Source organism: Scleropages formosus, chromosome 2 (assembly GCF_900964775.1).
Source record: "Scleropages formosus chromosome 2, fSclFor1.1, whole genome shotgun sequence".
Lineage (NCBI taxonomy): Eukaryota > Metazoa > Chordata > Actinopteri > Osteoglossiformes > Osteoglossidae > Scleropages > Scleropages formosus.
Window position 1 is genome coordinate 40,863,491 of NC_041807.1, and position 141,062 is coordinate 41,004,552.

The following is a 141,062-nucleotide window of genomic DNA, read 5'->3' on the forward strand; positions in this document are numbered from 1 at the left end:
AGCGGCCGAGTCCGGGCGCGACGAAGGTGTCGCTCTCGTTCCACCGCAGCCTTTGTCCAAAGATCAATAATAGCCTTTTCCATTAAAAGTTAAGGAAGCATAAAGAGAGCGAGAGGAAAGAGAAATAGGCGGCCCGAACTTGCTGGGTTAGGGTTTTTTGCAGCCGCTCTGCTGCTGATGGTGCTCATGGCTCATAATGCGCCGAGGTGCACACGTCATTTGGAAAAGTGACAGAGGGCAAATTAGGATCCGTTGCGCTGTAAAAAGCCCAAATTGCACATGAGTTCCCCGGGCTCAAATGGAGATAACGGAGGCTGCGCCTCTTACCTGGTGGGAATGCTTCTCGACTATGTATAGCTCACAACACCGCGCTTTTACCCACAGCTGAAGTCCTCGACGGGCCCTCGGCCGTGTAACGCAGGAAGGACATAATTTACAATTAACGGCAGCTAACAATCGTCAGCTTATCTATAATTGCTTAAACATGAATGTCTTGGGGACGCAAAGCTAGGTGCAGAGAAGTGCTGAACGTTCGAACATCGACATGCGAGCTCTTTTGGCACCGCTTCCAGGGCTCCGAAACGCGGTCTTAAAACGAGTAGCAGTGGGTAAAATGTGGTGATGGGTAAAATTACATCACAGATGGCTTCGGAAGAGACCTTGCCAAGTAAACGACGTGTAAATATGGGGCTTTATGGGTGAGCGGAGGCAGAGCGTGCCTTTTCTGGAGGGAGATTCCACCGTCTGGGGGGACAAGGCTGCTTATTTCTGCCTGAATGCGATGACCTTCTTCTCCATCAGGCTTCTTTCACTCAGGTGCTCTTCCACAGAGCCATGGCGTTGGCCTTGCATTTCATGTGCCCTGCTGGGATGTCTCCCAGATCTCATCCAAATCGGTCGCACACCATGTCATCCAGAGCTGACCGAGTTCAAGGGTTACGTGGGACAGAAGGTGGAGTAGCGGTTGAGGCTATCGCTTCCCGAACCAAAGCCCCTGTTCTGATTCGCTCTCCTGCTGCAGTACCATTGATCGGTGAACCTTCCCTGCACTCATACAGCAAACTGTAATAACTGCAAGTACCTGATTCTTGTATAAACTCTCCACTGGAAATGATTGTGGACAGAAGGTGTCATTTCATTCATTCATTAATCACTTATTAATTTAATTCACTAAATAACTGCTTGTCCAAAGCAGGGTCATTGTGGTTCAGAGCCTATCCCAGGAGCACAGGGAGGTTATATCCTATATTGGATCCCAGTCCATTGCAAGATGACCACACATAATCTAAATAAAGTCTAATGCCAGTAATAAAATTTCACCCTGCTGTCCCTGGCATAGGGGGGCACGGTGGTGCAGTGGGTTGGACCGGGTCCTGCTCTCCGGTGGGTCTGGGGTTCAAGTCCCGCTTGGGGTGCCTTGCGACGGACTGGCATCCCATCCCGGGTGTGTCCCCTCCCCCTCTGGCCTTACGCCCTGTGTTGCTGGGTAGGCTCCGGTTCCCCGTGACCCCGCATGGGACAAGCGGTTCAGATGATGATGATGATGATGATGATGATGTGTGTGTGTGTCCCTGGCATCCCATTTTGGCTGCAATTTAGCTCTGACCTGCAGGGGGCAGAAAAGTGCATAGCGGCTTCACCTTGGGGCCCAGGTAACACAGGGGTGTCCAACTTTTTTCTCGGAACGGGTTCGAGATTGGTGCGGCATCCGCAGTAATGCGATCATTGTACCGGTCTGTTGTGGTGAAGAGGGAGCTGAGTCGTAAGGCGAAGCTCTCAATTTACCGGTCGATCTACGTTCCTACCCTCACCTATGGTCATGAACTCTGGATCATGACCAAAAGAATGAGATCGCGGATACAAGCGGCAGAAATGAGTTTCCTCCGCAGAGTGGCTGGGCGCACCCTTAGGGATAGGGTGAGGAGCTCAGTCACCCGGGAGGAGCTCGGAGTAGAGCCGCTGCTCCTCCGCATCGAGAGGAGCCAGTTGAGGTGGCTCGGGCATCTGTTCCGGATGCCTCCCGGACGCCTCCCTGGGGAGGTGTTTCGGGCTTGTCCCACTGGGAGGAGGCCTCGGGGCAGACCCAGGACACGTTGGAGAGACTACGTCTCCCGGCTGGCCTGGGAACGCCTTGGGGTTCCCCCAGAGGAACTGGAGGAGGTGTGCGGGGAGAGGGAAGTCTGGAGGACTCTGCTCGGACTGCTGCCCCCGCGACCCGGCCCCGGATAGCGGAGGAAGATGGATGGATGGATGGGTTCGAGATGTACACAAGCAACAGTTGTAGTAGGTGACGTGACTCTTAAATATCGAAACGGAAAAAAATTCTTTAGGTGCAGTGTATGTCGAACTCCGTGTTTGTAACTGTGGTATCGTGCGATTCATCTGAACTTATGCGTTCATGGTAGGTATAGCAGCAATTGATCATTTTACGAATGTTCTCACGAGCTGCGCTACACGAAGCCGTGGGCCACAAGAAGCCCTCGGGTCGGTTGTTCAACCCACTAATTTGTTTCCTCAGGGGTATAAAAGAGCTCACAGCGCTGTGCTTTTACTCAACATTATTTACAGCAAAGGTGCCTCGTCCACAGTTAATTAAGAACACCTGTGAGCAGATTTAAAATCTGCTTATTTTATTATAATTTAGCTCCAATTAGAGTAGATGTTTACCTGCAAAGATGTAAAAGCTTAAACGCTTGCACACAAAGTTTAAAATAGAAGCCCTTCTCAGCCTCTTAGAACATTAAATATTTTTGTTTGTTTTTTAGACCTCTAGAAAAGGGAGAAAAAATTATGGCAATATTTTTATTGTCTTTACTGAGAGTTTATTCTGCCGACACAGAACGCACTGCAGTCACAGGGTCCTATTGTTGTCATTGTTTTCTGCGTGCTGATAACAATGGGGGGGCAGGGTGGTGCAAACTAGAGCAATGATGGGATGGGATTCAATCTTGAGCCAGTATGTTACTGCTACCATGGTATTACCCTTCTTGAATTGTTGATTGGACACACGCCATTGTCCAAAGTGGTACAATACCTTAATTGTAATGCAAGAGAAAGGGTCACCAGCGCGTGGTTCCAGTCTTACACGAAGTACAGTACTGCCGTTCACACATGAAAAACCTACAAACAACATAAAACCAACAATTCCCCCCCCCGTGTTTGAGTGGACTTCCTTCAGGTGCTCTGGTTTCCTCTCGCAGTCCAAAGACAGAGTGTGCGTATGTACGATACGCATGTGCGTTACACTGCTCTACTGTCCAAATGCGTGAATGGGTCTAGGGAGTTAAGTGCGGTGTATCAAACACTGTAAATCACCACGGACCAAAGTGACAGTTCAGTACTCTACAGTAATCATTCTGCTAAATGAATAAGTGTAAATAAAATCTGCGATTGACTCGTCTCCAGATGCTGCTGCACAAAAGACTGTTTAACTTTTTCTTTTTTGCCCGCTAAGACTCCGTAATCCTGAACGACCGGCAAACCTTCATACTGATACTCAAGATTTATGGGAAGAGCCCAGGTTAAGCACCTTGACATTTCCACGTTGAAGACTCCAATCGCTGGACTCCAGCCTCCCATTAGAAACTCTTCTCTTTTGTCCCCAAGTTCTTTTCTGTCCATCAAACAGCTCGCTGTTTGAAATTTGGACCTTTCTGCTCCGAGCAAAGACTGTGTCAGCAGATCACTGACAGATGCTAATGGTTTTGTCAAAAGTAGCTCATGTGGGGGGAGTTTCTAAGCCTACAGGTGGGCACTTGACTCTCATGTACTTCAGGCCTTTACTGGGGAGACAATAGACTATTGTCTAGAACCTCCCCCAGGTCACCTGGTGTCATCTACTCAGGGAAGGCGTAAGGGCTTCTTGAATATGGATTTAGCGTTTCAGTGCGGCTCAGTTTTGGCCGCTTTAATCTTTAGCCGAGTGAGTCGGGTGCACGGTAGATACCGAATGGAGTCGTCGCTCATGGCGTTGGGATTAACTCACGCTTTTGAAAAATGGAGAAAATGGATGGCGATGCACCGTAACAAACGCACATGTTCCCGAGCGGTTCTTTGCATCCGGACCACGTTCAACGTGTTTCGAGATGGTGTAGGAACTAGGGCTGCGCGTTCTCCCGTTGCCGGCGCATGTGTGCGTTGCTTCTCGCTGCAGCGTTGATGGACGCTTTCGGGGGTGTCAATGGGACCGTGACGTCCTGGACTGCGTTTGGCGTGCGTGCTTATTCCGTTTCCTGACCTTGGACTTAGAGGCGGGTGGAGAAGAGAGGGTGCACATGGTCGGCAAGACAGACCAAGACAGAAGAGCACACGTACTGTAGAGTGTGACAGAAGGACAATGCCCACCCTCAAGCTTAGAGTAATTTTTCATGAGGACTGCGGTGAACCTTCCCGGCACGGTACCGTGCTCCGTCCTGGCGGTTTGCGGGCAGCTGGGCTCCTGTGACACATTCTGATGATGGGACCGTCTCCCTGAAGCCCTCGAGACAGCCGTGGAGAAATAGAATGCGCCGGGTTGTGTCTGCTGCTGACAGCCGTTTAACGCCGTGATTGAAAGGCTGCGAGTCGCATGACCCTGTGGTGCTTTTCCGGGGTTCCGCCACGACCTTGTGTGGTCCCAGGGAACGGTCCGTCACAATGAGACTCCCTCTGCACCTGAGCTGTGGATGCTGGTGGTTTTGGGAGGGGGGGGGGGGGGCTTATGACATGCTGTGGTTGAAAAAGGGCCTGAAATGCAGGTCTGTATGTGTGTGTGTGTGTGTGTGTGTGTGTGTGTGTGTGTGTGTGTGTGTTCCATAACACACTCTGCTTCTCCTCTGGGTTCAGAGCACATCGTGGATGAATTACGGAAGATGAACTCAATGAAACTATTAGCTAAGAAAGTCAAACTGTGTGTTTATCTTTCCAAATAAGCAATCAAACAAGAGTAGAATTTATATTTTGAAACTTTTGTCCACCTGGCAATACAAATATAAATGTATTCCTCCATCGACAGGGAATACGCTCATATGATACGAAGCACCCGGCGATATTCGCTACGGACCTAACTGTGTGAGCGATTCTGAAAGGCACATTGAAATTCAGCTCAAATCGAAATTCAGTTAACGGACCCATCTTTGCTTTTAGAGTTAATTTAAACATAATATTTGACATTTTTTAAAGGAGGAATTGAGTTAGACAAGCATGACTTGGGCTGATTGGATTGTGACTCACATTATCGTCGCAATTAGATGGAGAATTACTCAGCCTAATGTCTAAGGAGGGTTTTAGGGTTCTCCATGGTGCTCGAGTTACCTGTGGGCTGCCAGGCTTCGCTAATACTGTCATTCACCGATGTGCAGACTGTTATCTGTGACACAATGTTCCTCCCCTGCACCCCCCCCCCCCCCCATACCGTGCTGGACGACTTCTGGGGATGATGAGCTTTGCGTGTTTGCAGATTGGCAAAGGTGATCAAAGTCTTAGACCTTTATATGTGCGAGGATTTTGAATAAACCAGGCGTGATTAGTCAATGGCATTATTAGCGAATGAGTGTCAGGATCATTTAGTTATCTTTAGGTATTTCAATGAATCCTTGAAGGCAATGAAACATCAGCCGGTCTGTTGTGGGTGGCATTGCATTCAACACGCATGTTTAAGACTCTGGTTACATCCTACAGGACTGTCAAAGGATCTGCGGCCTGATACCAAGAAGATCAGCCATGGCACCCCAACAAGACGTCTGTGCTCCTCCACCTCTGGCTGCCTGCTTGCACTGCTCACAAAGGCTTCAAAATTGAAAGCCTGTAGGTTCTTAGTTTTGGCCTCGGTGTGCTTAAATTTACTCCCTCTGTTCCTCAGAGCTGCTGAATCCCTCCCAGCATTGAAATAGGGACTGAAACCCATCTCATCCAGAGCCACTTCTCTCCCAGTCTCCTGACAGCTCCATAAATGAGTCCAACACCGTCTATTATGATCATCTATGTATTCGCTATTCGAATGTCACTTCTGTAGGAGCTACTGGAGGGATGTGAACCAGCAACATGGTGGTATCAGGCACACAAGGTATGCATCTATAATCTTGTGTTTGTGTCTAAAGCTTCGACCGTTGATGATGCACTTTTTTTGACTCTAAGTTGCACACTGGAAGAGTAACTGGGGAAACAGGTGAACAGCGAACAAGAATCACAAGGTAATCGCAGTAAAAAGCGGGTCAAGAATCCACGGACCAGGGATGTGTCTTCAACCCTTACATAGGGCTGGGAACTGGTCATGTGGTCAGCTGAAAACAGGTGTGTGGACGCAGTGACACGGATGTCGAGCGGTGTCTCTGGACATCGCGAATTTCGTCCCCTATGTGTTCGATAGCAGAGACACGCGGGTATTTTACCTGACATTTCATTGCATGGAAGTTGCCGGGTGACACCAGCAGAGGGGGTGATACCAAAATGAGTGTCTATCAAATTGTGTGCAGTGTTTCAGCAGAAATGTATTATGTTTTATAAAAATACCCCTGAAGTTAGTTATAAGAACAAAATCATGTTTCGTAATAAAGCCCAATTTACATGTATCAAAATACCTACAAGAGTAAAACTCTGTGCTCATTGACTTTTTGAACCTTCTAATGCGCTCCGCTCAGAGCTCTCATTATTACCCAATTACAATTACAATGCAATTACAATTACAATTACGCTTCGAATCATGTGGTTTTGTCTCCACGTGCCACAAACACGTGCTTTTGTTTTCGTCGCCGCTGCTGCTGTTTTTATAGTCGTTGTTTTTGTCACATTTTCCGGTGTTTTAGCTACAATATTGTGGTAAGAAGTATTTGTGAATCTATATCAATCACGTTAAAATAAACATCATTCTGATGTAGTTCTTAAACGTTTTCTCTTTAACCACATGAAACTATGTAAATGTAAATACATTCAGGCCATGCGAATGATATTCCAATTTAAAGGTGTAATTTTAATTTAGCTAGTTGTTTACATCACTATTATTGCCATTGCATTTACATTACATTTATTTATGTAGCAGACGCTTTTCTTCAAAGCAACTTCCAATGGATACTATGTAGTGTTATCAGCCCACACATCTTATTCACCGTGGTGACTTACACTGCTAGATACACTACTAACACTGGGTCACTCATCCATACATCAGTGGAACACACACACACTCTCTGTCACTGACACACTATGGGTTAACCTGAACAGCATGTCTTTGGACTGTGAGAGGAAACCAGAGCACCCAGAGGAAACCCACACAGACATGGAGAGAACATGCAAACTCCACACACACTGAACGGGGATCAAACCCACACCCTCTCGCACCACCCAGGTGCTGTAAGACAGTGTAATTGTAATGTAATGTAATTACACATTACATTCAATGATATAGGGGAATTATGACTTATGAGTAACATTAGTATAAAAAAACCTTACTAAGAATTCTGTATGGTCTGGTATGGGATGAGGCCCATGCCGGGGGTGGTGATACCAACCCTAGTGACGCCACTCTATAGAACTTAAGTAGACATCTCCTCCTTTTCTGCCAAGGCCTGCGCTTTCTCACACCTGATTGTGTCTCAGTCTGGGTGGCTCTGAAGCGACGCCCAGCCGGTTATTGCCGTTGAAGTGCGGCATCTTCCGTCGGAGGAGTACGGTCACTTGCGCGACACCATACCGAAGTGGTAACATCACCCAGGACACGTGTCTTAGAGCGCTAACTGGCAGGTAGGAATGAAGACAGATCCGGTGTTCTTCACACCGATGTCGATTGTGTTTCGAATTTCGTTTAAAGGTCCCCAATTAACGGTGGGATTTTCAATGAATTACAGCCGTGTGTAAAGAGACATGATCAAATTTACTTGGAGAAATTGGCTTCGTCCTGCAGCTCTGCAACTCTGATGGGTTATGTCAGTTCTTCTTGAGCAAAGCAGAAACCCAGCTGCCGCTATCTGTTCTCCAGCATGATTTGCTGCTATGTTATTAAATACGGTTTAATCAAAAGAATTCTCGCCCCGCCACCTGCGGAGCTGAGAAAAAATGGGGGAAAACGTAGAGATGGTCGCCGGAGACCGTTTCATCCGCGGCAAACGTCTACCGTGTTGCCCACACGCTTTAGGAAATAATGGAAGGTGAAGGAGGAGTAAACTGTTGCACCGGAATTTCATCACTCTGAACATTGTACTCCTCCAAAGTGAAGCTCCCCCACCCCCCCATCGCCGCTGCCCTACGGTCATTAAATCGCAGGGAAGACGAGCAGCGTGCTCTGTAAACACTGCTGTCTTTGATTAGAGGGGGATCCAGTCATTCTGTGACGCCGTGTGTCATGTTCATGAACCGCCAGCATGCGTCACGGCGCATTAATATCCATAGAAAAGACGCCGCATCCCACCTCTGAATCACTTAAGGGGGCTGCTGCAACCTGTGACCTGTCAATCAAGGCAGAGTGGGAGAGGTTAGGACTTCGGCGGAGAAAGCAGGGCCGGTCAGTGCGCTCACAAAACAAAATTGTCAGCGCCGCTTAAGCGTACCGTTATTAGGGTCCCTGGCAAACATGCGCCGTGACGGCGCCGACGCCGGGGATTGTGGGGAGCTCGCGCGGGGCGCTTGTGGCTTTGTGCGCTTTGTGAAAGGCGCCGTCATTTTTAATAACAGCTGGAACACCGTTTTATTTGGCGGTGCAACACACAATTGAGTGGGTCTCGCATTTCAAAAGCATTTAAAATTAATTCTGCTCCAACGGCAATTGGTACTTGATGCAGCAACAGGCTTTTTTTTTTTTTTAAACACTTTCTCTATTGTTCATCAGCTCTGCAATCTCGTCCTATTCATCTCGACCACCTCGCCTGATTGGCTGTTTGTGGCAATGTCCTCTCTGTGTCCATCACTTTCCCCCGCCCCGGTCGAATGAGTGTGATCATGGGGGGGGATTCGGGACCTTGAGCATCTTTCGGGGGCTGAATTTACATTTCTCACTAATGCTCTACAGGTAAAGTTGGCATGATGATCACCGCAGCAATGGGAGATAAAAAATTCAAAACCAGCATATGTACAATTGGATGGAATGTCCACACTTGTGTGTGTGTGTGTTCCAGCATTTTCCTCAAAAAATGCCCACACATGAATTCTAAAGCATGAAAAACAGACTTTGTGGGGGATGTAGACCCAAGATAAAATGCCTTGTTAAAGTTATTTGGCTTTTTCAAAATCTTAAAAAGGACTTTTTTAAGTTTTAATGGCTTGTGCCACTGCAGCTGACAACTCCAAGTTACTGCTGGCAGCGTCTTCTAACCACTAAACAATATACTGGTATCAGCCCATCATAACCTTAGAAGTGCTGCCTTTGGACCCAGAGGTCGTAGGTTTGATCCCCACCTCCAGCTGTAGTACCCTTGAGCAAGGTACTTACCCTAAATTGCCCCAGTAAAATTACCCAGCTGTATAAATGGGTAAATAGTTGTAACCTTAACATTATAGTCACTTTGGAGAAAAGTGTCAGCTAAATGAATAAATGTAAATGTAAATAACCCCATCTAAAGGAAAAAGCACCACTTCCTACTATGTAATAGAAACAATTCAACAGGACACAAGCGGAGGACCAAACCTTCTAGAAGGAAGTCTACAGCATTCTGAGGTCCAGCAAAAAAATGGTCTCGGATGTGCCTCATACCTTCTGGGTGGTTGACCAAGCCCCACTTTGGGACATGTAGGATCTGTAAAACGCATTGGGTGCAGCACTGTAGCAGGTAGAGTTTGGGAGACGCACTTAAAAATAAGTCATGTAGACTGGATAAAAATGAATGGCAGAGATGACTCAACAGCATTTACCAACTGAGACCAAGACAGATTTGTAGCAGCGTGGATTTCAGCCATTCTGCCTTTCCATTTGTTGCCTTATCCAGAGAGTTCGTGTTCATTCCAGTGGTTTCTTTTACACACAGCAAGATTTGATCATCTCTATTCCACTTGATTCTCTCACGTCAGCCTAGCACCAAAAACCCCAACTTCTTAAGAACCAAGAAACACCCAACTGCCTGACATCCTCAATCTCTCTTGTCTTGCATATGACACATATGAAATATCTTGGATTGAAAGGAGCTGAAATACAGCTATATTGTGGAAACAATCGGCGAGAGTAATCAGGAAAGATCAGTACTGAGCTGCTGTTTGTTTGGATTCTGGTTCACTAACCTCACGTCCACCATAGCCAAAGGTCTCCTGGGTTCATTAGTGTTGAACACATTCACGTCTCTAACAGCTCCCGAGCGACCGTCCCTCAGTGTTCTACAGAGGCAATAATGAAGAGGTACGTTCGTCCAGAGAAAGGCGTTTAACGGTAGATTGTCATGGTGGTCTCCTTGAGAAGGGGAGTATTGGTTCAATGGTCTTAATTCTTATCTCCTGCTCTTTACTCAGTGTGTGTTTGCCTTTCGCTTAAGCTTTATGTTCAGATGTTTGAGTGGCCGAACCAGTGAACCTCAAATCTTTGATTTTATTTATTTTTTTGTTGCTGACACTGATTATCAGGAAACAGAACGGAGAGAGAAGTTAAATCTTATTCTTTGTTCCCTCCGCTGCTCGAAATCCAAATTTAATACGTGTCCCTTACACTGTCCGGGGTTTACAAACTGCACTTGACTGGCTATCAGTAACCAAAGACAAAAATTAAATGAAGTTTCTTAGCAGATGTATTAACTAACATCAATTTTTATTTCCTGCATGAGTTACAGAATTTGGATAATGGAAAAAAAGAACCTCGACCCTTTCTCAGTAACAGTCCGTATCTGTTGCCCCCTTCCCCTTCCGCTCATATAGGGCTGTGGTGGCCGTGGTCTGCTTGTTCTCATTGCCCCTACTCTCGGGGATAGACCTGAAGGGTCTCTACGGCAGCTTTACGTCCCCACGCTTCCCCTTAGCCTATCCAGACCACCAGCGGAGGGTGTGGAACATCACCGTGCCAGAAGGGCACCGAGTCAAGCTCTACTTCACGCACTTCAGCCTGGAACACTCGGACCAGTGCGAGTACGATTATGTCCAGGTGGGCAAAGAGCATCTTTCCACAAGTTGGGCAAAGGGCTGGTGCAGCGCTGCACCTGCAACCACTATGGATTATGGTGTTCTACATCAGTGCACAGCGAATGTATGCTCTCAGTCATCATATCCTATGAGTAGTCCAACAGTGCACGGTCTCCTCTGGATTGAAGCTGTTTTCAGGGGGAAATGAGACAGTGAAGTTCTGCGGCGAGGCTGAGAAGGACCATGAGGACGCCCCCGGAAACACGATGTTCTACTCAGCAGGAAACTCCATTTCCGTGGTCTTCAGGAGTGACTACTCCAACGAGGGCCGCTTCACAGGCTTCAGAGCTTTTTACGCGGCCGAAGGTGACGTGTCATAGCGACCCGGCTATACCCCTGACCTCGGAGATGATTTACACACGTAGGCTACTGCTGTGGGCTGACTCAGGCATTGTTTCTAGAGCAGTCAGCCTCCAAACCAACTGTCCAGATGGTTTTCACACATGGGGTTGTGAAGTGAGCCGGGAAATTGAAAAACAAACAAGCAAACCAATGAACAAATGAAAGTGAATGCAACCGCATCCAGAAAAGATGTCAGTAGCGTCAGCGTGGAGGGCCAAATTGATTTTGCCAGCAGGCTCTGTGACTGAGGTCTTGATAGTGACAGCTCTCGGCACGCCATGACATAGGTTTGACCGTGCTGCTTCAGTGGTGGTGATGCTGCAGAGAAGATACTTTGCAGAAGGAGGTGCCATATTCTTCATGTCCCTTCTACATGTGCTGCTACAACAGCATCCTTGGTATTTCTAACCAGAAGCTGAAAATTACCAACATGGATTATTGCGGGGAGATTTTTAAAGGTTGCAGTAGGTTTCAGCTAAGTGGTAATTGATAATTCATCCGTACGCTTTGCAACCTTAACTATTACCAGTACGCTGAGCAATGTTCACTTCTGGACAGCAGATCACATTCATCCTCATATAGACCAGTTTACATCTTGTGTAGAGTGTTTTACAGCAGTCCACGGTCAGATAATCCCCGCTGGTTAATCATGAAATGGGATTTCATGGCCCACAGTGGCTCATTGTCTTTAAAACCAGCTTCTTTGCCATTAGAAGCTTCTTAGCCACTGAGCTTCTGAATGGTCTCATGGGGATATTCGCACGCGGACTCCCGCTAGATGTCAGAGCTCAACGGGTCCTTTAACAATGATGCCTGTTTTTAACAGACAATGTTAGCAGCTAACCGGAGACGCTGAGCTTAGCCGTTAACTTTAGCGACTAATGTTATTGGGTGGTTCCAGGAGCTAGCGATCAGGTGATGTTAGCGACTAACATTAACAGATTTTGATGCCAAAGGGTGAGATTATTAGCTGTTATTGTATATGGTGATAGTAACGGCTCACTCGAGCAACTAATAATAAAGGGTGATGTTAGCAGCTAATGTTCACGGTTGGTGTTAACCAATGACGTTAAAGGTTGGTGTTGGGCGATGATGTTTGCAGCAAATGGTTGAGGCTAATGTAGAAACCCTTCTCTTTGTTCCTGCCTCCCAGACATTGACGAATGCCGCATCAGAGTGGAAGGCGAACCCATGTGCGCCCATTACTGCCACAACTACGTGGGCGGCTTTTACTGCACTTGCCGGTCCGGGTATACACTTCACACCAACAAAAGAGCCTGCGTTGGTAAGGGCCATCGAGACTACACCACACGGGCACATTGAAGCCGTTCCCATGTGATTATAGTTGACCCTTGAACAACGCGGGGGTTAGGGGTGCCGACCCTCCGTGCAGTCGAAAAATCGTGGAAAACTTTTGACTCCCCAGAACTTAACTACTAAAAGCCTATTGTTGACTGGAAGACTTACCGATAACATAAACAAACTATTAACACATATTTTATATTTTATATATGTATTATATACTCTATCCTTACAATAAAGTAAGCTATAGACTAACAGAAAAGAAAATCAGAAGGAAGAGAAAATAAATTTACAGTACCGTATTGTATTTATCGATACAGCAAGTTTTCGTTGTCTGTCTTATATGATACAAAACACTGTAGATGTTATACAGATTACGTGTATATTTTATGGTAGTAAATGATAAAATAGACTAGCATCTACATATATTTAATGCATTCATGACATACCTAGCTTTTTCTTAATTTTTTTAAATATTTCAGGCTACGCTGTTCATCTGCGAGTTTTTTCAAATTGTCGTAAATCTACGAAAAATTTTCCAATATATTTATTGAAAAAACATCCGCGTATGAGTGGACTCGCGCAGTTCCAACCCGTGTTTTTCAAGGGTCAAGTGTACTTGCAGCTCCCTAAATTTGAAAAATTCAGCGAGGCACCTTTCCCATGAAGCCTCGGGAATCCGGCGTGAGACCCACGTCTGGAGTGTGAAGTGTGACGGGGAACTGATGATGGCCTCGTTCTTTCCTTTGGCTGTAATACCCGTTACCGTTTCAGAACATGATCCCACCATCGTTCTGCGGTATGAGGGCTGAAGCCCAGAGGTGTGACATTTCTCTAGCCCAGGCAAGTGAGCGTGATACAGGCTGCAAACCCACGAGCGCCGAGCCCCTGTGCGAGGCTGGAGAGCCGCGCGCTGCATTACACAGCATTTCATAAAATAATCTCTTATAATACAAAACACGATATGTAATTTAATGTTCCGAAAGCGTGTAATTAAAAATAATTTCAGCTCAGCCTTTTTGTTTGCGCTTGGCTCTTATTTATTGGTTTAAATGTCAAAAGAACATCGGTTTGCTCGGAGACCACAGAGAACAACATAAAAACCCATGAAATGACAGCCTTCCAGAAGGGTTTGCTTATCAGGAATTAGCCAGGGGGAAGCTTTTGGTAAAATTTATTAATTAGCTTGCTACTCCTGTCTTATCTTTTCTTCACTTTTCTTAGCTTTAATTCGAGTAACGTTGAGCTGTGGATTTTTTTTTTTCCCCTAGACATGTAATCTAGCAGAATGATCATATTCTCGTATATAGATGAGGTCTGCAAATTAAAATTCCTGCCTCATGTCCTCATACCATTAATGTATTTTCATTAAGGGGTTTATTATCGTGTATGAGGAAGCAGCAGAAAACAGGGGAAAACAGATTAAAAGCTGTCTTCTGTTGTTGCTGGAACATGGGTTGAAAAGCAGTTCTGATGGAGGAAGCAGAGAGGCAGGGGACACGTTGGGTTTACGTTCTGCTTCCGCTGAACCGCACAGGGATGTGGGGCGTACATTTATTAAAAAGTCTTCTTGAATTATGTCATGGTAAATGAGTTTTGTATTGGTTCAGCGTATTAGAATTGCGAAAGGTACATCTTTATTAGCTTGAAGTCAGCAAGTCCAGAGGTCGTGCACACTTGACTGTATTTTTCACATCAGAAGCATTTTGGTACCTGCAGTAAATGGCACAAAGAACATATTCAACATGCTAAGCTTTTCTGCATCCAGATAATTCATCCCACATAATTCTCTGCATGTTTTTCTATCGTTCTTTTGCAATAGAAAGCCATGAAGTGACACGTCACCAGCCCACACATGGCCTACAAAGGTACCGTGAAATGTTCCCGTGAGAGACGTGTATTTCGCTTCCTGTGTAGTACAGGACCTACGGGACCTAGTGAACCGGACACCTCAGCGACAGTTATTAATCATCCTACTCCAGCTCTGACTGCTTTCTGGTCCCATTAACAAGGAGTTCAAAATCAAAGCCCATCAGCGGAATGGGCTCCCCCTGTCCCTCAGAACTGCTGAATCCCTCCCAGCATTGCAAAAGGGTCTCAAACTCGTCTCTTTCAGAACCACTTCTCTGCCGATCGCTTGGCAGCTCCATCAATGAGTCCAACACCATCTGCTATGTTTATCTATGCATTTGCTATTTGAATGTCACTCCTAGGAGATACTGGAGGGATGTGAACCAGCGACATGGCGATGCCATACAAAGCCTTTCCCGTGTCGTTGATGCACTTTTGTTTGTGCGTTTCTTTGGATAAAAGCACGTGCTGAGTGAATAAACGTAATATAAACATATATACACTTCCACACAAACATTCGACACCCTTCCCTTTTAGTGAAAGCCATGCCACACAAAACAATATAGATTTTGTTCACTCTCTCTCCCTTTGACATTGACGTGTGCCCTCGCCATGCGGCAGGTCGTAGCGTCATCCTGACAGCCTCTGCCTCGTCCGAGAGTCGTAAACTGCCAGGCCGCATGCAGGCCTTCGCGTCTCGTCGGCCGCCGAAAGGCCGCGTTTAATTACCGCGTCTGGCCGCTACGAAAGCGCTGGCGAAAGATGCGGAAAATTGATACCTGTTTGTGGCACTAACAGGCTTCGTCGGTGGGTAATTTATCACAATTACCGGTGCAGACATGTCTCGTAATTGTTGTTCTTTGGCGGAGAAAAAAAGAGGAAAAACTATATCACATCAAGTGATGAATACACGAAAATGATGATCTACGTTCCAGTCATTCTAATTATATAAATTAGCTGAACTCTGCCTCTGCGGCACGGCTATTCATTTATCAGAACTGGTAATTCTATTAATCCATTATGCAATTAACAGCCTTTTATCTGTCGTTATCTACGTCACGAAAAGTGCTCGCGCTCCTTCAGAAATTGCATACCCGCTAAGAGGTTATCGTGAAAGAGTTTTAACGGGAAACGTTTTAATTAGGAAAATGTGCTCTTCGTGGGCACGCTCGGGGACGTTCTGCCAGCGCAGGCAGCCGGATGCGTGACGCCGTGCGTTGTGCCCGCAGTGCCGTGCGGAGGTCAGGTGCTCGCCCGCAGGTCGGGTTTGCTGACCAGTCCGGACTACCCCAACGCCTACCCGGGACTCAGCGAGTGCCACTACCTGATCCACCTGCGGGAAGGTTTCCAGGTGGTGCTGGATTTCCTGGAGCCCTTCGACGTGGAGGCCCACCCGGACGTGCCATGTCCCTACGACGTCTTAAAGGTCTGTTCCCAGGACACCGTGGTCACTCTGATGGGACATTTGTCATTTCACTTAGAAGCACTGTTAGACGTCCAACAGGGGCACTGCTATTGTACCCTTGAGAGAAAAGCCTAGATTCCTTCAAGAGAAAAAAAAAATCTGTGCAAATAGCAGCACCAGTGGACTAATGCTGGAACTATTGTCTAAGCTTATTGTGAAATTGTTGTCTATATACCTTCCCTTTGATTTTGTCAAATCAGAGCCCATCTTTAACCCATTCTTAGCGCTGTTGTTCCAAACATGTGCAGCAGTATACAAATAATGGTGAAATCCCCTTCATGCCCCAACCTGGCGTCTGGCTTCCCCCCCAATCACAAATCCATCACTATTCTGGCGTCATTCAAACTCCGTCCACTCATCCACGAAGTGTCGGAGGTTGGAGGAGGCTGGAGGTGCAGAGGAACGAGGGGTGAGGAGCGGATTCCGTGCTTCACCCGTATGTTTGAACTATTATGCGCTCATCTACATACAGAAATGCACCCCCGCCCCGACATAGGAAAACCAGCCTAATTGAATTCTTTTAGCTTTGAAGCCCTGAAGGGAGAAAAGAAGAGCGAGATGTCACGTTTGCTACGATAAGCGCCGAAGACGTGCTAATGGAGCTGCCCGACCGCAGCTTTTGTTCGCTTGCTGCATTAGCACAGTGTGTATTATTGGCTTCTCAAAGGGGAACGAGGTGCAAAACAGCAACAGTCGAGGCCCTTCGTTCACCAGGGCTATCATGGGCACGGTAACGGGTGGAAACAAAAGGTTCTGAATACTGAAGCACCGTGGTAATATGAGCTTTCCGAGAATCTCTGGCCTCCGCATTTCAGAAAGTCAGTACCAGAGTAAAGGCGGTAAACCCAGCAGTTACCCTGAAGGTAAACCGGTTCCTTTCAGGGTCACTTGGGCAGACGATCAGTCAGTTCTAGATGCACCCTAAACCCTCAGAGGAGAAATTAAGCGTACGGTCGAGTTATGGCTTTTTGGAGATGCACCCCTCGACTTACGCAACTACACCGCTCTCCAACCCCTGACGTAAGTCGAAATTTACGCATGTCGGATTCCCCCTCCTCCCCCACCATTCAATATAACATTAATAATTTTTCCCTCTCAGTTATTGCACCTTGACGCTTCTTCGTTATTCTTGTTGTTTTCACGCTACCTGTTCCTTTCACTGCTCCTTTATACGTGCAGCATCCTTCACTATCGTATTTACAGTCGATACGACTAAACCTGGTTCCCCCGCTGTAGTCCATAATCTTCGTCCACCTTCATACTTCCTTATTGTTTTCAATTTCATCTCTAAATGGATTGCTGGTCTCTTGCGAGACGCTTCTCGTTTTCCTTCAAGTCCACGTTTACTACCAGGTGTTGTGAATAATGAAAAGGGTAAAAAATACGGGAAAAAACATTACACTAAGGAGAGGAGAAGTGTTCACGGCTCAAAACATGCGGGAACCGGGAAGATGCAGCTTCCTGCTTTGTCTGGTTACGCCGACTTGCGCTTAATGTATTTCAGATGTTTTGCGTAAAATAAAAGCGCTATCCGTAAATAATGTATATTCTGGGAATATTTTCCGAAAGTCAAATTTACGTAAGTAGAGGAGTGTCTGCACCATCATTTTCTGCTTTATTTGTTTATTTTTAATTGCATTTTTTTGTCTGTTCTCTGGGGGGCACGGTGCTGCAGTGGGTTGGACCGGGTCCTGCTCTCCGGTGGGTCTGGGGTTCGAGTCCCACTTGGGGTGCCTTGTGACAGCCTGGCGTCCTGTCCTGGGTGTGTCCCCTCCCCCTCCGGCGTTATGCCTTAAGTTGCCGGGTTAGGCTCTGGTTCCCTGTGACCCCGTATGGGATGAGCGGTTCAGAAAGTGTTTGTTCGTTCTCTGGGGGGCATGGTGGCGCAGTGGGTTGGACCGGGTCCTGCTCTCTGGTGGGTCAGGGATTCAAGTCCCGCTTGGGGTACCTTATGATGGACTGGCATCCTGTCCTGGGTGTGTCCCCTCCCCCCCCGGCCTTGCGCCCTGTGTTGCCGGGTTAGGCTTCGGCTCCCTGTGACCCCCGTATGGGGCAAGCGGTTCTGATGGTGTGTCTGTTCTCTAATTTTTTAAAAAATTTGTAGTGGGTGAAATCCGCCTGTTTCAGCAGACAAGTTGATAGATGGCGGTAAAGAGCATCCTAAAACAGTGGAAGTGCGGGTCTCCTAATCCAGCTCACCTGCGCGGTGTTCACAGTGTGTGTTGGTGTGTTCCTGATGAGTAACGAGTTGACAAATGCCGCACATCCACGGGAGGAATCGATCTGCAGCTGTCACCGAATAGCAGCTTGCGGCGACAATATGCTTTTATTATGAGTCATTTTAAATTGGTTATAATTTTAATGTAGGGCGAAGGTGATGATGCAAAGCACTGCTTACTAAACACATGAGGGGAATTTCTCACTAGGAGCGCGCTGAAGATTCGCAACGACACCACTCAGTCTCACGTGTCCTTGGTAACCAGTCAAACTTTTGTTTTTTTCTTTTATTTCTTATAGTTGTGTCAGAGATTTTTTAACAGAAGCTAACCAGAAAATGGAACGTGGTCAGCTGAAGAAATGTTTGGTTCAGATGGTCTGAGAGTCTATGTAGGAAGCCATGTGACTGAGGACAGGGGTCATTGGCCCTTTGAGTCGTGTCCAACCTGAGCTTTGATCTTCAGCTCTTAAGGAGACCAAAACTCAAAGAACGGATTCACTTGAAGTTGCTCAGTGAAGCGTGGCAGTCGAGGGCAGATAATAACGGGGCTACGTGTTCGTCCCCACACTTGGCGACACCACCTGTCTAGTCCAGCGGCCCCGTCTCCCTGGAGACTTTCCCACCCCCACATCTGTGGTTTACAGATCACCACAGAGGAACGGGAGTTTGGCCCATTCTGCGGCTCGGTTCCCCCCAGGAGGATACAGACCGGCAGCCATCGGGTGCAAGTGGCCTTCAGCGCCGACGCCTCGGGGAGGAACAGGGGCTGGAAGATCCGGTACACCAGCACAGGTACCTCAGGCCTCAGGAGATGTTGCTCAACTACCTTCCCAAAGGTAGTCGGCAGAGGGAGCAATTGGCCAGTCCCGTGAAGAAAGAGCGCCAAACGCACCCCTTCCTGGCCTCTTCGTTCTGCTTCCGGAAACACGTTGCAATAAAAAGTATAGCTGGTGCTCGGTGGTCTACTGGTTACGGCAAAAGCCTTGAGATCAGCATACCTGGGCTCGAATCCCCTTCCTGCAGTAGTACCCTCGATCTAAATACTTGCTGTAGATAGAGATAAATGATCACTGTAAGTAACAGTGTACAAATCCAAGACTGTAAGTCATCTTGGAGAAACACATCAGCTAAATAATGGTCAATATTAACACACTCAGCCTGCAAATAATGGCAGTTCTGTACAATGAAAAAGCCAAGTGTTATGAGACAACATGTATGTATTGTTCATACAACAGGCTTATTATTCAGTACAACAGCATTTTTGCCTGGTTACGCAGTCCTTTTACCTCCACAACAGGTACATTATTCAGTGTCTATTACATCTTTCATTCTGCAAAACAGAAGGACACTGTGTATCTTCCATAACAAAGACAGACCCTGTATCTACTTCTCACTTCTTGTCACTTTGACAGCGTCGACCAATAACAACCCCCAGTTAAAGTAAATATACTGTAATATCATGGCTGAAATAGCACCTTCAATACTATTACTATTGTTAATTCCTTTAGCCGATGTTGCTTTCCAAGTTGACTTACGATATTTGGCCATTTATAGAACAGGACAATTTTTACCATATTGCTTTGGGTTAAGCACCTTGATCAAGGGTACAATTGGTGTAATGCCTGCATGCTTGTGAGGCTTTTTCTTTATATGATAAACATCTGTGAGCGAAATTCTGGAAATTTTTGTACCATGTCTCATACCCTGTGCTTACGGTGACCCTGCACGAAAAGAAAACATTCAAAGGCAAGGTAGAAATAAGCATTGTTTTACAGTTAGTACATTATTGATTAGAAAACAATTTATTATTATAATTGTCTTGGGTAAAATACCCCTTATTTTGAAATATTAATTAGTTTTATATGACGTATCTGTTGCCCAGAACCATTTATTTTTTCTTAGGAAACAACGGTATTTTGACCCCTCCTCACCCTCCGAATGGGAACGGAGTGACTTCAAATTGCCGCCCTTACGCGAGGAGCAGGCGCATATGAAACCTGTGCAAATTGTTTTGTCAGACAGTATGTGCTAAAAAAACAGGCGTGAAGAAGGTATGGCTGCGGCCTCACGGTGACGGGAGGTGAGCTGTGCATTTTCTGTCCCCCCCCCCCGAGCCGCGCCCTGTCCAAACCCCACGCCGCCGCAGCACGGACACATCCATCCACCCCAGGCTGCGTACATCTTCACTGAGAGCTTCAACGTGAGCTGCGAGCCAGGATACAAACTGCTCCAGGTGACGGTGCATAAATAACATTTTTTAAAAGATCTTTGATGAACGTGCACAGTTTTCGCATTGAAGTTTGGACATGAACTCTGCGTGTGTGTCTAGGGGAGCAAGCATCTCCCATCCTATCGAGCTGTGTGCCAGAGGGACGGGACCTGGGACACGCCGATGCCAGAGTGCGCCCGTGAGTGATGCACATACACGCTTCCGGAAGCTTCCCCGCTTAGCTCGGCGCTCATATCCGAAAAACGAGCGCAGCCTTGCGGTCCCATTCCAGCAGCAAATGCTAATCCAAAGAAACCAAAGGAAATATCTGTGACATTGTAAAGGTAATTGAGGTCGGCACTTGCGATGGTTATGTATGCGTAATTTATCATTCTTATGTGCTTTTTCGTAAAGTATTTCATTATATATTGCAGCTGTTGATTGTGGACCACCAGATGGAATCCCTAATGGAGATGTTTTAGTAACAGCAACCACTTATCGGGCTGCTGTACAATACATCTGCCACCCTTTGTTTGTCCTGAAAGGCAACGCGAACGGTAAATACCATCAATATTTCTGTGCACGGAATATATTTCGCAGAGTGAGTAGTATATGCCAAAAATGTTTATAGACAAATCTATGAACTCCTGGGAGGGAGCACTAAAGCAGCCAAACAGAGTAGTGCTTGGGGCTGTAAGAACAACCCAGATCAGAGCAGCAGCAGGTGGTGTAGTAGTTGGAGCCGTCGCCTTGTTTACAGAGGACCTGGGTTCGAACCCCACTCCCGCTACAGTACCCCTGATCAGCTGCATACACAGTAAAAACGTCTCTGCAGTACAAATGTGTAAATGTGAGTAAGCAGCTTCACGTAGAAACATCACAATATAAGCTGCCTTGGAGGAACGTGTCAGAAAAATAAATATATAATAATAAATGCAGAGGAGTAAATCTATGGTAAAGTGGGGTACGGAGGTGCTCGTTTCCTTTGTTTGCACCCGCAGGAACATACGTCTGCGCTCAGGACGGCATCTGGAGAGACGGCCTCGGCCGCGCCGATCTCCCGGAGTGCGGCCCGTGTTCCTGACCGCCCGCTGACCTCGTGGTCACAGCGTTGGCGTCCCTCCCCCGGCTTTCTGAAACGAACCGCGTGCCTCCCGAATCCACGGCTATTCGAGAGCCGAAGAAAATCCGGGAGCCCTTACTTTCTTAAACGACAAGCACCATTCCAATTCATAAGAAATTCTGTTAGTAAAAAGGATATTTCTCTTGCATTTCATTTTTAAGTCACATACTGTAATCACTTCTAATATTTCATATGTGTACATTAAGATTTGAGCATGTAACCTAGTGGTTACGGAACTCGCATTCAAACCCTTGTTTAAACCCTTATTCCTCGGTTACACACGTCAACATACTAACCACAGCTGTATATCAACGTATACAGAGGTGTATCGATCGATAGATTGATTGATTCTTTACCGATAAGCGCTGGCCGAAAGGCTCACTCGTTACTGTGATGTGGAGGTTAAAATAAATGGTAGTTATTTGAGTTGCGGTGAGTAATTGCGTCTACTGAGCAGCTAATGAAACCGATGCGATTCGCTCACGCACGGCGATTTGGGCCAGAGGAGGCAGAAGCGCAGAATGTTCCAGAAGGGCAGCCTGGAGCTCAGAGTAATTCACACGGCAGCGGATGGAGGAGGGCAGGAAGGAGGGTTCAGTGACGGGACCTGCCAGCTTTAGCGCTTCTGTACGCGTGGCGTACGGCACACAGGAGTGCCATCCACGGCGCCGTGTTCGACGCACATCGAGATGCCGGGGTTTTGAAACATCCGCCGTATCTTCAGAGGGATGAAGCCTAGAGGAGGAGCCCTCAGCCAACCTGTGCCTCCGGCGCCGGGTTCGGCCTCGCTGACCTGCAGCCATTAGCACTTCATACATAATGCATGCGATCTCACGGCGCTTTGGGACCTTTTCTACCCAAACAGCTGCGTGGGGTTCCCGACGTAATTACCTCTCCACGCTCATTTTAGCCCTTTTAGTGGAAGACAACAGGCGTCCTTTAATCTCTCCTGTTGCTAAGTGGAGTCTGGACTGATGTCGGACCCGTAGCACTCCGCACCCCCTGACACTTTCCAAGAGCTGTTCAACGCTAGAATATCTCTAGAAACGTGGAAGGTTAAACAAACAAAACCTTTACTTCACATAGGTCTGAGACCCAGCCGTTCATTTTTGTCCGCTCTGGAGGACAAACTGTATGTCTTTACATCCTGTTTTGTGCACTTCGGTCCGCTTTTGTATCTCCGGAACTGCACTTGCCGAGGACATTCTGTAGAAATCTAGGAACATTAATCCAAAAAACCTCAGACTTTTTCCGTGGGTCTCAAGAGGAAACCCTGGCGGAAATGCTCCATCTGGCTGGACATCGTACATTACAGGGAAGAGCTTGAAAGAAGTGAAAATAAATCACAGTAACAGATGATAAAAAATATCCATCAGTATAGCCTTGAGGCTAATTTTCGAGTGGATGGGGAAAGAATAGTTTTGATAGCAAAAAAAAAAAAAAAAAAATCAGGTCTGCACAAACTGAAATGGTTTGTATCGGGGCTCTCGACCGTAAACGGCAAAGGATGCGCAGTGGTTTCTTCCACGACGTCCCTCGTAGCATGGTCACAGTGGGCGCCACCTTCTGTTGCTGCTTTATATTGTTTTCCCACCGGCCTCTTGGCGACGATTACGCTGGCTGAGGGGTTCTTCCGCTCCTGCGCTGTGCGTCAGGAGTCTTGATAAGCCTGTCCGTACCCTTCCTCAATTCCCCGTTTCACGTGCTCTCCTCTAGGTACATCCATCCTACAGGCCACGTTGTACTATGCATATGCAACAAGGTGACGTGTTCTTCTCAGCCCATTTCCCAGGCCTGCAGGCGGCGTCACGGCTCAGGAGCTGGACTTGCGTCAAAAAGGTCGCAGGATCAGCTGCTCTTGTACCCTTCATGTATCTTCTTCCACCGCACTGCTTTGGTAAGACACCCAGCTGTGTAACTAGGTGAAGTGGACAAGCGCCAAAGCAGGTTGTTTTGGGTGAAAATCTCCTGCTTAGCAGTTACATAACGCAGTGCCCTTTGAGAGCAATTAAAAATATCCAAGAGAAAGATCAATTATGCGTGCCCCCCCCCCCCGTATTCACACTCGAATTTTAAACAGCTCTGGAAGTGCCGGCAAACTCTGGTGATTCTTCCGAAATGCAATAATCACAAAAGGCCCTTGATTATAGCCCTGGGGCGAGGCGCGCGCAACATTATAGTAATGGCGCTGATGAAGTATTCAACACACCATCACTCGGCTGAAAGCTGAACGTGTGAGACGCAGTTAAAACATTTGCTCCCGACACTTTTCCTCATTCTACAGTGTATGTGAGTATAAATATATAACACTTTTTTTTTTGCCCATGGCAAACAGTGAGCTCCAAGTGCATGGAAACTGCGGGGAACTACATTACCCACATGGCACTGTGGTTGAAGAAAGCTGGTGCCACTTTGATCATTACATGGCCAAAAAATCTGAAAGAGGTCAAAAAGCAGCTGTTAGCGTGACAGGTAGGCAAAACATCATGGTTCTGCAGACTGAGATCACAGTAAGTTACGAATGTTCGTTTTGCCACCCCCGCGCCGCCTCGCTAAATTGGCTAAGGGCTGGAATAATCTGCTTAGGTGGCAAGTTTTAATGAGCCTATTTAGAAGCTTCTCCAGTAAGAGCCAATTAGGTAAATTGAACAATCAGAGTCATAATACCAACTTGATTTTTCAACATTTCTTGGCTATCAGGCTTGTTTCACTTGACGGCCTTGATGGCCTTAGAAGGACTCCACAAAGTCTATCAACACCTACAGAGATGAGGGAAGCTTAATGGTGTTGGGACAGCCGTCAGGTGTCACACGAAGGGCTCCAGTCCATCCTGGAGAGCACTGGCAGACTGGGCAACATACTGCGTCAAGGACTGCATCTGAGGTCTAGATGGGAAACGCTGCTGGTCTCTTGGGTCCAACGCATGTCACTCAACGTGGTTCAGTGCTGTCGTCATGTGAAATAAACCGGATGGGGGGTCTCTGGGTACAGTACCACGGTGGCTGCGATCACCAGTGTCCTGATGCTACACCGAGGTTGGGCGACTGCTCACATTTCTCCCTGCTGTAGGAACGTCACATTCTTGTACGAATTTGTATTGAGGATAAAGGGACATGGGTACAGACAATAAATATAGTTAAAAAAAACAGCATTGGTTAAAATTAAGGGCGCATTATTTACCCAAATACGTTTCTCAAGTTATGTGATTTTTCACGCATCTAATAAGTCCCGAATAATTGGCAAAACGTTTCCAGTTTGGAGCAGTCGGTCCATACCGTGAAAAGTCCATTTTTATTCTTGATTCATGATCTTCCAGCTGCTGCATGATTTGGTGGGTGAAGGCGTGTGTCTCTAAAGACCCCTCTAAATTTTAACATGCTTCCTTGGAATTCTCAACACCACCTCCCCGTCCATAAAATAAGACCCCAGATGTTTCGTAATGTCAATCTCAACAAAATAAGCACTTTTCAGAACATCCGACCTACATCGGGCTCAGGGTCAAACGAACCATCAGGGTTCAGATGGGAAACAATATCTTCCAGATAATGGGAAAATTCCGGTGGGCAGATCCACCCGCTGCTCCAGGAAGTGGCGTTGGGCTTTTGGGACAGTTGGGGCTCTTTGGGCGGCTGCTGCTTCATGGGAAAAAAAATCTTGAGCAATTTACTACTAAACTGTTAAAAAGTTCAATGAGAAGTATGTCAACGTCCGTTCCATGACACGCAAGTCAACAACGGTGCTCTGTATAGACTACCGCCGAATTCCCTTGGGGGCCAATAACCGATAACCCAGAAGAAAGCTCCACTCTTAGAAATTCTCACAAAATGATATGTATCAAGCACTCACCTAGAACTTTCTGTATAATGTCAGCATATGGAAAAGAGGAAGGGAGGCTCTAAAGGGTCTAAAGGCCTCCACGCAACCACACCTTCTTCAGCTCCATTTCCTATTTGCGATAAAGTATGGAAGGTGCCATTTATCGTGAGTGTCTTAGCGGTACAACAGAGAATCCAACATAGTCTTGCAGCTCATATCATTAAAGTTGGGCGAGTTAATGACCTGTGACATCGTTAACCAACAGCGCCGATGTGCCATTCGTCAGTTTGACGCGCACTTGCCAGCTAACCGATTAGCACTGCAAAGCAACCCGCTAAATGTTAACATGCAACGCTCCGTTTACCACGGTTAGGGTTGCAGAGCCTTCGTAAGTAACCGCAGGCAGGGATTTTATATTAGATTTTGTTCAGCCGGAACAGGTGCGTCTCGTTGTTCTGAAGTACGGCTTCTCGCCAGGGTATTCAATATTCACGGGATCGGAGCCGGCACCTTAGCCCAACGACTCGCCCACTGCGGCCACTTTGAGACGTCAGGTAGCCCATCCAGCGGAGGAGCCCACGGCGCCCTTCGCTACTAATGAGGCCTCATTATACCTGGAAGCACCACAGGATTCCTTACTGGCCAAATCTCCATTTTAACGACGTGTCGGTCGGCGCCGTAGCTCTTCCTCGTCAAAAACCCACGGCTTAGTTTTAGTGCCGCAGTTAATGGTAGAAAATCACGCCGCTCGTTTCTGTGCATGAGCCCCGATCCTTCGCACGAGTGACTGCGAATAATGACCAGGCAGCTGGAACGATCCTGTTGGACAGGCGCGATTCCATCAACGGGAGCGACGCCGCGACAAACGTGACGCCGAGGTTCGGTCGGAGGCGCCTTTATTTTGCAAAGGTCATCTCCCCCCCGCCATTGATCTTCAGCCTTCAGTCTTAAATAAAATGAACAAACCGGCAGAACGGCTCCTGCGGTCCGATGGAAAAAATTACCATTAATGGACCACTTTCAGCAAGACGTCCAACACCAAAAAATGAGCCCAGTCACAACCCGTAACAAACCACAGCCGTCAATCCATACTAAATATACCGACCGGTACAGAGCACATTATAAAATCATTATCTCATTATCGGTAAAGATCTACAAATTGTTCAGTAGGACGCAACACCGCAAGTACGAATAACTCCTCCTTATTAGTGTATTAACTGCAAAGGTCACCATTGACAGCACCGACACTGGTCCCGGTCACCTAAAATGAGACAAGCGGTCATTTATATCAAGGCCTGTGAAATTAAATTTTTTTTTTAAACTCTTAACAAAAAAACTATTCTAGGTGCTAACTGACATATACGTAAAAGTTAGACAAGGGCCACGTGATCGAATCCCAGGAAGTGCCAGTGTCACCCACGCATGACCGAGCTTGGAGCTGCTTGCGTACCACAGGAAGTAGGTGTTTCAAATATAAAAGTATGTTGAAAAGCTCCAGACAAACAGAAAATGACTGTTTTCTGTTAGAGATTCATAAGCTGGGAGACAAGCCTCAGGAAGTGGACAGGTACCCTAAATGAGGTACTGACAGTAACTGTGTGCGTGCGTGCGTGTGCTGACCTTACCATAGCCGTGCATATGCTTGGGAAGTAAAAACAGTAACCAAAACATATAGTAATCAATCAAAAAAGTCTTAATTGCATATAAACTTTCCATGACACAAACATCCCGCGCTGTGCTGCGAGCTGCTGGACGACCGTCTTTCGTATCGATTCGCCTGCTCATCTTGCCGAAGTACGGAGTTACAGAGTTCTCGTTCTACTTCTTGCGCTTGGCTTCTACCCCATCTGCCGCCTCCACCACCGCTGCCTCCTGGCTGCGGGCGCTCAATGACCGCAGAGCCCGCACCCGCTGCAGTCGAATGCACAGTTCCGCCTCGCAGGCTGCCACCAGGGCGGCGCTCTTCTCTTGATCCCAGCCCAGGGTTGTTGCCATGGCGACTGCACCCACATTCACCACGGTCTAAATGCAGGTAAAAATGCAGCATGAGTTCAGGAGGGTGGAAGGTGCTGCACAACACAATACACACCAGACGCACCCCACTTGTCCCCCCTAAAACAGCTGTGGGAGGTGCCGTCTCTTCTCCCCAAAAACCAAATGGCTCTGTGTCTTAAAATAGGGGTTTTCCTTTTTATCGATCGCACTGGAACAGTGCAGAGTACAAAGTGGTGTAATGCCAGATGAGGACTGACATTTACCGTAATTTTAGTTCTCTGAATTGTATCGTTAGTGATTTTTAAAAAAATGCAATAATGGACTCTAGAAATACCAAAATCTACCAAGATAATTTCACCCCCCCACCGACCCACGCTCACACTATTCGGAACCACTTGTCTACTGACAAAAATACTCGACACGACCCGAATGTCAATAAGTAATTTACCGGAATGGCTTCAAATATGAAGTGACCAAATTATAGCAGTGTGATACAGCACCGCCGCTTTGGAACTGATTTAAATAGATGGACTCGACCGGTTCGCTCCGATTCCCCCCCATTATTCACAACTACACCGGAGAGGCTGAACTGTAAGAGTCTTCCGGAAAACTACGCCACTACACACCCCCACAGGAACTGGGAATAAAATCTCCTCTTCAACTAGTTATTTTACCACAACTAACAATTACAAAGCTACTAACATATCACGGTAACAATAATACATCGCTGTAAATTACTATCAAGGGAAAGCGGGTCGTGAAGCGGTTACAGCCTCATGATCGAAGGATGTGGGTTCAAATCCCACCTCCTACAGGAAAACCCTGGACCAAGGTGCTAACCATGAATCGATACAGTAAAATTTACCAAGCTGCATAAATGAGTAAATCAGTGTACATAGCTTAGTCCCCAGAGCTCACATTGGAAGTCACTTTGGAGAAAAGTGTCAGATAAGTTGAAATAACAACGGAACTAACATATTATTTGCTTTGCAACGAATCAGCTAGTTATTGGGGCACAGTTCAAAGAGTCATCAGTTACTCTAACAGTAAATAGTCATTAATCAATCTGATTGTTAGTTAATGTGTAAAAATGCCACTTAAATTATAGTCCATAATCATATCCCTTACATGTTTAACTCATCTGGGAAATGCGGTGATATATAAAAAGGAGACCTGATGCAACGGACACCGCAGTAAACCCTTCCGGAGCAAAGAGCCGAGCGCTCAGCACGGGTTCCAACGCGCTCGACTCGGCAGCCTCGTTCTGCGAATCGTGGACGAGAGATGATAAACCCTCCGATCACCACACGTGAGCTGTGACAACAAACTGAGGGCCACAGTGGTTAAGTGTTTACTTGGCACAATATTACACAACTTATTACTTGATGCAATATTACAGCTAACTGTAGCAGGACAACGGCCCTCGCCCCCCTCGCGGGAAAGTCACCAAACAAACCTGCCTGCAATTCAAAGACAGCGAACGTTTCAACGTACTTCTCCGCCAGCCCTCCCATCACATGACAGCTCTATTTTCCGGACAAGGACAAAAATAAGTGGAAAAGAGGTCGTCGTGGCAACGTCACCGCGGCTGGACGTGCGCGAGGAACAAACAGCATAACTGTGCGTGAAATTAAGTGCCTCCGTCCACCCCCCCGCAGAGCACCGGGGAGCAACGCGCAGCTCCTGAACGTGTTCGACCAAGTGGGGAAGGGGAGTGGACGAAGAGCGCCTCCATGTGGACGCACCTCGTAAATGCACCTTCCGGGATACCTCCGCCTTCTAATGCGGGTCCATCTCTTTGGGGAACTGGGGACGGGGGACGTTACCTGCAGCTGCTCATTGGACAGCCGCGTCTCAGGTCTCGTTTTGCCCTTGAGGACCATGAGTGTCCTGGGGCTGAAAGTGGAGGACGTTCCCTTCGGTGGACCGTCTGCCTCGTCCGCCGCGCTCTCACCTGCAAGTTGACAGCGGTTCACTGACACCTAACTGACACTTCAAAATTGGCAGAAAATACGGAATTTGTTCAAAAATGTTTTTTAAAACAGTAAACCAACCATCAGCAAAGAATTGCGACCCCAGTGCTGATTAGCCTTTCCGTAACAAGAGATGGTGTCAATAAATATTGTCCTTCATAGTGTTGAAGCCAACATTTTTAAAGCAAATATTTTAACAGTTAGTTAGTTATGTTGTATTACAGCTCGCTTCCCTCTGCCACCACTGCCAAGGTGGACGTACAAGTGACCGAGGGCGCTATTAGTCACCACTGATCATTTTTATTATTAAAATCTATCACAGTAAATTATTATTATTGTTCCATGTCTTCCCTTCCAAAGTAGTTAATTTTTTTTCACCCCAAACTCAATTTTTCTCTTGCAGAACTCCAGGCGCCGTAACTCTCTAGCTCTCTAGTTCCCCCAAGTGGCAAGGCCTGGAAATTTCCGCAAGGCTCAGACCATCATGATGTTCTTCGAGGACACGCCCCCTTCTCAAATGTGCTGGTCGAGGACAGCATTGTCCGCAAGCAAGAGGAGTTGCGCATGAGGAAGAGCCTCGGCTAAGCGCCTCACCCCCAGCGATGGGCACCCGGCCGCCCTCTTTCTCCACGGCCTTCAGGTAGAGCTGGAGCAGCTCCCTGGATTGGCGCTCCTCCTCCCTGCGGTCCAGCGCCCTCTGGAGTGCGTCCTGCAGAGCGCGTGCCTGGCTGTTCCGGAAGCCCAGGGCCGCTGCCAGGTCCGAGCACGGGGCGTCCACCAGGCCCTAGGGTGAGTGATCACGCCCGTGTGTGTGTGCATGCACGCGCGCGCAAGTACACACACACATAAAAGAACACCTGTCAGCCATCTGGATCCTAATGACGTACCCTTAAGGTAATCAATAATTTTAATTGACCAGGGTCTAAAGTGGCAATGTACCAACTAACTCATAGTGATAACTCAACAGGCATTAGGTAAGCTTATTTTAAAATGGAACATATATATAATATTTCATAGATACACTCGCCTTGTTTGTCAACTTCTTCTATCCAGTTTCTCACGTTTCCACTTCAGATTTTCATATTTCTGGTGTGTGACATTTGGTCGAGCCCAATAAACTAAGGCCACGTTTGAAAACTGCCAAGCTGCTGTGAGAGCAAGACTGAGACGCACTGCATTGTGGGAAGTGTGTACCCACGCTCTCAGCTACAGTCTGACCAGTATACTCAGTTTGTGTCTGCCTGCTCCGTTTCTGTTCTTCATTTATTTAAACGTGACGTAGAGTCTCTGTCTTCCTCAAGTCAGTCCACACACACTTGCTCGGCAAGTTTAATTTTTAAAACATTTCCTGTATGATAGTGTTACTGTTACCTATTCCATTTTAATGTGTTACAAAACTTTTTCCTTATGATATCAGGCATCATTTACAGTGATTTTGGCGCAATCACGAGATGGTCTTGGAGGAAATGGGAATTTTCCAACTTATAATAATGGAATAAGTAATTCTGTCATCTATTTTTTTCAATATCCAGTCCATTTTCAGAAACAAATAAACGGGGGATAAGTGTATTATAGTATGAATATGCATACAGTAAGTTATGGTTAAGGAACCTGCGGTGAGTGGATGCAGCTAGTTACCTGGAGCTCAGCCTCGGACATGAGGAGGACACTGGCCAGGTCCACCCTCAGCCTGCTGGCGGCGCCGTGCCAAGCTTCTGCCTCAGAGAACGGGGCGTCCACGGTGTCGGAATTAACCTCGAATGAGTCGCGGCTCAGCCAGGCGGTGCCCCCGTCCACTGCAGGGACGGTGAGAAAGCCGGTTCAACAGCAGGTACTGCTGGCACCTCAGTGTAGTGCACAGGGTGGGCTTTACCGCGCTGACTGAACTACTGGGTTGTAGGTTCAAGTCTTGCGGCAGGATGAGTCCTAGGTGTGTTTTAAGTAACTCATCTCTTTATTAGTATGTGCTATTCATGGATTTGCCCAAAGTGACTGTAGTTAAGCAGAAAATCAATACTGAAACTGTGCAAAATACAAGCATTCCTTCCAGCAATACAGGCGGCAGCCCTTAAATCTCCGCCTCGGACTTTTATTTTTTTCCTCTTACAGAAGGAGCTCGTGGCAGCAGCTGCGCTCACCTCCCTTCCTGGGTGCCCACATCTCCTTCTCACACAGAAGCATGAACTTGGTGTTGGGGGGTAAGCACAGGAAGTAGGTCTCGTCTTCCACAATGGTGCCATCGTCCTCCAGGACCACGGAAACGGGGGAGTGCGGGTCCAATCCCAGGGCCGTGCATCCTGTGCATGGTGAGCAAAGGGGAGTCTTACTGCCTCTGGGGTGCAAATGTGTTGCTAGTACAGTAAAAACACCTTGATCGCGAAGGACGCAGCAGATGTGTTGTGGAACACTATAAGCTGAAAGACAGGGCTCAGATCGTTCGGCCAAAGGAAGGGAAAGAATCCCTCAGGTAACCGTGCTTTCACACTTCGCGTCTGGAGCCCATGGCGCGCCCCATTGCTGGAATTCTGGGAATGAAAGAGGCTTATCGCCCGTGCCGAGCACTCGTGTCCGTACACGAAGCACAGTAGCAGCACTCTTCAGTAACACAAAACACACACAGGTGTCACATGAACAGAAAAGACACTTCGCCATAAAACACACTGCTTAACGTGTCTCTCTCGACATTGGAATTACGTCCGGCGATTTACTATGGAACAACATAACCAACAGATTCATCACTACATAAGTTATTTTCTGCACTTGATCCAGCAGGTGGCGCAGCGGTTAGAGCCATCACCTTTTAATCAAAGGATCCCCTGCGACTGTATAATAACCTTAATCAAGGTACTCTCAACCAGTGCAATAAAAATTTCCTGGCTTATAAATGGGTAAATCAGTGTAACTGTCTTAGAACACAAAACCATCATTTAAAGTCACTCAGGAGAAAAGCATCAGATGAATAAAATGATGGCAAAACTGAAGTTAACGAGTTCTTCACTTTGTAACTAATCAGTTCGTTACTCGGTCATAGTCTATTAGTCACTAGTCACTCAAGGCTGATCGCTTGGTAAAGTAAACAGGTGAGTCGTTTTGTAACAATGTAACACACTGTAACCATTAATTACTTTTGTATCAAACGAGTTGGTCACTGTAACAATGTAACTTATCTGTTCAGCTGTCGCTCAGTAGTGTGACACAAAGACACCTGTCGCGTCCTTTATTCCTTCCGCTAAAATAATCATTATAAATAATGTGCGTGTTTTAATTTACGCGAAACGCACCGTTGCTCTTCAGTTCCCTCAACGAGGGAGCGACGAGTCCGTGTAATTTCCTGCGGCTGTAATCACACACTTTGCACGGCTTTAATTCTGCCATGACTTTAATGCCGTGTGCCGACGGCGGTTACAGCTCCTGCAGCGATTCTTCTGTAAAATGAGCAGCAGAACAATCGGTGACACCGCAGTCTTCTACCTCTTGTCTACACAACACAAAGTGCGCTCCGCCGGGAGCGGTCGAGAGCAGTTTCGTTTCGCAGCGCCAAGGTTTCTGGGAGCTGTAGTCTGTTGTGACATTCGAACGCTGGGAACTGTAGTTTTTTTTTAAGAGCGCGTTCAATGGTGAAAACTCTGGGAATTGTAGTGCATTGTGGAATTTCAGCCCTGAGGCAATATGACTTTATAGGAACTGTAGTCCGTTTTTTTTTTTTCCATTGAACACGTTTCAAGCACAAGGGAAAATGTCAAAACAGGCGATAAGAGCGAAACCAGATTGAAATCCGTGCCACCACATACTTACGAGGAATGGAAAAGCTGCACTTTTAAGATTGTTGTGTCAATTTGTATGCCGATTAAAGCAAAGATGGGTCTTCGAGTAAACGACGAACTCTCGGTCGTTTTTCGTCCTCACCTCTCTCTCGCGCAGGGAATGCAAATGAACCAGAAACAAATGTGATAAAGGAATATTATTCCAGAACACATTTTTGCAATAACAAAACATTTTTTCCCATCGTTCCCTCGTTAAACAGTGAGTGTATTATATGTTAGGGCTGTTTTAAAATCTTCAGATAGAAACTGCCTTTGCTGTATGCAAAAATATCCCCCTTTTTTGCTCCCAAAAAAAGCCGTAAGAACTTGAAAACTGGCGCTTCTCTTCTCAGCAGCATCCCATTCTGTGTATATACCTATAGTGTAATAACAGCACATACAGCCCTCCGGATGAATATGACTGCAGCGCGGAAGCGGAACGTCTCGTATTTCTGTGAAGGTCTCCGTGGAACGAGGCGCTCTTGTTTCGACCGAGCGGCCTGCCGCAGTCCGCACTAATCGACTTCAGATGGGCTGGTTCACGCGAGCCGAGGAAGATGGCATCTCCCGAGCAAGCTGAGCAGCAAGCGCAGGTTAACATCATATTGTTTCCTACAGCCGAGCGCTGCTTCGCGTTAACGCCGCGTGAGCGCTTTGCGGAGGCGACGAGTCGAGTGCGCGTCCTCTGTCTGTCCGCTCCCCCCGCTGCCTGCCTGCGCGCTGCGCTCGCGCGGGAGTTGTGGCGCGTGCCGTCGCCGCCGCGCCGTGTGACAGAGGAACAGGCCCCGACCCGACCTGACCCGTCCGGCCCGCGACACCGAGCCGCCGCTCCTGCTGGGGTGCAGAAGGGCGAGGTCTCCTCAGGGCGGGAGGAGTCGGCCGGCAGCTGCCAGCTGGGCTCGCTGCTGGGACCGTGCCGTGCGGTGGTGGTGGGTCGCCGCCGGTGGGTCGGGTGGGTCGGTCGGTCGGTCCCCTGCCTGCCGGGCGTGGACACGTGGGTGGCGGTCGGTTCCCACTCCTGCTTCTACTAGACGACTGGACAGGCGGTGGGACGGAGGGCTGGGTAGACAGTGGGATGGATGGATGGAGGGACAGGCGGTGCGGACGGACAGATGGAACGAGGGATGGATAGGCAGCGGGACGAATGGACGGACAGGCGGTGGGATAAATAGTGAAGGATCTACTAGGCAGGCGGCCCAGGGTCTCTGTCTTTCTGTCTTTCTCCCTCACACACGCACACACTCTCTCTGCAGCACTGAGGTCACACCACCGAGTTCCGAAGTCCTCCTCGTCCAGCTTCGGTACACAGCGGCTCGAGGGAGAAATTCCCCGAAAGTGGACTCGGCGCTCCGTCATTCGTGCGTGTGTCGCGATGTCCGGGTCACGGACACGTCGCGCTTTTCTGAATCCACACGTGACGTGTTCGGTCGCTCCGGCAGCGAGACGCCTCACCGACCGGTTTTTTTTCCTCCAAATTCTGCATTTTAACATTTAATATATACAGAGATACGAGTAAAAAGCTCTCGGGTATAGAACTAATCAATAGTACCGATAATTCGAATTTTTTCACAACTGATTGTGGGGGAAAAAGATTAATACATGCAAACGTCTCGCGTGTCATTTTAGTACTGCTCTGCTGTGCGTTTGATCGCCGCGCCGCTGGGATCTGTGATTTTACTGCCTTTACCGTGTTTTGTGCTCAGTCACATTTGAAGATGAAAATCGATCGTAAGGAACGCGTGTCGAGTTTTAGTAATCGCGCGTTTGTGATTGTCTGCGTACCGCTCAATGACAATGTGAGTGCGCGTGCAGCTGACCTTTGACCCGATGACCCGCGGTGAACCAGCGTGATAAGAGCAGGTCCCTGGATGGAGTAAAGTGGGGGACGAAGTGGCGTCCCGAAGCGTGACCTTTGACAGGCTGTGATGTGGTGTCACCTGGGGGGGGGGGGTCTGGTGATCCTAACCCTGTTGCATGTGAAGAAGTGACCCGGGGGGGGGGGGGTATTATTATAATAATATCTGACTCTAATGAGAGGTTCGAACACTAAAATTCTTACACTGATTTACTTATTTATACAGCAGGGTACTTTTTAGTGTATAAGTCGATCAAAGCTGCTACAGCAGAAGCTGGGATTCGAACCCAGTCCTTCCAGTTGCTAGGCAACGGATCCGGCTCCTGCACCGCCGCTGCTGCTGATGCGTTCTCTCTAATAATAGCAGGAAAAAGATGGTCTGTCTGCAGCGACGTATTTTATAATTTAGAAGAATAATTGTATATTTAAATAAAATAATTTATTTCAAAATCACTTGTGGCACTGGAAATATAAATCCCACCACCACCCAGGCAAAGCTGTAAAGGGCCTTTACTGAGGACTCTTGTCGTTTTGAAAATGGACAGCGGTGGTATTCTTACCCTGTACCGTTGTAGAATATAGTGAAAATCACAACATCTAGACGAAAAATTGCGAATGACAAAATTCTAGAGTTATAAAACAATATCCAATAAACAAAAAAGTTGTAAAAAAACATGAAATAACACTAATCTCATACGTTAAAAGGAAAATATGACAGGTAATACCTCCTCAGCGCACTTGGCATAACAAGGTAGTTGGGGTGCAAAATGCCCATTGTTCTTGTATAAAATATTAAAATAAACATATAGAACCTTAACCTTAAAATACACTTATGAATAAAAGACTGTGATTTACACCCCTGATTCTATTTACCTGCCTGTTTTAACCAGTGTCAACTATCCTTCGCTTATTTTTACACCTGCGCTACTTGTGTTTCTACCACACACTCTTTTTACTCTAAAGACACATGGATTGATCGTTACACACCTGTTACGTCCCATGAGGAAGACGCTCATCTCTTGTTATAATTTTCAGTGTGTGACGGAACACGTTTACCCTGCTGAGGTGGTAAGTGGCGGCAAAGAACACTCAAACAGGAGTGTGAGACCACCTTCGTTCAACTCGCTTCCACAGTGTTTACACCTCCTGGTGGCGGTGGTGATGATGAGGAATGTTGCACGTGTTTATGGGATCGATCCGTCGACGTGCAGCACTCGGCAGCGGTTTATCAACGTGATGCGTGTTGTTTTCCCTCCTTTTAAAGTTCCAACAACCCATGGAGTTTCTATGGCAACTGGGGTGCGGCTCCGTCTGCTGGTCGTCACCGGGGTCATAGGCTGACCTCTGCCCTCGGGACGCCCTGTAACCCCGGCGATGCTGTGTGGCGTCTCGGCGAACGTGGGCGTTTCCTTCCTCTTTATCTGAGCCCCGTTTATGCGCAGCATGTAATTCCCTGGTGACAAAACGGCACCGATCCCCCCCCCCCCTCTCGTTTTACCGGAACCCGAGTCCAAACGCGCGCCACGGAACCGGAGATTTCCCCAGGCCTGGCTTGCCGGCCGCTGGCTGTCGGCTCAGCGTGGCCTTTGAGTCCGGGCCCCGGCCGCGTTGCGGTCGACCGCACGCGGCTCGCGGCTGCAATCGGACACTTTGCCCCGTGGCGCCGCCGCCTGAGATGCCCTCGTTACCATGGCGATAGTAGATGAGTAACCCAATCCTGCTCGCTTCAATTGGATTTCATTTGTCTCGTGTTCCTCACGGGAGACGTCACCGCGGAGTAGCTGTGCAGGAAGCGCCTGGGGCTGACTTCCTGAAGAGCGAGCCGGGGCTACGGGGCCGAGGGAGGGGGGTCAGATTTGGGTCCCGGGGTCCTGAGGACACCTTGAAGGCACATTGAGCAGCTTCTGTATGGTAGCTCTGTCTGGATGACCTCTGCGCCGGGGTCACGCGTCACAGGTCGTGTGGGAGATTGGGGGGGCAATGTGGGGGGGCGGTGTAACGGCTCCCTTGATGTCACTGTGAAAATATAACCACACTAGTAAATTAGTGGTTAAGGAGTTGTGTCTGTCACCGCAAAGGTTGCGGGTTCAAGCCAGTTTCGGGTCTTGTTTTCCCTCCAAAACGGTATCGGTCGTTTTCCTTCAAGTGTTACGGTCTCAGTGTTTCTTTAAGCGTTTTGCCGTCTCAAATGCTTTGTTACGCATCACATGTTTCGGTGAAACAGAAGACAGAACGGAGCCTTTGAACGTCGTTTGTTTTTGCGTAAGACGTGATCTTGTCTCCGTAAATATTATTTGTGCCGTGCCGTTGGAACACAAGGCTCGTTACGAAGACACTCCTGCCCTTGACCCTAAATTCGAAGTCGGAAGCAGTTCGCGCAGCGTCTCCTTGCGCACTGTAGGTGGCAGCACTTTCTAACGCTTGTGTTGTTTTTTTTTCCAGACGGCGGCTCCCATCCGAGAGGACGCTCAGCCAAGAGAAGCGCTGGTAAGACGTTAATAACGTGTGCATTATTCACACCTGCCCACGGAAGACCGTGTTCAACACTTACGCCCCCTTGTCCGAGAAGGAGCTTCTCTACGAACCCCCCGGGAAATCTTTCGTACGGCACTGTGTCATAGCCTGTTTGTAAAAGTGCTCCGGACTCCTTGATCAAGTGCAATTGGCCACCCAAGGTTGGTCGGGGCCGTTTTTGTGTTGGGCCTTAAATTAGGGTTGGGTTGCTTTTCGCATGTTGGACTTGGGGGGGAGGGGGACGTTGAGATTTGGGGTTTCTCATGAGGTTTGGAGCGGTGGTGTTGTCAGCTTTGGTCTTTCAACTGGGGTTGTGGTTGGGGTTTGTTTTTGCCTTTGGGGTTTAGGTGCCTGGTGTTGGGTTTTGACTCTCTGGGTTGGTGTTGGACTTTCGCTTTCCCTCTGGGTTCGCGTTTTGTTTTGATTCTCTGTGGGTCGGAGTTGGGTTTTGAACTGTGATGTGGGCCTACGTTAGCATTTTAAGTAGGATTGTGGTCATGTTCTGTTTTTTCTGTCGAGGTGCGAGTTGTGCTTGCGGTTGGGGACAGGGTTGCGGCCCCAGCTGACGACAACCAGTCGTGACCCAGACTAGCGACTTTACGGTACCCTCCTTTTCCTCATCCACCTCCGCCATCGGGGTCCACCTTTGGAGCCCGTGCGGGTGTTCGTGCGTAGAGGTTCCCTGTGCTCGGCGTGCGCCGTGTCCGCACCCCGCGAGCCTCCTGCTGGGACGCGTTCCCACTCGCGCGTCTCCTCCTGTTGGCCGCCGCCAAGCTGCTCTTTCGCAGCGCAGTGGATTATGGCGGCGCCCCCTCATTTGTGTCACAAGCCATTATCGGGACGACGTGAATAATTGAAATTTGTGTCTGAAAGGATTGCGGCTGGACGGCAGGAAGGGTGCCGCCGCCGGGCCTTGCGGGACGGGGACACCAGTCAGTCTAACGGGTTGTGACTCACCTCGCCGGACGGGACGGACAGCCCCCTCCCACCCCCACCGCCGCGGAACCGCAGACGGGCGCTGGCCGTCTGGACCCGCAGGCTGCCAGAATGCCTGGCCCGGCGCCTCTGGCGCTGCCGAGCTGTCACTCGCTCTTCGCGGCTCCCTGATGGACACCTTGACCCACGTTACGTACGTGTGGCTGCGTCCAGGAGATACCGCGGTACGCCCTTGTTCTGGTACCGATTCTCGAAAGGTGCGGGTTCTGGACCTAACAGCTGCTTAGCTGCAGCGCCCCCTGGTGGCGCAGGGCAGGCAGTCTAGAAGTGGTGTAGCGGGGGCCGTGGCCCGATGCTGAGCCCCCCCCCCACACTGCTTGTTGCTGGCCTCCCTTTGAAAGGGTTTGGGGGATGTGGGGTTGGGGGGGCAAAACGGGAGGGGGGGAAAACTTGTCAGAAGAACATGCCGGTCTCACAGCAACTTCAAAAGCTCCCTTCCCCAGGATATTAGGCGACTGTGATGAAAAATTTAGCGGGCGTTAAATAAGGCGCTTTGAAGTGATCTGTTTTGGCTCGGCAGCCTCCGAATTTCCGGAGCCCCTCCGCTGCCGCGTCTCCAGCTTCGCGCGCGAGAAACGGACGAAAAACAGCGGGGGGAAAAACAGAAAACAGAAAACACGAAGCCCTCGAGGCCGAGGCGTCGGGGGCCGGCTGACAGGATGCCAACATCAACAGTGCCCCCCACCACCACCGCCGCCGCCACCGCAACACCACACCCTCAGGTCACGGCACACATCTGTTGCTCGTATGTTTCGTTTGCGGAACGGCGCGTGTTCCGTTTGGACGCGTCGCTGATGCAGCGCGGTGCCTGGGGGCGGGGCCTGCTGCGTACGACTCGAACCCCGCAGCGCGACACCGGGATGCCTTCGCCGTTCTCCGCCTGATCCTCCGTGTGCTCGGCCGCCACGGCAGACCGGTGGGCTTCAGTAGCCAGTACTTCAGGCATACGGGTTCTTGTCGGGGGGGGGTCCTGGTGCTGCCTGCCCCCCCCCCTTCTCATTACTTCTCTTCTAATTTGGTTCCTTTATTTGGGGTCTCAGGAAAGGTCATGGTCGCCACGGAACAGGCTGGTGTTGGCCGGGTGGCAATGAATCCTGCAACAAACACACACACACACACACAAAACCTTGGAGGGGGCCTGTGAACGTTGAAGCTCTTTTCACACGTACGTGGTCAGAGCTTTGGTTGTACCACATGACCTGACCCTTTTTATTCTAGTGTCCCTCTCTCTCTCTCACACACACACACACACACACACACACACACAGTTTTGACCGTTATGTCCAAGGACAGTTGGCACAGGGTCATCTAATTGGCTTTACGGTTACAGCTGGACATGGGGTTTATGGCGCGTGGCCACGCTCGCGTTCATGCCGGCGGCACCAAGGGGATCTTGTCCGCTCTTTACGCCGAACCCGAGCCGTCGGGCCTCGCTTTCACGCAGATTTACCGTTTTTGTGGAGAGCGAGGGCTAACGCACCGCCGGAGCTCTCCGGCACTCTCTTCTCTCCTCCGAAGGGCTCCCGAGCTGCGCCGTGATGTCACCAACAGACGCCGAACATTGAACCGCCTCGCTGCTCGTCTGCCTTTGGCGTTTTCCAAACTTTCCGCGATCCTCTCCGATCTGTTCTGCAATGTTCCATTTGCAGCGAGTTCATCGCCACCTGTGTGCGTTTGCCCACGGATGGAGGTAAAGAGCAGCGAAACAGAAGAGGAGAGCAGGACTGGTGCCTTAATCCAACTCAGTGCCCCGGTGTTTACAGCTCCCGTCCACTCCTGCTGATTGTCGCCCGTGTTTATGGGACAGTCTGCATATCGATAAGTTTTAACGTTAACGTAGCTCAGGGTTAATTAGGAATATTAAAATAAGAAGTCTCACTGTCCGTTTTGTCTATCGCGGCTGTGTTTGAGATTTTAACAGAACCGATCCGAGGACCCGGGACGTCTCTGTTGGAGGCCGAGGAACCCGTGTATCGTGGCGTCGCGTTTTAGGCACCGCGGCTGTGAGGATCTGCTGAAGTCACCCTGAGGAAGGCTCTGGGTCTGAAATGACCTGCTTGATGTGCTTCCCGGAGGAGCTGCTCCATGTGTTTAAGACTGGGGAGCTGTGGACACGCAGGTGGCTCACCTGTGCCGTGTGTGTGCGTGTCTTTTGTGCCCACGCCTGCCACTCGCACTCGCTCCCTCATTTTTGTATTTTGCTGACTGCACGTTTCTTCGGGGAGCCGGACGTGCGGCTCTGGAGCATGCAACATTTCAATAAAGCCTCCCCCACCCCGCAGACACGAGAGGGGGGGAGGGGCCCAATTAGATTTGTCAGATGAGTCAAAAGCGATCAGCGTGAGCCGCTCCTGTGGGTGACTGGCGCAAGGGCCTGTCCCCGGCCTCCTGTCTTGCTTGCCGGAGAGTTCCGCCGGTGCCCTAATCAGAGGATCCTTCTCCCCGACTTCATTACCGCACCGTCAGCGGCGCGAAGTGCGCCCGTTAATTGTCGCCATCCGCTTAGGTCACGTGGTTCGTTTGAGCAGCACGAGACGCTCCGTGTCGCACCGTGGACTCTGTGGACGTTTGGACTGATTCGACCGGGAAATGTGCTCTCGATCTATTGGTAACTTCCGTTATATCGGGCAGCATGTGGCGTAGTGGTTGAAGGACCCAGGTTCGAATCCCACCTCTTACTGTAGTGCCTTCGATTGAGGTCCTTCTCCTGAACTGACACAGCAGGCAGTAGCGTTCTGTCTAAATAGCAGCTTTGTGTCCAAACCTCACCGCGTAAGTGACGCTGGAGAAACGTGTAAATGACGGTAAAACATGACCGCTGGTGCAGGTATGATACCTTGGTTGGCTTTTTCCACCTTTTAGCCCGTCCCTTCCTGCTCAGGGTCGCTGATGGCACTTTGCTGGCCTGGACCATACCTGTATCGGTGCGCTTTGACTGGCCGCCATCAAGGCTGTGGGGTATTCGGTGATCCCCCCAGGGGGTCCGGGACACACCGAACCCCGCCGTGCGTCGGTAGTACTAACACCCCCTCCAGATTTTCCTCTAGACGCGTCCCTGGGTTGATACGTCGCTTCTTCCGGGGCGAGAGCTGGACCCAGCAGACCCTCCGGTGCCCTGTCTTTAAGAGGGCTTTGAGGGAAGTGGGCTGCGATCCTGCCGTGCTGGCGATGCGGGATCCGCTCGGAGTCTCATCCCTCTGTGAGCCTTGTGCCGTCTGCAGCGTCGCAACCGCTTCAAAGAGGGCTTTATTTTTTCTTGAAAAGCTTTCATTCGCTATAAATGCGTTTTTTCCGGAGTCTGAGATTCCGCAAGAAGGAAGAGAGCTCGAGCGCAGCGTTCGAAATGCGTTTGAAGGCGAATCTCCGCCGATACGTTAATGTAAACGGTATGGCGGCAGCGCTGTAATTTCGGCGCCCGTGACCGAGTCGCACAGCCGCCTGTGTCATTACGCAGTGTGTTTCGCGTAAAAGATGGCAGAAATACGAGCGCGTTTTAATTAGAGCGCGCCTATTTTTCGCGAAGGCCGTGGGAAGCGTACGCGAGCCGCGCGCCCCCTTTTGCTTTATAATTGCCGCGGCCCCACTTTGTTTGTCTTAAGAAATGGCCGCTTCGCAGGGGGGTGCCGTGGGGCCGTGGAATCGGACCCCCTCCCGGCCGTCGTCCGTCACTGTCATCCGTCGCTGGCGTCACTCCGGGCCGCGCTGATTAGCGGCAGGAGTAATTACAGCGGAAATGCCAGGCCTCCTCATTGTCAGGCCGCATCCCCGCTTTAATGAGCGCGCGACTGCGGCGCTCTGGCTTCCGAGGGCTCCTCGTCTGCTCCGTCAGCACATTTGTCGCAGCAGTTCGCTGCCCTTGACCCCCTCCACCCAAACCGCAATGGAGCGGGAGCCGAGAGGAAGGCGGTGCGTTTGCGTCCGGATCGGCCGAAAGCGGAGCGCGAGTGTCATTCCCGGTTTTGCGCTTGACCTGCGGTTCGGTAAACGAACCGGCTGTCCCGTTGTCCGCCCGAAGCCCAATCGCTCCCAGGCGCGACGGCAAGGAAGCCGGCCGTCTGGTACCCCGGGAGTCGGGCAGACAACGGGGACGGCCGTTTCGTTTCCCAAATCACGGGTCGCAGCGAAACTGGACAGCATGCACAGCCACGCGCACCGCCGTTTCCTGCCTCCGCCTTCCATTCATGGCACCATATCATTTTTAGAAGTCTGGCAAATCGGAGAGAAATGATCCTTAATCGACACATTGGGAGTGTTCCTTCGCCGGCTTCCCAGTAAGTTATTAGCTGTTAATTCATGTGTCGACTCCCCTGCAGTGCCGCTTATTTGCAGAAATCGGGGGATTCCCACGGTGCATTTGTAGCTACACAGCCGAAAAGGCTCCTCTCTATAATTATTTAACATTACACGCCGGCTTAAAGTGGTTATCAGTCGAAGGATATTAGCAAGGGGCCGGCAAAGTTATTTAATCTGGGACGGGGCTCTGCGTCTCTCCACCCGGGCGGGGCGCTCGGCTTCATGCTTTTACACCGAATTGACTCCGATTCCATCTTTTATTATGCCGAGGAGTTCGGTACCTTATTTCCTCGGGCTCGAGAGAGGCGCGATGCATCTTGGGCCCCCGGCTTTAATTGACGAAGGAAGGAGCTCCTTTTTGGCACAAGGCCTCGTGATAATTCGGCGCACGGCAACGCGGCTCCTGCTTCCACGGCGACCCGGGCCGCTGACGTCGCCGCGCTCTTTCCGCCGCTCCCTCGGTCCGCAGGGGAAGGGCGTAGCATTGCGGCTAGAGTCGGAAGGGGCAAAGGTTCGAATCCCACCTCCTGCTGCAGTCCCCTTGAACAAGGTACTTAACCTGGTTTTCTACAATAAAAATTACCCGCTTTTATAAATGGTACATGGGTGCCTATAAGTTTCGAGAAAGGTGTTGGCTATCTGAATCAATGTAAAGGACGTCCCGTTTGATGTTTCCCCGTTTTATCCTCCTGCTGTTAGATTTTGCAAATGCTCTTGAAAATACCCTAAATAATTTCCTACGTTGATGCTGTTAGTCATTTAGCCTCTTGGCACGTGCCTCTCTTCATGGTAGCAGCATTTTCCACATTTACACTCTCCTTTTTCCCCCTCTGAGGTCAGATGTCTTACAAAGGGAGAGCTGCATGTGAGTCTCGAACCTATAACCTTTTGGTAACTTTTCCCTCCCGCTGGCCCCAGAATAACGACGATGTCCTCCCTGAAAGAACCCTCTTCCAAATCATTGACACGTGCTCTGTAAATATAATAAAATATTTTGCACTTGCTCTCAAGTGTCCCTCGCTGTAATTTATGTGGATTGAACGAGCATTGCATTGTGGGAAAAGTGCGAGTCGACCAAACGCTCGTTTGTCACTTTCCGCGAACATTGGGGGTGTAAATTATGAAGTTATGCTTCAAAATGTAAATGCACTTTATTTCAGCCCCTTAATGCAGAGCCCCACCTCCCTTCCAATACATTAAGGTCGGCGTTTGGGGGCGGGGTGATAAGCATAAAAATTCCGACTCTTTTCACAATCAATAATAAACACAAAAGACTGTAGATGGGGGGAACATTATAAAATATCTCAAGTCTGGTTCATAAATTACTGCTTGAAAACGGGCTTGTACACTAAAAATGTAAATACATTAATGTTATTAATAATGTAGTGACTAATAGTTCCATCAAGACTGTAATAGCGCTTTAATGGAATATGACAGCAAGAATATATTACGGTTCTTACATTTAGACGGGACCCCATAGGACATTTGTCAGAGCTCTCTTAAACATACTTTTCTGATTGTTTTGTTAAACTAATTGCTTAATTTTTTTTCAACCCCTCCAACACTCTCATGTTGAAGAAACATGTAGTAGATATTAATTAACGTGTGTCGCTTTTGCGGCTCTGATGAAAAGTAATGAAAGGGAAATGCTAATGGGGTGTTCGCGTCTTTCCACGTGTGGGGTCCTCACGTTGCATCTCTGTCGGTCGGTCGGTCGGAAATCGAAACCGCTCCAAGGGGGGCGTGACTGAGGTTCGACCGGGAAGGTGGTTTTGCTTGGTCAAATGGGCCGTGCTTCTTTACCTCTTACTCTCCGACGTCCCCCGTGTTCCTCACGGTTGTGGTTGAGGTGGCTGAGGTGCTTCGACGCTGCTTCCCGTGTGGGTTTGCGAGACTGCAGCCCAGCCGGCTCTTGGGAACGCTTGGTGGTGATGTGGCGCTGTCCCGTTCACGTGCCCAGAGAGAACCTGATCCCCGTGTGGTCCCGTGGGTCCCGGGGGGTGTCGCTAACAAGACCTCAAAGCCCCTCGTACTTTGCTTCCAGGGGAGGAGGTTTGAGTTAAGTGCTACTTCTGGGACTGCTTCCAGGAGATCTGGCAGCGGCGGCAGGCAGAGACGAGCCCCGGAGCGCTGGATGTTGTGTCCAGATCGGGGAGGGGGGCGGCGGGAGGGTGTATGCTGCGTTCGACAGGCCCCTGGTGAGGCCGTGCAATTACACAACACCTACACTGGCTTCCTGGTGCGGGCAGTGTAAGAGCGCTGTGACAGGCATCAACACATTCACCTGGGCGTTTGACAGACGCACGCACGCGCACTTGACCCCCCCCAGCCCCCCCCCCCCCGCTCCCTTGACGGCGTCCATGTGCAGGACATGGACGGGATGCAACTTTGACGCTCCCCGGAGCGAAGGAGAGCGTAGCGGTACGTTCGGTTTCACGCCCGTGACTCTTCGCTCGTACCCCAGCGAGTGTGATGTAAATGCTTATAATTGTTTTATTGTTTTATTTATTTTTAACGCTGCCGTTTTATTTCCGAGCTCGTTCAGATGATCGTTGAAGATATGATCTCTGTAGACACGACTCGCAGGCCGTGCCGATTTAAGTAACTTAAAACCCCAGAACGAGCAAAAAAAATTCTTGTAACGTATAAATGGTATTTTGATATTTCTGTGCATTTGCGCAGTCTGTTAGAATTTCGCATGGCCCGGCGTTGCCTGGTGCACACGTAGTAACGCGCAGGATGGGCGCCGGTGTCGACGAGCACCTCCGCTACATTCTCTCGCATGTGTACTTTTGTGTTTCTCCATATAACGTACTTTTACAGCGCAAATATGTTTGAGCGCCTGGAGACGACTTCCCGCCGGCAGTTCTTCCGCATTAAGGTGCATAGCAAATGGGCTGGAACGGAACATCGGAGATGCGGCAAGCGTGTGAAACGCGCCGATGGAAGCGTTGCCGAAATAGGACGTTGCCCTGAACGACGTACGTTTCGCGTTCAAAATGCCCCCCCGCAGGCTGCGACGTGTACGTTTGCGAGGCCTCTTGGCGTGATCTGGGCTGAGGTCAACGGGAGAAGGTGCGGAGGCCCTCCTAAACGGGTTTGGGGTCAGAGGTCAGTCCGGGCAAACATTGCTGCAGCTGTACTCATGGTAGCGGCAGTGAGTGGCAGTCACATGACCTACAGCAAGGCTCTTATGGACAAAATACGAATGATCGCTAATGTAAAATCATCATTTATCCTCCTATTTTAAGTCGATAGATTCCCCTCTCTTTTAGAATTGACAGTTCCGGCACTTTCCGCGTTTCGGGTTCGTACGGGGCAGCCGCTGGGGTCAGGGTTAGAGCTGCTGCCTTTGGACACAAAGGTCACAGGTTCAAAGCCCTCCCCCAGCCAGGTACTTACCCTAAAAATTGCTCCAGTATAATTACTCAGCTCTATAAATGGGTAAATAGTTGTAAGCCTGTAAGAGTGATAATTGTAACCTTACCGTTGGAGTCACTTGGGAGAAAAGCGCCAGCTAAACGAGTAAATGTGAATGAATGTACATGTAACACTGAACTGGCTGGCCAGATTGGTGGAGATGCTGCTGTTAAAATCCTACCCATAATCCTGCAGCTTCCAGGATGGCCATGAGAAAGTTATTCATTTTATTGTTCGTTTAGTGGACACTTTTCTTCGAAGCAACTTACTGTGCTTTGCGCGTTTTTACAGCAGAGTGATTTTTACCGTATCAATTAAAGGTAGGTACCTTGCTCAAAAGGTACATTTAGCAGGAGGTGGGGTTCGAACCCAGGCCATCTTAGTCCAAGGCAAGAGCTCTATCCACTACGCCACTTGCTGACAGGTCTTCGGCGCCGCGCTTTGGAACAGCGTGTGACCAGTCCTGGAGAGTCTGGCTCAGCATCTCGGAAAATGCGATTCCTCCGGTTCGACCAAATCGAGACCATTTCGTAATTGGGGCACGTAAATCACGGAGTGACTCGCGAGGGCCTCTGGTGTCCGCGTATCTTCGGCATTAAACCGATGACCGCGTGCGACCCTGAGGGTTTTCGGCGATGGGAGCGTTGGGCGCGGGGACTACGGCCCGCAAGCCTGTTGACAGTAGGGGGCGCCGTTTCATCCTTCCCTTTCCCCGCCACCTGTCCTCAGGCCTAAGCGCAGGTAGATGGGGACGACCCCCCCACCCACCTCTCGGCAGCCGGTCGAGTTCCAGTTTGCCCGGCTGTGACAACTCCTGTGGAGCGCCACAGTAGGTCTCGCACCTCCGTGGTTGCAGCCCATCGAGTAGCGTTTCTCTTGCACCCTGGAGCGGAGCGCCTGACCTGATTTGCCTTAGACGAAATGTCAAATGGAAAGGGCAAACCCTGAAACGTCTGCTAAAGGGGCCAGTAAAGCACTAAAATACAGGGCGGGTGGGTGCGGAGCGCATTGCCTGAAGCTGACCCGCTCCTCTGGGTGCGATCTCCGGCCGAGTGCCTCCTTAACCGCGGTGCCGTGTTCTCTCTGGCGGTGCCTCATTTGCTGCTGACAGCTGGAACGAGGCGAGCGAGCTGGCGGGGCCCCGCGTCACGCCTCGTTCGGCCAGTAGATGGCGATGTTAATCTTCCTGTGGCTCTCCGGAGCGCTGGCGCCGGCACGCTCGTTTCTCTGATACCGGGTGAGCGAGAGGGTCATGCCGCTACCGGTTAGCCTTTTAAGGCTGCGCGGCTGTTGATCCGAGACTTGTCATTAGCCAGGCTTTGTTTTGCTTTCTCGGGGTCGGAACGCGGGGGTGGTCGGGCCCCGGACGGAAGGGAATTAATCTCAAAATATCAGCGACAGTTGAGCGAAACGCCGTGGGCTGTGAGCTGGGTGTGCGGAACCTCTGACCCTCACCTCACACCCAGGAGTCAACAGACAGCGTTTCTGCTTTGGGGCATCTCTGCTGCCCCCCGGTGGCAGCGGGTTGGCATTTCTGCACCCCTCCTTCGATAGCTATACGGCCTCTCCGTCATCGTCGCCGGCATTCCCTCTTGGCTGTGGCGTGTTTGTAAAGACAGGGGGTCGCAGGGAAGGATCCAAAGCATGGTACGGAGCACTGGTCCAATGCAGCATCGTGTGTGTGTGTGTGTGTGTGTGTGTGTGTGTGTGTGTGTGTGTGTGTGTGTGTGTGTGTGTGTGCGCGCGCGCGCGCTCAATTTCCTGTTTGTCCCTCTTCTCCACCTGCGATTCCAGGGAGACCTGTCTACTCACAGCATGGAAAAGATGAACAGAGTGCCCTGTCAACCCGTGTCACCCAATGTCATCATTGACTGGAAAAGTTTTAAAAAAAAAAAAAAAAAAAGCTTCAAATTACAAGAAAGCGGCACTGCATTAAAGAACAAAGGAGATCGATGGCAGTACATTAAATTTTATGCGATTGAAAAAAAATCAACTAATTAAAATTGATTACTCCAGCTTTGTAAAAGTGTTTCTGAATTAAATTATTGTATGAAAACATTTTGACCAATTGAGGAGCCGAAGGAAGTATCCATTACGGGATTGCTGCTGGGCAGCGCGGGAATGTTCTGCGGCGACTGAGTGGTCCGCCGTAGCCCCCCGGCCACCCCCTCTCCAGCCAGAGTGCCTCGCTCTAATCCCCGATGACCTTTATCCCCCGTAGCAGCGACTACCTTCGCCGGGCCTTTTACCTGAATTAAAAGGCATTGCGGCGTCGCGCTGAAAGGCGGGGAAGTAAATGAGGCCAGAGCCTGGATGCGATCGGCAGTTGACGTACTGCGGCTCCCAGCGGAGGCGACGCTACTGTCCGCCGCTCTCCATTCTCAGACCCGGAGCTTTTCGAACGTTCGGGACCCACTGGATTGTTTGGCAGTTTGCTCTGTCCTCTGAACGGACCCCGTCCTTTCCGTGGCAAAGCGTAAAGGGAGCCGAGCGTCATTTTTCATTCTGCCCACTCTGCAGTGCATCCTGGGTAAAAATCACCAGGTACAAGTACGCAGCAGGTGTGCAGTGACATTTGAATGGAAGCTGAAATGCAAGTTTTTTTAAAAAAACACCCTGACCTCGTAATATTGTTTTTGGATGAAACGGGGCAGCGTATTAAATGTCCAGGATCCGACCGAGGCTTGCAAATCGCTTCTGGTGGTGTCACAACGTCGATGCGGTATTGATGTACTTTGCCCTTATCAGGACCGCGGCAAGAGGACTCCTAATAAGCCCATCTTCGCCTTAGTGACGTGCCGCCGGTAGGGGAAGCGCGGTGAACGCAGCGGAGCTGCTGAGGCCACGTTCACGTTTCTTCTGTGCCCAACCACAGTCAACACTCCTTGTACTCCTCTACCTGATATTCTCAGCCGGTATAGGAAATACTGGGTGAAATACCAGGTTCTCCACGGTCGGGACTTGACAGTGACGGGCTAGATTGTGTTCCTACTTGAGAGGTGGGTGTTGGTCCTGTGCTCGGAAGTCTGGTTTGCGATCACTGGGGGCTTCGCTCCAGACCGGGGACGTTTCCGTGTCTAAAGGGAACGCGTACGAATTGAAAAAGCCCGTATATTTTTTTTCTTTCCTCCCCCCCTCCTCCGCTGTACAGTTGCATAATGCACAGTTCATGCTGTGTTTGTAGTGTTGCCCGGGGCTTTTAAAGTTGTGACACACGCAGTTATGTGGGTTATTTTAATCCCTCGCGGAATGAAACATCAATGAAGTTTTCCACAGATTTGTAATATATTTTTATTTAAGGCAGAAAGGTCCTTTTGACCTTTCATTTCAGAAGATCTCTGTGCTGTTAGATTAAAAAAATAATCAGCATCCGTACAACCTGTGAACCTATCCGAGTGTTGCCGTGGTGACGTCACTTACCATCCCGAAGCTGCTAACCAGCTAACTTGAGGTAGCCGAGTGATCGGAGAAAAAAAGTTCAAAACGGCGCATCGGTTTTTATGCGATTGGTCTTTTGAAGAAAGACTTCCAGAGAGCGAGCGTGGAGCACAGAATGGTGTTTGTTTTAATGTCGCTCCCAAGTGGAATGTACCAATTAGACAACCAAACAAGCTGCGAAAGGTCACGCTGTACTAGACGAGCCGCTTCGGAGGGCTTCCCCTACCTTTCGGTGATTTGCTTTTGAACGTCATGAGATGTGACGGGGACTTCGTGGCCAAATATTGACTTTAAACAATTTGAGTCGGAATAAGGGCAAAATTCAGCCCCTGCGGTGCTCCTGATTTCAATACTTCCTAGTTTCCGTCATCGCTGTATCGCGCAGAGCGAAATATGCAGCTCGGTAGCGTGTGACCATCTTCTCTCAAGCACCTCAGGGAATGAGATTGCCGTTTGAAAAGGCAGAAAACATCTTGAGCTTTTCGTCATTGTCGGAGTTTCTAAGTCGTGACCTTTGACGCAGCTGTGCCTTGAGTCGACTCTCCCGCCAAAGAGCCATTTCCGCCTTTCGGCTCCTACGGGCCCCGCCGACAACGGGGGTCTTCTCCCCAGAAGGTCCTTTTAAGGAGGAAAGACGTGTCATAATTAAAGGGCATTAAAAAAAAGTACTTTCAAAAGATTAAAAACAGTGCTCAGTGCATCAGCTTGTTAGAGGGGAGAGAGGAAATGCCTAATTGCATCAGAACCCCATTCCAGCGTCGGGGTTTCGCTATCGCAGGCCCATCGCACTGAAAGCCTGCAAGGCCACCGGCCCCGTTATCAAATCACTCGCCAAGATGCCTAATTAAAATAGAGCTCCTTTCTCTCCCCGTCTTTTTCCTGTTCCTCCTCCCTGCTCATCCAGTCCATTGTTTGGGAGGAATGTGAGACCGTCTTAACGCGATTTCTCCATGTCTACGATTCCCTTTATTATATCAGTCGTGCTTCTCCGCAAATGTACAGGGCAGCGCGAAATGAATTGATTCTCACCGAGTCTGGATGCCGGGCTCCATAACGACCGCCTCGCCGGCTTCCGTCCCCGTCATTTCAGAGGTCCGTCCGGACCGTCTCCCGGGCTGTCCCGTCTGCCGCCGGCTTCGACGCCTGCTTTACCTTTGCCCCAAGGCTCCCGTGGACATCGGCCGCTGCGGCACGATTTCAGATCGGACCTGTTGGAACCGGGTGCTGCGGTGACTCTTAAACTCTAGAAGTCTTTACATAAATAAAATCTAAAAATAAAATAAAAGGTGAGAAAAGCCTCGACTTAAGAGACGCTTCTTAAAATTCCTGCTTAAAGCATTGCTTCCTAGACAAACATCCCTATCGGTAATCTGTTTTTATCGTCTTTGTAAACCTAATCGCAAAATGTTTGCTGGCGTTAATCAGGCGCAAGCAAATTGCGATTGACGGCCGATCCTATTTTCAAAACTATGTCGAACGTATGTTTTTGAATTTTGCCAATTTTTCGTAATCTTTCTAGCAAATAACCTACTAAAATAACAATATAGTAATCATTGCTAGCTAGAATAAGGTCTTGTTGCGGTCAGTGGGATGGCAGGCCAAATTGAAGAGACAACGAAAGTTGTTCCTGCCGTCATTTGGCCGTCGGACGACTTGACTGCCGTTGAAAGAGTTGGACGAGCGGACAGTCGACGTAAATATGACCCCGAGTGAGAAGATAAAGCTACTGGGGAACCCGAAAGGAACGCGTACTGCTCTGTAACGGCTTCAAGTGACGGCGTCTTTACAAGAAATCAAACTTATCAGTTCGCTTCGGACCAAATTCAGTTTTTTTCCCCAATATAAAATTTTAAGGTGGAAAAATGTCCCCCCCCTAAATCTCCATGCCAATCCAAACGTAATAAAGGGATCTCGCACGGGCGAAGTCCTCGTCTCTCGTCAGTCCTCGTCCTCGAGCTGCTGTTAAACGTGCCCGTTCCTCCGATTGAGTTTTCGGCCCCTTTTTTCGGTTGCGCCCGACACTTTATCGCTCATCTCGTTTGTAAAGATTATCGGTTAGAATAGTGCATTAGCAATTTCGGTGCATTAGCAATTCCGGCCTTACAAGAAGCGTCGGAAAATGACGCTTATGGGCCAAGAAATATTTTATTGGTATGCACAAATGCAGGCATAGGTACAGGCGCCTTTTAATTTAAGTTGATATTTAGCCCGGCAAATCAAATGTACGCTGTAATGGCACACGTAAAAGTGAAACAGACCTCTTAAAAACCGCGGCGCGCGTGCATGTGTGCAACCTTACACTGGGACAACGGCGATGTGTGCGTCAATAAGGAGACAAGGCTAAAATCCGCACAATGCGGTTATAATTGATTGAGATGTCTGGGTGAAACTTGTCTAAAGCGGCTACGTCACCGCCGAAGAAATAAACGCTTTTCTTTGCCTAGAAGATAATGTGCGCCTCTTTCCCGCAAATGGACGGCGGCCTCATTACGCGGATGAGTTTGGTTTCCTCGACTCGCGGAGCGCTCGACGCATTAAGTCGCCGGGAGCGCGTGGCCGGCTTCGGCTCCACCGGCGACTCCATTACGCGCCGCGGCCTTTCGCCTCTTTACCGCCGATTCCTGACAAAACACTTCGCCGAGGCCTTATGAAAATAATTGCATAAAACACGATTACGTGCGCATTTCTCTTCGTTCCTCCGCTCACTTTTGCTGCACTTGAAACGTTTTTTTTTTTATTATTGTTCGTAATTCTTAGCCTTGGTGGGCGTTTGCTCGGGTAACGTGTCGTGAAAAGTGCCGTTTTCGAAACCCTGGAAATAGACAATATATTAAATTAATATTATGCGGTTGTGATGTTTTTCGCTGTGTTGAAAAAATACTTTTAAATACTAAACCTGCAAGTAAGTGCTGCTCTCTAAACTGTTTAAATGTAAAAAGAGGACATGATTGGGGTTATACTTTAAGTAATCTATGCGTTATGCTTTAAGCATATTCCATGTGTTAGTCTTGATTATAAAGGAAAGAAGGGTGGGAAAAGATGTATGGCAGAAACGCTGAAGGATTTTTAAAAAAAATTTGAATTAAAACCTCATGGCTTTCTAGAAATGTTAAAATTTGAGTCTTTAAATGGCGCGTATTTGATGGAGCGCTGTAACGTTTCCCGGAAGTTAGCGGACGGCTCGTGTTTTCCCGCCATTCGTAGCATTTCTTCCCTGCTGGTTTACGTATTAAGTCGAGTGTTGAATCAACGCCGTCCGCCGTGACGGGCGTGCCTGGAACTCCTCAGAACAGAACTTGACTGATTCTGTACCGAAACCACCAGTTTAAATTCCGCGTGTTTTTACAGTAAGTGCGCGACAGTCCGACTGGACCGGGGTGGGCGCACGCGGACGTGTGTGTGTGCGCGTGTGCGCGCGTTCGTTCATCACGCTGACGCTCTAATCTTCCTGTCACAGCCATGGTTCCGGTTGGCTGCCTTTAATAAGCCCTCAGCGTATGGAGACCCGGCAACTTCCACACCCCTTCTGTAACCCCGATGCTCTCGAAAGGTCACGCTAATGTCACAGAGCTGCTACCGCCGGGGCGTCGGCTCCGGTCGCCTCTCGCGTCGTTCTTCACCCAAGCGCTCTGCTGTTCTCCGCTTCTTCGTAACCGTAGAGCGAACGCTTCCCTTTGCGGCTTATTCGGGAAAGACGCGTTCCGGGGCTCTGCCTTGGCGGGAAAAAGCGTCAGCGTAAATAAATAAGTAAAGGTAATTAAGTGGTGTTTGGACAGTCGATACCAGGGTAATGGATTGGTGCGAAAAGCGCTGTACACGCGTCCCGCCGGCAGCTCCTCCCCGCACGGTGTCCTGGACTCGAGACGTTGTAATAGGGGCTATTTAACAGAGCCTCAAACACGTAATGAGAGAGTTACAAATGACTTCCTCCAATTTAAACTGAAATCATATTGAACATATTCCCTCTTTTTATATAATTGACCTATACAATTTGAATTGGATAATTACTGGCCAATGATTTTCTTCTTAAATTGCCGTCATTTTTTTATTTTTTTTAAACAAAGCAATATCTTCCCAATGTATAATAGGACTATTATCGGTGATATAAAAACAATTAAATATTGGTGAACAACTCTGGATTTCCTCATCAGTGCGATTCCTCTGAGTAGTTAATAATAATAATTTTTAAAAAATGGAGCTGCTGTCCGGCGGAGCTCGTAGTGGCGCTTCCTCTTGTGCCGAGTTTGCGCGCAAAAGCCCATCGCAGCCGTCCGCGTCCTCGGCGAAAAAGAAATGGCAGCGGACGGCTTTCTCCATCGCTTACCGTGTCCGGTGATGGCGGGCCGGCCGCTTACAGGAAGACCCCCTTTTCGTTTCTGACAATCGAATCACGGCGAGCGCAGGTGAGACCCGTCCATCTCCGCCTGACCTTTGCCTCTCCGCCCCGCCTTCTTATTCGTCTCTCTTTTAAAAGCACCACTTCGGTTCAGGTTTGTGCATTTTTAATGGCATTAAGGAAGCGCTTTTTAAATATATATATTTTTTTATTTTAAAAGCACGCCGAAGTGGCAGATTAAGGTGCGTCTCGGAGGAGAGCACGGCCAAATCGATGGCTGCCCGCCTGTCGGGCACTCACTGCTACAGGTATTCAGGTGCTATTTCATTTTCTAGTGCATTAACTTTTAAAATCATTACAGCGTTGGGCCTTTATGATTTGATCACGGTATATATTTAACCTGAGGAATTAGGGAAGTTTTAAGCCAAGTATTCTTCAGATATTAGATACAGATGAGCACTTTAGCATTAAGTATAGATTTTCCTCCCGCCGCTCACTTTAGGTGGAGAATTTATCTTAAGGAGGGTAATAGCAAATTAAAGTCCAGACTCCATTTGTTCAGCAAAGCCTGATGGACTAATTCTATAATGGCTGATTTACTCGTTTCATAGCTTTGTAAGGAAGGAGGTGAAGCGCGCCTGCTGCAGACGCCTGGGACTTTTTCCAGAACTTATCGTCCTATCGAATGAGCGATTAAAATATTCCCGGCTCATAAAGAAGCTTCTTGGAGCTGCGGCGCTTGACCCGTCCTCTGGAAATCGAGGCCGTCGGTCCGCCGCGGCCCGGCCCCCGCCCCTTACATGACGGCGACGGTTCGGAGGCCTTCCCTTTGGTCTCGCATCAGCACCTTCGGAGACGTTTCAGCAGCAGGAAAGCCCCCCGAGCGTTACCTTCACTCACTTCTCGTGTCCCTTTGCGCAGGTTGCCACCGCGGTGAAGTTCTTGCAGAACGAGAAGGTCCGCCAGAGCCCCTTGGCCACCAGGAAAGCCTTCCTGAAGAAAAAAGGTGAGTGGCGCGGAGTCGCCTTCCCATTATGGCTGAAGTGCCTACAAGGGAGAAGGAGAAGGAGCACCAGGTGGCGTGGTAGTTAGAGCTGCCACCGTCCGCTTGAAGGTGCCAGTTTCGAATCCCTCGTCCTGCTGTAGTACCCTTGAGCAAGGTGCTTAGCCTGGGTAAAATTACCCTGCTCTGTAAAAGAGTAAATCGTTGTCAGTAACTTTGTAGAAAAGAGTCAACTGGGTAAAGAAACGTAAATGCTTAAAACGCCACGGCCCGCACTTGGATTTGCGGACCGAACGCCGCACTTGGACTCTGACGGGGTGTCTCGCGCTCTCTTGCTTCATTCAAGCCTGGGACTTGTGCTCGGACTCCGAGAGGGACTTTGACTTGGCCGCGTGCGGGAGCGTCGCGCGTTTCCCAGCGCCGGCAGCTCTTTCGCGGATTCGCGTTCCCCGTTTCGCACCGAGTAGGCGACTCCTTCGAGTTCCGTGCCAGCCCGTTCGGGCTCTCATTTGCCCAGGTGCTCTCTTATGTATAATGCAGTGCGGGTTATGGCCGTCGCAGCTGTTGTTTGGTGTGTTCTCCATGAAATTCATTGTGTTTTATCAAACGCAGATAAGCGATGGGCAGATAAATGGCACAAATGTTTGTATTTTCCTTAATTGTTATAATTTGGTTGTTGATTTAACCCGGAAATGAAGAGATGTGAGCCAGCGTGGCAGTGAATGCTGACAAAGAAAGCTTATCGGAGAGCAGGAGACAGACCCCGTCAGCATGTGAGCCCCCCGCCCCACGCTCAGCAGGAACGCGTCTCTAGGTGGGGCTGACACCGGCGCGTCATCCGTCCCATGAGGTCACCGGCTTTCCATGAGGTCAAAGGTCGAGGCCGGAGCTCAGTGACCCGATGCGATTGCGGCGATGGGGAGGGGGAGGGGGCGGGCGAGTCGAACCCTGCGAACAAAAGGCCCACCAGTCATGTTTCTTTGGGTTGCAGAAAATTAATATTGACAAAAGCCTCGCGCACGTTCAGTGGACCTGTCAATTCTGGTAGCTCCTAGCATTTTAGAGCTTTTACTACTTTAGACGCTCTCGTACATGGGAGGCGCGTCGGAAAGTTGCATCGAACATTTGGGGCGAAAGCGAGGGGAAAAAGGCCGAGCGTCGGGACACTGTTCTGGCCCGCGGTTTGGGTTCTTTGCCGTGAGGGTGGAGCGACATGTCCTTATGGCCTCTCTTTCCGCAAGGCTAAAGGAATCGTAAGGCCGTTCCCGTGTCGCGCTCTGTTTTTCGCACTCGGAACGCCTGCTTTTTCTGGGTTTTTTGGATTGCCGCGGTAATTGCTATGTCTCGGTGGTTGTTCTCCACACAATGAGCGTTGTTATGTGTTTCAGTGTCTTTCCCAGTCCTCACCGTCCAAGTGTTGTGTGTAAACGTGACGCTTCGCCTTGGCCAAACATGGGCGAAACGTGGAGTTCGGAATTCCTCGGCTCTCTGGCGGAGCTGAGCGTAAACGGGCTGAGAGTTTCCAGGAGTGCTGCTCCCATCCTCTGCCCGCCTTCTGGCTCCGCCCACTGCCCTCGTCTCTCGGCCCGCTGCTCCGCCCTCCCCGAAGTGGCCCTCCGTGTCTTTTCGTTTCCAGCTCCTTTGCCCGGCCGTTGTACCCCACACGAACGGCTGGGTACAAAATATTTCTCTTTATTTCTTTGACTCTCGTTCATCACTGAACCTCCGGTTTGGGCTCCGCTCACAGAGCTGCCACCCGCCGCATAGCTCCAGTGGCCCATCATTGTGAGTTCTTCCCACATTTACATTTATCCATTTAGCAGATGCTTTTCTCCAAAGCGACGTGCATCTCAGAGAAAGTACAATGTGTACATTACATTAGGAGAAAGAGATGCACAGTTGCAGACGTGAGTAAACTGTTTGTTTCTTTCCACTGTATGCACCGATGTTCATCGCACGAGTAGGTGCATAAAATTTAGAATAGACTAATCCTGATCACCTTCCTAGAAATTTTTTTTATAAAGGTACACAAACATTTACATACAATACAGGAGTAGCGGCTGTGTAAAGGCTTAACTGGGCATGATCATAAAGTTACGGTGCATGAACATTTACACCATACATGAGCTGGAGAGCTCTTGGGCCAAGTGAGTCTGGAAAAGGTGAGTTTTCAGACCCTTCTTGTATCTGGACAGAGTCTCAGCAGTTCTGAGTGCGAGGGGAAGGTCGTTCCACCACAACGAGCCAGAACCGAGAACCTCCGTGCTTTACCTTTCGTACATGGGACCACCAAGCGAGTAGAAGTAGATGAGGGAAGGGGTCTGGTTGGGGTGTAGCGGTTGATCGAGGCCTCTAAATAGCTGGGAGCAGTTCTATTGATGCATTTGTAGGCAATAACCAGAGTCTTGAATTTGATCCGAGCAGCTATAAGAATCCAGCGCAGAGAAGTAAGTAGAGGAGATACGTGGGAACACTTCGGCAAATCAAACACAACTCGTGCAGCAGCATTTTGTAGAAGCTGCAGAGGTTTGATGGCAGCAGCAGGAAGGCCACACAGGAGAGAGCTGCAGTATCCAGACGGGACGTCACTATGGCCTGGACAAGTAATTGGGCAGAGTCAATTGTGAGGTAGGGAAGGATCCTACGAATATTATGCAGGATGTATCTGCAGGACCGTGTTGCGGCTTCGATGTGCTGAGAGAATGACAGACTCGCATCAATCGTTACTCTTCGCCAAGAAGGTAGGCAAAAAAAATCTTCCTCCTGCCCATCATTTATTATTCACGGCCACTCTGCATAATTTGTGTAAACTTCCCTCCGACTCTGAAGAACGCGGCGCAGGCTGGATCGCGTTTCGTATCGCACCCTACGAAAATATCGCGATCGCCGTCGAGGCTTCCAAGACAAATGCGTCGCGAAAAGCGCCAAAGACCGTTCTGTTTTAAATGTGTCTTCTGTTACAGCCTTATTAGGGTATGAAATATTCATATCCCATCTTGCTGTGATATTTCAGTGGGTTAATGTCCCCAGTCAAATGGTCTCAGCGGTCGCGGACAGGCCCGGCGGCGTCGTTTTGACGAAGTGGCTGCGCGCACTTGCAGTCCGCCCCTACCGTCGCCGCCCTTTTCTCTAGTAGTGCTTAGCGAAGAACACATGGTTGTGTGTTTAACTCCAGGCCATGTTTGCTTGGAACTCATTACTAAAGCACTGCGTAGGATGCCGGAGCCTCGACGGCAGTTTTTGACTGCGCTAAAATCACTCTTCGCTGTTTCCGACTCCCGGAGCGTTCTGTTTTGAGTTTGAAGGACTTGTGATTATGAAGAAATGGTTTCACACGTTCGTTCGACTAGCGGACTTGTTCCGTCTGTGACTGGACCGTGAATACTTGCACCGGGCTGTGCCAGATCCTCGAACCCGTCCTTCGCCGTTCGAATCATCTGTGGAAACTCGACGGATCCGGCAGCGAGGCGCTTCCCCGTAGGTCCGATTCGGATCCCGATCCTCGCGAACGACCGATCCGACGGGTGCGGTTCGGCCTCTGGTTTACGGGTTCGGCTCCCAGACGTGGCTCCGAGTGAGGTTCGACGCTCGAGGAGCTCCGGAAAAACGCCCTACGTGTACGAATGGGCAAAATAAACAGCTGTAATCTACAAAAGTCCCTTCGGATGAGGAGCGTCTTCCCTGCAAATGAGCAATAAGTTATTTATTCGCAGCCCTGCAATCTGTGAACCCCGTAATCTTTTTATCCGGATACACACTTTGTCTTTGTTCGCTACCTGCGGAAAACAGGTTCCAAATGCACACACGGCGACAATGCGACGCGAGGCGCACGTTCCGCTGTCTCCCCACACGGGTTTCGTGTGTTTGTCTTTTTACCGGGCCGCTTTTATATATCGGAGATTAGCGAAATGTCACAATTATACGTTTCAAACGACGCATTAGCTTGGTTTCGCTTCATTATTTCACATTTTAAACCTGGCTCGGATCCAAGGCAACATCGACGCTTTTCTCTTCCTCCCAGGAAGGGGGGAAAAGCTCATAAGCAAATTGAACATCTTGTTTTGAACTCTTTGTCACTGTTTGGCTTTAATTAATACAAACAAACCATTGGCTGGTTATATCAGCAGCTCGGCAAACACCGGGGAAGAGCTCATCGCCCGCGTCTTTGGAACGGATCTGGATCCCGGTTCGAAAATGGTGTTAAAATGCAGTCGTGGAGCCGCAGCCCTCCTGTCGTCTGCGGGAGACTGAGAGAACGCACCAAGGGATGCTCACGTTACCAGAAAAACAAACAAAATCCCCCTCTTTGCAAGTGTCTTAGCCAACGGGCCGCCGTGGGCTCGCGTTCCAGTCGCATAAGCCGAATATCGACGGTGGATGGTGCCTTCCGCGGCCAGGGCGATTCGTTCACGTTTATCTGACAGTTTCCTCCAAAGCGACTTACAGTGTTAAGCTACTTACGGCTATTTACTCATTTATACAGCTCGGTGATTTTACTGGAGCAATTTGGGGTAAGTACCCTGCTCAAGGGTACTACAGGTAGAAGTGGGATTCGAACCTGTCACCTTTGGGTCCAAAGGCTGCAGCTGTAACCGCTACGCCGCCAGCTGTCCATTACAAGTACACAAAGGGTGTAGAACGAGTACACCCCGGACAGGACGCCAATCCATCACAGGGCACTTAGATACGGTGGACGAGGAAGTGTCGCCAGTCCGCCTGAGACGCATCTCATTTGACTGTGAGAGGAAACCAGAGCACCTGGAGCAAACCCACACATCCGCGGGGAGAACGCGCAAACTGCACGCGCCGAGCGCAGACCGAACCGACGTCCGCGCCGACGGCCCGAGCGCTGCGAGACACCGTGCCGCCCCTCCGGCACTTCATCGCCTATCGATGGGCCCATCGCTCTAAAGGCTCCGAAGCTGAACCCGACTGTTGTGTGCGGTTGTTTTTTTTGTTTTATTGGGACAGAGTTTTCTGCGAATGAGGCCACCCTTTCCAGGTCACCAGCCTTTTAATTAGCAGTCGTTGTAACTCTGAGGTATTGATATAACTGGAAGCGAAATGTTGCCGCGGCCGCTGCAGCAGGATGAATATCAGCTGTCCGAAATGTTTATTTTTTCATTACCTCCCTTTCCATTCAGCCGCCCGCTTACATCCACTTTTGTCATGAGTGGTGATGGGGGGGGTGGATTTTAATGACGTGGCATCTAGAACTGTCTTTATTAACGTGTGTGTGTGTGTGTGTGTCCGTCCGTCTGTTTCAACAGCTGCCCTGTATGGACTGACACCAAGTTGAGCCAGGGGGTTAGTAATAAGTCACGTTGTGTAAAAACATTTATTCAAAAGTTTAACGAGCTGGAAACAAATTTTTTAGTACTTTGCTTTTCTTGTTTAAAAGCATTTTTAATAAAAACGAGGCGCCGTTGAACGCCTGACCTTGAGCGCACGGTTCCAGAACTAGAGAAGTAGTGGCATGCTGTGCAAAATATGAAATATTCAAAGATCACATCTCTGACTACGGCTCACAAAGGGAGGGGCCCCGGAAGCGTGATGTGCGGAGAACGACGGCTGGCGGTCGCAGCGGTCCACGGAAACGGTTTGTGAGGTCAGCGACACGCCGGTACAGGATCGGTTTCGGTGCGGTGTTGCAGCACTGGAAATATCCAGTTGTGCAAATAACTTATTAATGGGAAGATAAATACAATTAAAGCCTCATTCCTACACACCAGCAAGAGCGCTGTGCTCCTCGAACGTTGAAAGTTTTCACGTTCTTCGTCTTGGCCTCGATGTGGTGGAATAAGCACCCCGTGTCCCTCGCGGCTGCTGAATCCCTCCAGCATCCAAGGTGGTTCTCAATCCCATCCCTGCCATGTCCACAAATGAGTCCAACACCATCTGCTAAGATTACGTATGCATTTGCTATTCCATAAGAGCTACCGGAGGGATGCGAACCAGCGAAATGGTGCGAGACACACACGTTGTGTTTAGGTAACCCTGTCTGTGTCTAAAGCTCCATGTCTGTTGTCGATGCACTTCTGATCACCCCGATTTCCTTGCCCCTTCCTGCTGTGGGGTAAGAAATGATCTGTGTCGCCTTTGGAGCGACGCTCCTCGGGACGTGATGTCGCGGCGTCGTATCGAGCGGCGCGCGACGCGGGCCGGGGGAAGTCGTCTTCGAGGCAAAGCGCTGACTAATCTCGGGCCAATTTCGGTTTATTAAATTTCACATGAAATAGGCTTTTTTCCGCTAAGTTCACAGAAGTGGTTTGTCCTCTTTCTTCTCATCGCGACACACTTCCCAGTAACTTATTCATATCGTTTGGCCTTTTTTTTCTTTTTTCTTTTCCTTTTTTTTTTTTTTTTTTATATGAATGCAGTGCCATCAAGTCCAAATTCAGTTTGATTGGCACGCTTCATATTAAAGCGTTCTTTAAATGCTCTACCAGAAATGGCAGCTTAATAATTATGAGTATGACCTTTAATTTTCTCTGTTTATTGCTATTACCCATTAATTAGGGTTAGGGTTAGGCCTAGGTCACGGTAATAAGAATTAAATATAGCAGTATTTCATGGTAATGATTCATACGGCTCAAAGAGCAGTTAGTCGGTTCCGTGTAACTTTAAATCGGGTTTATTTATGTGCATTCTTTGGGAGTGAGGTATAACGTGTAATCCTGTACTGCGTTTGAGCCCAAATCGCAGAGGCGCCCACGAGATGAGGTCGCCGGCGTTCCTCCTGAGCCTCGTCTCCAGATGGACGTCCTGCCGCGCGAAGGCGGTGCTCGGAATACGAGCGGAAGCGGAGCTCGCGACGTAGCCGCCCCGCGCGTCTCGCTCTTCCCCTGGGACGTGCACCGAAACGGCCGGGGTGAACCGCGGTCGAGCATCAGCTTTCCCCTCGTGCGCGAGGCTCGCGCAGCTGTTTATGGGAAGTGCGACGGGCGCTGTTTGTGTTTACTTTGACGGTAATGCACGCAGAAGTGTGGTTTTTGTTTTAGTCAGAGCGAAGAAAAAAAAAAAAAGAAAAGGCACAGAGATGGTGCGCAGCTTCCCAGAACCGTGTCAGATTTGCCGTGGCGACCAGAACCCGTTTCCTACCGTGACGTCACGCCCTTCTCTCGGCACGTTGAGATTAGCGATTTCTCTTCGGCGATTTCCCGCTCTCGTACACGCGCCATATTCCCCGTCACATTCCTCGTACCTGCAACAAACTGAAGGGCCGCCTCGTTACGGCCCCCGGGCTTTTGGCTTTGTCACAGAGGGCATCGCGGGTTCGAAGCTGGACTTTGTGTCGAGAAACAGCGCAGGTGTAGCGTCATTCTCCAGGAGGGGGTACTGCTGTTGTACCCTTGGGTTCAGGGCCTGGAGCTGGACCGTTCCAGCTCTGTGGAGACTGTGACCTCAGGAACAAATAATAATTAAATCAATAATTATATTTAATTATATATTTATTAATTAATGGATATACACACACGTTTCTGAGACCACTCGTCCCAAGCGGGGTCACGGTGAGCCGGTGCCTAACCTGGCAACACAGGGCATAGGGCCGGAGGGGGAGGGGACACACCCGGGACGGGGCGCCAGTCCATTGCACTGCAATGCATCCCAAGTGGGACTCGAACCCCAGACCCACCAGAGAGCAGAACCCATCCAAACCTGCTGTGCCACCATGCCCCCAGTGTATATACGGTATAAAATAATTAAGTGGGCAGCCCGCAAAAATATAAGATTAGAATTAAACCAGCGGCAAACCTTTCAGTTCCCAGAGGGAGGGCGACTGGCAGGGGTACCCCTCCATCCTGGTGACCCTGCCCCCCCGCACCCCCCACCCCTCGCCACCGGCCTGCAAATATATGTCCTTCCTAATTCCTAATCCAGTTTAATGTCATATTTATGTAAATACTCCCCGATTTTGCTGCGTATTAACTGCCAGAAATGTCAAAGCGCACATAAAATGAAACAATAGCACCTCGTGCCCGCGTGGAATTTAAATTGGATTCTTTGGGCGGCCCGCGCCTGCGGTGGACAGCAGATGAGGGGGAAAATAGGGCGTGCTTTGATTGCATGTTGCAGATTCTTTACACAATAATCTCACCTCTTCATATTATTTACTTGCGCATTTGCGCTTTAATCTGTACTGAAAGAGGAGGGTTTTTCTTTTTTCTGAAAAGCCGTCGTCTCGCTCTCTCTTTCTCGAGGCCCTCGTGCGCTCCACTTCATTTCCCAGCTCCGACGGAAAGACATTTCGATGCATTTAACTGACACTTTCACTGAACTCATTGGCAAACATGTATTCAATACTTCTCTCTATTATTGCCTTTCACGTTTCTTTCATAACGGAACTCTTTCCTGGTTAATTATTCTGTTTCGGGTTCTCGGCTTTTAGCTCCATTCTGGGTAATTAAAGTGATTCTTAAAGAAGGTAGGATGTGTGGAAGACACCGCATACTTTTTTGTATTCTGTTCTTGTCATTCACACACGTTTATCCTCTGTATGCTCTTGGAGCACGTCTTTAGGTGCGCATGGTCTTCAGGTATGTAGGAGGTCTTGGAGTATCTGAGGTCTAGTAGGAGGTCTTTTGGTATGTGAGGTCTCTTAGGAGGTCTTCAGGTTTGTGCAGTCTAGTAGGAGGTCCTGAAGCATGTAAGGTCTAATAGAAGCTCTATGGCTGTGAGCTGTAGTAGGAGGTCTTTGGCTGTATGAGGTCTAGTAGGAGGTCTTTGGCTGTATGAGGTCTAGTAGGAGGTCTTTGGCTCTATGAGGTCTAGTAGGAGGTCTTTGGCTCTATGAGGTCTAGTAGGAGGTCTTCGGCTGTATGAGGTCTAGTAGGAGGTCTTTGGCTCTGAGATCTAGTAGGAGGTCTTTTGGTTGTGTGAGGTCTAGTGCTTGGTCTTTAGATGAGAGCAGAAAAGTGAAGCTAGTTTCCATTTATTTAATGATGCTGATGGAGACCTGGCTATTAATTGATGATGATGATGATGATGAAGATGAAGTTTCTGCTTTTATGATGATGACATTGTTGAGTTGGAGACTCAGGTCAGAATTTGGTGGCCTACAGGAGTGTTGAAGCACTTGGCCTGTTTGTGTCTCAGATGGTAAGATGGTTCATACGGAACACCGGGCGTGGGGAGTGCCGAGGACCTGAGAGCGACGAGTGCAGGAAGGCTAATGGGTATGATCTGGTTACGCGCTGCATACGGTAGGGGTACGGGGTCGGGGATCAGCCCCTTGGGCCGCCGTGGTCCTGCCCAAGGCCTGTGCGGGAAGGCCAGAGGGATTGATGTGGTTATAAATTACTCCACGGCGCCACCTAGTCCACGCTCACCCAAGTCTGTCATGAGGGTGAGGCAATAAAGCAAGGAAATGTGTGCAAAGTCCTCGTTTTAATACATAAATGAATAAGGTATGAGCACGACCCTTATTCAGCGCGTGGCGCTGTCAGTCAGCGGTGCGATCGCCATCGCCCGTACGAAATGGGTTAAAGTCGCAATCCCAGCCCTCGACAACCCATTGACCTCCATCTCTGCTTGACCCCTGACTTTTTTTTTTTTCCTCTTACATTTCGTATTCAAAATGTAAGTAATCTTCACTCAAGGACAGCTTAATAACTCAGCCAACTCAGGACAATAAAACGGCATTCACCTTTTAGCACCCAAAACATTTTTAGTAAGCAATTTTGTAATTGGCTGTCCGAGGTTGTTCTTAACCCCATAAAGTTCAGAAGTGCCAGAAGTGGCGCAACGGTGCCCTTTATGGCACACCCCGTGGCGGCGGCTCCTAGCAAAAAAAGAGGGAAAAAAAAAGAAAAAGGGGGCCGGAATAAAGGCCTAGAAAATAGAGCCGTAAATCACGTGACGCGCAATGAGTTTTCCTTTAAATAAATACCGATTGGGTTTATGTTGAAAGACAATAGAAAACGTAGCCCAGATATGCAGTTTACAGTATTTATAGCTGTAATATCGAGGTGCCGGCACCGTAATTTCATGCCCCAATGAGAATGGCAAGGTCAAAGCGAATGCCTCGCCGGAGCATCCGCTAATACAGTGACTCATAAACAGGCGTTATGCGTGTATCAGCTGCACCAAATAATACAGTATAATGAAATACAGAATAGCTTTCCATTATTGTTCCTTTTTTTACGGTGTCGTCATTAGACGCAATTTATGTGTTTAAAAAAAAAAAAAATCATCTCTGAGCAGGTCGATCCGGAATGGGGGTCTGAAGGGTCATTCCACAGGTTTTGGAAACGGTCGTAAATTTCGCATTTGCCGTTTGGCGTCCTTTTAACTTTCCGCGTTAAAATCGGCTTCACCTTGTTCTTCTTCTCAATCTTTAAAAAAAAAAAAAAAAAATTAAAAAAAAAAAAAAAGAAAACCCGAAGGCCGCCCGTTTGTTCTCGCGGTTCCCGACAATAAACTCGTTTTATTGTGTTGTATTCCCATGAAAAATACTAGCGGTACCTCATTATTTAAAGCACTGCGGTTTTTTACACACAGTTTGCTTTTCTGTAGCAGGACTGTGGTACAGGCATTGTGGTACAGGCACCGTGGTACAGGTACTGTGGGTGTTCTGTGGTTCTACACAGGGCTCTGTGTGGGAATGCGGTGTACGAGGGTGTAAACCGGTGTAACGGCGACAAGGCCGTCCCTTGTTTGCGGTGAACATTTCCTTTCTTCCATCCATCCATCCATCGTCAACAACCGCTTGTCCCCAGCGGGGTCACGGTGAGCCGAAGGGGGTGGGGACACACCCAGGCACCCCAAGCAGGACTCGAACCCCGTACCCACCACACAGCGGGCACCAGCTGACCGTGAACGTTTCCTCCGTGGCTTTTTCAGCTCGGTCGACCAGGGGTCGGCGGTCCACTGCGGTCAGCGCTGGTTGTTGGTCTTATTGTGTGGCGCTGTGGGGGTCTCTGGTCTCGATGGACCACACGTCCCCACCAGTTAGTGAACCCTGGGAAAAGGGCCCGCAGGTGGCATAGTGGCTAGAGCCACCGCCTTCCAAGCAAAAGTCCCAGGTTCGACTCCCACCGCCACTGCAAGACACTTGATCGCGGTACTTACCCTGAATTACTACAGTGAAAATTACCCAGCTATATAAATGGTCAATCAGCGTAAGTAGCGTAGTGTACAAACCTCTTTCTGGATTACTTTTCTGGGAGCGTTTACAGCTGCTGGGGGTCTTTGATAGCCCGGGTTATTAACCGTTACGACACCGAACGAACCCATTTAATGTGACTCTGATTTTAACTTTAAATTATGTTGGGTTTTATTATTTAAAGAACGCTGGGTGTTTCTGCCTTTTCTTTGCTTCTCGTGTCCTGTCCTGCAGTAGTCGCTCAGTAGCTGAAAAATGACCCAGCTGTAATAAATGATTAAATCACTGCAAGTTACTCTGGAGAAGTGTTTGGAAAATAACGGTTGCTAATCACGACCGCGCGCTCCTCACGAACCCTCGGCTCTGGCCGTTCCTCACTCTTTCTGCGACGCGTTTCCTTCGTTGGAAGAGAGAGACGCGCCAGGAGCCGGAGATGCTTGGGAATTAAAGCGCATGAATTACACCAAAAGTAGTTTTCTTTCCCCCTTTACATCAGGGAGCCTTTTTTTGCAATATAATAATCACTGAAACCATTAAAAAAGATCTTAAGATTAAATTATATTGGCATTTGCAAAATTGTGTAATAAATTTAGATGACAATGAGGAAATTAAAATAATGCATTTTCCTCGTGCGGAGAATTCCGGAAGTTCCACCTGGGAAATATAGCCGTGTCGGTGGACAGGTTCCGCTTATTCGCTAGGTGGCGTGGAACCTGAAAGGTTGCAGGTTTGAGACCCAGTTGTTTAAATGGGTAAAAGTACGTAGCTCATGATCGTCTCTAATAAGATGAACAATTTGCATACAGGGGCTTTTCATAAATAATACATGTAATTGACTTTTTGTAAGTTCTCCTTTTGGTTTTTTGTCTCCGTGATATAAACTTCTCTCCCACCAGGGTGCCTTTCTTTGCCGTACCTCTTTCTGTACTGTAAGGCCACTTGTCGCTTTCCCCGCTGCAGCGCGCGAGCTACTTACCCTGAACCGGCACAGTAAAAATCACCCTGTTGTATAAAGGGGTAAATCAGCGTACGTTACTTTGGAGCATCGTGTTGGCGAATTTATTAAAAAAAAAAAAAAAAAAAAGTAAATGTCTATAAAGGATCTCATTGGATATTTGTTTCTTTTTCATAGTAGTTAGAGCTGCTGCCTTTGGACCCAAAGGTCGCGGGTTTGAATCTCGCCTCCAGGTCTGGTACCCTTGAGCAAGATATTTACCCTAAATTGCTCAAGTAGAATTACCTGGCTGTGTAAATGGGTAAATAGATTAACGTTGTGAGTTGCTTTGGAGAAAACTGTCAGATGAATGAATAAATGTAAATATTTTGAAAATGTACAAATTTTAGGTTCCTGTATAGATGGATAAATCTCCACAAGCAGCTACCATTATAGGTCACTTTGGAGAAAATCACTGGCTAAATGAATAAATAGCAGATGATGATGATGAGGGTGGTAAGTGACAGTTTTGGAATGATGGCTGTGTCCTGATGTTTTCCGCTTCCTCCCGCTCATCTCTCCGTCGCTCTCTCTACCCCAGGTCTGACCGATGAGGAGGTGGAACTCGCCATCCAGCGCTCGGGGAGCGTCGAACAACAACCTCTGGCCATGGCCCCCCTGGGCCCTCCGGGGCCCGCGCGCCCGCTCCTGCACCCTCAGCCGGCCCCCGTGCCCTACGGTGAGCGTCCCGCGTGCAGCACGTTCTCCCTACGGAACGCGAGCTCGTTTAGAGGAGAAAGAGCGCCGACGCTCTCTGAGAATCGCACGTAGCGTCCCTGCAGCCCGCAGTCGTGATCCGAGCCAAAAGTGCTTTATTTTGTCCGCGGACGCGTTTTACGTCCCGCTTCACACGTCTATACGACGCCGTTACAAAGTGCTTCGCGGCGCGTTTTCCCGGGTGAATCTGGAAAGCACCAGCGTGGAGACGGCTGCACGTTATTCCCTGACCGCTGCGGGGGGTCGTGGAGTAAAACTCCCGGAAGAGTGTCCGATTTTGCGTTATTTTTGTTCCTTTTTTTGCCCTGTGTTAGACGCTGGCCGCACGTTGCGCAGTCCTGGCGCGTCTGCATCCCGGGTTCATGGCGTTTCTAGCACAGTTGCGTTCGCTGACGCTCTCGGTGACACGGAGCCCTTATTTCACGCTCGCCGAGAGACCCTTTGTTTGCGCGAACGCAGCGCGATCTCTGTCTGGGGGGGACGGGACTCCTCTTCACCGAGGCGGGTCAGCGGCGACCTGTATCTTTATTGCGCCGTCTGGGAATGAGGTCCCGCCGCACTCCGTGTTGGACCTGCGCGCCGACGGTGACGGCGACAGCGGCTCCAGATGTGTTCCACCTTCCTTTATTGCCGCTCCGTCCTTGACTCGGCCGCCATCTCATGTTTTGTAATGAAAGCGGATGTTGATGGGCTGGCCGTGCAGTCCCACCGCAGAGGGGCTTTGCCGGGGGGAGGGGGGTTGTATCAAAATGCCCATAAGGGGGCTGCATAATGAGGGACAGCCACACGTGGGGAGGGGCTGGGGGGGTCACTCTGTGAAGAGGGGTGCTATTCCACCTCCGGCGTCCTTGTTAAAGGCGCGATGGGCGAGAGACCTGCATCCATCTCTGTCGCGGTAATGGCCCCCCCCGTCTCCATCGGCAGCCTGCGGAAGGACAGCGAGGCCTCCTCTGAACCCAATAAATCCACAGCTGCAGTGACCGCTCTGATGGAGTGATACCGTGAGAAGAGGTTCCCGGCGGAGGGAAAGAGGAAGTAGGAGGGACAGCGTCGCGGCAGGATCGCTGTCCTACGCAGGAGTCGGTCATGGTGACGTCTGAAGGCTGGGCTGGTCAGCGAGCTCAAGGCCTCATGGTCACTGGGCTGGTCAGTGAACTCTAGGTCTGATGGTCACGGGGCTGGTCAGCGAACTCCAGGGTTGATGGTCACTGGGCTGGTCATCGAACTCTAGGTCTGATGGTCATGGGGCTGGTCAGTGAACTCCAGGGTTGATGGTCACTGGGCTGGTCAACAAACTCCAGGGTTGATGGTCACTGGGCTGGTCAGCGAACTCAAGGTCTGATGGTCACGGGGCTGGTCAGCGAGCTCCAGGGTTGGTGGTCACTGGGCTGGTCAGCGAACTCTAGGTCTGATGGTCATGGGGCTCGTCAGCAAATTCCAGGGTTGATGGTCACTGGGCTGGTCAGCGAACTCCAGGGTTGATGGTCACTGGGCTGGTCAACAAACTCCAGGGTTGATGGTCACTGGGCTGGTCAGCGAACTCAAGGTCTGATGGTCACGGGGCTGGTCAGCGAGCTCCAGGGTTGGTGGTCACTGGGCTGGTCAGCGAACTCAAGGTCTGATGGTCACTGCACTGGTCAGCGAGCTCCAGACCTGCTGGGTAGGCTTTTGTCTTCTTGCAGTCTCCTGCCATCGTTGTCCTCAAGCGCTGCCCATGAACCTGGAATGGAAGCCCAGCAACGGGTTTTGGAATTCGACACGCGTGTCACATCAGGTGTCAGAACGTGGATGAACGGTAACGGTCTGTCGTCTCGCGCCGCTCTGGACCGCGTGACGTAAATGTGAAATGAGAAGAATGCTTCCTCGGGGCCTCTGCCGCAAAGCGCGTCTTCGTTCCGAACGTGTGTGTTTATGGAAACGCCGTCCTTCCACGTCCCCTCGTTGACGTGTTTTTCAACGTAAGGTCTTTATTCTCGATCCAAGTATCGTTTTGTTAAACATCTTGACGGCGTTTTTACCTTTTATATGCTGTGATTTTAGTAAAAGTGCGAACGGTGCGTAAAACACTAAAGGATGTTTGAAACGTGGTTGTTTGTGTTCTTGTGTTGTGATGCGGATACAGATGCCATGGGATGTTTCTTTGTTAATCGCTAAAGATGTTGTAAGAGGGTGTGTTGAAAATGCGAGGCCTGTTCGCCGACGGACCCTCGATGAACTCATGACGTCGCTTGCGCGGCGCAGGGTGTCCGGAGAGGAAGGCTATCAGAATTAACGCCAAAGCCCATCGATCCAGCGTTCAGTGGGAGGGTTCAGAGCTTCTTCATCTTTGCGGCGGGGGTGGGAGCCCTGCCTGGAGGGGGGGGCCTTCAAAATCATTCACGCAACCCCCCTTCCGGATCACCAGCTGCCGTCCCCTCCGCTGCCCCGCGCCTCGCCACTGTCGGCACCCTTAATTCCCAGGATTTCCCGGGGAAAAAAAAAAGTTTCAGGTAATTCCAAAGAAGCAAACTTTGCAGAAACAACGATAAATCTGACAAATTATATTTGAGTGAGTCGCCGCCGTAATTTTTTACACAAAATATAATTTATTTGACACTAGATTATTTGCCGGAAGCATCCGTCAACCTGACTAGTTTAAACAAGCTATTAGGCATATCCTTGGAAACTGGGCTGTGGGATTACCGGGGACACAAATCTTAATTAGAAAAAGGAGGGGAGAAAGAAGACAAATGGTTGCGCGGGAGCGCTGCTCATATGCGCGGCGACGTGGCCCGGCGATCTCTCTCTGTCACAGCCCACAGGCCTTCTCCACCTCCTCGTCCCGCGCGCCCCTCTCCGCTTCATCGCAGGTGGGCCCGGGCCCCGGCGGGAGGGGGGAGGTCGGGCCGCGGTGGGATCGGTGCCGCCGCCGCGCCGCCCGTTCATCAATCGGGCCGTCGTTGCGCATCGCACCGGGCCGTTGTACGTACGAAAGGTGTGTAAACCGGGGAAAAGTAGGCTTTTCGCGTCGGCACGCTGTCGCATTCCATTACGGCGTGGGCAAAAGGAGCGTCTCAGAAAAGGCCGCGTGCAATTCTGAAACCAAGCGCACCGTCGCGGTGCTCCGAGGTCACGATCGTCTTCCCGTAATGCCGACGTCCGCGAACGCTTCTTGGCTTCTTCTCCCTCCCCGCTCGCTTCTCAGGGTGCTTCCTGTCCCTTAACACCTGGGGTGGGTCAGTGGAGCGGGTGATTTCCCGGTGGAGGCTCGTTGTTATTTTGACGATCTCACCTGATCTCACCACCCCGGCGAGGCCCACAGTAGCTCCACGGTACTGTGTTGCCGGAACCCGACAACTGCGATCCGCAGCCTTGGGCCTGGGCTACGAATGTAGGTTCCATAGGCTATAGTCTACGGTCCTGACGGTTGTACGTGTCTTATTGCATCAGATATGTCCACACAGTTCCCCCGTCCCTACGGTAGAATGGGCACCCACTGGTACTTGGACTTCCACACGTTTATTTTTCTTCCTGTGTTTACCGTTGGGAGCCAAACCATTTTTTGTTTTCCTCTCCTCACCTGCCAACAGCCTGACTCTCTAGTTAACTGTACATTTACATTTATTTATCAGACGCTTTTATCCAAAGTGACTTCCAACAAACTCTCTGTAGTGTTATCAGCCCACACACCTTATTCACCGCGGTGACTTACACTGCTAGATACACTACTTACAATGGGTCACTCATCCATACATCAGTGAAACACACACACTCTCTCTGTCACTCACACACTATGGGTGAACCTGAACAGCACGTCTTTGGACTGTGGGAGGAGACCAGAGCACCCGGAGGAAACCCACACAGACGGGGAGAGCACGCGAACGCCACCCGGGCGCTGTGAGACAGCAGTGCTACTCGCTGTGTCATCATGCCACCGTGCCCCCCTGGTTGGCATGGACCGGTTCTTGGTAACTATACCAGTTGTTACTGCACACTGTAACATTATATTCCTTACAGTAACTTTGTTCAGCGCTCTTTGTTGCTCTGCTGAGTTCTGTGAAATTAAATTGAATTCAGCAGAATCTCCATCGCCTTCCACCTTGTGCAACAGGTTTGAATCTTTCTCCGTTCGCAGAGACCCCTCATCTGTTCCTCGGCCGTTGCCACGGTGGTTCCTTAGCCGCTTCGCGAGCTCTCCACCGCCACCACATGCCTGTTGAGAAAGATGCTGAAGTACCAGACTCACTTGCTCACGCGCGGTGATGAGGTCTAGGTTTTAGGCGTCAGATTATATTGACACGTCGTTTATCGCGGCTGAGGCAGCGCGCAGCTTCGGTGCGGTGTGCTAATGGCAGGTCGCTGTGTCGTGTAGAACCAAGCGGTGCCGCGCGGGGTGGTCGAGCCTCCAGCTGTATGAAGTGCTGACGATTTTGGACGGTACGAGCGGAGTACCTGTGACAGGCAGTGGCGGTCTCCGCGGCAGCGGGTGGCGTAGTAGTTAGAACCGCTGCCTCTAGGCTCGAATGTCCCCGGTTCAAGTCGTACTGCTGCTGTAGTACCCTCGAGCATGGTATTCAGCCTGAATTACTCCAGTAAAAGATCACCCAGCTGTATAGTTGGGTAAATCGTCGTAAGCAGCTTAGCGTACAGACCCCCTAAGCTCCTTTGGGCCTGGCCATCAAATAACTGTTATTAATAAGGTTATTATTAGCTGTTTGTTGTTGTGAACTTTTACTGTTAACGTAACGGTTTTGGTTAACTGTTCCTTATGCAGGTAAGGTAATCATGATTATTATTATTATTATTATTATTATTATTATTATTATTATTGCTAATTATTATTATGAACTGTGTTGATAGGTTTGGATGTTAGAGGCAGCAAGTCTGGGACGACTGCGTTTTTGTCACTTTATGTCCACAAAGACACGTGTCACTGTGCTGCTTGGCCGCTATGTGTAACAAACTGCTTTTTTTTTTTTTCTGGGTCACATTGTCGTCTTGTTTTCCGTTTTGTTTTCGTTGCTTTTTCCTTGAATTTCGGCACCACGACATTTAGAACTTAAAACCAGATCCCCAAAGTGTAAATTTCCTGGAGATGAGCTGCCGAGTGGAGAGGCCCACCCGCCTGAGTCACAATCTCAACATCCTGAATGCGGGGGGGGGCTTACCCTGCATGGACGCTATGTGTCTCTCGCACTCAAGGTCAAGTGGGGACGTGAAGACTTCAATTTCCAGGAAACGTTTCCGTCAGCGGAGAAGTCGGAGTGTCACCCAGCATAGAGCAGGTAGAAATAAGTGAGATCCAAAGGTTGCAGGTTCGAATCTCACCGCAGGCTGCAGTACCCTTGAGCAAGGTACTTACCCTCAGTTGCTCCAGTAAAATTAGTAAAAACAGTAAAGGTAAACGATGCCACTTACACTGTGCTAGAGGCACTGGATGTGCACACAGCAGGTTCCTTCCAGCTTCCTACCCTCGAAAGTGCTCCGGCGTCCAGTAGAAAGATAGTGGTGTATCGCTTTGAATAAGAGTGTACAGATGAATAAATAGACGTTAGAATGGTTTGTAGAGCGTGCGGTCCTGCGATGTTCCGCTCAGCGCTCGGGCGGCTGCGCGCCGAGAGATGCGCTTCGCTTCCTGGGATCCGGCGCTCGTGTTTGCGGTCCGATGCTGACGTGCTTTTCCTCTTCTGGGCTCTTCTCTGTAAAGTGCTGCTATGACTCATATTTCACAGCGTGAAGCGGAAACCTTTTTTTTTCTTGCTTTTTTTGTGGAGATTTGCAAGTTTTCAGAAACTGTCAGACACCAGGATATCATGGCGATAAATACACGAGATGACAAGTGGTTGATTTTTTTTTTTTTTTCATCGAACCCAACTTCCCGGGACAAAAAACTGAATTTGAGAAGAAGCAGCAAACACGCTATTGCTCAAGTGAAGACCAGCAGCTGCAATGCTGCTAGATAAAATCAGGAGGCAAAATAAGTATTTAAAAGTATTTAAAAAAGTTTTTTTTTTAACCAGTTATGGAAGTTATGGAATATATAAGATTTTTTTTTTCCCCACAGGCTCATAATATCATAGAAGCTGAAAGAGTTCACTGAGAAATGCTTAAACATTCGTGATAGAAAATAAATTTTCATGACTAATTACTGGGGAAATGCAAATATAAAACAAAAATGATAAATGTAATTTTAAAAATATATAATTACTAGTAAAATACAGCCTTGAGAAATCAAATAATAGTTTAAAATGTTAAAAAGACCCATCCCTGGGAAAATACTGCAGAATCCCGGGCTGAACACGGGTTCACGTTGGACTGGGTTCGCTGTCCGCCTGCGGTGCGACTCCATCGCCGTCCTGTTGTCGTCACCTGAGATGGATGATGCCCATATTTGAGACGAAACGACCGAAGTGTCGAAAATACCAGGTTTGGAGTATTAAATGTGCGCGCAGGGCCTGGAGATCACCTGCGGGACGAAGTGACGTTTGGAAGCTCTTTGGCTGCTGATGATGGTGGTGCTGATGTTGCCGGTCGTGACGACGGGCTGTTTTCAGCTCTAACCGAGGGATCTGTTTGCATCTGCAGGTTCTCCTGGGTACCGGTGGAGGGACTACGGCGCTCTGGCCGTCATAATGGCGGGGATGGCGGTCGGCTTCCACCACCTGTACCGGGTACGTCCTCGGCCCGACCGCAACGACCACGTTGACGGATGCGCGTCCTCCCGCTCTAGGCTTTCTTACTGCTACGCTGACGTTAGCTAGGGAGCTCCATTCGAGCCCAGCGTGCCGGTGAGGGATGCACCGTGGGATGACGTGCGGAGCGCTGCTGCTGGGGTCTGGCTTGCTTCACGGACGTGAGCTCATCCCCCAGCCTCTCCAGTACCCCATTACAGCCCCTCCCTGTGTTTTACTGCATCCTGTGTGCCCCCGCCCCCGACCGGTGCACCCTGCTCAACCTCTCCTTAAACGCTGAGACGTCAGCCCTGGCGCTGCATGTGGACTCCGCTGCTGCCCTCTTAATAGGGGGACGAGGGCGAGGGTGGACGGCGTTCCCATTGCGTCATGGCGCGGCCTGTCAGACGCATCACGCGTGGTAAACCCATCGGTGCCACGAAGCCAGCGCCGCGAACAGCCCTTGCGCGTTTTCCCTCCAACTTCCTTCCGCCAGCGATGGCGCCGGTGAGGCGACGTGCCCCGACGGGGCCCCATCTGGGCCACGCTGCCCCGAGGGCCGAAGCCGCCGTTGGGCCATATGCTCAGCGGCTCCCTCGAGGCACGTGCTTCATTTAAATGACACAACGGCGTGTGAACAGGGCTCCCAGCAGCCCCTTTATTAACTCGGCTCCCGGCGTCCGCACTGCTTTCTGCTTTTTAACCTTTAAAGTGTTTATTGCGTCTCCCGCTGCCGCCCCCGCCATCCTCATCGCCGCCCCCCGAGGCCCATGCCTGCGGTTGTGAGAGCGGGGCCTGCCAGCCAAGCGGCACAGCGGGTACAGGCTGTCGCCCTCCCGCACCTTTCGCTCTCATTGCGGCTGCTGTCGCTGCTCCCGGTGCCTCCCGCCGACACGGTTATTACTCGTGCGGCGGTCGCTCCCTCCCTCGCCGTTACCGCTGACACTCGTACCCCTGCAAACACTCTGGTTCCCACCGCTGCGGCCTGCACGTGTACAGCTGTACAGCCCGCCGGTACGGGGTGCCCAGGGTGGCACTGCTGCGCCGAATATTGAAATAGGAGAGAAGCATTCTGGGATTTTTGCTGGTAAATTGAGCCTTTGGCACTCAAAGAACGTAAAATTGGGTTTTAAAGGTTGCGATCGGGTTTTTATGGATGGAGGGAGAGATATGCAGGCACATTTAGTGACTGACAGACAGACAGACTATTGATCCTGAGAAAATTGCACGTAAACAACAAGCAGCACTGACAGCTCACCTCCACCGGCCCACTGCTGTTGAGCTGTAGACCCCGAATACCACGCACGATGATTGGGCAACATTTTTGCTTTTTTGGTATTACTTTTTTCATAGCACTGCATTGCTCAAATCTCAGAAATTGACATCAGAACTTTTTTTAGCAGCTCTTTTTTTCGACCGCTTTCACATATGGTCACCGCAACTTCATTTCCGACCGCTCGGTTCCCTGCGTCGGCCCTCGCACTGTTTTAAAAGGGTAAATATGATGTAGCGCAGTCAAATGTTTTTGACCCCAACGTCCGTGTCGTATCATTTGAATAGGTGATGCGTAAAGGTTATTACTGTATTATTAATGAGTTGTTCGTTTAGCGTTTCGGGAGCACGGTGGCTTTGTGCGAACCGCTTTGAGCATCTCGTTCGCTCCGGCCCTGCGCTGCCACGCTGTCCTCACACAGGTGCCGTGTGTCCCCGTCATCGTGCAGTCCTTGTGGTAGGGCCCCCACCCGCCCCCGCCCGACTCGTGTCAAGGCGCCGGTCGCCGCGGCTTTGCTCTGACAGGCAATTGTCTGTGCCGGGTCGCGTGTTCCTGAGGAGCCACCCCGAGGACGGGCAGCGGGCGCCGGGACTTAATGAATTTGACCCCTGAGCGACGGCGCGGCGCTCCGACGCTGGCCTGCGCGCCAGCTATTGAGTCGCACCGCAGCGAATGGCGCGCTGGAGCTGGGGCCCATGGCTCAGCATGAGCCGCACGCGCGGAGCGACCGTTTCGCACGCCGGGCGTCTCTGGATACAAATGCGAACGAGGAGGAACACGCGTGACGACCTGCTCAGCGTTGCTGAACATAGATTGAATGTACGGGAAACGCTGCACGGGAGAAAAAAAAAAAAGCTATTTTTTACAATTCAATTCCCAGTCTCGTCGCTGCTGTTTTTTCTGGGTACTTCATCAAGTCACTTCTCCAGCAATCGAGTCGCTCGTTTAGATTCCGTTACTTTCCGAAAAATTAATTACTTTGCGAACTGCAATTATTTTTTGAGGCCTCTACAGTGATTAATAACAACATTAATAACAACATTTAAACGTGCGCATTTTTTGAAAAATTGGGGCGCGGAGGTTTTGATGGCACAGGAATTGACAGCTGGGGGTGTGGCTGTCGTGGCCGGCGTGGCGCTGACTCTTGACGGACGTTTCTTTCGCGGTTGGCCGCGAGGCTGCGGGTCGCCGCCTGGCCGTCTCAATGAGCAGTTCCTCCGTCAAACGGGACGAGTAAAACGTGGTGCGAGTTCACGAGCTCGCTCTGCCGGGTGGTCCAGGCCTCCTGTCCAGGGTCCTTCGGATTTCCGAGGCCTCGGCTGGATCCCGCGCCCTCCCCTTACTGGCTCCCTCGTGCTGCGCACGTGTGCCGCCCGGCCTTCCCTCGGCGGAGATGAGTTCCAGACGCAAGCAGGAGATGAAAGGTGAAGATGTAACGTCCTCATCTGGGCGCCACTGAGAGCAGGCTGAGTCACAAAGGCAGCCGGATGGCCCCATGTCGACTCGTAGCTCGGCTCAGTCACGCTTTCGCACTCAATCACGCCGCCGCCCCGCGCAGCACCACAATAACCTTTCCTCTCTCTCTGCGTGTGTGTGTGTGTGTGTGTGTGTGTGTGTGTGGCGTCCCTCTAGGAAGCTGGCCACGCTCACCATGTCCACTGCTGACGTGGGTTACCCTACTACGCTTTTACAAGTTTTACTCACCGTTGTACAGTTTTCACCAGCATCAAGTAGTCAGTCTGTCTATCTGAAGATGTTTTTAATTGAGAGCATCATGCCAACTAAATGAGTCATGGGTTCAAGCGGACAGTTGAACCAGAGCCTAGCCATAACCCTGAGTTCAACAGGAGGGTGTACCACGCAGACTCGAAGCGCAGTACAAACAGAACTGGAAAACTGCATGCTGAATGGGTTTTCAGTTTTTTTTCTTTTTTAAATAAAACCTGGTTGTGAACGCAGGGGTAGAAAGGTCTGCCGAACTGGTGATCCTTACTCCTTGCCACACCATCACTAAACCCCACCCCTTCATTGCATTTCGCCTCGCGATGAAGGATGAGTTGCTATTGCAGCCGTCGTGGCCAATAGGTCCAGATTAGCGAGAGCAGAGACTCATTGCTCAGCCTGTCCCTGGGGGGTGCGGGCGCGCACATGGCCACCGTCAGCCGGCCAGGTACCATCTGTAGGTCTCAGGTGCCGACAGACCCGGCAGGTGTGTGTGTGTGTGTGTGTGTGTGTGTGTGTGTGTGTGTGTCTGTCTGCGTGTTCTGCTCGGGTGGCCTGGACAGACAGAGCCATTGTTTCCCGGTAAAAGTGAGCGCCCCGTTCGTGAAGCCAAGCACCCATCGCTGCACGAAAGTAGAACTTGATTCTGTAATCCCCCTGAGACGTACAGCACAGCGGCACACGCGGGAGGTGTGTTGTGTCACCGCTGAGACGGCTAACAGTGTGTCATGTTTTTTAATTGCAGAAATACATCCTTCCTCTCATTGTGGGCAGCAAGGAGGACAAGAAGCATCTGCAGAGAATGGAGACCAGCATGGCCGAGATGAGTGGCACGCTGACACAGACAGGTGAAGATTAATATCTTCATCACTTTTTCCCCCTTAACATTTTCCTTCATTTATCTGTCGCCAAAATCTGCTCACATTTTACAAACGACGCTCCCGTCATTTCACTTTAATTTGAAATTGCTTGTTTACTGTCGGCTCAGCCTCAATTAATTACGTTTCGCTGAAAAGCTCTTAACCTCAGAATATTAATGAGGGGAAGGGAAATGACAGCGTTCCCCCCCCCCATCGGTGGTGAGAAAGTTCATTTTAATTTCAGCGTGGAAGTGCATCGCTCCGACCAGCAACAGAGACCGCCCTGATTAAGTGCAGCCTGACAGGTGTGTCTCCTCACGGGCAGGTGAGGGAGGTGTCCCAACCTCCTTCCTGTCAGAGACGGACACCTCGGCTATAGCGGCAGGGCAATTAAACGCTCTGAGAAGTGCGGATGCAAAGTTCTCCTGGTGCTGGATCCAGTCTCATTAGTATAACAGCTTTAGGTTAGCAGCTGGGTCCAGACTTTAGCTCCGAGGCCTGATCAGTCTCATTAGCCTAGCATCCAGACCCGTCCTTGTTAGCTCAGTTTCCAGACCTCTTGTTGTGAGCTTCACTTCCAGACATGGAGTTGTTAGCTTAGAGTCCAGACTGCTCTTGCTAGCTTAGTGTCCAGGCTGGTCTCGTTAGCTTAGTTTCCAGACCTGGCCTCGATAGCTTAGGGTCTAGACTTGACCTTGTTAGCTTAGTGTCCAGACCTGGCCTTGTAATCTTGGCGTCCAGACTGCTGGTCTTGTTAGATTAAGTAGAAGCCCGATCGACTCTTGTTAGCTTAGTGTCCAGACTTGGTCTTGCTAGCTTAGTTTCCAGACCTGGGCTTGATAGCTTAGGGTCTAGACTTGACCTTGTGACCTTAGCGTCCAGACTGCTGGTCTTTGTTAGCTTAAGTAGAAGCCCGATCGACTCTTGTTAGCTTAGTTTCCAGACCTCTTGTTGTGAGCTTCACTTCCAGACATGGAGTTGTTAGCTTAGAGTCCAGATCTGGCCTTGTTAGCTTAGTTTCTAGACCCGGCCTTTTTAGCCTAGCATCCAGACCTGGCCTTGTGATCTCAGCGTCCAGACTGGTCTTGTTAGCTTAAGTAGCAGCCCGATCGACTCTTCTTAGCTTAGTGCCCAGATGCAGTTTAATTGGTGTAGCGGCCCAGTCGATTTTGTTAGCTCAGTATCCGCATATGGTTTCGCTGATGCAGCGGCCCGATCCATCTTGTCAGCTTAGTGTCCAGATCAAGTCTTGTTGGGTTAGTTCCAGACTTGGTCTTGTTAACTGGGCTGAATGCGGTTTCATTGGTGTAGCGGCTGGATTCAGTCTTGTTAGCTTAGTGGTTGGCCCGGTCTAGTTGAGCCTCTGCTCTGTTCCATTTATCTGCAGAGTTTTAAGTGAAAGGAAATGATCCTGCTAATAATTGTAACCGAGTGAGTGCCAACGTGTTTTTTTTTTCCTTTTTCGATCATCTGATAGCTGTGGGAGAAATTGGAGGGACATCGCAACGGAACTGTGGAGAACAGCGGCGAACACAGTGAAGGGTAGAGCTGCCAGTTCTCATTTGTTGGGTTGTGGGTTTAGGTTCTGGAGCTCGTGGGTCTTCCGGGTTGCTCGTCGTATGACCGGTTACGTTCGGTGCAGTTCGAGCCCGCGAGGTGCTGCGGAAGATCGGCATGCTGATGTGCGAGCGTTGCGTGAGAGGAACTGGAACTTGGTGTGAGAAACCTAATTTGACTCCTGGGTTTTTAATGTGAAAATGCTTCATCCCATCAGTTTTGAATACGATCCCAGAGACCGCCGATGTAAGCAAATGCTGCCTCCGCCGGGGCTTCGGGGTTGAACTCCTGCAACTTCACACAAGATGAGGCCGAAAACTTAAAATAAAGGGGAATTTCTGGTGTGGTCTTGTACCTACGTGGCGGTCACCGATGGAAATAATTCTGTGCAAATCGCAGGTGTGTCAAACAAATACCTAACAAATGAGTTTCTTTATTGTAATTTTGCACTCAGCCATGCAAAACATTTCCTTCGCGTGCCTTACCTTTTTTTAGACTTTTTTTCTCGGAGCCCGATTCCTGTTTTGTGTATCATGGTAGGTGAGATTTCGCGATAAGACCCCCTCGCGGCAGTACCCGCACAGCAGATAACGGCAATTGCGACCGTTTCCTCGTGGCGCGGCGGCCTTTCCGGCAGCTGCTGTGCCGGTATAATTTGCCGTGGCTGGAGTAGCCGAGCTGCCATTGTGGTTAATGACTGTTTCAGCAGGGAGAGCGAACGAGGGAGAGCGAGAGAGAGAGAGCGTGGTAATTACAGCGAGAGTTCCCCTCTCCTCATATCGTGAGTAATGGCTGCTAACGGCCGCTGCCGCGCTCTCTTTTGTTGGACTCCATGTGCTCCTCTCGCGCTCAGCTAATGCTTCCCTTTCAGCGGGGGCCGTATCGCTCTCCCTGCCCGCGCTGGCCCACGACTCCCATTATAATTTCCCGCCACTTCACACGGACAATTTAACGAATGGGTCCTGGAAGCGCTGCGGCGCACCGGGCCTGTAATCGTGCCGCCCGCCTGTTCGGCCCCTTTGGCAGCGAGGAGCCGTGCTGGTGACCAGCTGGCCATTAAGGAGAGACACGAGCCCAGACATATGTAGTGTACACAACATGGAGGTGTTTACCGAATAATTTAAATGCGTGTAACACGGTGCGCCGTTTCTTCTCACGGCGGCTGGCAGGAGGCCTGTCGGACCCATGCGTTCCTGTGGAAATTTCTTTTCCTTGCTTTGCCGTCCAGATTTTTGCAGTTTTCTCCGGCGTCATCGTGTGCCGTGTAACCTGGAGGTGGTCGGTTCGAGTCCCCCGTCTGTCACGCTTGCGAGTGAAGCACTTAATGGGCGGAATAGCAAACATACTGTTGTCTAAAAAACACCACTGCGGGCCTCTCTGGATAAAAGCTTGAACCACAAAATAAGATAATTGGTCGTTATTGGTAGGGTAGATGAGCATGATGGGTGTGCGTCATTCTGGACGTTAGCGATGTAAGCACGAGCAAGCAACGTATGAAGGCAGCGTGTCCGGGCCCTGTAGGACGATCGTGAAACGGGCCCGGCGGATCCCGTGTACCTTGACGGGTGAGTCATGGTAGCTCGCAGGGGACGCGGGGCTGTGCTTAATGCGCTTCCGCCCATGTCCACGAAGACCGCCGCACCGTAATGCCTTTTACCGTCTGCCGAAAAGCCAAACAGTAGGCAGCTACAATATCTCCTGATGTTAAACCAATTAGACTTGATTTAACACTTTGCTCTGGATGATTTATACAAATGTTTATTGGTTTTCTGTAATATAATCAGTTTGGAAACTTAATGCATTGTTTGGGAATTGGCGTGTGAGCGTGGTGGAGAGAAACGAACTATTCAGCGTGTTATTTGAAATGATATACCGCTTTATAACGGTGAGCACCGCCGTTAGTGGTGGGTTTTTTTTTTTTTATTACTGCTTTTATTTGTCTCCCACCTCCCATACCTTCACTTGATCTTGGAATAATTCAATCTTCAAAGTCAATAAAAGGAGAGCCGTGTTTATTGGGATTAGTATAAGCATTTTGTCTGTCTCCGAAGAAGAAGCCCGTATGAAAGGCTTTTTTTTTTTTTTTGTTGCTTGTTGATTGTTTGAAGGATTTGAGATGCATTAAGATGAACGGTTTATTGGCTAATGGAACTGTATTGACTGTTATTTAGTGTAGGTTCAGACAAAGGATTAAGGATTAACCTATTTATGTTACTCAAAGAAAATGTTATTACATCTCCCATTTTAGGTGAAAGTGCAGCTTTGAACTCGATTGCTCCTTATGGTTAATTGAATATAAGAAATATAGTTTAAAAAAAAAAAACAAAAAGTGGGGAGGAAGCACGTTCTGCAGCTTTGGTGGAACGTGTTTAGCAGACAATCGCGCTGTTCACATTTGAGGAATCAAAGTAACGGCAGAATGTTTTCTCTTTCTATGTTTCAAAGACGTTTTTGTCTCTTTCATGGCAGTTCCCGCCGCTGTAATTTAGCGCACCGTTAAATATGACGTTTTTCATGACATAGGTTGTGAAATGGAAAAAGGCAGCCAGTAATACCTCAGACCAAACTTCAGAGCAACAGGCCCTCTAATTTTCAGCCCAATTTTTCTTTTATTACTTCTATTACTTAAGCAGAAGTTCATATGACTTTTTTTTCCTTTTTCACCAAAAGGTCTCAAGTCTAAAGCACTTTGAAATGGCAGCTTCAAAATGCTGTCGGTGAACAACTGTACACAGCCGTTTTTGATAGTTTCCTTACCTTTCTCACTTGCTTCCATTTAAAGTCCTTTTTCCTTTCAGAAATTCCCATTTAGTTGGTTAACAGATTCTATGTCAGAAGCTATTTCATTGGCTTATAATTACACAGAGCTGCGTGGCCTCACAAGAATCATTTCAGTTTGAGTACCTTTCTTTCGGGTATGATGGCAGGGGTCCGTCTGGGACTTGAACTGGCAGCCTTCAGTTCATAGGTACAAGGGTTCAATGGCTGAGTGCAGCCTCATAATGGTTGTTGGATCTACAGCCAGGCTGGAGCTAAAGGAAATGAGTCAGGGTGATGTGAAAGTTAAAATGGAGTTAAATGTGGAAAAATAGGGAGAGAGGTATTACTGTGGTGTTATTGAAAGTCACATTTACCTGCTGCGCTGTACTTGATGAGGTTTAGTTTTAATTTCCTAATACACTGAGCACTTCTGCAGCTTCTAACGAGGTCATTTTGCTAATAAATTAAGGTATTTGCATGTTTTGAACTTCTCAGGTACTTGTTTCTTGTTTATCTGTGGAAAAATGCTACGGCGCGTATCTGTGCTTCATCTGTGGATTTTTTAGTTCACTGAAGTTAAATGTTACGATTTGATTTTGTTTAGTTTTCTTAGCATTTTATTTTTCTGATATTGCTTTCTTGGATTTACAGCGCGAGTGCAAAAAATTTGGCCCTCATTTTCATACAAAGCTAACTGCCCAACGGAATCCTAGTGAGTCCGGTCTTTTAGATGTTCACATTAGCATGAAACTAACTGCTCAATAGAGGCCTAGTCGATCTAGTCCCCCAGTCGTTCACTTTAGCATGAAGCTAACTGTCCAGTAGAAGCCTAGTGAATCCAGTTCCCCAGGCATTCACTTTAGCATGAAGCTAACGGTCCAGTAGAAGCCTAGTGAATCCAATTCCCCAGGCATTCACTTTAGCATGAAGCTAACTGTCCAACAGAGGCCTAGTGAATCCAGTTCCCCAGGCATTCACTTTAGCATGAAGCTAACGGTCCAGTAGAAGCCTAGTGAATCCAATTCCCCAGGCATTCACTTTAGCATGAAGCTAATTGTCCAACAGAGGCCTAGTGAATCCAATTCCCCAGGTGTTCACTTTAGCACAAAGTTATCAGCTCCACAGAAGCCTAGCAAACCTCCTTTTGCACCAAGGAGAAATTCTTCCTCAAGTGGAGAAATATTTGGCGAAATTTAGCAGCTCTTGTCTGTGGGTAGTTACAACATGTTGCAACACGTTCACAGTGTATTGCTCTCGGGTTTTCTGTCCTCAGGTTATGTATAAGTGGAATGCTGCTAGATTGTTGATCTTTTCCCTTCCTTTCTCTCATTCTTTTCATTTTGTTTTCTCGTGACTCCTGCTCAGCTGTCCTATTCTTGTCGAGAGGCGCACTAGTGGCGTGTGTTGTGCTGTCTGGAGAGCCCATGTGAGGACACATATGTTGGTGGAATGACTGTAAGCTTTGGTTCTGTTGACAGCTTTGTACAAAATTCCCTGGCAGCTCTAAAGCGGGTGCGACGTGCGCTCGCGTGGTACATGGGTTTGTCTGACGCTGTCATGTTTCTCTCTGTCCTTCTCCGTGCTGCAGTGACACAGCTGCAGGCCACCCTGGCTTCCGTACAGGAGCTCCTTGCTCAGCAGCAGCAGAGGATACAGGAGCTGACCCAGGAGCTGGCCTCATCGGAGGTAAAGTCTACATTTACCGATTTAGCACACTGAGAGCAGCGCATCAGCAACAGACAAAGAGCTTTAGACACAGACGCAGGATTGTCCACCCACAGCGTGTCTGTCTTGATACCACCATGCTGCTGATTGAAACAACTCAAGTTGCAAATATATAGATAATCATAGATGGTGTTTGACTCATTTATGTAGCTCTCGGGAGATAAATGGGGCTGAAAGAGATAGGTTTGTGACCCTTTTTCTGTGCCGGGAGGGGTTCAGCATCTCTGAGGGACCGAGGGAGGTCATTCCACCACATCGAGGCCAAACCTGAGAAGCTACAGACTTTGTGTTGCACCCTTTGGTCCATCAAGCTGCCAGAGGTGAAGAGGCACAGTGCTCTTACTGGGATTTAAGGAGTGATCGGGTCCTGTAGTCCCGCGCGTCGTCCGTCAGAGTCCTGATCGAACGCACATTCCACCCTCAACACAGAATCTCTTATCTCTAATGATATCTTGACACTCTTCTTTTGGGATGAAAAGAGCTCCTGAGCTTCAGCAGTCCCTGTCTCCTCCGTGCAGCATTCTGCGATGACATGCCTACCTCCAGCCCATTCCTTTCCCCGTATTCCTGTGCAAGGAGAGCTTACGCATCTCGGCGCGGTCTGCTCTGCGATGGTGTCGCTCGCCCGCATCATCTGGGTCGTGGCGGAAGCCCCGTTTACCACCACAACATGCGTTCTTCACTGACACTCAGCCAGTTGAGCTGGAGATAAGCTTTCGATCACGCTGGTGTGTTCCGTTGTGGCAATGATAGCGCAGTTATCTTCCGTTTCCGAATATGACGTCCTTTCGCTGTGGCTCTCGGTAAGCGTTAAGAAGCACTGCGAACGTCCTTTTCAGCCCTCCCGTCGCTGATGTCCAGCACTTTCGTAGTTCCTGGAAGTCCCAGTCTGGTGCAGAGAGGCGGGGCATGTATTGAGGTGGTCCTTGACTTATGTCATATGCAACTTAAGATGACCCGGACTCCCATCAACCTTTTTATATCGTGTTCGCGTCCCAGTGTTCAGTCTGACACCAAGCACTCAGCCTGCTGTACGATAACATCAGCTGGTCGAGCTGCCTTAAGGCACCATGTTTCTTATTGACACAGTCAGTTGGTTGTGTTTTATTTACATATATTCATTTTCATTTTTATTTATTCATCCTCAAAATTTAAATTGTTCACTTTTCTCCAAAGCAACTTACAATGTTAACCTATCTACAGTTATACAACTGGGTAATTTTACTGCAGGAGCTGAGGGTAAATACCTTGCTCAAGGGTACTACAGGCTGCGGTGAGATTCAAACCTGCAACCGTTGGATCTGAAGAAAGGAGCTCTAACTACTACACGACCAGCTGCCCCTTAAAACCATTTTACTTACAGAACGTTTAATTTTTGATTCCATTCAATACTTCTTTGCAATGCTTATTAAGTGAAAACGTGAGTGTCCTGGTGGTGCAGAGAAGAAAAAGCCGAAGAAAACAGATTTAGTTGCGATCGCGACTGAGGATCCGCGTCCAACGGTATGGACTGATCACTTTTGGACCTGGCGCTAGCCGAGGGAATTAAAGCTGTCGGAACCGTGCCTGTCCTCGCGTGTCCCACCAGGGCACAGTCTTCATGAAGGTGACTTTAAAGCAACATCTGGAATTTTCCACAGAGGCGAAGGGATCAGCACGCTCTGTGGTGAGGACTCTTCTTGCCAACACATTTCACGTGTTAAACAGGAGTTCTGCTGTAGTCCTTCTGAACGGGTTCACGATCTCATCTTCGACGCCAGGATGCTCTAGGGTCGACTCCCAGATGCTGAGTGCAGCTACAGGACTGGCCCGGAAGGGTGGCGCTCGCAGGGGCTGGTGCCAGCGGCTCCTAGATTCGCCATCGCCGTCGATGAGAATCAGGCAAGGTGACGGTGTGTGGTCCTGCTCTACTGTTACCGTACAGCTGTGCTCGGGCCTCGCAGCTGGCCGCTCTTGCCACGTCGGTCAGGTGCTGCGATGTGGCGTTTCTGCACTAAATTACCGCGTCGGGTGTCGGGATCACGTCTTTAATTTCGTATCTAATGACGTCGCTTGTTTGGCGTCAGCTTCGTTTAGCGGCGCGTCAGCTGAGCACCTTTCAGCGCGCAAGAGCGCTCGCCGTTGTCTCGCGGCGTCGCGATAAATCACGCCGTAATCGGCCCCGAGAAGGGGCTCCGAGCGCCGGGACGCTGACGCTGTTTTATGTCCGCAGCTTGTTAAGCTCACGGGCGTTTGAGTGCAGCATCTGGATCGTGCGAGGAAACATATGCGAACACATCTGTCTCCCGTAGCGAGCGCGAAGGAGAGGAGTGGGCCTCGCGGCGTGTCGCGGCGCTGCGCGTGTCCTCGGCGCAAAAGTGGGAAAAGAGCCGAGGGATGCGCCCGCCCCCGGACCCCCATCTGTAACGGCAAGAGAAGCGGCGGAGGGAGCGCGAGCGGCCGTGAGGGACGAGGCCGAGCCGAGGGGGAAGCGCGTTTCGAACGGGGCCGTCCCCGCTCAGCGGCGTCCTCTACATCCATCTGTCGTGGAGCGACCTTTAACTACAATCCGGAGGAACCCCGGAACAAAGAGGGGGAAGACGGATTGAATCTTTTATTTTATCAAAATATAAATGAGATTAAAAAGTTTTTCCTTTCATTTGCCATGAGTGGCTTGTTGGAAGGCAGCAGTGTGTAAAAAGTATATTTCACATCAAAACAGCCATTAAACAAATCATAAAGTGCGCTTTATGGCCATGGCGCTGATCTTAAATTTTCTTTGGAGACGCAGAGCCCTGTTGTCTCGAGCCATATGGGAAATTAGAAAATTGTTTTCAGGTCCGGAGCGTGTGATTAGGAACACATGTTGGGCGGCTGAGGCACTTATCGTTTTCAGCGAGCGGTTTCTCGAGCCCGGCTTTCGGGGTTTCTCCTCGCGGTATGAAATGCGCCCGTCCTGCCAATTAAGCCTCTTAACGCGGAAATGCGTCTTTAACCCGAAACACATGGCTACTCCTGTTTCCTCAGCTGCTAAGTAAACATTTCTTTTATTTCTTAACCACCGAAATGTGATGTGTGCTCTCCTCACTTTATTTTTTTTTTTTTATTTTCCCTCCCTTCCCTGCAGCTCTTTTGGAAGCAGATTCTGCGGAAGAGTGGTGTGTGTGTGTGTGTGTGTGTGTGTGTGTGTGTGGGGCGCACATCTCCACCAGGATAGGAAACCCCGAGTGTAGCAAGGACATGTAAAAGGCCTTTGCAAATGTGTGAAAACACTTAGTCAACTCATACGTTTTATTGGTATGTGTTCATACACGAACATGTCCATCTGTCATATGAGGTGTGATCAGAAACTCGCGAGAGCTCGTCTGTCACGGGTGGCCTTGTGCAAACGGTCAGACGGTCAACCAAGGTCGTGGTGAAGAGGCGATGGAGGTACCGATGCGAGCTGAGGGACAACAGTGACCGTTTCCTGCTCCGCGCACACTGCCGTCTATTCAAGAACTTTCTGGCAGAAAAAAATATTCCCATGATAGTACACCCTCTGTGTTCGCGAGACCTCACACCATTTCCCTCCCTCCTTCCCTCACTCACTGTCACAAACTGGGCTGGGGGTTCATGCTGGATGGGACATTGAGGGCAGTTGAGAGTGTCCGGTTCAGCCCTTGGACTGTGGGTGGAAACCAGAGCACCAAGAGAAAAGCCCTGCAGACAAGGAGGAAGACTCCCCCCCCCCCCCCCCCCCCCCCCACCCCGTTCCCAAAACTGAAAATGAAACATCATCATGTAAATAAAGTTCATGGCTGGATGCAATTTGGTTGTAATAATACACCTGGTAGCAGTTAATAACGGAGCCCTATTAGCGCGTTTCTCTTATTCAGACTTTTTAGTCCATAACAGAAATTTTGTCTTGCGTTACCACTTTTTTATCCCATTCATCAGTTTACCGCGGATTCGGTGCAGTTCCGACCCACCGTTGCTCTTCTTTATCTGGAGGAGCCCATAAAAGATTAGTAACTATTCAATTTGCAGTGTAAAGTCCTGTTAGTGGGATAGTGAATAAACAGAGTGAAATAAATTATAGCGGCTTATGCTCTCGAAACACTCGGAAGGGATTTATCCCAAAGATAATTCTCCCGTAAATATACATACATTACGCAAGCTAAAAAAAAAAGCGTAGTTACTGTGAATTAATTTGCATGTAGACGTGGAAAGTTGTGCTCGTTAGATGTTATCTGTTGTTAATGGTCTGCACTCGTTTATCATAATATATTTTTATAGTAATGCGTGCGGTGCCGCGGTTCTCGGCTCTCTTCGCGTAATATCCTTTCTGCGGGAGCTTTTCTCCGCTCCCGGATCCGCTCGCTCCCCAGCGGTCTCCTCGCATGTGCTCCTTTACCTGGGCGATGGGAAGGGGAGGGGCCAGAATAGGCCCCGCCCCCCCCCCCCCCGGACGTGGGCAGAGCCCGATACGACCGTTAACTGCGTCCGTCAGGGGAGCCGCTGCCCCAGGACGAACCTCACTAGCGTCCCATTAGCGTAGGTGCCCCCCCACCCCACCCCGCGAGGACCTTTACGAGCCGTCGGCGCGCGTGGGACCCCGAGCGGCGGACGCTGAAATTATGGTGTTGTTCCACAAGCACCTGAAGCGTCGGCGGCAGATGAGTGCTTTGTAGGTTTTTAACTTTTTTTAATACCTTATTTTATGAACGCCCAGGCCCCGACTCTGAAGCAATTAATTTTTTTTTGAGAGGTAAAATTAGAGAGAAGAGCATTCCAGCCTTATTATGTGGGTGCCGTCGGGAGCCGGGGATTAAGATGGCTGTAATGAGGTGAGGCCTGTAATAAGAGGGTTTTCACAGGAGCCGCGATGGTAGAAGTCAATCAGATGTGCCCTCCCAAACACGGGGCTCCGCCGCAGAGGTGGGGTTGCGAGCCCCGTCGGAGGCGACCCCCTCACGGGCACGCCCGTCGAACCGGCCTGCTCTGTAACCGAGTCCGATCCCTTTCAGATGCGATTCGCCCGTTTCCTCGAGATTTAATTACACGCGAAGGGCTCTAACTCGTCCCGGTGCTCTCGGAAAGAGAGGCCCTTTGACTCCTCGCTCGCTGCCCCCGGCGAGTCAAGGGCTCTTAATTACAGATTTATTTTTGTTTCCCTCCCTTATTTCTTTCTTTCTCTCTTTCTTTCTTTCCTTCTTTCTTTCTTTTTTGCCGAGCCTTAATCCCGTCCTCTCCCTCTCGTCGGAGGCCAGGAAATGGAGGGATTAGTGCGAGGAACCGCCGCCGTTCGAAGAGCGCCCGGGTTCGACTCGCTCTTGGGGCTTCCCCCTGCAAACGGGGTCGACTCCGGGGGTCTTTGGGAGCGCCCCGGCCCACGTGCTCCTAGAGCGGTGCTTGCTCGTCAAGCATAACCGCCCGAGTCACGTGTTGGTTCGCAGGCGGTGCCGTAGCTCTGCCGCCGAGGGGTTTGGTCGACCTTCTACTGTCAGGATCACGTTGGTCTCGAGTCCGGATTACCGGTGTAAATGTCCCGTCTCCGGTACGGGGGAGCGTGCGCCCGAAGACGTGGACGCGAGGCAATAAGCCTTTCGGCGCGTGACGTCAGCGGCGGCATCGACGCCGCAAATGAATTCGGGAGCCTTTTTATCAATTCCAAACAAACAAAGGTCTATATATGTGTGTTTTTTGGTGTGATTTGCTATTCAAATGTGCGGAGGGCGCTTCAATTAGACATCCCTCCCCGTAGCAATTCATCCCATGCCAGAGAGTGTGTGATAAGGGCCTCCTTTAATAAAAGCCCACAGACTTGTAGATGCCTTATGAATGCGAGCATTGTTGTGTGCCACGCTTATCAAACACCTCTCCTCTCCAGTAATCACCAGTCGGAAATATGGAAAACTATGTAAAAATGGCATGATTCACTCCCATTACCTTTAGGGAACGGTCTCGGGGCACGGAAACGCGCGCCAGCCTTTGGAGTTCATCTTTTCACACTTTCTCACCATGTTTTGCCCCCCACTGCATTGCAGCTTGGCTCTTGCTTTAGAATTTGAGTTATTAATGTTCGACGTGTTTTCGCTTCTCCCGAATGGGTCCGAGCGCGATTCGGAACAGCCGGTACACGCTTCCGCCGACATCGGGGTGCTCGGCGACCGTCCTTGTTCCTTCGCGCTCTTGCTCGTCGCCGTGGATGCGGGAGGTCGAGACCCGCCTCCCCGCACGTGCCGAGACCTTCACCTTCATCTTCCTCCCTGTCCTCCTCAGGCCTCCTCCGCGGCCGGCCGCATGCTGGAGTCCCAGGCTGTGAGCGAGCTCAAGGCCGAGATTGTGTCCCTCAAGGGGCTCCTCCTCAGCAGGTATGTGCTCCAGCTCATGATTAGCCAAAAATTAATTACAAATGGGGGCAGCAGGTGGCGTGGTGGTTAGAGCTATTGCATTGCACCACAGTAAAAATGACCCTGCTGTTATAAAAGAAACACTTAAGTCACCTTGGACAAGGGCTTCAGCTATACAGTAGTTATTATTATTAATAATAATAATAATAATAATATGGAAAGTAACTGTAAGGGAAGCGCTGATATAGGTGCGAGACTCCTCCTGTCTTTAAATGAGCTCCGTGTCGCTTCTCACTTGAACAGTTTGACCCTTGATCTGGTCAAGTGTCTTTCTCGTGGGCTTTGCCCTTTCGGTTCTTCGGTGCCAAGTTCCATCCCTGAACCGATCCCTGTCCCGCTGGCCATCCGGCTTTATTAGTTTACCGGAGAAAAGAAGAAATTTGACTGCGAAACCAGAGCCCACCTCCTGCGTGCTCTATTGATCTTTTATTTAAAATGACATGTTAAAAACGGCAGAAAAAGGCGGCGTTACATCAGTCGTCTGAGAAGAGCGCAGTGCTGAAACGGCCTCGTTACTGGTTAATGAGGCCTGATACGCGCGGAGCCGTCTCCCCCCCCCCCCTCTCTCTCTCTCTCTCTCTCTCTCTCTCTCTCTCTCTCTCTCTCTCTGCCTGCCATGTACCCAGTTTGTTGCATCAATATTCATCTGATTACATGTGTAATGCAAATTAAGTTCTAAGTAATGGTTTACATCTGAAAATCATGAAGATTAAAGCTTCCGCCAAACCTCTTAGTTTGTACGTAGTTATTTCACGTTTTAATTTAATCCGTTTTCTCTTGAGCTGTCAGTTAGCTCTGACTTCTCCCCGATGCTGATCGGCGAGGATGTGCCATCTCGGCTTGTTTACTTCCCGATGCGCACTTTTACGGTTTCGTAAAAATGTGAAGCAATGGCCGGAGAAGCAGTTTTACCGTGTGTACGGCTGCGTAGCTAACGGCGCGTGCCCGAACGTGAAGGACCCTGGAGGAACGGGCATTAACTTCCACATTCTCAACTTTGATATTCCTTCAAACGTCAGTGTCAGAGGGAACGAAGCAACCCGGAATGCCTCCTCTCGTTTGCGGTGCGGCAGAATGTCGGTACGATAATGCCGACAGCTGTGACGATGGTGACGATGACAATTTCGCTGACGGTGACGATCACCTCCTCCTCCCCTTCAGGAGGCAGTTTCCAGCCACGCCCTCCGTCCCGAAGATCCCGTCGTGGCAGATCCCTCTGAAACCACCCGCGCTCTCTGGCGCCCCCTCTGTCAACCACAACAACAGCAGCAGCGACATCTCGCCCGTCAGCAACGAGTCGACTTCCTCTTCCCCTGTAAAGGAGGGCCACAGCCCCCAGGGGCCCCAGGCTGGGCCCCATGGCCTGAATGCCGAGGGCACCCTGGCCCCTCAGTTGCCCCTGGACTTGAAGGACCAGGTGCGCATGGAGGTGCAGGGTGAGGAGGAGAGACGGGACGAGGAGGAGGAGGAGGAGGAAGAGGAGGAGGAGGAAGAAGAGGAAGAGGACGATGACGTGAGCCACGTGGAGGAGGAGGAACGGCTGGCCGTGCAGACTGAGGACCGGCGAGGCGGCGATGGGCAGATCAACGAGCAGGTGGACAAGCTGAGGCGGCCCGAGGGCGCGAGTAACGAGAGCGAAGTGGACTAGACGACACGAGCTTCCACACCTCCTCCTCCTCCTCCTCCTCCACTCTTCGAACCCATGCTGTATCACCGTACTCGTCTCGAGCGCCCAGCGTGCAAAGCTAACAAGTGAAAACAACCCCGTTTGTCGTACCTCCCGTGTGCCTGTGGCTAAATGTCCTCCACTTGTAGCGCGTCCCCGCTCGTGGCCGCGGTATGGAGAGCTTGGCCGGTAGGACTCGCTTTACCCGACGGTTAACGCACGACATGCCGAAGCCAACGTTCCGTTGAGATGGCCTCGTTTCGTGCTTGAGACCGAATGCAGGTCGGCACGTCGAACTGGTCAAGCGATCTTCATACCCGATATTCACCTGACGTAGTGACTCTAGTCTTTAATGATGTGTAACCGAAATGTAAGGCTCTACCTGCTAGCTAAAGTAACTGTATCCATTTGAAATTAGAAGGACTTGAAAAAAAAAATTCAGGACACCAAAGAATTTCAGTGTTGACCTCATGCACTTTAGCGATACGTCACCAGTCGGGTGGCGGATGTTTCCACGGTTGGGCAGGTACCATTGCAGATCTCTTGCGCCCCCATCGGTGACGGAGGACTAATAGCAACCTGCTCTGAGAAGAATATTATAAACGTGCTTTCTTTCAGGTCCTTCGGTACAGTTTCAGAAGTATTTCTGTCTGTAAATGAAAAATAAAACTCCCTACTAGTATTTTTTTGGGAGGTTTTTTTATTTTTATTTTTAATTTCCCTGTTTTTTGACACTGCAGGTGAGGATGAGGAGGGTTTTTTTTTTTTCTTTTTTTTTTTTTTTTTAGCTTTTTTGCAGGTGGCTCATTCCCCCATCTGCGTGTTCCGTCGAATCGTCCCCTTCCTTCGCGGCTGCCTCTCCATCTCCAGCAGCGCAGCTGATTTGGTTTATGAAGTATGTTAATAATCAAATGATCAACAAATAACAGATGTATTAGTTCATGCGGCTTGAAATGTCAAGGAGGCTAAAATCGGAAATCTAATACCGAAAGCCTGTTATATTATATTATATTACATGACAAACCCTCCAGTCCAAATTATATAGGCCTCCTACAGTGAATAATCTTAACATGAAACGATGCGGGGTTTTGTAATTAAACCGTGTAAAACAATGGTGGCCGCAGCAGAGCCGGTGACAGTTCTGCCGCCTTTTCACGCGTTCCTGGCTCAGGGAGTGGGGGTGGGGCGTGGAAATTTAAAAAAAGAAGGAAAAAAATACCCGTAATGTAAATGGAGAGTAACGTATGAATACTTAACTAATGAAATTACTCATTGGCCCAGCTGACAAAAAAATCCCTCGAGTGAGAATTACAGTATGGGCGCCGTCGCAGAGTTTTCACTTGTAACAAATGGTCTCTGGCGCTAACGAAATAAGCGGCGAGCGTGGAGAAGCGCTCCGAGTGACTGGGGCGGCTCCGCTTGTCTGCAGCTTCCGGGCCGTGGCGCGTCGGCCTCTAAACCGCAAGGCGCTTTCCCTTCCCGCCGAGCTCTCGCCTGCTCCCGCCGGCAGCCGTCGTTTCTGAACAGCGGCGGAGACGCGCGCGCCCGTCTCCGTCTTCCTCGTCGCTTCGCGGGTCGCCGTTAACCTCGGTTACCGTAGATGACGTGAAGGATGCTCCGAGTTAACGGAAGAAGAACGTGAAACGCTTCTGGACCGCAGACGTTGGCGGAGGGGGTGGTGCCGGAGGAACTGGAGGATCTCCGCGGTTGCGCACCCCGGGTGTTCCCGAACGTTGAGAGATGGCTAAAAATAATGAACGCGTGGGAGGCGCTTTGGGTAAAAGCGAGCGCGCGGCGGACAGGTGGCTCGTCGTGGAGGAACGGGGCGAAAGCGATGGGCCCGGCGCGACTCCGGAGGCAACCCCGTCACCACGTCCACGCGCACCGCATGCTGGGGCTTCTACATGTAACACGTTTGCCTTGCTGTCCACCTCTCTCTCTCTGTGGTGTGGCGCGTTACGGACGAGTAGACCGCCGATGATTGTGAGTGTGTAGGAAACCCTAAGATCAACAGCAGATTGTACATACCTGTAATAAATTGGGTTTAACGCAGTTTACCAGCCTCTGGAGAGCTTTTCTTCCCCTTCGTCCAAATGGGTTTGCTTGCTCATTAGCGTACGATGTGTAACACCGTAACACACACACGGTACTACGCACTGGGCAATGTGGCTGAGGGCGTCGGGTGGCGCGGCGGTTGGCGCTCTCACCTTGCAGCCAAAGGACCTGGGTTCAGATCCCGACACCTTACCGTCTTACCCTTGAGCAAGTTAGTTTGCTCTGCTGTCCCCCCAGGTGGGGTATAGGCCACCGGCCAGCAGTCGTTTGCCAAAGAGTGAAGTTGTGCCCCTTGATCAAGGTACTTTACCCTGAACGGCTGCATTAAAAATTACCCTGGTGTATAAATGGGTGAAGTGCTTTATTATCCAAATTGTTAGTCGCCTTGTAGAGAAGCGGCAGTCAAATAAGGGTTAATAATATTTGTCAAAAGCTATTTTTTACCAGGTGATACTTTGGGTATTTTTACAAGCGATTCCATTTCCGTATTTTACTCCGGTTACGTGTCCGTGTCCTCAACCGCTCTGCTACCTGCCCCTTTATGGTAAACAATGCCGGTCCTTCGGCTGCGTGGGGAGAGCGGCGAGACGAGGTTCTCAGAACCCCGGTGTCTGAGTTATGTCCAGAAGGTGTGTCCACCACACGTGTGCTTAATGGGGGGGGGGGGGGATTGTCGCTTAGGTTGTATTTTTAGTTGCAATCAGCACTCTTCCCGACGCTTCCAATGGCATCTCTATCAAGAGCGCTCGATCGATAAACCTTGGTCCTAAAACGGCATTCTCCAAAAAAAAAAAATGCACTAAAGTAAGCAATACGAATATTCCAGTGCATTATCAAGTTTATGAATTTAATTTGTCTGTCAAGGTCTAAATGATCGATAGCATTGCACGTATTGATGTGGTGTATAAACTTCTTGAGGGTTCGATAGCCCATCCCTTTGTAATCCATTAACCTCTCCCAGGAGTTCAGTCCTACCTGAGATTTATAGAGGCTGCTGTAATAAATGCACTTGTACATCATTTAGGGCCTCGTGGGAGTGGAAGTGCATTCTGGCCCGGCAGCCTTATCTGCTCGCGGTGCGGCTATTTCGGACACGCCGGCAGAACGGCACTCGGAGCGCGCGCTTGGATCCAAAGGCGCTGGTTGATGAAATTAAGCCCGTGTTTGAGGGTGGTGGTGGTGGTGAAGAGGAGCGTCCTCACCCGTCCCGATTTTCACAGCTTCTCGCCGACGCTCAGGGAGCGCTCGTCTCGATGGCCTATCGACGTGGACGCCGCGCCATTGTTCAGTTGGGGGCTCGTGCTCTCCGGATCAATGGGGGCATGATGGGTGGTCCCAGAGGAGTTGGAGCGAGGGGTGGGGAGCGCCGCCTGACCCCTCGTGTCGGACCGCGGGGGTCATTCCCTCGGTCCGCAGGCTGTGTCGGGGTCCTCGACTCGCACGCTGCTCACCTCTAGCTGCCTAACGGGTGGCTCCTACTGACTTGCGTTGGGTTTGCAGCAGATCGACGCGCGTTAACTCCCCCCGTCCTCAAGGGTAACCGCGGTAAGACGTGGTAACCATTATTCAGCTCACACCTTCGTCCAAGGCAACTTGCAGTGCGAAGTTTGTACACCTACACTAATTTACCCATTTGTGCAACAGGGTAATTTTTTACCTTGATCAAGGGTTCTACAGCTGGAGGTGGGACATGAGTGTTGTTTTTTTTTTTTTGCCTGTACTGCGGGCAAGACTACAAGATGGTTACGGAATGTGGAGCTGCAATCGGAAGGTGTGCGTTTATTTTACCTTTAGTTTCACTGTGTTTTTATTCCCCGCAAGAAACATACATGAAAGTGTTGGAGGACCTTGTCTCCTTCATTTAAAATTAGGTACATGTTAAAATGTATTCTTTAGGTCTTCGTCTGCCAGCAACTAATGAATATCGATGCTTATTCCTCGTAAGCAATGCCCGTGTGTGAGCTGCGCCACCTGCAAAGAGGCCAAAATGAGTTTAATTAGGTTTCGCCGAACTTGAAAACGCACACACGGGTGGACGTGAGCGAACGTGGACCGAAAAGGGCGCGGCCCTAGGAGCGCGCCGTCCTTAACCGTCCGTGGCGTTGACCGGGCGGCCACTCGATAAATAAAAGTAATGAGGGACTGAAAATGTTCGTGCAATTTTGACTCTCCAGGTTACAGCGGAGCTTACAGGTAAACGGTGTACTCATACTGTGAAAATACCTCCTTCGGCTTCTTCTGGCTCACATTTACATTCGAAAACCTTCAAGGTTTTTTTTTTTTTTTTTTTTAACAACCAGTTCTTTGAAACCTTCCTCCAAGAGTCTCTTAATCTACTTCCACCGATTTACCCGTTTGTATAGCATGGTAATTTTTGTCAGTGCAGGGTAAGTACCTTCACCAGCAGCACTACAGCAGGAGGTGGGATTTGAACTCAGGACCTTTCAGTGCGCAGCGGCAGCTTTAACCGCTGCGCTGACACCTTCGTGGGGGTTCGCTGCAGTCCATTTCCGCATCGCTCTTTGTGGGTTTTTCGTTTTGCGAAGCGCAGGCTGTGTGTAAAGTGGACAGTCCCGTTACGGCGGCACTTTCCGAGGTCGTCGAGGACCCGGCGAGCCCCGCGTGCGAACATGATGAGGGACGGTAAGGGCGACGGTGCGGCGTTACTTGGCCCGTCTGCTACGAAAGCGTACGACGCGCGGCGTAGGAGTGCAGCAGGCGAAGAGGCGCCGTTTCTCGCATCTTAATTGCTCAATTAGGGCCGTGCGGCGGGTCCGGGAGCCCGAGGCCCCGTGGCCACAAGCGCCGGAGTTCCCCGCTGCCTGACTCAGAAGGTGAGCCCTTATCTCGGGCCATCGGCGCCAGCGTGTGTCCTCCCGCACAGGTGTGAACCGCGCTCCAAACAAGTGCAGATAACGGCCTGCGGCGGAAGCGCAGCTCGGCCGGCTCCCGACAGCAAGGTGCGCGGGGGAAAAAAACACCCCCCCCCATGTCGTACGTCAAGGTGACAGCCAAAATTGACGAGTTTCCATATCAAAAATGAACAAATAGGTGCCCACTGACTCGAAATGCGGCGCCGTGTGAAAGTGTGGGCCGCCGGCAGGGGAATTCAAAGTGGTTTCTCGCACTTCTGCCTGTTTTTTTTTTCCATTTACATTACATTTCATTTATTTAGCAGACACTTTTTTCCAAAACGACTTCCAATGAACTCTACGTAGTGTTACTATCAGCCCACACACCTTATTCACCGCGGTGACTTACACTGCTAGATACACTACTTACACTGGGTCACTCATCCATGCATCGGTGGAACACGCACACTCTGTCACTCACACACTATAAAAATTGTAAAAATAACTTTGTTCGCTGATGTCCTGCATCCTCCTCTCAGGCTTGGTCCCAGGGCCACCACGAGCCTCTGAAACCGTCCTCACTTCTTGTGTGGATTTCTAACAGCGGGACGAGGCTAGGAGTCGCAGCCCCACCTTGACGGGGCACGCGCCGATCCAAATTGCATTACCCAAGTGTCAGTAAAGCGGTCCACGCTGCTGCTGCTGGTGTATCGTGAGCTCATGGCAGCAGGTAGAAGGTTCTATAACTGAAGAGAAGTGGCATCACTGGTTTCAGGAGGATTTGTGCACTGGGGACACAGCAAGGGGACAATGGCCATCCCACCAAGGCCTGTGGTTGCAGCTACGTTGTTCCTTCCACGGTTTCCTGGTCTTTCCACGCTGTCCATCTCGCACGTCTCCAGTATCACGTTCGAAAGAGGTAAATGGCTAAATGAGAGCACAAATACCAAGCTTCAGGGCGATTTTGAACCCTAACCCTAACTGCTAGGTGACAGTTGCGACCGCTACGACACCTGCTGCCCAAATTCCTCCTCCGCGTTCCCCGAAACTCCACATCCGTGCACGAGAAACGTCCGATGAGCCCTAAAGAGAAGCGCTGAGCGCTGAGTAAACGCTCCCTGTGGAAACACGCACCGGATGTCGCCTGTCAGCATCGGAAGTGGCGACGCGTGTTCCTGTGGACCGGCGTGTCTGCAGGGTAAGTACTAATTATGTTTAAAACTGACCCTCTTTCCATGCCATCGATCCTGCAGTGCGGTAAGGCGGTCGCTTTCATCAGCTGCTCTTTCTCTCCCACGTCCTCGCACGCGCGCACACACACACACACACACATGCACGCAGACTTCGAGATGTGCGTTCTCCTGGGTGGAAATAACGCGGTACGGCACACGATGCCCCACGCTGCGATGAAATGCAAGTACGCGGCGGCGGCACCGCAGCCCACAGAGGGGCCCCTGAAAGCGAGATCCGAGTTTTGTGTCTTAATTACAAATATGAACAGGCCCCCTTATTACTGCACCGCAATAATTACACGTAGCTTGTTTTCCACGTCTTATCCTGGAGCTTAACTTCGGATGATTAAGAAATGTAAAAGTGTCTGACGCCTGGAGAAATAACGCGCAATATTTCTTGTCTGTCAAAAAGCGTCCCTTCGGCGAAGCGCCGCCCGTCGACATCCGCGTCGAGGCCGACGTCACGCGTGCGCGGAGACGCTCGCGTCTGCTTCTCTTTCGGAGGTGAAAACCGTTGAGATTTTTTCCCCTCTCGTCAAAATCGATCGGCGTATTTCTCCACACGCACACACGGGCAACAGGTGCAGAAATGAACGTGCACATTTTCGTTCTGATTGCCTCCAGAGCTGAGTCTCGATGTTGGGCTTTTGGCTGCGGGTGCTTCTGGGTTCGTGTTTCCTCTTCTCGTCATCCCAATTTGGTTTGTCCAAGTGACCTCTGTCTCAGTGTGTGTGTGTGTGCGCGTGTAGGGTGGGTGCCCGGACTGCGTGCGGGACGACCTGCTTGTCCAAACTGGGCCCGGTCCATCAAAGCGAAATGCAATCCAAACGCTCAAGCCCTTGACGAGCGGAAAAAAAAAAAAAAAAAAACAAAATCCCAGAATGCCCCGCTGAGCTGCAGTGTGGAAAGGAGCGCGGACCCCACAAAATTCCTCCGGTAACACAAACCCGTCGTCATTGGGGCAAATTGTCTATTCTTAGCGTCATCAGAATGCACGCAACCTCTGCCGCTTCCACGCTCTAAATGTCACGTCGCTGATGTATTCCGTATTAAATTACAGAGTTTTAAGTGAGGGAGCAAACGGGGGGGGTGATATCAGCAACCATAATGTGGAAGATTAGCGTCGGCCGCGTCCCACCTGTTCTCGGCCGCCTTTTTGCGAAGGACGCAGCTGCGGCGCCGGAAAAAAGGGTCGTCCGAAAGGCCCCGGCCTTATTTAGCACGGCGTGCTCCGGGATGCCCCTCGTTTCCACACGTGCGCGGTGGGCGATGGCGCCGTCGGCACGGCGAAGGGGGAAAGTCCGCGTCGGAGGTTGTTTCGCGCTTTGTCGTCGGGTGAAGAGCAGCACAATTGTAGGGCCCAGCAGTGTGTGTGTGTGTGTGTGTGTGTGTGTGTGTGTGTGTGTGTGTCTCCATGTCCCATCTTCCATCACCTGTGATGACAACCTGGCGATTTAGGGTTTGTGCAGCTCTCTTGCGAAAGTACGTTTCGTTTGATTCATCTTGCGTCACTCCAGCATGAAGCCAAAGATGGGCTGGGATCGATAATGGGATCGCGTGTGGAGATATGATGTAATGCGTGAGGTCACGTGTGAGAAAGACAGGTAATCCGGGAGCTAATGAAGCAACGCACGAGGAGCTGTGTGACGTAATGACATCGCTTTTGATGCTTCGTATCAGAATCGGGGCCTATGCGCTCGTACGACGAGTCGCTTTACGCAAACGAGAAGCGGCATTTTGGTCCCGAATGTGAGCCTCGGCGACGCTGAGCCCCGCGCAAACCTCGCTTGCGTCGTAGCCATGGGGGGGGGAAAAACGCTGTCGATCGTGACGAGTCCTAAAGCGAAGAAGTTTCGCGTGAAGTGTCGAGCGAAGCCGAAAAGGCAAAGGAAAACCTTACCTAACGGTCGGAGACCTCGAGAGATGAGGCGCAGAATTCTCTTGAAAGGCAGTATCATTATGAATGACTTGAGCGCTTGGTTCACGATTCGTTTATTGTAAACGGCACTTTACGATAACTGACGGACTGCGAGCGATTGTACGGAATGACGGTAGTTACATTATGAGACAGAAGGGCCTCGTTGGCAGGGTTAATAATAAAGTTCGAATAATAATGCTAGCGATTATAATGATCTCTGTTTTTGAGCGCTTTTAAAAGCGGCTTCTCGGAGCACTTTAAAATAACAGATATGTGGGTTGCAGCTGTATAACAGTAAAAGAATAACGGGATTAAAAGGAGGAAACAAAAAGACGATATAGGATGAAAATGGGGGGCGGGGGGGCACCGGTGCATTATGAGTCAGCGACTCTGAGTATTTAGTGGCTCGGGAACTTGTTATTTCATGTTTCTGCTTAAAGGAAATCAAGAGTTGGTTTTACGAGAATGCGTCTTCCGAGCTGCGCTACGGGGAGGAATTGTGCAGTCATGTAAGGGAAATGGGTGTCACTCCTCGGTACGCCGTGGTAAATTTTACTGCGTCGCTTCAGAGTTAGGGGACCCCGATCGAGGGTGCGACGGCACTTCCTGTGGCCGTACCAGTAGGATAAGAACGGCTTTGGCTTTGTTTGTGGCCCCCCCACACCCGTGTTTGCGCACCCCCTCGGTTGTACAGCGGCGCGCGTTTCTGCCGTGGGGAGACCGGAGCCAGTGGCCACGTGAGTTTAATGGCCCCGTGGCCCCCGGCCAGCGCGCATTAACGCTTCTGCACATTGGGGGGGACTAATTCACGTCCCGAGACAAACTCTGAGAAAAGTAAAACAAACAGAACGTGATGTTTGCTATTCCTCAGTAAACATTTATATAGCACACTTGACAGGCGTATCACTCTCTTACACTGTGTTTAAAGTGTGTGTGTGTGTGTGTGTGTGCGTGCGTGCGCGTGTGGGGAGCTCTGGGGGGGAACTCTCCTCCCGCCCGCGTTTAAACCCGAGACGAACTGAGCTCCTTCGTCGGCTCCGGGTTCCGGGCCCTTCGCTCTGGTTCCCGTCCCACCGCTTTAATATGATTCCGTTAAATATTATTTCCGCTGCGCGTCACAGCCGTTCAGCTCGCTCTCATATATGTGTGTTTATTAATGTAAAATAAAACACAATGTAATATAAAAACGCTCTATTAGTGTCGTGTGCTGTTCGCCTTTGTCGGGATGGACTAATTAACAGAGCTGCACAATTAGTACAACAAATGAAATACAATTAATGAACAATGTGTTTTAATGAATATAATTAAAATACTTTAATTTGAAGAATGTTTACAGTTATGACATATCCGCTCACATTAACAAATGATAGCAAACCCCTTCATATACATTACAGAAGACCGTGTTGTTTTACTACTTATAATAATTGTTATTATGACGATTATTTTAAAGTGAAACTAATGTCACATGCGCTATAGTGACGTATAGAAACGCAAATGGTGTATAATTAGTTTTAAATAATATAGTATGGTAATAGAGGAAATAATAAAGGTTTATATACCTGTGTAGGATTAATCAGTGATGAAATGGGGAAATGATACAGATTTTGGTTGCGAACGAACTGCGCTGAGGATGCAGGGAATCTCGTGAGACGCCGAAAACGGGGGAAAAAAAGGGCGATAAAAGGCCACGTTTGTTACCCAGACATTTTCTATTAGCGACTTTCTTCAAATGGGCCTTATTAATTTTATTCAGGTTCTATTAAAGGTGAGTGAGCGAAAGCCGTGCACTATTTCTCCGGAATCGATGATTTTTCCGGAAAAAGTCGTTACGGACGGAGGCTCCCGAAGGACCGAACGCTTCTCTTTTCCCAAAGTTCCTGCCTTTATTTATTAGCACGAGCAAATAGTTGAAATCGCAAGTGACGAAATATCCTTCGTACGGCCGCTGTACGCGGAACCGGTGTCTCTAATGTTTATTAATGTTTTTTTGGGGGATTATTTGTGTCTGGTGAGCACATCGTGTACAAGAGGAATTAACCTGTTGAACCACAAGTGTCATATTTATACATATGTATTATTGATGATGTTTCAGAGGCGAAACGCAACATCTGTTTGCGTCCGGCGCTCGCCGAGCCGTCGCAGTCGTTACGGGGCGCGCCCCGTTTACCGTGGTGAGTATCGGTGCTGCCCCCCCCCCCGTGTCATTCCTCTGTGAAACAGGCGGTAAATAGAGAGCCCCCCCGGGGAGGCGCATCCATCTGAGCGGGGTGTGCGCGTGTGGTTTCTCCACATGGCGTTTCTCTTGAAGCCACAGCCCCTCCCCCGCAGCGTCCGGGTTCGGTATGAGCTCCACATGGGAGTCACTGGTGGTTCAGCGTGCGCGGGAGTGGGCCACACACGCCACGCCACACGCCACATGACAGTAGGGCCTTGTTAATGTTAAATTTGCTGTGTGTGCGTGTGTGTGTGTGTGTGTGTGTGTGTGTGCGTGCGTGCATGTGTGTTCGTGTTCAATTCCCATCCTTCCTCTGGGTCCCTCATCTTCATTTCTCATTCAGGCAACAGCTGCTGCCTGTGCCAGAGTGCCCTTCCAGCGATGCTTCTCTGCGCTCTGCCACCGCGGGTCTCTTAAAATAAACACATACATAAATGAATTCATAAATCAATAAATAGGGACGGCAGCGGAGGGGAGAGCGAGGAGCTGGGCGGAGGGCATCCCTGCAGCTCGCCCCGGCCCCTCGGCGGGGGGCTTCTGTTCCTCTGGGGGGAGGGGGTTGGGGGGTGCGTGCGCTCACACTTCCCTGCCACGTACACAAAATAATATCATAACTCTGCGGAACTGAAAAAGCCCGACAAGTTTCAGTAGATCATAAACTGCAACAGCTGAGTCCAACCCCCCACACCATCGAGGCCCCCGGTACCACAGTAAAGGTGTGTGCGGCACGGTACTCGGTCAGCAACGTTGGGTTATTCGTTGTTACTGCTGCTATTATTATTATTATTATTATTATTATTATGTTAGTCCAACAGCAACTTTCGTCACAGCACCTTGTGTGTTTCTGTGAGCACCGCTGTTCACGCATGTGCAGCGCACACCTGTTTACACCAATCATCCTCACGACTGCCCCCCCCCCGGCACCTGTGGAACCCGGAGCCGCCGAACTGCCGACGGTCGGCTCAGGGCATGCGTGGGGTCGCAGGTGAGGAAACGCAGTGGCCATCGCTGACTACCGTCGAGTGGTGGTGATGTGCCTGTGCCGACCGCACCGTGGGGGGGCCCTTAAGCGGGGTGGGGGTCGGCTCACAGCGGCATCTAACCCTTCAAACTTTACCTCAACCAGGTGCAGCTGATACCACAACAAATAACTGTACACTTGATCATATCTGTGCTCATGTAATATTCATTCCTTCGAATGGTTTCCCTTTTATACGAACCAGAGAATTTATCACGTTTAAATAAATGTAAGTAAAAGTACATGTCAAGGAAGAACACGAAAGCTCCCGTTTTCCACAACATTTTTATTTTATTGAGTGATAAATCTCAGCTGTTGCATCAGTCATGCAGGAAAGGGGGAAAAGAACAAAACGAATGAATGAAACACAGTGATTTGCCAAGTGGCAAAAATATTCGGTCAGTAATATTTTGTGTCAACAGGCACAGATGAAGCAGACTGAAATATCAGGGAAAAAAATTCCTTAATTTTATCATTGACACATCATTGTCGGATGAGTGAGAGATGGCTTACGGTCCTAATGTGCTCTTTTCTCTCTCTCTCTCTCTCTATATATATATATATATATATATATATATATATAATAAAATCACAATGGCAAAACTTTTTCTTTCTCTTTGCTACATCGTAATATCTCTGACATTTTATCTAGTTTATTTTCCCTTTTTTCTTCTCTTTGTCAGCTAATTAAAACAGTAAAGTGATCTGTCTTTTCAGCAGCAGCCTATACAGGATTTGAGGTTGTTTCCGTCTGGTTTTTGTTTAATATAATTTTCATGTTTGTTTTTTTCTGGATCATATACAGGCTGCCAGCTGGCTGACAGATGGCGGTGCCTTTACCCGGTTCTTTTCTTTTTTTTTTTAACATCACAGGGAGAGCGAGGACCGGGGAGGCGCGGGGGGATTCGATGCGGCCTGTTTGGGCTGCCGGTACAGGAACCGAGCGACGAGGCACTTGAACCCATGATGCCCCGGTGGCGGTGCAGGAATGTCAGGCTGAGATTCAGGACCCAGATGATGGGGTGGGCGGAGCTTTGGAGCAAGGTTGTTACCCGGCCCGAGGGGGGTGAACCGCCACATCGGACGACAGCACTCGGAGGAGGCGTGGAGCCCCCCGGTCAAGAAGACGGTCGATTCCATGTATCTGAGCTCAGCAGATGGACTTCTTCCATCTCGAGTTCTCTCTCAGACCAGATGAGGTGAAGACACGTTTGTGCGCGCACACACACACGCGCACACACGCACGCACACACAGTAAGTACCGATTGCCTTTGAAAACCCAGCGCTGTGGGAAGTGAAGGCCTCGGCGCTGGACTGACCGCTCCATCGGTCCAGGTTCCGGACGTTCTGTCTCTCCGGTGACTTGTTCGCCGTGACCCGTCGGAGCCGGAGCCGCCCGTCAGCTCCCTCCCCCCACCCTCCCGCCACCTGTGCGCCTGCAGATGCTCAGCGCCCGTCACCCACAATGCACCGCACGCCCCGGAGCCGAAACACTGCTGCGCACATTCGTATTGTTATAATAATTATATTTTCTTTATTTTTTTCCACTTTTTACAAATCCGGCTATTTTACACACATAAAATGTATTCAAGTGCACAATATGCCTCCCAGCCCAACTGCTGTGTCAACATTTGTGTGAAAGTCCAGGAGAAGAGCGGAGAGAGAGAGAGCAAGAGAGCGAGAGAGAGAGCGGAGTGTGAGACAGGTGGCGATGCGGCCCCAGGTGCGAGAGGCGTGCCCCAAACAAAACCCAATTAAACCAAACGAAAAGCACACGAAACAAAGACAGATGGAGTCGAACATGGCATCAAACAAAACTAGAAGCCTCCCTTCTAAACAAATCGGTGTGTCCCGGGTCGTCTACAACACGCACTTTCTAATGCAGAATTCAAGTCATGAAGCGAATCTCCCGGCTGCTGTCAGCGACAGGGGCCCTAAATCACCTCTTCCTCACTTGTTTCAAAGTAAGGGGGGCAAAAAAAAATTAAAATTAAAAAACAAAAAAAAACAAAACAAAAAAGTTCACACACAAGCAAACTATATTGGGACTACTTCAGAATTTAGTTTTTTTTTTTTTTTTCTTTTTTCTCTTTTTTTATTCTTTTCTCAATGGAAGCTTTTCATCAAAGAGCATTTTGTTCATATATATTTTACAGAAAAAAATACTGTACAACTTTTTTCCCCCGCTTTTTAGACAATATCGTGAAGATAATCATCTGCACATTTTATTACCTATCTCATATATTTTTTCTCCTCCTCAGAGCCACGTTCCAGAAATAATTTAATTATAACATTTCCCGCTCCTTGATTTCACACAGTCATTCCAGAAGAAAGGTACAGTCATCCATTTCCAGCCAGGAGTCACGCCTGGCCGCAAAATGCTTCTTTGTACTTTAGAGCTATTTGACTCCTAAATAATTGTCTTTATAAAGAATTGATTTAAATTACAGTCCTTATTAGTGTAATTAATTATTAGCGTTTCTCACAGAGGCACCAGTCACATCTGGTGGCCTATTTCATATTGAATTCACCAAATCATGGAAGCAAACAAAATCAGTCCTCACTTTAAATAAAACACAGAATAACAGTTCTTTGTCACACTAACAATAATTTGTGCATCAAAGCAAACTAAAACAATAATGTAAAGCGATTTCCCTGTCAACAGATAATATATATGCTGTATTTTCCATGAAGTAAAAATGAACCTAGAAAAGTGCAAAAACACCCTAAATTCTCTTTGCAAAGTCACATAAATATTAAATAAAGGAAACCGTTGCAACTGGAGGCGAACCGCTGCCATGGCTAAGGGAAAAACGACAGAAACACGGAAACGCGCTTCTCTCCGTACGGTTCACGCGGAGGCCCTCCCCGGCCCGATGGGCGCACTCCCACAGTCCTGCCCTGCGCCGCTGGGTTCGTCCAACCAGGTCCATGGCGTCCCCTGCGCCGCTCCGTCGGCTGAGGTGTGAGAGAAAGCCTTCGTCCCCCTGGTTGCTTATCTGTTGGTTCATGCTACAAAATTTATTTATTTTTAAAAAAAAAAAAAAAAAAAAAAAAAGTTTCTTTTTCCATCCCCAAATTCCAGCCCTGGCGCGCAGGCCAACCGTGCCGTGGCGACGCCATCCTCAGTCCTGCGGCAGGTTCTTCCAGCCCTCCTTCAGGCCTCACTCATCTCATGTCATGTTATGTCACTGGCAAGAAAAAAAAAAGCTTGCCTTCGACTGGTTATCCCTGCAAAATCAATGAAGTTGCAATGCAAACCTCGGAATTTCAAATAAAATTTTTAAATACGCCATATATAAACATAAAAGTGCACTAGCTATATGCAAAATGTGTGAAGTAAACAACAGCGAGACTCAGGTTAGAGTTCTGTCACCTATGTCTAACCCCTCAGATGTTCTGTTGAGCGCAGCCCGTGACACTAGGGGGGTCGGGTGGAGCGGCTCCGAGAGCACTAACCGCTTCCGACCGCCCGAGAGGAACGGCGCCTCTACGGCGAACCGTTGTAGAGCACAAAGAAACGGAGGGAAGGAACTGAACGCTGCAAGGGCTCAACGGAAAAGGGACAAACCAAAGCGCTAATGCACAACCCCTGCGCTTCAGTAATATTAGTAATGCATTGTGTATTCTCACTGAAATCAATTATTCTATCATATCTTCTTTAATAAATCTCCCTATATATATATTTGTACAGTGGTTTCCCTTTTACAGGTAATGAGGGTTGAGCAGTGTGTGTAATGACTGCACAATTTCCTTTGTATATCCACATCCACACACATACTGTATATAGCTATATATGTACATATATATATATGTTTTTTTCCTTATGGTGTTTTTTCCCCACACATGAAAAAAGTAACAAAGGAAAACAAAATAAATTAAGGTCAAACATGCACGCACACAAAAAGACTGGTGTGTAAAAAAACGTTTACATTTCTGCCCACGAGTAAAACTGGGCCTGTTAGTTTCTGTTCTTTTTTATGCATAATTGAACGAATAATGTTGGTCATCTTGTAAACATCATAATAAATCATTTAGGGCCGTCATTTTTTTTTTGTGTGTTCTTGTCGCCAGCGATGTCCCTCAGCGTGATAAATGAGGCCGCTGTCGATCCTCTGCTGTCGTTCGTGTTTGTTCGCACTCGGCGCCAGGCTCCTCTCACGGCTCGGCCTCTTGCTGTCCCGGCGGCGACGCGTCACCGTGGCTTGCGGAAGCGTCGAAATTCTCGCCGTTGTCCTTCTCTCTGTCCAAGCCCTCTGGCTCCGGGATGGAATCTTCGTACGAGTCCGTGTTGAGATCTTCCTCACCCTCGTCGTCGTCCTCTTCATCTTCTTCGTCATCCTCTGCGTTCATCTCCTCTTCGGGCGAGAGGTCGTCCTCAGCATCGCCAGACGTGGCTGTGGTGTCGTCTTGGGGACCGTGTGGGCCGAGGGTGCCCAGCGAGGCAGGACTAGCGCCAGCGGTGGCCAAGATTCCGTGCTGCATCTTCTTGCTGAGGTCCATGGAGTCCCCGAGTCCCAGTCCCGCTGCGTTCTTCAGGAAGAAAAGCGAGCTGCCGGCATCAGTGCCCAGTGTCAGGGAGCCGTCCAGGCTGAGGGTTGGCACTGGGGCCGGGGCTACAGATGCACTGTCGAAGTTGGCAGACCCGGCAGGCACGGGAAGGAAGGCCCCTGGGTGGTGGAGCGGGAGCCCTGTAGAGCCTGGCGAGGCTGGATGCAGCATGGGTGCTGAGGAGCCCAGGTGCGGCTCCTGGCCAGGGGAGACGGAGGGAAGCTCGCCGCGCTCCTGCTTGCCGTGCTTGCGCTTGTGCGAGTCCATCTGTGACATGCCCACAACCGTGTGCTTGCAGTCAGGGTACGTGCAGTGGAAATGCGAGCACTTGAGCTTGTACTTGCAGTCGGCTACCTCGCAGTCAGCACTGGAGCTGAATTGGCAGAAGCCGGCTGCGCTGATGACGTCCTGCTTCCCGTGGTGTTTGCGGTGCGCTGTCACCTTGGTGCTGTCCGTGCAGCGGAAGCCACAGCGCAGGCAGTGGAAGTGCGTGCTGTTGCCCGAGAACTGGCAGTCAGGGAAGTTGCAGCTCAGCGAGGACTTGAAGCGCTTGAAGTCGTCCAGCACCAGGTTGTCCACGCGGTCGTGGTGCTGCGCGTGCTTGTACATGTGCGTGCGGCCGCAGAAACGGTAGCCGCAGTTCTCACGCGTGCAGTGGTAGTGCGTCACCTTCAGGGAGAACTGGCAGCCGGCGTCCTTGCAGTCCTCGTACAGGTCGTAGCGGCGGAAGCCCTCCAGCATCATGCCCTCGTCCAGCATTTTGCGTGAGGATGCCGTCTTGCGCCGCTTGCCAAAGGGCGACATATCCTCAATGATCCAGAAGCGCTTCTTGGCTCCGGACGCCGTGGGAATGGAGATGGTGTTACCTGGGGTGGGGCAGGGAGGCGAAAGGGAGGAAAGGTGACATAAGAGCCAAAGATCAGCCTCTGAGCAGGACCTTAGAAGCTGGGTGAGAACCTGAACTCATTTTCCATGTCACCTCACCCCCTACAGGGATTTGTGGTCCCTGTGGCTCAGGTGAGACAACAGCAGAAACCCATGTGTATTTTCTCAAAGGGTTAAATATGTCAACACATTAGAGAACCTAAGGGGTTGACTGCAGGAACCTGACATTTCTCTATTGGTGTCCAAGGCACGAGGGGCCGGTGGGGGTGGAGCCATTAAGGACCCGGACTTCCGATAAAATGGACTGTAGCGGTGTTGACGCTCTAGTTTGGCAAAGACCAATTTTACTCTACTGTAATGAAGCCTTACAAGTCCTAAGGTCATAGGAGGTCCAGTTCCTTAATCGGCATGACACCTCGCAGATGAGTTACAACAAAGGGGTCTTTGTGTGAAAGGGGGTATCTCTGGATGGATTTTTGGGTGGGTTATTGGGTAGATATTTGGTGGAATGTTTGGAGAGGGACTGGGCAATGGTTAGGTAGATGCTGTGGTAGATGTTCAGATGGGTGTTTGGAGAATGTTCAGGTAAATGTTTGGAGAATTTTTGGGAGGTGTTTGGAGAAACTTCTAGTAGATGTTCAAGCAGATGTTTAGCTAATACATAGGAAAAGTACAGCTAGATCTTTTAGGCAATGTTTGGGGGTGTTCAGATAGGGCTTTAGGGAATGAGCAGGTAGAAGTTTGGGGAACATTCTTTTGGATATTCAGGTAGGTATTTGGATATTTGGATGGATAGCCATTTGGGTGTTTGGGGGATATCCATTTTGGTGTTTGAAGGTATTTGGAGAACATTTAGGCAACGTTAAAGTAGAGGCTCACGGCATGTTTGGATAGATCTTCAGGCAGCTGGGGCAGTTCTGATAATGTTTGGGATGGTGTCCATTTTTTGTTTTTGACGACCATCAGCAACAAATTCTGACAGATGTTCCGGTAGACGCGTTTAGGAAATGATTATGTAGATGGTCAGGTGGGTGACTGGGGAACGTTCGGGCAGATGATCCAGGGGTCGAGAATGCTCAGGTAAATGTCCAGGTAAATGTTTGTGGAATATTTGGGAATGTTCAGATATCCTGGTTGTTGTTTGGAGAAAGTTTAGGTGGATGTGTGTTTGGTGGCGTAATCAAGAGAGGTATATTCAGATGTTCAGGAAGATTTTTGGGCGATTAGGGCCTGACATTTGCTGGTACGTGGCAAGAATGATGTGGTGAAATGTGATTGCACATTCGTAGATCTTTCAAAGTGCACATATCTGTTTCGTCCTCATTCCGTTCCCTCATTTGACTTTATTTTAAAGAGTCTATGCAGTCTTTGCCCTGTGTGTGTGTGTGTGTGTGTGTGTGTGTGCGTGTGCGTGTGCGTGTGTGCACGCGCTTGCAAAAGTCGAACACCAAGCTACTAGCTAGGAGATCACTCAGACAAACAGGCATGTTGCTGGCAGGATGGACAGGTGAACATGACATCAAGCAGAGAACAGGTTTGCGAGTCTTTAAAAAGGCTTCCCTGCTACTAGCCTTACAGTATGCTGCTATATTGCTATGCCTTTAGGTGATAATCAGGCTGCTACAGAACAATGAATGCATTAATAATTAATTAGTGTGCCAACTTGATGGTCTACATGTAAATGTCACAGTGAGCCCAGCTTCTGAGGCAGAAGGGAACCGTAAACACGGCTGAAGGAGCTGCTCTCGAGCTGGGCTTCCTGTGCGTTGGCGGGCGACGGCTGCGTGTCTGCGCGCGTCGGGGTAGATACCTGCGGCGTCCTGCACTATAGGGACGTCATTTTTAACCGGAGAAGAAGCGGCAACGATTGGACTGAACGCCGGCGTGTTGGTCGGCATGACAACACCCCGGGCGGCTCCGAGGGAGGCGCTGAGCAGAGAGTACGAGAGACAGGATGGAGAGAGGAGGTATGGGAGAGAGGGCAGAGGGGCTCGGAGGAGGGCCGGAGGGAAAGACTGGGGTGGAGGAGGCTGCAGCGGAGGTGGTGGAGGAGGAGGAGGAGGAGGTGGTGGTGCATTGTGGGTAGTGGGAGTGTCAGCAGGGGCGGTGGCAGCGGGAGCAGTGACCTGGCAGCCTGATCCTATGGAGACAGGTCGTCCAGGAGGCGAGAGAGAGAGAGGGGAGGGGGGCGGACGCGACACACACACACACACACACACGCACACACACACACAGAGACAAGGGACGTAGGGAGGGGGAGACACAACAGGAAGAAGATAAAATAGTAGTGATAAAAAAGACAAAGAAAGCCAAATGAAAACAAAAACCCAAACAACAGCCCAAGCAACAATGATGAGAATGGAAGGTAAGATCTCAAACAAAACCAGGCGAAAAGAACAATGAAACTGCTCCAGTGGGGGCGGGCCAAGGACCGAGGCGCGGGGCAGAGGCCGCGGCTTCCTGGGAGACGGCGGCGTCTCGTGGCCGAGCGTGCGGCACTGTGCCCTTTGACCCGGTCCCTGATCGGCTACAGTCGCTCCACCGGAGGCTGCGCAGGTGAATTACCATACAACACGGGCACTCATTTATTTGCAAACATGCTTAAACCCGAACCTAGTTAAACAGATGCTCAGAGCAGGACAGCAGGGCTTGTACAAGTGCTCTGCAGCAGGACTCTAACAGGGCGCGCACACACACACACACACACACACACACACACACACACACACACACACACACACACACACACACACACACACACACACACACAGAGCCAGACATTTCTGTTCACATTTTAAAAAACAACTTCCCGTTTTGTAAAATAGCTGCTGGATATGAGCCCAGACACAAGCACATGCTGCACCGTCAATGAGCCGAGGTTGTGTTAAATCTGGGCTAACGCTGCGGTGGCTCCGCCGGCTCCGACAGGAAAACAACTTGGGGGGGCGCCGCCGAGGGCATGGCGCTGCTCTTGGAGCTGCCGATACTGACTGCTGCTAAAACTGATGCTCGCGACGCTCACCTGCCGGGGAGCTCTCGTTGCCCACGGGGGTGCTGGTGCAGCTGCGGTCCTGGTTGGATGACTCGGAGGACAGGCCCAGGGGACTGCTGCCCCCCATGTAGTCCATGTAGTCGTCGCCCTCGTCGCCCATGCCCGAGTACCCCGGGGCCAAGCCTGGCTGACTGCCCGAACCCGCCGGCAGGCCGGCCACGTGCGACATGTCCTCCTGCCTGTGGGAGTGGGTCACCACCTGCAGGCGGGCGGACAGAAGAATCCCCCGGTCAGAGCTCTGTAACAGAAGTGGGTCCTCTGCTGTCTCATCTGGCTCAAGAGTTCGGGGCTGACTGTGAACGCCTTCTTCATGGACCACCCGAGGCATTCGATTAAAGGAAGCACGCTGCCGTTTACCTGCGATGGGACGCGGTCAAAGTTCTTGCCCAGCATCCTCCTCATGTGCTTGCGGGCATGTGAGGTCATCTGGTGCTTGAGCAGGAAGGAGAACTGGCAGCCCTCGCGGATGCAGTGAAAGTGGCTGTTCACCTGGTTGTACTTACAGCCTGTGGACAGAGGGGGCGGTGGTCAGCCACACCTACTTCCACACCCTATCTTAAGCCCCGCCCACTCCGCCCCCTAGCATCCAAAACTTTTCCAAAAATTCTTTTCGTCATGATGTTTTCATTTCGCATGCAACCACAAAGCTCAAAGTTTAAGACATCACAGATTTATTATTATTTTCCGGTTGGGTTTGCGTACTAAGGTACTCGCAGTGATTTACCCATTAATACACCTGGGTAACTTGTATTAATTCAGGGAAAGTACCTCGATCAAGGGTGCTACAGAAAGAGGTGGGATTTAACCTGTGACCTTCCGATTAGATGGAGACTACAGAAAGGACAACTCTAACCACTACGCCCCCTGCAGCCCCATTTGCAGTAATAGCAATAATGACGATGACTGTAATACACCTGGACATGTTTTTTGAGCAGAAATGCCAAGTGGAGTGTCCCTTTTGGACACCAGTACAGCACAAGAATTGACTGTCGCGCTTGTAATCTTTTGATCTCAACTTCAGGCCTTTAACCGCTCTAGTGGCCGACCTCCGGGACCCGGGCTTTGATGCCTAACCCTGTTCGCAGGCCACAGGCGGGAACTCAGATTTCACTATGCAAAGCATGAAGGCCACCAACTGCCTTCTTTTGTCCTACAGTTCATTGCTTTGTTGTGCGACATATGAATGGAGAAATATCTCATAACGTCCAGCAGTCGCCCCCCCCCGTCACACAGCGCAACCTGTGGTGCTCTTTTATTACTAGCATGTGTTTGATTCACTTTCACATTTCTATTAAATAAATTCTAATATTTAGCAAAGTAATAAAGCACACCCCAGTCACTGAAGTAAATATTTTCTATAACTCATTAATTTTTTTGTAATCTTTCCCGTGATGTCTCTTTTCCCCTTTTGTACCGTGGTCCCACAGATTCTAATTGCTATATGAATTCAAATTAAGTTACTGTTTTTTTGTAAGTTAATCAAATATTGTGGCAAGCTGGTAATAATTCTATTATGAATCACGCACACTGAAATAATTGAAAGAGCAGCACGCGGGGCAGGTGGTGGCACGCCGGTTGTTATGGTGACCGGCGCGCAGCACAAATGCCGCGTGTCATCAAATTGCCTTTGTGCGCCGGCCGCCGCAGCCTCGCGCACGCAAACTTGGGCAAATAACAGTAAGCGCTGAAATATCAGCCCTCCCCCCCCCACCCTTTGTGTACGAGCGGATCCAGGTAACGTCGCCGCGCGCGCTCTGTTTACCGTCGCTGCCATGGAAACCGCTATCGGCGTCCCGCTGAACCATCAATTCTTTATGACTCCAGTGCTGGCTTTTGTAAAAGTTGAAAAACATCCTCCACCCCCCCGGTGCTAACAATGCCACGGGCATATTAAAAAACGGCGGCGAGCGCAACAGATAGGCCCGGCTTTTGTTTGTTGCTTTTCTTTTTCGGCGCCGTTTCCCCCCACGGAAAGGACGACTTTGCAGCGACGCGCTCGATTGCGATCTGGCCCCAGCCAGGAGGGGCGCACTCATTAAGGAACAGCTAGGCGGTGCCCCTAGGCGAAGCACAAACAACTGCTTTACCACAAACATTTCAAGTGCATTAATATGAGGGAAAAAGTGACGCTTCACACACTCCTCACCCACCCGCACCCAGCGACGTTTCCTAGATTAATAACTGCGAAACATACGGTTACAGGACATTCCAATGCGCCTTCCAAAGTAACTCGTACTTTTTATTCTGAAATTACATGTATGAGCAATACAAAGTGGTAACCTGGTATTTTTCCTGTTGTAAGGATGAAAAATACGTAAAGTACAGACCAGAGGACGCCGGTCACCGCTCGCTTACATACTCCGTGTTAATATCTGTTTATGTGCGACTGGTTTCACGAGTATGTTAGTAGGAACCTCACAGTTTTATCCATTTATTATTTATACCCAGGAGACTATGCTCCAGGGCCACTTACTATTTGAGCTTTTGTCCACTCAGTTACTTAGACCGATTTACTCATTTATCGAGCGCGGTAATTTTCACCGTATCAATGCAGAGCAGGGACTTTGATGAAGGGTACAAGAGGCGGGATTCAAACCCAGGACCTTCAACAGCAAGGTGACGACTTCAAGGACAACGTCACCTGCCGCCCCCGTTATGTTACAGTTGGTACAGTAGGTGATCCCTCCCTGTGGACCAGCTGCCTTTTCTTACTGTCGCTGACAAAGAGGCTCGAGGTGCAGAGGGGACAGCTGGCAGTTGGCTGGGTGAGGGATGGACTACTTGTCCAAACCCCAAGAAGTGTGATCAAGCTCACTGACAGGAAGCTCTCTAGTGATGCCATCCAGTGGTTTTTACAGCTGTCAATGGTGTCCTACCCAGCCTGCCGCACTCCTCCCGCTTGGTGAAGTACTTGAAGCCATTTGCAGCGCGCCTCTCGGCCTTCTCGTGCTTCTTGATGTGCCAGGGCAGCTTGGTGGTGATGTTGGTGACGAAGAAACAGCCGGGACGCAAGCAGTGGTAGTGACCACGCATGCGGAACTCGCAGTGCTGCGGCAGAGTTGCAACACACACACACACACAGTCAGCAACAGCGGCCTTCACCCCATAACATTTATCGTTACAAGTAACATTTCTCAGTAGGAGAACTTAATATGCACAACAAAAAATACAAGCCAGAACCTCCACATACCCAGCACAGCCTTTGTGTGTGTGAGATGCACAGATGAGCAGCAGATACCAAAGGACACAGCCTTAATAATGGAACACTTTTCACAATTCTCTTCCTTTTGTTGGTTCGACAAAAACAATCACCATATTCCATTAGTGCGGTGCATGCTGAATGACACCGATGAAACCCTTAGGCCACACCCCTTTTCCAAACCCATTACATTCTGCTCCATTTGCCAGTTGCCACCCATCAGAGCTGTTTGTCTTGGGTTGTTCCTAATTTGCAACTTGCATTCATCAGCTTTCCAAGTAGCTATCTATTTAACGGACTGGTCCCACCCCTGCCTTGATCCTAAGCCCCGCCTCCTGACTGATTTACATTTCATTTAGATGATACTTCCCTGCAAAGCAAATTACAGTGTTTAGTTACTTACAATTACTTACCCGTTTGTACAACTGGGTAATTTTTACTGGCGCAATTTAGGGTAAGTACATTGACTAAGGGCACTACAGCAACAGAGATTCAAACCTGTGCCATTTGGATCCCACGGAGCAGAAAGGGGCCCAGATCTCTCAAATGCTACGCTGTGACGTGAGCCTTGATCCGGCCCAGGAAGGGATTCTCTCGGGACCAAAGAGACACTCACTCTTTCCCAATTTTGGGCAGCAGTGATGCGTCAAGGAACCCACGGTTGCGCCTACCTGGTTGGGGCAGAGGCACTGCAGCGAGTAGTAGGAGAACTGGTCTCGCACGTTGACCAAACTGTTGTTGGGGTTGATGTGGTCTAGGCAGTGAGACTCGGCTTTGCCCGAGGTCTTGCACACGTACTTGCAGTTGCCAAAGAGGCAGTGGAAGTGGAACTTGTTGGAGTACTTGCAGTCTGTGGCCAGGCAGGGGTCGCTGTAAGGGAACACCGTTTCATCCATGGTCACAATCACATGCGTCTTACGTGCACCGAGTTCGCAACTTGGAGGCGAACCACAAGCATCTCTACGGGAACACGTCCTTACTGAACAGACCCAACAGGAAGGAAGTGACTGAACCACGTGTAGTCAATGTCTCGCTGCGCAAGAGCCCAGTCACTGCTCTTTTGTTATGCTGCCTTATTGCTCCTAAAAAAGGGCACACACCAAACATAAGCCACACCCCCAAGTTAGGCCACACCCAACTCACTTGTCCTGGAACTGCAGAAAGCCAGGCTTGACTTGTGGCTTGGCGTTCTCCAGCGAGGTAGTGGCCAGGGGCGCTGAAGCAGGCAACTGGGGTACAGAGCCCGCCAACTGCTTCCAGGCCAGCAGCGAGGGCGAGGAGGAGGCAAAAGCGCCCACCGTCACCGGCGGGATGGGGCCCGTCTCAGCTGTGGGTGCGGCTGCCATGGAGATGGGGGCAGAGGGCTGCGGAGGTGCCCCCTCGCTGGGCTCCTTGGCCTCACCAAATGAAGGCTCCGACTTCACCTTCAAGGTCGCTCTAAAGTGGAAGCTGCGGAATGCACACGGTCACGGTCAGCTCTCTGACGGCGAATGGCCACACAAATAGCTGTGTTCTGCACGCAGGCGTGATGCTGCTCACTTGGCGTGTTTGACCGCCCCGTCCAGTGTGCTGAAGAGCGCTCCGCAGTCCTCCACGAGGCAGTGGAAGTGCACCTTCTGCAGGAAGTCGCAGTGCGCCTCACAGTAATCGTCCGTGTCAAACCTGCCAGGTGAAGAACAGAGCAGCTCAACTGCGCCGTTCAAAGAACCGGTTATGCGGTCAACGCCGGGGTGTTTTCGGGCGATGAGCTCTAGCGCATACACAAATGTGGAAATGGACGACCAACTTATCGGGTTCCGATAAGAGCGACTACTACACAAACTGAGGTCTTCGTATAACACCTATAAGGCAGAGAAGACCTGGGTTTTGGGTTCATTTCTATGGTGTCTGAAGGAGGCCACTGCTCGCTCTCATGGGCACGATGCCGCGACTCACCTGCGCAGGTACGTCCTCCACAGCTCCACAGGTTTGTCCTGGGGGGGCCTCTTCATCACGCGGCTGAGATACTGCGCTGCCTCGGAGCCGTCTGTCCCCGAAGAGCCCTCCAGCTCAGTCTTCAGGTTCAGGCCACCAAAGAAACCGGCGTTCACCTGTGACATCTGCAGAACCGGGAAGGGAAACGGCAGGTCGGTGACTGTAGGCGGTGCAGCCATGTGGTTCTGCGAGGACGCAGAGGCCAACCGGTCCGACGATGCGCGAACACGGCCGACAACACGTGTCGCCAAGGCACAAACCCAACTTGGACGCCCCTCAGACCATCAGGATAATGGATCTGCGCGCAGCGTTTGTTTCTGTTTGATTAAAACCACGTCCATTTTAATCTATGCAAAAATACACAGCATTTAAATATCCCTCCTCTGCCCGTTTACTCTTTCTAAAAAATGAGAAGGGCACGTTTTCATTTTTTATTTTTTTGCTCTTTAATCAAATAATTTACAAACTCCATAAATAAAGACAGAGTGAATGAAAAAGAAAAAGGAGAAAGGTTCAAAACAGCTCATCAAAAAACAAACATCTCTATATATCTAGTGTGGCATCGAGCTGCCGGTTCATTATATTAATTTGTGAGCGGTGGGCTGAAATTACACCGTATGAAAAATGGCTGGAAAATTTAAATGGTACAAACTCATCTTATTAGCGGTGAAACATTAAAAAACAAACAGCCCCCACTGCGTCCTGCTAATTTGTCTTGGGATGAAAACCGTTTGATGGATGGGTCTTACCTTATTCATAAGCGAGGATAAAAGAGATGTATTTCCCGGTACAGGGTGTCCGTTTGATTCATTACTGGAACAAGGAAAATGAACAATGTTTAGTCAAGATTTGCATGAGAACAGTAAATATTAACATTTATCACAGCCTATGGGGGCATGAAATGTGCTGAAGAAAGACTCCTGGAAAAAGGCAGGTGAACTTGAGGTGAGGGTGAGAGTGGAGTGAAAATTGCTGTAAAAGACCCCCCCCCCCCCCCCCCCGGCATGCGGAGGCTCAGTGGATGCAGATTAATAAAGAAGGAGGACAGACAGAGACAAGATGGGCAGCAACCAGTAGGTGTGTGAACTAAAGTGCAGCAGGTGGCCTTGTGGTCGGAGTGGTTGCTTTGCAATCAGAAGATCCTGCGTTCAAATCCCACCTCATGCTGGATTACCTTCGATCAGCAAATTTACCCAGAAGTGACACGGTAAAGATTTGCCCGCTGTGTAAATTGGTAAACAGTTCTGGGTAACAGTATAAAACACTGTAAGTGAACATGGAGAAGTGAGCAGTAAAAGCAGAGTGTGCTGAAGAAGGCCGATCCTGTACTGTGGCACAGGGTCTCGCCCCAAGTGCTCACGCGCGGCTTTCAGATTTCGCTCCCGCCACACATCCTTTTGAGTGTGTGAGCGAGAAGGAGGCAGCAGACCTGACTGTGAACAAGAGGGCTTCCAAGGAGATGCCGCTCAAGGCAAGCCACACCCTCTCAGCCACCCTAACTCATGGAGCTTCTTGATAAACCACGCCCCCAACCCATGATCCTTCTTGCTAAATGGAAGCCAGCAGCCCACCCTACCTGTGATCCTTCTTGCTCAGGTCCAGGCTGTGCTCCTGCAAGGAATCCTGGGAGGCGCCGGGGTTTCCGTCCGCGGGCTCCTGCTTCACTTGGACCAGATTAAACTGGCTGAGCGAAGCGGGCGGCCCGTTCCCTGGGGAGCGCCAGGAGGAAGACGACAGAGTTACCACTGGTCAGCTTTAGCCGCGCCGTGACGAGATCAGATGTGACTCCTGTCCCGGCCCAAAGAATACTCGCAGTGATAATTATTGCAAAATGATGTCAGTCCGTCAAGGCTACCGGGGCTTTTAAACACTGATTGAGAGGAGGACGGAATGAGGCAAAAAGGGCCCTTTTTCAGCGACGCTTGTCACTATCTATTTGGCAGAGCGCCGCTAACTGTTCATTAAAGGGGATGCTAATGCTGAGGAAAAGTGGCAGTTCCACACTGGTCACCCCCGGCCGGCCGCCTCCCTCCCTCCTGCGCTTGTCCTTGTTGGCCCGGCAACGGACGGCAGCCGTCCCCATTGAGCATGCCCAAAAGGAACGTCTGCCGTGTCGGTCAGATTGAAGGTGACAGCCAATCAGATCAGTTCAAATAGCGTGACCCCCTCGATCGGATTTCCAGCATAGGTATTCGGCGGATGTGCCGCGCAAGACAGGGATGGGGGACAAAAAAGGGAAATAGACGAGGAAGGGGGCAAAAACTGCTGACAGGGATCTGCGCCCTGGCTTTTTCCGCAATCCCCGAGTGATTGAAATATTAATTTGCCCTCGGGCGGTAAGGAGGGGGCTCAGCTTCTCGTAGACGGTAAGTGGTATTTTATTAAAAAAGGGGGAAGAATAAAAGCAGAGTCCCCGGAAGAACCTTTGGGCCGGGGGGCCCCAGTGCGTTAACCGTGACTGAGGCTTCTGCGCCGGGCCTAGCTAGGGATTGTGACAGGCAAGGTCGCCACGGCGACACATGCCCTTGGCCTGCTGGGGGAGGGGGCTGGAGGACAATGAGCTGTCTATGGGTACGAGGGGTGGCGCTTCCTCCCTGAAGCCAACGGGTTTGCAAGTTAACCTGGAGCGCTTCAGCGGGACGGTAAAATCCTGAGCGCTGCGGATGGGCGGAGAGTGAAACTGCGAGCGCTGCCAGTTGCCTCGAATAAAAGTGAACGCCAAGAGAGTAAATAATGATAACGGAGAGGGGGGCAAAAAACACGCGTCTCCACCAGCCAAGACGTGAGTCGTGTCATCTGAAATGAAGGGAAAAAAAGATGAGTGGCTGTTTATCGGAGTTCAAGGGCTATCCCTCGCGTCGTCACTCCTCTGAGCCCTAATTGTCCTGACAACGCCGCCGCGCCATCCACGCGAGCGCCGACGTCCAAACTGGTGGCACTGGTGTCCCGTCAGCGGGATCGGAGAAAGCGTCGTCCGAGCGAGCCGGGGGGATCGAGGAAGGGTCAAGCGCAATGCGGCGGCCACGCCGGCACGGTGGCGAACGGATACCCGAAAAGCAAAGCGGACACCGAAGCGGAGGCGACCTGCGGGGTCACAGGCCTTGCGATCCACCATTTGCACCGTGTCCCTTAGTGGTGTTCTACCCTGCGGACGTCTCGAGTCGATGCACCAGGGTATCGCACCGATCATGCCCAGTGTTTCACCGCGCGGTGAAACACTGGGCATGATCGGTGCGATACCTTGGTGCAACGACTCGAGACGTCCGAAGGGTAGAACACTAGTCTGGTGAGTAGCGCTGTGCCCCCTCAGAGCCCAAACTGCACGAGACGCTCTCTTTTCCCTCTTTTTTTCCTTCTTTCGTAGTCAACCTCTTCTTTTTATCATCGCACACAGCGCTCAAGGGGCATCTAACCCGCCGTTTCGTCGTCCGTTCGCGAAAAGCCGCCGTTTCAACAGAAGCCCTCAGATCGCACCCTGCCCCCACTAATAGTAAGGAGACGAAGTGCAAATAGCCTCAGTTCTGAGATATTTTACACTTCTCGCCCTGTGATCGCAAACCACTTCCTTTTCATTTTCTACACAAGGGTCCGGTTCATCGACACGTCGCGCGCAACCATGAATGATCTGGCGAGAAGGCGAGGGACTTTTTTTTTTATATCAGAAAGTCTTTTTTTCACTCATCGCTTGTTTTTTTGAAAAGAAGACTAAATAAGGCAACTTTCCACTGAGGCCGGTGAGATGCAAGCTGATGGTTTCCATGCGAGGAGAATGCGTGGCGGACGAGCAGGGTGGGCGGTGAGCTGCTGCTGCCGGGGGGTCGTACTCCTGAAAACACCCCCACCGCCTGTTCTCGGCCTGCCAGAACCGTGCTATGGAGCTCGCCGCCACACCCTTACTACTAAATCACAAGTGAGCCCGTTCCACAGACTGCAGGGGGCAGGGCGGTTAAGGGGAAGGAGAGCCGTTCTGCGCTCAAACAAGGCAGATACCTTGTCTAGTTATGTGGGTGTCACTTTGGGTTTAAAAAAGAAGTCTAATGAATTTACAGACACGGCAACTAAATTTGCATTCGTGTTCCCCAGAGGACTGAAGCTGGCCAGAGAGAGGGAATCATGTGCGGCACAGCTGTGTGTGATCAGATGAGTTCTGGGTGAAACGGTGAGGAGCATCAGAGGGGGATGCCACGCTGCCGCTGTGGGCGTCCAAGTTGGCTTTCTGCTGCTCATGTTCACTCAACGACTACGAAAAAAAAAGGTGTCTTGCGGTTTCAATTTGCACATTTAGTTTTGTTCTGCTGCCGTTCGGTCAGAATGAACCCGGGCACAGAAAAGAGACCGACGACGGGAAACATGCTGAACGCACAAGCTCCCGTTCCGCACGCTGACGGTGAGAGACGGTCCAGGCCTGTATACCCTGTTCATTCACAGTGTGCCGTTGTGCCGTCAGCGCTTCCTGGAAGGCGCCTGGTCATCGAGGGCCACTCCCCACCTGAGCGCCGCACGCAGACCCTGAACCACGCGCCCCCGAGTTCACCCGCACCGAGAGACGTGTGGTGCGATTTCAGAGCTGCGGGACGGCCCGTGTGCACTGTCAGTGCGAAGTGCAGCGCAAGGGATTGGCAGGGAGAGGAAGTGGTTTCACTCCCTGCGGTGCCATATTGTGAAAAAATAAGTGAGAGCTACCATCTACAGCCTCCTTTTTCATATTGCTGGAGAATGTATTCATATTCTCCTATAAAGTGCAGCATAAACAGGCATTGAGATTCATTGTCCTAATAGACTTAATGAATAAATAATCCTCATTACCATTTTGGCAAGGAAAATAATGCAGACAAGCGGCGACACAGGTGGGCCCAGACCCGTCAATGTCACGTAGGACCTTCAGCTGGTCCCGGCACTTTACGGTGGTCTTCTGAACCACTCACCTGTGTCGGGGCTTCTGGAAGGCTTGAGGGCTGCGGCAGCCAGGCGTGCCATCATGGGCGATATGAGGCCCTTGCTGGCAGACATCTTCTCCATTATGGAGGTGGTTACGTAGGAGCTGGCAGCAGGGGCGGAGCCCTCCCCAGGGGCGGGGCCACTCTGGGACAGCGGGTCAGTGGCGGAAGCATGGGTGTTGTTGCCAGTGCCCGTGGCAGCGGAGGAGGGTGGGATCTGCAACGGGAGGCGCGGCAGAAGGGGGAAGAAGGGGCTGGAAGCCGAGAGGCCGGTGCCGGAGAGCGCCAGCGGCATGGGCACACTGCTTGGCAGTGCCTGGGTCAGCAGGCCGGACACGCGGCTCACAGTGGGTGGCAGCGAGGGGGTGGGCTTGGTGGTCGCAGAGGGCGTTGCCGGCAATGGGTGGGCTGGGGCCGAGGAGGAGTGCTGGGTGGTGGGCGAGGCACTCAGGCTGGAGTTCTTGCTGCTGAGTGCGGAGAAGTCCATGAGATCATCGTTGCTGGACTCCTCGGGCTCCTCCTTGGGCACCAGGAAAGAGGAGGACAGGCCCAGCACACCCGAGGAGCGGACATGGCGGCGCTCGTGCTTGCGCTTGTGCGATGTCATCTGGCTGGTGGAGGTGAAGGTGAAGCCGCAGCCACTGCGGATGCAGTGGAAGTGGTTTGTTGCCTTGCTGTAGACGCAGCCCTCGTACTTGCATTCCTCGTACTTGTAGAACTTTTTGAAACCATCCTTGGCGTATGCGTCGTCCTTGATGTGATAGCTCTTGTGCTTCTCGATGTCGCATTTGTTCTTGAAGGTGAAGGTGCACCCTGGGCGCCTGAGGAAAAGGGATTGTACAAAAGATTAGCTTGTGACTGGCACCTCAACAGGCTTCCGGGCGAAGTCCCGTGATTCTGCATCGGCTACTATGGAGCAGCTCCAACACCGAACAACCGCTCAACTTGTTCAGATGAACGGACCAGGTTGGATACCCAATAACAGGTGTAACCAAACAGCTAACAGGTAGGGCACACATAAATTCTGCTCATGAATACTACGACCTCCCATGACTGAAAGGACCCACCAAATCACGGACGTCAACTGACTTGTGCTGATGTACATGTTCGTCTCTCGCCGCCATGGCTGTCACACCATAAGGTCAGTTGATATTTAAACGGCATTATCGACTCTAACTCACCCGCTGCCTTGTCTCTGTGGAAAGGCCATGCCTGAGATGAATGTGTCCTGTTCCACAAAGTCCTTGTCAACTAAAACCATTTCCTTTTGAAAGAACTATAAAGCCTTTACTTTGGCACCCGTCTTTTTTTTCCTCCTCCCGATGTGGACTCGTCGGCACGCTGCAGCCACTCGATAGCCACCACCCCACCAGCATGCCTGGTGGCTCAGCCTCCCATACCACCAGCCATCAACCCCACGCACCTGCAGTGGAAGTGGGTGGTCTTCTGACCATAAAACTGGCAGCCCACTGTGCCGCAGTCCTCTGTGGCCCGGAACCTCTGAAAGCCATCGTTGATCAGCTGGGCATTCTTCTTGTGGAAGTTCTCATGGGTCATGACGTCCGAGGTGCTTGTGTACACCTTGTTGCAGCCGACCTGTGGCAGAGGAACCAGGTACTTCACATGGGTGCCGGACAACAGCACGCAATTGGGCCACACCACATCTCCTAGGCCAACAGCCATTTAACCCTCAAGGACCTTTCTATAGGGGAGTCTTGGTGTAGAAGTTGGTCTTTGGGTGTAAAGACTTGCCAGGTGTAGTTTTGCGGGATTTTGAGTTTGCTGCGTTGGTCCTACTGGTGCTTCAGTTGATTTTATTTCTTTTGTGAACCTTAAGGCCTTGAGCACTTCCTTTCTCTTTCACGATGACACATTTGAAGTACCACTCATACATAGATTAGAACACCACACTGGGACATGCACGAAAGTGCGCAAATATTCTGTGGCAAACTAACAAAAAGCAGCACTGATAGATCAACTGGACCAGCCCATTGCTGTTGGTATGAGAACTAAAGCCGGTCTGAAACTCCCTCCTGGTCACTCCTTGGAGCAGCGGGACCCCAGCGAGTCGCACACACCTTCACCTGTGCCCCGAGCATGGGAAAGGCTCAACGGAGACTCAGAAGGGGCTGCTTGGTTTGTGGTAGGAAACGTTCTTTCTTGCTTTGAAAACAAGGTCGTCACATGTGAGTCGTACGAGTTTCTCAGTTGGTGATACAGTTGCGCCTGTGAGCAAACCTCAGAACTGCAGTCTGACAGAAACATTACTACCGAACGACAGTAAAAATAGCTTTCACGTTGAACGGTGTGGGCGAGGGAGGGTACGTTGACCTAAATGCAGCATGCATCCTTTCTTTTGTGGCCCGCTTAAAGCCGAGCAGCTCTGCGTAACTGGCGAAAGCCCACAGAAGCAGAGACTGGGGCCACGGAGCGGACCAGCGAAGCAGTTCTACTGACGTGCGGTTGGCAAACGGTGGAAAAAACGAGATCTTTTGCGCAGCGATGGGCAGCTGCGAAGGAGCAGGAGTTAAGAGACATGGTGTCAAACCTTCCCTTGCGACTTCCACGTGGAAATAAAGGAAGTCAGTTCTTCAGCCGGCTGGGACTTGGGCAATAAACATGAGGCTTGGGGCAGACTGGGCCAGCTGCCCTCTGCTTCCAAATGTCCTGTTCAACACCAACTGCTAAGAAGCCCTCTGCTTTGGAGAGTGAAAAAAAGAAACACGGCGTATGTTTGAATTTGAACGAGCAACTGTATATCATCCCTGGCACTTTCCAACCTGCGCAAAGCGGGCAACTTCACCATATTGAGTCAAACAATGAAAAAAATGCCACTCTGTTTTTTTCACAGTAAATCAGCAGAAGCCGTGCCAACATCTGCTGGTCGTCAGGCCTGTTAAAACAAGGGCTGAAATGTCTAATAACAATTACGCCGTTAGGGGGGTTTAAAAAAGAATATATCTTGAGCCATCCGCCCGGGAGGTTTTTTTTTTCCCCCCGGTGAGAGAGCACTCTATGTGGTGACACCTTGAAAATAAGCAGATGTAAAAAATTAAACAAATCCGGTGGGGAATAATCTTCAACTCGCTGCTTGGTACTAAAAGATGAAAAATGTTAAGTTTATATAAACAACCAACAGAATTTTACCCATGCCAATTAAGGAGAAAGAGAGCGACGGGGAACACGCAGCTGTTTAATGTTCTTCCTTTTAATTTTTCTTTTATTTACTTTATGACACCTTTTGTCAAACGAATGAAAACTGCTCTTAAATGGCAATTTCGGCTTAATGGAAAAAGTGGAAAGAATTGTAACTTCCTTTTATAGACACGGAGGAAAAGAAGCTCATCTGGGGCCCTGCAGAAGCCACTGGGACACGCGCCTGGGTTCGGAGGGGGCCTGCCCACCCCCTGCCCACAGTCTCAGCACACAATGCCATTAAGGCTCTCTCACCCTTGAGGGAGATTTGTGTGTGGATGGTGTGCTGCCGAAATGGGCCCACCGTGCTGTAGGAACTCTTTACGCCCCTACCTCCCAGGAGGCCTTCCTTGGGGCCACCCAGGGCCGGGGCGGTACAAGGACTTCCATATGAAAGACCTACCGGGTGTCCATCCAGCTAAGTGCACCTGATGTTCTGACCTCAGTGATCAGAGGTACCGCTTCCCATCTAATTACGATTTTGCAAAAGCTCTCCCCTGGAAACGACGCGCAAAGAGAACGTCACCCCAGTGGTGAACGAGCGATGTCGATTCAGAAGAAAGAAAAAGGTCAAGATGAGAATCACCAGGGGACCCCTCATACCAAGTCTGAACCCCTTCCCATATTCCTCATGTATTCATGTGTTCCTTTGGACGTGAGAAGAACAAAGACCTGCCCTTGGGTCAAAGTGCTCCGACTTTCCTCGATGTAAGGTTTTCACCCCGGGGCTAAAGAAAGGGTCTCGCACTGTAAGCAAAGTAAGCTGTGCAAGCTATGCACTGTGAGTGGGATCATCACAATCGTTCAAGCAGCATCAGCGCAACCATCTGTCTTGTCACAGGTACGACTGTGTGGCCGCAGCCGCGGTTACCTGCATGCAGTGGTAGTGCGTGCTCTTCCCGTTCAGGTGGCAGCCGTGGTAGTAGACGCTGCAGTCATCCAGGGGGCTGAAGCGCATGAAGCCATGCTGCAGAGAGTTGTCCCTCTTCTTGTGCATGTTGTAGTGCCGGATCACGTCTTGCTTACTGGTGAATCTCTGCCAGGGGTAGGGGGGGTGGGGAGGGGGGCACAAACACAGCAACAGGTTTTTTTTTTCTTTTTAAGTACCACAAGAAATGAGCAACAGGTTGCTTTATTGCCCTGGCAACAGCTGCCGACCGCCGGAGCCAACTGGCAGACGGAGGTGCTGCGACAGAGCCAAGGGAGAAGTCCCAGGCCGGATGAGCCTCCGCACGCGTGCGCTCGCTCGCTCGCTCGCTCGCTCGCTCGCACAATCGCCGCCGCACCTCCATCCCAGAGCCCGCGGAGCCCACGAAACGGCCCACGTCTCCTCTGCCGTACCTCCCGACTTTTAATTAAGACGGATCACTTGACATGCAAGATCACGGCGCCGATGTTCCGTGCAGATGGCTTTCGAACGTGCGACGGGGAAACAGACAACAAACAAACAAACAAATCAACCAAAAATGTTTCCCGTTTAATTCCCCTGTTTGAGATATGATTCCGTTTTTAATTAAAGCATTAAAGCTTATTTTTCTTGCAGGCCTCGAATGTAATAACTGGGGAACGTGCCACGATATTCTCTTGAAATGAACCCAACCCCTCCTACATCAAGGAGGAGACGCGGGGGCGAGGCGCTGGCCCTGGAGAGACCCGCTGCGTCGGAACACCTCTCATTTAGCTTAAGCTGATCTCACAGAAACTGAAACCGGAGAAAGAGAAATCAATTAGTCCCTCCAGCTCTAATCCAACGTGCCGGTAAACGGAGGGAAAACGGTTAAAAGGATTGTTTCAAGTCAAAGAGTTAAACTTGAATTAAGTGGCCTCTCGTGTGTGTGTGTGTGTGTGTGTGTGTGTGTGGGAGAGAGAGAGAATATTTGGAAGAATAGTACACAGTACCAAGAAGTGAGAACCATTTTTAGCGAGGGATATTCCCAGTTCGGCGGTGATTTCACAATTCCACAAAAACTTGAGTCAGTGTGTTGACACCAAGACGGTTCAGTCAGAATTGAGTCCAAAATCTCTTTGATTTTGATTGGTTATGGTAATGATAATAACAGAGAGTGAAAGCAGTGAGAAATTCTCACACACTCACACATACACACACACACTGACTGAAACCGCTTGTCCCGAGTGGGGTTACGGCGAGCCGGAGCCTAACCCAGCAACTCAGGGCGTAGGGCTGGGAGGGGACGCACCCAGGACAGAGCGCCAGTCCATGACAAGGCGAGCCAAGCAGGACTTGAACCCCGGACCTGCCAGAGAGCAGGACCCGGTCAAACCCGCTGCGCCACCGTAACCCCCACCACTGGGAAACTGCTGGTCTGTTTTGGGGGGGCAGCAGGTGGTGTAATGTTACAACCAGTGCTTCGCAATCTCTACGTCCCTGTTTCAAACCCTGCTGCTGCAGTACTCTTGATAAAGGTACTTACCCTGTATTGACACAGTAAAAAATACCCTGCTGTATAAATGAGTAAAACCACTTCCCTTCCTCCCTTGCCTTGGAAACCACGCGAGTGGTCGCTGTGAGTCGGACTTGACCGATAGCACATCCACCCATCCATCCATAAAAGGGTAAATCACTGTAATTATCTTAGTGTTCAAATGTTTTAAGTCACTTTGGCGAAAAGTGCGAGATAAATGAATAAAGCGGTAATTTTTGAGAAAGGCGGTTATTTCTTTATGGGACATGGTTGTCGTTTTGGACGTGTCCTTCGCAGCAGGACCAGGACTGGTGAGCACAGGCCCATGAAAGGGAAGACAGGACGCAGCGACCCACAAGCGCCCGGCACAGGGCTAATGTTGCGCCACTGACACACGTCACATTTCACAACTTATCACCCTTCACAGGCCTCCGGATGGTGGTTCGAGCATCGCGGGCTTCAGGGACACCAAGATGTCCTCATTGCTGGCTAGTGTCACATCTCCATTCAAAATGCATGGACAGAGCGAGAAACTTGATCTCTTTTAAAGGTGAAAGTGGACAAAATTCAAACTTTGGTCATTTAAAATTCTTATTTATTCCACTTGAACTCATACTTGTTCCTACACAGTAATCAATAAAATTATCTTTTTAACCAAATTAATACGCATTTTAAAAAAATGTAAAACAAGAATAAAAAGATTACGGAGCAATATTTTCCCAATCTTTTTCAAGTCCTCGGAATATGTTGAAAATTATGCTTCGGCTGCTTAAATGCGTGTTTGTAACGCATTTTAAACACGCCAGTACCACATGTCCCCTTCCATGTGCAGTGGATTCGTTCGAAAGGCTTGGAAGGTGGGGATTCTGACATCAACATTAAATCTGCCTGTATCTGCCCGCTCTCTTACAAAGTACGTGCAGGCGGACGAGTGCGATCTACGTTTTGATCTGCTTAGCGCGTATTTTATTTGTGCTGAACATGACAGCTGAGGGGGACCAGGATAAGATTAATAACGCGAACGGGGATTAGACCCAGCTCTGGAGAGCTGGAGCAGATGTCTCCAGAAGAAAAAGGCACAACAGAAGCCATATTTCAGCCCCTATTTACAATTAACCTCGAATAAAAGGCCAATTGTCAGAGTCCAAATGTGCTTTCAACATGGGAAAAAAAGCACACGCACAGAAAGCCTCGATTTTTTCAGCTGGACGACCGCCAGTCGACATTACCTGGCCAGCTGACACGAATTAGCTGCCGTTCAGGCTGTGCTGGCCCGCTGCGGACGTGTCCTGTAACCGGGTGACGATAAACACGGCCCGCCTCGTGTCGCACGCTCTGCATCACGTCTCCCAGCTGCCGGCAAATGAGCAAAGAGCCCACCCGTCTCCCCGCGCGCCGAGCACACGGACAGAGGCATCTGAGCAGATACACATCTCTGCATCGCCCACATGTCCAGCTACACCTGACACGACCGTCTAGTTTATGAAAATCTACTTATTGTGGGGGATGGGGCCGTGCTATGTAAGGACGGGGAGCCAGAGGTGGTACTAAACCTTGGGGTGGATGTGAGGGGCAGTACTGAAGCACCATGGTGTAGGGGGGCAGTGCTATGATGGATAGTAGGCAGTACTGAGCCATGGAGATTGGAGGGCGGAAATGAACTACAGTGCTGGGAGGGAAATGGTACCGCGTCATGGCGGGTGGTGCTACTGAACTACAGAGGGAGGCCGAGGATGGGAGTGGAACATGATGGTGCGGGGGGGGGCGTCATCGTACTCAACCCTATGACTTCATCTACCCCCCCAGGCCTGCTGAGGGAAGGCAACGTGCCGATGGGGGCAGGGGAACAAACGTAAAGAATGTAAACACCAGTGAGTGTGAGGAAACACAGGGCGCTTAAAGAATCTAATTTTTGGACTAAAACCCATGAGCGGTAGCCCAAGGATGGAGGTTGTGCCTCAACACTCCACTGCTGCATAACGAGTTGAAGCTCCACACTTGAGGGTCCCTCTTGACTGACAAGTGCACTCAACCACACAATGAGACATTTCTATAGTTCTGCTTCCTATTTAAACGAGTTATTTTGGCTGTATTCGCCTGTTCGTTCTTTCTCATTAGAACATGAGTTGTCAAGGTATTTACAGTTATTTACCCATTTATACAGCTGAGTAATCTTACTGGAGCAACTTTGGATAAGTACCTTGCTCAAGGGTACTACAGCCGAAGGTGGGGATTGAACCTGTGACCTTCGGGGGCCTATCGTATTAGAACAGCCGACAGCGTGGTGGTTAGAGCTGCTGCCTTTGGCCCGAAAGATCACAGGTTCAATCCCCCCTTAAACTGTAGTACCCTTGAGGTGGGGATTAGTGGGGACCTTGTGGTACCCTCGAGTTGATACGTGACTGTGGATGCCACCCAAGGGAGTTGGGAAGGTCCTCCTCACCTGGTAGTTGCACTCGGGGTCCATGCAGTGGTAGTGCTCCCGGTACTGGTAGGCGCAGTGCACGTGACCGCAGTGCTGGCTGCCAGAGAACCTGTGGACAGAACGGTAATAGAGACACGTGACAGTTAAGGAAGTGCGGGCACGAACCAGCCCTGTTGCCCCTGGTGGGAGAACCTGCCAAACCACAAATATACTGAACTCTGGGGCTCTCAGGTTGTGCTTCCAACCTTAAATCTTGCTTGGCCTAATAGTGCTGGATGCCCTTTTGAGCCCTTCCCATTTGGGAAATACTTTGCATCTGAGGTGGATCAATGGGCGTTCAAGTGAAGAGACGACTTGCCAAAAACCATGGCAGTTCAGCTAAGGAACGTGGCCCGAACCTGTGGCGAAACCAGGTCCGTAGACGCCAATCGAAGCGTTTCCCAAGCCGTGTCGCTCGCCCTCTCTCGGGCCCTTTTCCAGCCGTCCCCGGCAGAACTATAGAAGCTAAGCAGCGAGCGTCCTGGCTCGTGTCCCCAAACCCTGAAGCATCTCACGGGATATCCAAAACCACAGCTCGCGCCTGCTGTTATTGAGAGCGAAGCGCTGGGCGCAGGGCCTCCGTCCTGCCCCTTGCTACCTGGGGCGAGCGGGCGAAGGTGACGCCGCCGCTCTCGCACGGCTACGTCCTACACTCCACTCGGGCAAATTAGTTCAATTTATTTCAAAAGCGGCTGGCAGACACTTATTAAACTGTAACCCCAAACAGAATATATTCACTGGCCACGCTTTTAAACCCTGCCAAATCGCCGTTTAATTCTCCAGGTTCACAGCGTTGCTTTAATCAGGGAAAGGTTAGCATTAATAGGAAGGTTCGAGTGTGTGTGTGCGTCTGCCTGCCGTTGCGCCGCGCGGCGACTGACGGGGCACGAGGCCCGCAGATTGGCACCGGTGTAAAGAGGCGCATTTCCAGAGTGTTTACGGGCTGATTACAACCCTGACGATGATGACTGCTAAAAACCTCCAATTACAGCTAAAAACACACAAATAAACATTTGCTCTGCCGCTGCCAAGAGCACCATCTGCTGAAGCAGAGGAAAAGGCGAAGTAATAGATTTCCCTCCCGCGCTGCCTTATCCCATGGCTGCGTTTACACATCCCATTGCTGGCTTCATTAAGCTAATTGAATGGCAAATCCACTACCTTTTAGAAGTTGTTGGTGGCTTGCCTGTGCGCGCGCCTGCGTGCGCCTGTGCGTGAGCCTGCGCGCGCCTCTCGGCTGGGGTCGCATCTCTCTGCGCGTGACGCTTGCTTGCGTCTGTTTGAGTGCCTCTGTCTTCGGTTGGAAGAACGTGTGTGAAAGCTGCCTTTATTTGTACACGTGTGACACTCATGCATTTGTATGCTCGTACGGGTGTGTGCGTGTCTAAGGGGGTCTTCAGATCATTTTTCCTGCAGCTTTGTCCAGCTAAGGATACACTCATCCACTCATCATGCTTCAGTCCCCCATGAATCCCTCACAATGAATGTGCGAGAAGCCCCGCCCCCCAGGGGACTGGCCACGCCCCCTCCGAGCATCACTCAGCAGTACAACTTTAAATATTGACACAGCGACCGCATAGGGATCAGTGTGCGGCAGCAGCCCCCCGCCGGCGGCAGCCCCCCGCCACCGCCACCCTCACCGCCCCCACCCCCCACCCCCAGGCCCCTCCCATCTGATGGAGAGGCGCTGATCAAAGTGTCAAGCGTCAGTCGGGGAGCCTGCGAGTGTTTAAGGGGGAAAACAGCGACTAAACAGTACCAGGGAAGCTCTTTAAACATCAAAATGCCGCGCTGCGAGAAGATAAAGAACTTCTTCCTCTTTCGCAGGGGGAAAGGTGGGCGTAGACAAGTCGACAAAGAAGGTTTTTAGAACGAGCGTGCGCTCATTAGCGCCGAAGCCAGACGAGACCCCCCCCCCCCCGCGAAGATGCATGGGGCCGCGTTTGCCCTTTTTATGAGTTCCCCTTCTTTTTTCTCCTCTTTCCTTTCTCTCGCTCCTTTTTCCCCCGCACGGAAATTGAAACTGTATCTGGGCTTATCTGCGGCCTCCCTGCACATCAACTGCCGAGATGTTTAGACAAATTTTATGCATTATGCAGCGCAAATATCAAAACAGTTCTTGGCAGTGCCAGCAGAAGCCTCATTAAAAATTCCTTAATTAAATCTTCTTGCAAAATGTAATCAGTCCGAGGAGGGTTCCTTGTGCGCGCGGCAGCGGTGGCGGCGGCTCTGATTTGAGGCCTGCGTGGTGGTGGCGGAACCCGGACTGACGGGCAGGCGGGGGAGAGCGGGCCGAGCCACGGCCGCTCGGCCCTTTGAAAGTCACCCCCCCCACCCCCCCATTTAAGGGACAGAGATAAACAAACAAACAAACAAACAAACAAACAAATGCACAAACAATCACTGCTTTCTGGCACTTGCCAATGCGTGGAGAATGTGATACTGCGGTGCGGTTACTGAGCGCAGTGCAAGAATTCCAAAGAGCCGTCGGGGTGTGAAGTGTCGCGTTCGTGTCGACTCGGCGTCGCTACGCAGCTTTGAGGACAGCGTTTGTTTAATAAGTAGGTGAATCCAAGCGATCGCTCTGGGGTGCTTAAATTTGGGGGTGCCAAATTTTGAAACTGAAAAATAAACTTTATTCCTGGAAACCTTGCTTAATAATACAGAAAGTTCTGCTAGGAAACTGAAGATCTGCCACCTTATATATAATGTAGACATCGCCTTTGAAATCCTGCAGCGAACTTGCAGGTGTCATTTTCTATGAAACAAACTGTCGCTCCGTGCAGCAAATGCTTTGGGTATTTGTTCCCTTAACAAGGTTGGAAGCAAAATTATTTTTCAGTCCATTTTCAGCCATGAAAAGAATAACTTTGTGCTGTGTGCATTCATAATGTTTTTGTGCATTATTATAAGAAATTACAAAGAGCAACATTTTATTGATAAATTCTAATTTGTTACCTTCTTCATGATCTTTATGTATCTATATCTAAAAAATAACTGTTGTCTTAAACACACGCACAAATGAACGGCTGGGAATACGGCATTTCTCTGCACGAACAGAAACGGGGGACATGAACAATGGCAGTGCCGCATCTCCACTCACCGCAAACTCCACACATTCTAGGAATTAGTCACCAAACCTCCCCCTCCAGCTCTCGATTCATCTTCCTCACCCCATAAAGTTGGTTGCTTACTAATAATTTATGGACCGTGCATGAAAATCTCTCTCTCCACCCACATCCAACTTTATCATTGCTTAAAATATGTCTTCAATTAAAAAGAGGTTATTTTGAACTTTCTGGAAAGGCTGCTCCTGGACTGGGGAATTTGCATACCTGGCGATATATTTCTGGTACAAGTTGCCATCTTCAGTGGGCTTCTCTGGCGGTAGTCCGTTCCTACCGCGGCGCACAAAAGAGAGAGGATTAATGGAAAACAGGGCACCGTCGTTAATAAAAACAAACTGACACCATGTTTACTCACAAGCTATTGCAAACTTAGGGCTATCAATATACATTTTCTGAGGTGTAACAGCGTTTTCATGTGGAAATGAATCAAGGGGGTATAAGCGCGCTTTGATGCACGGCCTCTCAACAATAAAAAGAAAAATATGGCATAAATCATTCATGGTTGTTGTTTTTTTTTTTTTTTCTGGAGAATTCCTGTGTGCCGAAATTCAGCTGTGTACTCGGGTTAGTTTGGTAGCTCGGTAACCCGAGGGGAAAACCGATCCAAAGCCCAGGAAGGGCTGGGAGCCTCAGTGAGCAGACTGGGACCTGCTTGGGATCTGATTCAGAACCACTAGGAGGTGCAGTAGTTAAAGACCAGGCTATGGCAAATGGGTAAAAAGTGAATATACCAGCTAGACAAGTCACTTGGGAAGAGAGTCAACGAAGAGACTAAATAAGGTAAAGCGGGGTAAACCAAAGAGAGGGTGCTGCTCTCTCCCTGCTCAGATATGCAGGTTCCTGGGGTTAATCTGACCCGGTGGAGTGGCCCCGGATGCTGTAGCCAGGGGCAAAGCACAGCCAGAGGGCTCAGTACAAAGCTAATCGCTATTTGCCAGAGCAGGTCCCAGATGGTCCCCGGTTGCAGGCAACTTCCGACCGGGGGGCCTCCCTCCACGAGCCCGGCCACAGCTTGGGAGCAATTAAATGGAGAAGCGTAACACCCCAGCCAAAAAGAGGAAGTCAGTCATCGCGTAGCGGGCGTGGTAAATCACGATCCTACGCGCGGGAGAGAAAACGCGCCGCCGGGTTAAGCTACTTATCATATAGTGGATCTGCTGGCCCCCGAACACTATTTCACACCGTGTTCACCTCGCTGTTGTGCGGCAGCAATTACTTTTACAGCAGCCGGCGGAGCCACAATGGGCACAGCAGTGACGTGCTATATATAACAAACACATTTATTTTAGCCTTGCTTATGGCGCATTGACTCAGCGGAATCGCGGCGCAATTCATAGTCGCAAAAGCAGACAAAATGAATAACTATTGGTTCACGTATGCTGAGCAAAGGACACAAGAGATAACTGATGAACACGGCTCACCTGAGTGAAGTTTGGGGAGCGAGCCTTACATTTCGCTGCCGTTTTTACTTCCCAGCACTCGCCAATTGATTAGCTTAGATGTGCGACACGTTCTCGGTGGTCAGAAGTGACCACGCTCCAGTCCAGGAGGTACTCTCAACTGTGGGACTGGATGGGCCCTGAACATAACCTGCCAACATATTAGACCCGCGACACTCCAAAGGGTTGCAAAATGATCGGCGCATGGAAGAAGGAAGCATCATCCAAATGAGGTTTCCTTCGAGTTACAAGCTGCTTTGGAGACAACCACCTGCCAAATGAGTAAATGTAATCATCTGTATTTTTAATTCAGTGTTTGACATAGTTGATGCCGGGGACAGCCGCTTGCACAGCGGTTAGAGCTACCGCCTTGGGACCCAAATGGTGTAGGTTTGATTCCCCACCTCTGACTGTAGTACCCTTGAGCACGGTACTTACCCTAAGAAAGTGCTCCAGTAAAATTACCCAGCTGTATAAATAGGTAATTAATTGTAAGTTGCTTTGGATAAAATCATCAGCTAAAGGAATAACTGTAATGTAAACGTTAACTCACCCAACAAATGAATACCTAAAAATGTGAAGGCAATCGCTTGTATTTCTAACTGGAAACTCAGGCAAAGTTTGGGAAACTTAAAAAAGGGCTCATCGCACTTTTTCTGTCCACTATTATTCTGCAGTTTGTTTTTTGACTCAGTCAGTCATTTCCGAAACCCTTTGCGAAACGTTTTATTGGAAATTTCCAATTGCAAACGGTGCACAGCTCATTTTTTAAATTCCTCCGCAGAGCGCGGTTGTGGGGCTTACTTGACGGAGGACACGGTCCCCGTGGTGATGGAGTCAGTCTTGGAGAAGGTGGACTTGATGTAGTCGGCGGCGCTAAAGCCCAGGTGGCCCACCTGCTCTGCGGGGGCTCCAGAAGCAGCAGGGGCGGACGCCGTGGCCCCAGGGGCGGCTGGGGTGCTCGGGGAGGCTGACAGCACCCCGGACATGAGCGGCGACTCCGCCTTTCCAGGAATGAGCTTCTGGATGTTGCGGATGTCGTACTTGGACGGCCGGCCCACCTTGCCCGTCTTGAAGGCGATGGCCCCGCCCATGTCCGGGCTGCCCTCGCCGGGCTTGAACAGGTGCAGGAACTTTACGTTCTCCAGGTCGTACTTGGAGGGTCGCTTGTAGGTATTGCCGTTCTGCTGCCGCAGACTCTCACCCATCTTCAGCTTCTGGATGAAGAAATCGTACTTGGACGCACGGGACGCCAGGCTCTGGATCTGGGACGGGCTGGCCGGGGGGCCGCCCATTGTCCCGGGTTTGTGATCCCCGCCGGAGGGGTAGATCTGGCCTTCAACACCCTGGAGGCAGCCGGCGCTCTGCAGCAGGGAGCCCTTGTCCTGGCCCATCTTTCCGCTGGCGTCGTCCGGCTTGGGCGCGTGCAGCGGCCAAGCCAGGGTCTCGCCGGCCTTCAGCTTGCGGATATACTCCTCGTACTTGGAGAAGCGCGCACGGCGCGTCGCCTCCTCGCTGCTCAGGGACGTAGAGTCTGAGGTAGCGGCCTTCAGCCTCTCGAAGCTAATCTTCTTGGCCAGCTCATCGCGCACCTGTTGGTCGTCGTACCCGAACATGCCCAGGAACTCGTTCATGGTGCTGGCTGCGTAGTCGCGGAGCACCGAGGCTTCCCCTGCAGAGGAAGAGGAGAGCGCGTGCGCCGTCATTGCCACGGTGCCGACAATATGCGGCAGAACACAGGCTCAGCTGCTTTAACACCTTGACTATGGTCACGGGATTGGTGAATGGCAAAATAACTGCTGAAGCATCTGGAAAAGATATCACCTTACAGTTTGTTGTTGTTTCTTACTATATTGTGAACTGCGAACCGTGAATATAAAACACCGCGTGTGACATTAATGTTTTATTTCCAAGAAAACATTTTCCCAGCCTGGTCTTTAACATAATTTCAAAAGCAAGGTTACTGGGCTGCCGAGTCAGACGTTCAGAAGAAAAAAAACGAAGCGAGAAAGGGAAAAAGGACTTGAGCAGTCTGTCAGTGTCGCGGAGCACGTCTTAAACTGAGGCGTCGATCGGAACACGAGTCCCTTCCAAGGAGCCCTGCATTATTCTCTGAGAATCTCTGCAGAGGTGAGAAGGCAAGGAAATGAAAAAGGAGACCCAGCGAAGGCCTCAGCTGGCGCTTCGCACCCCTCCTCAGTTCTTTCGGTATTTTAAACCTCAAGGACTGAATAAGCAGCGATTTCCAATTTTGGATTTTCGGTATATTCAGCCGTGTTCTTCGCAAGCCGCTCATTTCACCCCTGCCTTATTTTGGTCATGACAGCGTGTAGCAATTGCAGGGCTCTAGACACCTTCTGGGCCGTGCTGGCACCCCAGGGGCCTGTTTTCCCTCAAGGCCAGCCTCGAGCGCCTTTCCCAACTCAGCTCGCAGCTCAAAAGTACGGTGCGGTAACAGCTCACCGTCGCATCGACGGCACCCGTTGGAGGGGTTCTACTCAGGACACACACGGGCGGTTCCAACGTACCATACGTGTGATCTGTTCAATTTTTTTTTTCTTCAGGGGAAATATAACGTGTTAACAGATTTTAATAAAATTTTGATGCATTTTTTAATGTTTTGCATTAAAAAATTTAATTGTATGCTTGCAAATCACTTAGAATATTGAAATATTGTTTCATTAAAATGTGCTGTTGCCCAATATTCCGTGGAGAAGACATTAATGGGACGGAAGAGGCTGCAGTAAAGAATACAATAAAAAAAAAATATTTAAGAGGTGTTAAAGTCGTTAAATAGGTAAATCAAGTCTTTCTTGATCACCAGTTGGGTTTCGATTAACAATTGCGATTATGATCCAGCCAATTCTACGAAATATTAATGACGACGATGCCAACGCTGGAAGACGGCGCAGCATTTAATACACTTCCTTAGCAAATTCGTGTTTATAATAAAACATTCGTTAGTACTGAAAAGTTTTATTTTAAGAAAATCACTAGAAATATTTAAACAATTTGAATTTCAGTTCCACTTTTCGCCGTTTTTTTCCAACGTGACGTCAAATTGAAAGACAGCGCCGGACTGCCGGGTCACGTGGCCGCCGGACAACCAATGGGCGCTTCATGCACCCCAGTGCGCGGGGCCCCCGTCCAGGCGCGTGTCTCGCGCTCGGAACTTCATTTATTATTCTTTGAGCCCATTAAATTCCGCATCCTCCCCAAGGACACGCGGAAACAGGGTAAATGTATAGTTTAATTGCATTATGTAGAGATTAATTCTGCCTCATTAATTTTCATCCAGGTTGGAGAACAGGAGTTCGGTGGGTGGTGGGTAAACAACATCAGCGACAAAGGATAAAAGTTTTTAGTTTGCAGTCGGTGCTGCGGCGCGCGCGCTCCTCGCATCTTCGCGGGAGGACGGTGACCGCTTCCGGTCTGGCGCGTGCCGACGCGCTGCTCGAGACGAGCCGCCAGTTCCCGCGCCCCGACTTTTTCGTCAGTTCGTTTAATGGATTTCTTTCCATTTTGTTCGGGGATTTTAAGCGCAGCCGTGTCGTTTCCTAGTTTCCCTTTTCCTCTTCTGTCCACTTTAGCGCCCCCTCGCTCCTTCGATAAGTTTTTTTTGGCCCCCGGCGGCGGGCGCACCCGAGACCTGCGAAAAGTAAGGCGAGAAGCAGCCATGGTAATTAATACTGAAATATTTCAGCTTTGGTCTCCGATTTCGGCCTTATTGCTAAATCGGTCTCCCGCCCCCTGCTTTTCACATCTCCTCCTAGGCATGTAAAATAATCCCCGAATTTCCATGGCAGCGTTGGGGTTGCTCCTCGGTATGAAAGGCGATCTGCCAGATCGAAAGGGCATGAAAAATTCAGGAGAAATGTATCAGGTATTTGAGAGGAAATACCTGCTTGTTGGGCCGCACATGGCCCCGTCCCCAGCGTGTGTCTTAAACGGGCCGGACGGCCGGCAGCACTAATATTTTCTCCTTTTGCTGATATTGAATGACAATACAGGATGGAAGCGGCTGACGGGGTTCGCTTGGGTGGTGTGCGCGGCGTCGATCGGCGCTCTCGGGTGTCCCGTTCGCGCGGCATGCCGTGTTTGGCCCGGTCTAGCCCGGTCTGACCTCGGTTTGGCCCACCACGCAGCCTTGACATTTTTTTCCAGAAAACACCCTTGATGAACGCTCAGCTCTCGTGTGGATGCATGACGTGAAATATTGATGATGATGTTTTGCTCTCCCTACATTCATCCTTTTGTGAAACAACCTGACTACTAACTACTCGGTTTCAATGATCTGTGAAAGTGACTCATTGGGGTACAAGTTGCTATCGCTACAAACTAGTGGTTAAAGATGCGCTTTTCGAAACGTTTCAATTTCAGGTCTCTGGAGGGGTCTCCCGTTGTACCCTTGGCCGCGGTACAAGTGGAAACGAGCAACATTTCATGCTTGGTGTCTAAGCGAGGGCGGTGACAGTAGAAATGAGCGTGTCGGAGCTGCAGCTGTGTTGGTGCGTTGATGTGGTGGTTGGGGGGGGGTCAACCAATGTCCACACACAACTAATCACCAGATGCCTTAGTGCCCTCTGACCTGAGATGGGAGGCCCTGCATAGGCTTTTCTAGAACAAAAAGTGCAAACAAAAGCCCTGACCCTCTCGATTGTGCTCTTTTTCCAGGGGTTCCAGAGGCCTTGCAGGATGAACCCAGTGAAGAGCGGCAGGTTTGTTGACCAAAGAGCCGGCGAAGCGTCTCCTCGAACCTCCCGAGGTACAGGTAGGTAGCGATTGCACCGTTCCCGCTCGGCTTCCTTGTTTCTCCTCATCTTGTAATTCAAATTTTACAGTATGTCAAATACTCAGATATGGTTTAAATTTTCCTCTGTCTTTTAAACCAGCCGCCTATTGTATGACTAAAATCATGTTGTTTTTTTTTTTAACACTACCCTGCTACGATTACTAAACAAATTCCCTCTCACCTTGGGTGAGCCCTTGGTATAGCTTCATCAGACTTCTGTAAAGGTAGGGAGCTGCACTCTGCAGAAGTAGTTTTGGTGTAGTACAGTGGATAACGCAGTAAAATGCCCCTGTTTATTCAGGCCCTCTTTGGGGAGGGGGTTATACAGCATGGGTTTGGGAGCTGTGGAAATGGGGTGGCAGCTTGTTCGTGTTGCTCGTGTCTCTGGGGAGTGTAAAGGGAAGTGGCCGTAATCTCGACACTTGATGCTGGATGAATTCCGGCGCGCCACGCGGGTCTTGAGTGCGTTTGCGGCAGTTAGACTACATTTTTCCCCTCTGCTGGGCGATAACGAATGGGCCTTATGTCTGCCGCTTTGACTGGCCAAACATGGGCATCCACCCGGGTGCGAATGTGGGGGGCTGCTCTTGGGACAGCTGCAAGGCTGATAAGGAGGCAGGCCAGAGACTATATATGGATGAACTTCAGGTTAAAGACAGCGCTCTGACAGCATTCTCCTGATTATACATTTCACGTGTTGCTTTGGTGCTCGTAAAACGTTCCTTTCAAATGAACCGGGCGACTTTCTCGGGCTGTTAAATCTCGCAGAGATGGTAACGTGAACATCGATTCTGTACGTTTCCTGTTAACTGTTGTGAACACAGCGAGTGGCACTGTGCCGTCGTGCTTGTCGTTTTCTACAAAGCAGGAGGAGAAAAGAACAATTAATCCAGCCTTTTCGCAAGGTTAAACACACACGCGCGCACACACACACACACACACACAACCTTTAACATGGCCTCAGTGGGAATGGAAGCCCCAGCCCAGTGTGTTTGATCCACCGAGGCTCTGTATGAAGTGGCTGATTTGCTGGTTTTGTACTCGGTGACTTACTCTGCGCAGCCCACGAGTGCTGTGCAAAAACATCTAAATTATCTGGGAAAAGTATTCTGGGCTTTGGGCTGATATGAAATCCACGCGCCGCTTCAGTGTGAGGAGTTAAATGTTTTGAAGGTCGCAGTTTCTCTCATTGATCTTGCAATGTTTGTTAATTACATTGTCACTGATGTTGTGGGAGATAATTAAGCCACTATGTTTATATGCATAATTATGTGTGCGCCGCATCAGCCTTTGAAAGACAGCAGCGAGTAGGGAAAAA

At 50.0% G+C, this 141,062-nt stretch overlaps 4 protein-coding genes and 1 long non-coding RNA gene across 11 annotated transcripts in view; 3 read left to right on the plus strand and 2 right to left on the minus strand.

Annotated features, from left to right (window-relative positions):
- Nucleotides 1-10,221: 10,221 nt before the first annotated feature.
- masp2 (MBL associated serine protease 2) lies at nucleotides 10,222-23,618 on the plus strand. Of its 3 annotated transcripts, XR_001965217.2 has the most exons (11): nucleotides 10,222-10,291; nucleotides 10,801-11,023; nucleotides 11,190-11,367; nucleotides 12,557-12,688; nucleotides 15,786-15,982; nucleotides 18,884-19,031; nucleotides 20,354-20,472; nucleotides 20,569-20,647; nucleotides 20,883-21,005; nucleotides 21,450-21,692; nucleotides 23,288-23,618. XR_001965217.2 is itself a non-coding variant. In XM_018733943.2 (10 exons), exons 1-10 carry the CDS (start codon nucleotides 10,284-10,286, stop codon nucleotides 21,530-21,532), a joined length of 1,290 nt encoding a protein of 429 aa, XP_018589459.1. In that variant the 5' UTR covers nucleotides 10,222-10,283; the 3' UTR covers nucleotides 21,533-22,987. The 3 variants fall into 3 exon arrangements, 1 of the variants encoding a protein (XP_018589459.1); XM_018733943.2 differs by lacking the exon at nucleotides 23,288-23,618 and having other exon boundaries at nucleotides 21,450-22,987; XR_001965218.2 differs by lacking the exons at nucleotides 21,450-21,692; nucleotides 23,288-23,618 and having other exon boundaries at nucleotides 20,569-20,792; nucleotides 20,883-20,958.
- Nucleotides 23,619-27,079: 3,461 nt separating this feature from the next.
- dffa (DNA fragmentation factor, alpha polypeptide) lies at nucleotides 27,080-32,896 on the minus strand. Of its 2 annotated transcripts, none has more exons than XM_018733946.1 (6): nucleotides 32,637-32,896; nucleotides 31,494-31,652; nucleotides 30,994-31,151; nucleotides 29,950-30,139; nucleotides 29,209-29,336; nucleotides 27,080-27,409 (listed from the first exon to the last, which is right to left on the minus strand). In XM_018733946.1, the coding sequence occupies exons 1-6, from the start codon at nucleotides 32,728-32,730 to the stop codon at nucleotides 27,206-27,208; spliced, it is 933 nt and encodes a 310-aa protein (XP_018589462.1). In that variant the 5' UTR covers nucleotides 32,731-32,896; the 3' UTR covers nucleotides 27,080-27,205. The 2 variants fall into 2 exon arrangements, with proteins under 2 accessions (XP_018589462.1, XP_018589460.1); XM_018733944.2 differs by having other exon boundaries at nucleotides 27,167-27,409; nucleotides 29,128-29,336.
- Nucleotides 32,897-33,280: 384 nt separating this feature from the next.
- Nucleotides 33,281-93,097, plus strand: pex14 (peroxisomal biogenesis factor 14). Its single transcript, XM_018733871.2, has 9 exons — nucleotides 33,281-33,751; nucleotides 37,456-37,500; nucleotides 54,932-55,016; nucleotides 67,653-67,790; nucleotides 74,393-74,478; nucleotides 78,219-78,321; nucleotides 84,239-84,336; nucleotides 90,619-90,710; nucleotides 91,911-93,097. The coding sequence occupies exons 1-9, from the start codon at nucleotides 33,716-33,718 to the stop codon at nucleotides 92,395-92,397; spliced, it is 1,170 nt and encodes a 389-aa protein (XP_018589387.2). The 5' UTR covers nucleotides 33,281-33,715; the 3' UTR covers nucleotides 92,398-93,097.
- A 14,453-nt stretch (nucleotides 93,098-107,550) lies between these two features.
- The window catches only part of casz1 (castor zinc finger 1), a 203,137-nt gene continuing 169,625 nt past the window's right edge, over nucleotides 107,551-141,062 (minus strand). For 3 of the 4 annotated variants that reach the window (XM_029248911.1, XM_029248907.1, XM_029248905.1), the window contains 17 exons: nucleotides 135,757-136,624; nucleotides 133,721-133,783; nucleotides 130,365-130,455; nucleotides 126,370-126,534; nucleotides 123,727-123,899; nucleotides 122,292-123,124; nucleotides 118,943-119,075; nucleotides 118,116-118,179; nucleotides 117,328-117,491; nucleotides 116,932-117,054; nucleotides 116,536-116,841; nucleotides 116,064-116,262; nucleotides 115,070-115,241; nucleotides 112,551-112,699; nucleotides 112,164-112,392; nucleotides 110,952-111,281; nucleotides 107,551-109,122 (listed from right to left, as the gene is read on the minus strand). In XM_029248911.1, coding sequence (XP_029104744.1) covers nucleotides 107,864-109,122; nucleotides 110,952-111,281; nucleotides 112,164-112,392; nucleotides 112,551-112,699; nucleotides 115,070-115,241; nucleotides 116,064-116,262; nucleotides 116,536-116,841; nucleotides 116,932-117,054; nucleotides 117,328-117,491; nucleotides 118,116-118,179; nucleotides 118,943-119,075; nucleotides 122,292-123,124; nucleotides 123,727-123,899; nucleotides 126,370-126,534; nucleotides 130,365-130,455; nucleotides 133,721-133,783; nucleotides 135,757-136,624 — 5,321 coding nt within the window. In that variant the 3' untranslated portion in view covers nucleotides 107,551-107,863. The remainder of the gene's footprint in view (nucleotides 109,123-110,951; nucleotides 111,282-112,163; nucleotides 112,393-112,550; nucleotides 112,700-115,069; nucleotides 115,242-116,063; nucleotides 116,263-116,535; nucleotides 116,842-116,931; nucleotides 117,055-117,327; nucleotides 117,492-118,115; nucleotides 118,180-118,942; nucleotides 119,076-122,291; nucleotides 123,125-123,726; nucleotides 123,900-126,369; nucleotides 126,535-130,364; nucleotides 130,456-133,720; nucleotides 133,784-135,756; nucleotides 136,625-141,062) is intronic. The other variant, XM_029248917.1, reaches the window with a different exon arrangement.
- The window catches only part of LOC108923269 (uncharacterized), a 42,119-nt gene continuing 39,148 nt past the window's right edge, over nucleotides 138,092-141,062 (plus strand). Inside the window, exons 1-2 of the long non-coding RNA XR_001965212.2 lie at nucleotides 138,092-138,188; nucleotides 139,627-139,723. This is a non-coding gene — a long non-coding RNA (uncharacterized LOC108923269). The remainder of the gene's footprint in view (nucleotides 138,189-139,626; nucleotides 139,724-141,062) is intronic.

Excerpts from the sequence above, each read along its gene's own strand:
- masp2 (XM_018733943.2), top strand. Across the intron at positions 15,983-18,883 it reads GTCCCTACGACGTCTTAAAG|ATCACCACAGAGGAACGGGA; the intron begins GTCTGTTCCCAG and ends TGTGGTTTACAG. Across the intron at positions 19,032-20,353 it reads GATCCGGTACACCAGCACAG|CCGCGCCCTGTCCAAACCCC; the intron begins GTACCTCAGGCC and ends CCCCCCCCCGAG.
- dffa (XM_018733944.2), bottom strand. The coding sequence starts at position 32,730 with ATGGCAGAATTAAAGCCGTGCAAAGTGTGTGATTACAGCCGCAGGAAA. Across the intron at positions 30,140-30,993 it reads TGTCCGAGGCTGAGCTCCAG|GGCCTGGTGGACGCCCCGTG; the intron begins GTAACTAGCTGC and ends CACTCACCCTAG. Across the intron at positions 27,410-29,127 it reads CCGGAAGGTGCATTTACGAG|ACCGTGGTGAATGTGGGTGC; the intron begins GTGCGTCCACAT and ends ACCTGCATTTAG.
- pex14 (XM_018733871.2), top strand. The coding sequence starts at position 33,716 with ATGGCATCTCCCGAGCAAGCTGAGCAGCAAGCGCAG. Across the intron at positions 55,017-67,652 it reads AGCCTTCCTGAAGAAAAAAG|GTCTGACCGATGAGGAGGTG; the intron begins GTGAGTGGCGCG and ends TCTCTACCCCAG. Across the intron at positions 84,337-90,618 it reads AGGAGCTGGCCTCATCGGAG|GCCTCCTCCGCGGCCGGCCG; the intron begins GTAAAGTCTACA and ends TGTCCTCCTCAG.